Source organism: Convolutriloba macropyga, chromosome 11 (assembly GCF_964194025.1).
Source record: "Convolutriloba macropyga chromosome 11, txConMacr16.3, whole genome shotgun sequence".
NCBI lineage: Eukaryota > Metazoa > Xenacoelomorpha > Acoela > Convolutidae > Convolutriloba > Convolutriloba macropyga.
The window spans coordinates 38,443,434-38,545,933 of record NC_134478.1 but is presented as its reverse complement, the minus strand read 5'-3'; the positions used below and the strand labels follow the sequence as shown (position 1 = coordinate 38,545,933).

The 102,500-nt window shown below is 34.3% G+C and overlaps 4 protein-coding genes and 1 long non-coding RNA gene across 9 annotated transcripts in view; all 5 read left to right on the top strand.

Moving 5' to 3' along the window:
* Positions 1-1,907, top strand: part of LOC142349850 (uncharacterized) — a 2,410-nt gene extending 503 nt beyond the window's left edge. Inside the window, exons 1-2 of the long non-coding RNA XR_012760850.1 lie at positions 1-112; positions 1,630-1,907. The exon at positions 1-112 is cut by the window's left edge and continues 503 nt beyond it. This is a non-coding gene — a long non-coding RNA (uncharacterized LOC142349850). The remainder of the gene's footprint in view (positions 113-1,629) is intronic.
* A 1,508-nt stretch (positions 1,908-3,415) lies between these two features.
* Positions 3,416-4,907, top strand: LOC142349847 (uncharacterized). Its single transcript, XM_075401660.1, has 2 exons — positions 3,416-3,512; positions 3,653-4,907. The coding sequence occupies exon 2, from the start codon at positions 3,767-3,769 to the stop codon at positions 4,631-4,633; it is 867 nt and encodes a 288-aa protein (XP_075257775.1). The 5' UTR covers positions 3,416-3,512; positions 3,653-3,766; the 3' UTR covers positions 4,634-4,907.
* A 28,482-nt stretch (positions 4,908-33,389) lies between these two features.
* Positions 33,390-34,336, top strand: LOC142349120 (low molecular weight phosphotyrosine protein phosphatase-like). The gene is made up of 2 exons (XM_075400533.1): positions 33,390-33,577; positions 34,093-34,336. Exons 1-2 carry the CDS (start codon positions 33,390-33,392, stop codon positions 34,334-34,336), a joined length of 432 nt encoding a protein of 143 aa, XP_075256648.1.
* A 12-nt stretch (positions 34,337-34,348) lies between these two features.
* Positions 34,349-37,914, top strand: LOC142349848 (low molecular weight phosphotyrosine protein phosphatase-like). Its single transcript, XM_075401661.1, has 3 exons — positions 34,349-34,865; positions 37,390-37,505; positions 37,572-37,914. The coding sequence occupies exons 1-3, from the start codon at positions 34,746-34,748 to the stop codon at positions 37,840-37,842; spliced, it is 507 nt and encodes a 168-aa protein (XP_075257776.1). The 5' UTR covers positions 34,349-34,745; the 3' UTR covers positions 37,843-37,914.
* Positions 37,915-48,841: 10,927 nt separating this feature from the next.
* On the top strand, positions 48,842-90,409 carry LOC142349844 (transmembrane protein 168-like). Of its 5 annotated transcripts, XM_075401652.1 has the most exons (5): positions 48,842-49,036; positions 52,412-52,429; positions 64,173-64,379; positions 87,826-87,849; positions 88,461-90,409. In XM_075401652.1, the coding sequence occupies exons 1-5, from the start codon at positions 48,969-48,971 to the stop codon at positions 90,331-90,333; spliced, it is 2,190 nt and encodes a 729-aa protein (XP_075257767.1). In that variant the 5' UTR covers positions 48,842-48,968; the 3' UTR covers positions 90,334-90,409. The 5 variants fall into 5 exon arrangements, with proteins under 5 accessions (XP_075257767.1, XP_075257768.1, XP_075257769.1 ...); XM_075401653.1 differs by lacking the exon at positions 52,412-52,429; XM_075401654.1 differs by lacking the exon at positions 87,826-87,849.
* Positions 90,410-102,500: the final 12,091 nt, after the last annotated feature.

Sequence of the window (102,500 nt, the reverse complement as noted above, 5' to 3'; positions counted from 1 at the left end):
CTTTATTACTGGTGGCTTTCGATGCTGTAGTTGGACGCTATAAGTTACTGTTGATTGTACTGGCGTTATTAATTGTTGCCTTTATCAGCTACAAAATACGCTACAAGTCAAGGTAACACGGCATCTTGTTAAGGAAGACGGCATCTTGCATCAGAAAAACAATGCTCTGTAAGAAAAAAATAAGGTAAATCAATTGTTCCGAAGCAAATAATTTTGAGCATAGGCATTTTTTTCATGTTTTTTTTTCAGAAAATGGACAGTTTCAAATTTCCACATCAAAGAAATATCGGATTCTTGTTTCAATTTTTGTTCTGCTTTGCTAACTGTTTGCTTGATTTAAAGCTATGTATATTTTCATGAGTGACTCAAATATACATGGGAGTTTTTAACGTTTTTGTTAAAATATCATTCTGAAATTTGATAACTGGCATTTTGTCTATCAAAAGCTCAGAACATTTTTTGAATCTTACCGGAGATTCTAACTAGCCCGTACGTTTAACATAAGGCAATAAGCCCAAATTAATCTATCATTTAATGCGTTACAACCTTACAAGTTCATGGGCTGATTTTTTAAAAATTGATTTGATTTCGCTGAACATCGAGTTTTACACCAATTAACTTAAAATTTTGAAATTCTTGGCTACTTTATTTGCTCTCAAACAATGTTGACTGGAGATTTGGACCCTCTCTCGTCCAGCCCTCCCAACCCTGCACCCGCCAGCGCTTGACCTCCTACCGCTAATGCAAGCATCCTTAAGCACAGCTGGCTACTACCACTTCAAGTCCACTCCCACTTCACCCCACTCCCTGAACATTGTTTCATCCGTAACCCTGGAGCTCAACTGCCCCTCCCCCATGGACTGCCCCGTCGCGCTTACCCCACGCCCATTCAATTGTGCTGAAGCTAGCCTCCGTAAAACCTAGGTAGCTGCTGACGAAGATAACCGCTCGCCAGTCGTTCTGCTTGTTTTCTCAACTGACGATATCTTCTGGTCACCTAATGGCTATTTTGGGAAGTCAAATACAAGATTTTGCTGATGTGTTTATTATTAGGCGATTTTGCAATCGCAAGTGTTTATAGTGCGGTGCGTTTTCTGCATGAACGCCGTCGTAGGTGACAATCGGTCTACATCTTAGTGAACAGTAGGGGAGTCGTTGTTCTCGGCGAAGGGGACAAGGAAGGTGGAATACGCTGCAGTGCGCTGGACTGATGGTACAAAGTTGCTACCTCGGCAGTATCTAGTTCTAAGTTGTGCCAGTACAAAAAAAACTCTTCGGCGGCTCATGCTTTCACATATAACTGTGCCTGGTATCTTTTCCAAAGTTTTCTGTCATTTTTTTCTGTTAATCTTTTTGAAAGGATTATTTTTTGACATTTTTTCTTTTGAAAGGATTATTTTTCGACATTTTTTCTGTTAATCTTTTTGATAGGATTATTTTTTTTTTGAAATGCATGATATTTGCAGCAAATATTAGTCGATTTTTCTTTTGATAGTTTAATATTGTAATGGGAGCATTTTTATTACACTTGTTCAATTTTTAAAAAAATTTTAAGATTGTTCGTAGAAAATATGCTGGTTACAGACTTTTTGTTAATTTTGATAAATAACAAAAGCCGTGGTCTGCAAGAATACAGCGCAGGAAGCAAGCCTTTGGTTGCTCGGTGAACTTGGACTGCGATATTTCTAGTGAGAACTTGGTTAATAGAATGGCTGTGTTCGAAGCTCAGCAACAGACGCTGATAGCAAAAGTTGAAGCTTTATCCACTGCCTTGAACCATGCATTAGAGCAGAATAGTGCTTACACATGTCCGAATTGTGTATTGTAGTTATTTAATTTTATCTCAACTAAAACTACATGAAACAAAGGAAATTGGGCTGCAATTTAATTTTGCTCTCGTTAAACAATGAATCAGTCTTTGAATGCCATAACAAGCAGCTGAGTGGAAAGCTGGGTGGTGACATCGTCGTGTTTCTTATGTTTGAAGTAAGAACAGACATCTTTCTGTTCAATCATTATAGGTTTAATAAAAAAATGTTTTCTCACGGTGCTATACTACTTTAAAATGAAGGAAATTTCTCCCTAATATTTATTAACCAACACTCAAAAACCAGCCCTCTCGAACTACTTCATTTTCATTGTTTTCTATTGCAAGAAGGCAAAAACAATGGGTCGTGTACTGGTTTTAATAAATGAAACGTTTCCAGTATAAGTGAGATTTAATTTTTAACTAATATTAAAAAATCAAACCGCTGCATATTTATCAGAAGTTGATGTCGTTGAATTTTTTTCAGGTCAGTAATATGGCGTTGATTTTGATGGACTGATTTTTATCTATTTGATGTGACGGTTGAAGCTAAGCTAAGAAGTAATCTATAACAAGACAATCATGGGCAGTGGGTGTGGGAAGAAAGTTGCAAAGAAGAAAAGAACAGGGGCTGGCAAGAATGCGTCGCGACTGAAGAAAGTTCTGCAGAATTTGGCCCAGGAAGTTGAAGAAAGTAATCGGCCGAGTGTGGTATGTTTGGCCTTTTTTTATTACTCGCAATTATTCTATTGTAATTGTTTTGGTCCTGGTGGTCGTTTTATGCAATTTTTGGCGTGATCAATTTTTCATCCAGTGATTTGACTTTCGTCCTCCAAAACGAGATAAACTGGTAAAGCCCGAGGGCAATAAATCCATTTGTAGCTCTATGGGGAGATTTTTTTGTCGAGTCACCTCATCAGGGATACGTGCAAGAGAGCCGACGTTATAAAGAGCCGACGTTAGAAAGCGCCGAAACCTGACTTTATTTAAAAAGAGCCGAAAGCAAAAAGTTGCCTTTAATTACCCTAAATTGTTAGTTGATTACCAAGAAAAGTACTTAAGGGGGTTAATTGGTCTTATGTTCGGTTGTGATAGTTTCATATCAAGTCCCATAAGCCGATAAGGCATGGCCATGGCCCGCTATAATTTGAAGATATTTATTTATTACTTCGCTTTCAGTTTCTTTTACTAGAAAATATTAAAATTTCATTTCTCAAATACTCCGTTATGATTGGCTGAGAATTTGGTAGTCTCATTTCAGAAGGCAATTTAATTGGCTGCAAAATTTATCGAATAATAATTTAAATAAATTTTCGGCTCTCTTTCAATCGGCTCTTTTCACTTCGGCTCTCTTGCAAGTCACCCCTCATCAGACATGACCAGATAGTTACTTTCAATCAGCTGAAGTTAAGTGGCAGCCGCTTACTACTAGAAATCAAATTAAAAGTGCGCTAAAGTTAGTTGTATTTCATTTTAGATCTTAAAAGTGACATATAACAAGCTCTAATAACATCCTTTAAGACCCCTCAGTAGCGTTGTACCCTCTCCCCTGCTGAAGTAAGGTATAATTGATGTGTCGTTTGAGAGCAATTCGGAGAGGGCCATAGTCGGCTGTTTTAGGTGATGGATTTGGCATCTACAAGTACGCTTTAAGAAGACAGGTTTCTCCAAAGTTTATTGCTCTCAAAAAAGGGATAATTAGTTGGTAATTAAATTATATCCATTTTTTAAAAAATTCAATAATTTTAAAATTGGTTGTATTCATATATGAGAATCAAAAAAATCTATTAGATAAAACTGGAAATTGTTCTCTGTATTTTTTATTTTATTTTTTTTTTGTTTCAGGAACCTAATTTGCTGGACAATCAATTTCTAACAGAAACTAAAACAGAAGCTAACTTTATTTCCGGTGAGACAAATAACAACAATACTATTTTTATTCAGAGCATAGATAAAGCAATGAAGTTAGACCCAGATAGAAATTTAGACAGCAATAGTTGGTCGCTAGCTAGAAATCAGGATATAAATCATAACTCAACTGCAGATGTAATCGAAGATATTCTGCCTTCGAAAGAGATGACAATCAAAAATAATTTTATGGATGCTTATGAGTTGAATAATAATAACAACAGTGGATACAATACAACAGTTCTTTCCAAAATTTCTGAGGCTGCAGAAAAAGCGGATGATTTTGATATTGTCGCCAATGGCTTGTCACCTCAAATTATAATTGCGGACGCTAAAAATGTTGAATCTCCTGAATTTGAACAAGAATCGATGAAAATTTTAACGTCGACTACGAAACACGCAATATCAGAAGTTAATCCTCAAACTGAACTCGAATTACATCCCCAGCTTCAAGTTGAAGCAGTTGCAGAAACAGAGCCGGACTCGAACCCTCTACCTCAACAAGAATCGAATACACCTCTTCAATTTGAGTCAAACTTAGAACTAAGCCACGACGTGAATCTTGTAAACAAAGGGGAAACTAAAATTTTGTCGTCTGGAGTTTCACAGAGTCGAAGATCAAAGAGAGATACTGTGAAAAAGGCGACAGAACCGGTCGCAGAAATTTCCCGAAGTTTGCGTAAACGATTGGGTGGGAAAGTGGAGAAAGCCACGAGAGCTATTGCAAATACGACCGTTCCGAAACGAGCTCCGAAAGGCTTCAGAAATATGCTAATTAAATCGTGCCTTGGTGTGAAAAGAGTTCTAGTAAATACTAAAATCGTGCTTGAGGAAGAACCAGAAAACAAAGCTTTAAAGTTTGAAAAATCTATTTTGGCACCAATTGTGGAAGAAGATGAATGTGTGGAATCTGTTTGATTATATAAACTTTGGAACGGATATTGACTAGAAGATTTTCTCGATTGCAAATTTGAGCTACCACGTGTTGTTTTTTTAATCTTTATAGGTTAATGTATTTGTTATAACATAGATTGTGTTTATTTGACGTGTATTCCCTCTTCTTTTCGTAACCATATTATAAACCATGTTCTTATCATCTGTTACATCTGTTAAAAGAGCCATCATTCAGAAGGCGAAGCTCCACAAATATATATGCTAACAAATTCTATTCGAGTTGAAGCGCTTTTTGAGAGGCACTTTTTTTCAACGGTCTGAGAACTTGGGAATACAATTAGCTTGATTCTATCTTTTACCAAAAAAATGGTTTGATAACAGGATGGTCTCGACCGTACAACGTATTGCAGTTTGAGATCATATTACAATTTGGTAATACTTTTGAAGCGTAAGTGACGTTTTAATCTTCTAACTTACCTGCATGAGAGGAGCAGGTCCACTTGTTCAGCTGTCCATTAATAGTATCCGCTTATAAGGTTCTTTTTTTGTGGTGACTATGTGAAAGGAAGTAACACATTATGACAAAAGAAGCGAGAATCAAGGAGGCTCAATATTGGCGCTTCTTCCATGAAAAACAATCAAAAATGGAAATTGTGGGTTGTCCTTTTCGACTGAATTTGAAACGGGTGGATTGAATGAAATGCTTACTATAGTCTTCATATGTCTAATTTTTCAATGGGATGTAAGAAACTACCAAAATTGGGCCTGGTCATGAAACTACATCAATTCATAAAGTGAGATGTATCCAATTTACATAGCTGTACCCAATTTCATTAAAATTGACTAAACTCTTAATAAGCCTGAAGAGATGGACTGCAAAACAAAAGAACAAAATTCGAAAAAAAGTAATCTCAACTTTTTTAAACACTCCTTATGTAGTCAAAAGTTTTGAAGTTGAAAATTGTCAATGATTTTTATTACCGCAGTCTTTATAGACTATTCTTGATGGTATTGAAGGACAGTCCTTTCGGAATGAAAAGAGCAGCGAGGAGTATGGGACTCAAGAGTTCTCCCGATAGCTTAATCAAATTAACCAAAAGAGATCTGCATCAAATTTATATATTTTACATTTAACTAATAGATCCTTTAAAAACATCATGAAGAATTAGATGCAATGATTTCTTGTTTTGACTCTCTTCCTTCCATAATCGCTTTTAAAAAGTCTTGGCTAGCGAATAATTCGAGGTTATTCAAAGTAAAAACTATAAAACATTCTTGTTAAATCAAGGAATGACAGGGTTGGAGGTCTCATGGTTCAGTTAGGCGATGCGGTGAACCTGATTGAAGAGCTGAATTTTAGTTTTGATGAGTCTTTTGTTTATATCAATGTTGTAGATTTGAAGACTGCTTTGTTAGTTGTATGTAATCCTCAACGAGTGGACAAGCAGACTTCATCTTTAAGCTTGATAATACTTCAAAAAATTTCTGCAACGTTCTTGACAGAATAATATACTAGTAAATAATGGGTCAATTAGTTCATATCTATCAACAATAAGATAAAATGGTTCTGAACTATGTTCCCTTGCGCCAACTCGCACTAGCCAAAATACTGAGGCTTCTTTTTCGTGAATATATAAAGAGTTCAGAAAGGGGTTTTTATTGAGAACCAAATTTTTTATGCTCGTCTTCCCACCGTGCCCCAATTTTAAGCGGATAACAGAATAAATTCTTAACTTTTGTCGTGATATCAGTTTTTTTTTAAAAAAAATCTAGCAAAATGGCCTTTTTCGTTAAATTTTCTGAGTCACTGATTGAAATGAAGTACGCAGATCAAAATAAAGAAAACAAGTTAAAATTGCTTTTAAGAAATCTGAAATTGCCTTTCAACGACTAATTGATATGTGTGATATATATCAAGATCAAATCGGAAATACTGCCGGACAGCTAAATGATTTGATCAAACATTTTAAGTTGTCGCTTGAAAATGCAATAATTTGCGCAAACGTGTGGAAAGTGGCGAACAACGCAAAATTTCGAGAAATTTAAAGCGCTTCGTACTTAAGTCAAGAAAGAATCAAAGCCCAGAACAAACGTTACTTCGAAAATTTTTGTTGGTAACTCCAAACAAGTTTTAAGTCTTTCGAATGGGCTCAAGGAAAGTGCTTCCAGAAGCAATCAACCTTCCTTTCATACTGAAAAACGATCGAAGAAATAAAGATAACTTAGCAATTGCAAAAGCACTCTTTTTTTTTCCATATTATTTGGCGAAATCTGAATGCGATTCCAAAAGAGATCTTTGTTAGTCCTCAGGTGAACGCAGAGTGTATGGGTTGAGGCTCTATCTAATTAGTTGCCACGAAATCTTTCACAACCACGAAATCAACCAAATCTTTGAATATCTAAAGAGATTTTCTCTTCGGGAATTGACGATATTAGTAACATCTTGATTGGGAAAAACAGTTACCTCATATGCAAGCATCTTGTTTGTCTTGTAAACATCTCTTTTAAAGGGTCTTTTAAAGTTCGAAAGTGTCTTTAAAGAAAAAACTGCACCTGCATAAGACTGGAATCAATGACGATGGGAACAACTACAGACGAGTATGGCAGCTCATTTTCTGGAGTTATATACTTGAATGCGTCTTTTTTGATTAAGTTTATAAATACCTTCGGTTTATTTCATCCTGAACACGAATTCGCTTAAAATTCTCTGTTTACCTGAGTCAGAAAGTTGCATATATATTAACGTGCAGATAGATAAAAAGTGAAGTGCTCAACGCAGTGTGAAATGGAAATTTTCTATTCTTTGCGTAATTGTGTCAAGTTTAAGGCCTTTTTTTAATGTATTTTAGTGCATTTTTTTTCATCAAATTTTAAACCAAAAAATCAGTACGTTGTTTTGATATATGAATGTTTTCAGTTCAGCTGCCTTGAAACGCTTGTATAGCTGGAGAAAAGTTTCTGAGACTCATTTCGTTCCCAGAATGTTACTCATCTTTTCGAGAAATATAAAATCTTAATTTCTCACGAATTGCATGTGAATGAATTTTCAATCGTTTTGATAAAATCATTAAAATTCACGCTGACACATCAATCATTTATATACCTGTTAATTTCGATCAACCCGTTTTACAAGAAGATCAATGAAATGTTCGTTTAAAAACTCCAATTGTAAATGAAAACTTGAACGGAATTCAATGAGGTAGAGATGACAAGCTATTCAACCATTCATCTTAACAAAATGCAAATAAATGGATTAAATGCAAAACGTTAGCAGACATTATCAGAATGGGATGAGAACGTTTCTTCCGTTCATTTTTTGCCTTTCGATAGAGATTTACAATCAATATCGGATCAAATAAGTTTGTTTTTTTTTTGCGCAAACTCAAATATAAAATAATCTTAATCTATATTGTTTTGAAAGGGCCAAAAAGTGGAAACAAACGATAAGAACGATTGTTAATGTCATTTTTTTAACAGAGAAACACACTTGAAGTGTTTGATTGTAGAAAAACAAAACAATGTAAGTGATCATTTATCGGGTTTTAAGGAACTCGATGTGTTAGTGTTTCTCAAAGAATCCGTAAGAATTTTGTCTTTGTTGACTGAACTTTGGTGCTTTTAAATAAATTTCAACCATTACTTCGAACAAAACCTTAATATAGACTTAATTTTTGTTGGGAACTCAAAGCAAGTTAGAAGTTTATTTCAAATGAGCTCAAAGGAACTGCTTCCAGAAACAATAACCGTTCCTTGCATACTGAAAAACGATTGAAGAAATGAAGATTACTTAGCAATCGCAAAGGAGCTCAAAATTTTTTTCCTTATTTTTGTGCGAAATGTGTATGCGAAAAGAGATCTTTGTTAGTGCTCAGGTTCACACTGTGTATGGGTATGAGGCTTTATTTAATTAATTGCCACAGAATCTTTCACAGCTACGAAATCATCCAAATCTTTGACAATCTAAAAAGTGATTTCTCTTCGGGAATTGATGATATTAGTAACATGTTGATTGGGAAAACCAGTTCCCTAATATGCACGCCTCTTGTTTATCTTGTAAAACAGCTCTTTTAAGTGGTCTTTTAAAGTTCGCAAGTGTTTTGAAAGGAGCAAAAACTGCACCTGCTTCAGGCTGGAATCAATGACGTTGGGAACAACTACAGACAAGTATCGTTGCTCATTTTCTGAAGTGATGTACTTTAACGCGTCCTTTTTGATCACATCTATGCATACCTTCGATTTATTTCATCCTGAGCTGTTTGTTTTTTGAAAAAACAGCACAATGACGTAGCAAAGTTAACAGAAACGATTCGTGAAAGCAAAAAGTTTTCAAGTATTTGCCTTTGCATTCTCTTAACAATGCCTTTGATGCTATTGGCCACCAAATCCTGTTAATAAAACTTGATTCATTTGGGATAAGATGATAGTCTCTTAACTGTATTTGGGTTTGATTGTCTGAAAGACAGCAACGGGTTTCGGTGCATACTGTCTCTGCTTGGCAGAAAATATTTTGTGGAGTTCCACAAGGCTGGATTCTTGGCGCACTTTTTTAAAAAAATAACTGACCAAAACTGCGGAATTTTCTCTTTACCGGTGATGCAACTTTAGAAGCAGAAAATAGTGATTTGGCTGCAATGAAAAATGATTTGGTAACCACAGAAAAAAAGCTAACTCCAACAAGCTGTCACTTCTCCATCTAATGCCAATCTTGCCTCTAATGCCGATCGTGCCTCTAATGCCAATCGTGCAACAGTACCTCTAATGCCAATCGTTTTCCGAATTTTTAATTTAATGAAATTAAATTTGTTTACCTGTTTACCTGACTCTGTTTACCTGAGTCAGAAAGCTGCATATATGTTAACGTGCAGATAGATAAAAAGTGAAGTGCACAACGCAGTGTGAAATGGAAATTTTCTATTCTTTGCGTAATTGTGTCAAGTTTAAGGCCTTTTTTTAATGTATTTTAGTGCATTTTTTTCAAATTTTAAACCAAAAAATCAGTACGTTGCTTTGATATATGAATGTTTTCAGTTCAGCTGCCTTGAAACGCTTGTATAGCTGGAGAAAAGTTTCTGAGACTCATTTCGTTCCCAGAATGTTACTCATCTTTTCGAGAAATATAAAATCTTAATTTCTCACGAATTGCATGTGAATGAATTTTCAATCGTTTTGATAAAATCATTAAAATTCACGCTGACACATCAATCATTTATATACCTGTTAATCTCGATCAACCCGTTTTACAAGAAGATCAATGAAATGTTTGTTAAAAACTCGAAGTGTAAATGAAAACTTGAACGGAATTCGCTGAGATAGAGGTGGCAAGCTATTCAACCATTCATCTTTACAAAATGCAAATAAATTTCAGATGTAAATTCCGATTTGATTTTGGTTTCTTTGAAATTTTCTATTTAAGCTCTCTCGAGTGTTTTTTGCGAAATTTCTGCCCTAAATGAACGAGATGGCGCCTATTGCAGACAACGAGAGCAGAACTTCACCGGAACAAATTTGTATGAATTTTGCAGCATAAACATTTGTCGTGCGAGATAGAATGTAACCGTTATCTTGCAAGATAGCCATCTGGTATCGAGTAAGGTAGTTCATTCCGTGTAACAAATATTAAAAAATTATTACAAACATAATCGAAATCTCAATGGAGTTTTATGATGTTGTAATCTGAGCTCAGAGAATGACAAACTGAACAGAGCTGAATTGTTCAATGGAAACATAGGAAATAAGCTGTATAAAAAATCCACAAAATATTAATTAAGGGACATTTTTTGTTAGTTTTCTAAGAAATCCAATTTTTAATTTACAAAAGGTTTTCAATTCAAATAGAAAAACAGCTGTAAGAAATCGTGAATTTGTTTATATATTTTTTTTGCCAAGAAGTGATAAGAGTGAAATAAGTAAGGATTAGTTTTTTTAGTTTTCCGGTAATGTTGGAAAGAAATAAAATGGTAGAAATAATTGACATGAGAACAAATAACAACAGTAAATGTCTAAAATCAAGCAAAATCGATGGAAATTTATGTAAGATGTGTAGATATCTGCAAACTTCTTAAGATTTTGGAAATGATTTTGGCAAGCAAAGTGAGCAGAGTTTAGAAGCCAGATTTTTATGGATTCTTGAACCGCGTTAACTCAAAATTAAATTGCTGAGTTAATATATACAACTTGTGGCTCATGCATATTTTAACCCAGTCATTATTATGAGGAAAAAACAGTCATTCAGAACACTGCTTTAGCAAGAGAAAAATCATAAAAATCTTGTGTAGATGTGTTGGGTTTCATCATGCTCAGTAAAGTTTGGAGATGGATTAGTCGAATGTGCTATTATTTTACTCTTTTAATCGTTTTTGGTTAGTAAAGGAGTAGGCTTTAACATAGCCATACATGGGATTAGGTTTATCAATTTTAGCTAAATTGATGTCATTTCTGCCACTTTATACAGCTCCTGGCATTATCAGCTCAACGCTTAAAGGTTTTTGAGCCTCACTCTAAGAATCCAGCTACAGGGTTTTTATTGTATTTTGGAGATTTCCGTCGCATTAATGACAGGCCTATTGGGCTGTCCAATCAGGCATATTTGCATCTTTTTCACGAGTTCACTTTATAATGTTATGGTTTTTTAGGATGATCTTTTTGGTTTTTGACCTTATTACTTTGACGACACTAATTTTCAAAAAGAAAATGGAAAAAATCTTTTTTTTCTGTTCATTTTTGTATCGCTGTATGATTTGTTTACTATCAAATCCTGTTCCTCTAAGGAGTCTGATGGTTAGCTCTTTAGATTGTTCAATTCTTTGAACTCTTGTACTAAAATTGCCTTGTGCTTTTACTTCGCAAATAAAGTATTGCTTCGTATTCTCCGATTTAACTGCTTTTTCGAAATTTTGTGCGAAAATTTTGGCTTTTCAAAGCTGATTTTTTAATCAATCTTTCTGCTCAAAGTGATTTGAAACAGCAAATGCTCACTATATCAATCTAATATGATCTGATTTATTATCAAGAAAGAAAACTAAAACTGGATGAACTCGTACATCATTCACTCCAGTTGCCTGAAAATCAGATAGTTAAAATGTTGAATATCCAGCTACCTGGTTTTAGGTGTTTTCAATGCTTAATTGTTTCTGGCGTGAAAAACCAGCAGTTTAGAAAAATTCATTTGGCGTTTCTTTTTTGACTAAACATGTTTTAATAGCTTCTGAGCTGATCGTGCCATCGAGTCGTCCAAGGGTACTGTTAATGGAGGATTTACGCTACATGGTTATCTTCTGAAACTTGGGAGCTAATTGAGGTGTTTACACAACAAGGCTGCTCGGTAATGTGCGTACGCACATAATTCTCCGACCCCGCTCATCCACATTCTTGACTTAATTGGCTACCAAATGAAGAGGAAGAATACTTTCAAAAATATACGTATCATTCAATAAATCACTAATGGAGTACAGGGCCACCTTAGAGGGCGGATGAAGCTTTGTGTTAATAGGAATACTAGAAAAGACAATAATAAAAATAAATAACAATTATAAACGACCAAATCTCGAAAATAACAAAATCAAACTCGCATCAAAGAACAAATACCAACAAAATTAAAAAGTTCAATTACACTTCGCGAAAATTGCAGTGAAGCCGTTAAAACCATAACATGTCACCAAGAACATTAAAATTGTTTAGCTCACTGGAAACTGGTTGTGACCTGTCTTTACAGAGAATAAGCAACAAATCGACCAAAAACGGTTTAAAAAAAATGGCGAAGCCCCAATATGCAAATGTTTTTGGAAACAAATATTTTCAAAAACTGTACTAGACATAAAATTCCATTTAGAGAGATAGAAAACGTTGCCAAACCTCAGGAAGCCAGTTGGGCCTGTTATTAATGAGACTAAGTAATGAGATTTTAAAATGACAACAAAAACAGGCAGAAGCCGAATTTTCAATTTATTTTTCAAGGCAATATATAAGATTTCATCTGCAAGAATTATAAATCATCGTTTGATTCTCATGTGAACATCAGCGTGTCTTCCTTGTGAAACGACTACTTAGAAATGACAATAAAAAGAAACCAAAAACTTGAAGTATAGAAAACTTGCTGACGTTTTTTGTCAAACTAAATAGTGGAAACCATTATTCAAGACATATAACCAACCAGGAAAATAATAATTGAATAAACAAAAGTAGTTGAAACTTCCTATCACTGAGATTGGTTTACATGGTGACGAAAATGAAAGCAAGTTGGAAAAATCTTTTTTTAAAAGTTAGTTTGAAAGTCATTGGAACAAAAAGTTGTAAACTGAAATCTTAATAGGTTCACTTATGCGTCCTGGAAATCCAATTGAGATCTGTCGTTATCAGGTATATGTCTTACAACAACAAAGACAACATAGGCAAAAATACAAAAAAATCAGTTACGTTTTGCGAGAGAACTGTGTCTCAGCACAAAAGCATAAATTATCCAGTAGAAACAATTAACATATTCATTCATGGCTTTTTCAACGCCGTGCTTTTTCCCAACCATTCGATCCTTCAATTGGACCTGTCAATAATTTGATAATTTGAGAAGTAAACAAAATGAACTCATAAAATTTGCAATTATTTGAAATAAAAATGCAAACTCGTATTGAAACTAGTTAACTATTAGTTGAACATAAAACCGTTATAGACGTTAATTTATAACTCACGGGATTTAGGTTTCCGCTTGTTTTTACTGAGACTCCAGAAGTTGAGAGAAAAATGTTAAAATAGTGACAAACTTCTAAAATTCACCTACATTTCCTTTAAACGAATAAATTCAAAGTCACAAGAGACATTACATAACAACTGAAAGCAGTGTCTGGGTTCAATTGCACATCTTAAAAAGCCCATCCGATCCTTGATTGGGGAGAGTAGGTCATTGGACTACAAAAAGCATAACAAATGAAAGCAAAACACAAGTCCGTAAATTTTTTCCGAAGACAATTGGTCAGAGCCATAAAGACCATGACTCTGAAACCGTATTATATGCTCGTAGGCCCTCTTTTTGTAATTAGTATCTGTTAGAAATACTGTCACGAGTTTTCTGCCAGTAATTTACATAAAAACTGTAAATGTGGATATTGTTTAAGAAAAGGCGGCGCCTCATTAAAATCTAAACAGTTTGACACCGTAAGGATCCATGGTGAGATCAAGATCATCCCTAGTAGTGTTGCGTGGCTAAGAATACACTCAACTGTTCAAATGGTTGTAAAATGATCAACTTTTAATCAAAATTTTTCAGATATAAATAAAAATAGCTTTTTATTTTATCGAGTTTAATTTGGCAAAATTTTTTTCAGATTATAATTCCAGAGGACTCTTAAAAACAGCGGGAGTTACTAGCTTGTTTTTTGAGCTTACCAAGAATATGGCCGCAGTTTTAAGGTGTCTACTTTTATCAAATTTAAAGAAAGTGGGCTTAAAAAAAGCATTTTGGTCCCATTTTTGACGAAAGTTGAGTTTTAAAAATTCATCATAATTTCTAGACTATAACTGTTCCTGCCAATGTTTTAAGTTACTAAACTCGGATCAAACAATTGAAGAAACCTCATCTGTCTTTAAAGATAAAATCAATAACACTACGGTTAATAATTATAACATATTTTAGCAGAATTTGAATAAAAACGACTGATTATCGTCTACTATTCACGAAACGTTAAACCTCGTTAACTCTTTGTAAAAAACAAAAATAATCCATTTTCTACGGTGGACGGGCTTTCTAATGATACCACTCACAACTCGCTACGGTTATTATATCAATCGGCCAAAATTGACTGAACAAAAAACCCATTTGAGTATATAGTACCTCCCGCTTAAGTGGGTCGCAATAATAATCTGTCTAGGTCGATGATACACAAATTTTGTCGGAAGCTTTATGTTTCGTCTACTTGAAAAAAACTGATATTCTAATTTAAAGAAAACGGACTCTTGAAAAAGCTCGCTTATTTTCGAGTTACTGACGTGTGGTTTTTTTCTAACACTAATATCCAAATATTAGAAAATTTTAGCAGAAAAACCACGTCAGTAACTCAATAAAATGGGAGCTTTTGCAGGAGTCCAGTTTTGTGAAATAGGAATCTCAATTTTTTCAAGTACCTCTGAAAAAATTTGTTTTAGATGATACTTTATGCTGGCATTTGATAATGAGTGGATCCTGTTCGGTTTTAATGGTTTGTTTGGGCAACATTTGCAGATCGCCAATTGCGGAAGCATTATTGCGACATAAATGGGAAGCTCTTAAAGCAGCACAAGCGAGTAGTGATAAATTGAAGTTCGCTGATGTAACAGTGGACAGCTGTGGGACGGCTGGATACCATATAGGGAGCTCTCCTGACCGAAGAGGTGTGAGCACAATGAAGAAACATGGGGTGAAAACTAATCACAAAGCGAGAAAATTGAAGTTAGTCATTTTTTTAGATGATGTTAGTCAATTGAAGAAAGAACAAAGTTTACTACGAGTTTTAAATTTGTTTTGAAGAAACGATGGATCAGCGACCTGTATCATAATGTTCGCTTGTAACTCTTTTATCCTCTGTAATTAGTGAAAAGGTAAAGCGCATGGAAATCTTGGAAAAAGCAGAAGCTGTCTTGTCCTTTGTACATATTTGAGAGTAACAAATACATCTACAGATCAAGTTTGATAGGAAAAAAATAAAACTCGGAATCCCAAATACTTTTCTGACGAAAGGCAATATTCCGTCAAAAATAGCTTACCACTAACAATATAAGACATGGACCCAAAATAAAAAAACTGAGGATATTTTCGTGATTTTTTGTCAGCTGAGTTTAGCCTGGAGTTTGTTTATTAACACAATTTTGCATTTTAGGAAAACAGATGGAGATGAATTTGATTTCATCTTCTGCATGGATTACTCAAATTTGTCAGACTGCAAGTCAATTTTACCCAAGTCGACACACAGTAAACTTCATCTCCTGGGGAGTTTTGACCCAGATGGGATAGAAGAAGTAGATGATCCTTATTATGGTCCTGATGATGGGTTTGAAGAATGTTTTCAGCATTGCAGTAGATGTTTAGACAAATTTATTGAGCAGCAGTTAATCTATTCTAAACTTTAATGATTTAGTTTTTACGTGACGATCTTTAATATCACTGACAAATGATGTATTGACTGGCAATAATGTAAAGATATAAATTTAGCGGAAATATTTGCTAGTTTGTGTCGTGTTGTTACTTGAGAGCATAATGACCAACTCATGACGTCATTCTTGCAATTACAAAGTCGACATACAGATCTTGAATTTTGATGTTTTTGTAGTGTTTACTGTAATTAGCTTTCCATTCAATTTTCGAGTGTCTCATTATTTAGCTGCACTCTTTGTAATCACCATAGGTAATTTTTTATGCAAGTTTGAGCCTATCCCATTTCACCTCTTTGAAGCAGAAACTCCTTGCGGGTGGAGTACATTTTAGTTTGTTACGTTTGCGCTAAGCGTGGTTGTCGAAAGGGTTCGACGACTCGATTATGATTGAAATGGCTGCTCCAAATTATTGTTTGGCTAAACGAGCGATTTGTGGAAAAGCAAACTCTACATTCGGTTATCAAAGTCTGTTAACCAGGGAAAACGGAAACAGTTTCCCCTTTTTACTGTTTAATTGCTCTCGAACGAAGTTTAAAGCATTTTTTTAAACGTGTACGTCTGTCTTAACTTTTGCTGGACTTTCTTTGCGCTTTTGTTCAAGAACAATCTGACTTTTTTGTGATTTTTCACACTTTGGTTTTTCATTTTTGAGTGATTCAAGTTGCTCTCTCTATTTAAAGCGATTGTTAGCAGCGAAAGGAATTTCAAGCCATTGTAACTGAGTTGTTATTGTTAAGATGTCAGTCTGGCAAGCTGTAGGTCCGGGTTTCAACCCCGAGGGGTTTGTTTTTTTTTGCAGCCATGAAAATATTTCTACGCTGCACCCCCTCTGAATTAAATTGCGCCCACCTGTCAGTGGATAGCAATTCATCCGACATTGGAGATGTTTATGGTTTGTTCATAAAACCGGGTCGCATAAAAAGACAAATAGCAAGGTTTTATCAAAGTTTTTCTCGTCATTTGCTAATAATCAGAGAGTCATATTCATAAACGGATTTTTAGGAATAGGATTGATCAGGTGTTGGCAATGAAAACAACTCTGAAGAGGTTTCGGTTTTATGCTATTGCTTGATCATTTCTATGATAATGAGTGGATCCGGTTTGGTTTTAGTGCATTGTTTGGGCAACATTTGTAGATCGACAATTGCCGAAGCACTATTGAGACAAAAATGGGAAGTTTTTAGGGTGGCAAATACGAGAGATAAAAAGAAGTTCAGTGATATAACTGTGGACAGCTGTTCAACAGCTACTTACTACTTAGGGAGCTCTCTTGAACGAAGGGGGTGCGAGCACAAAGAAGAAACATGGAGTGAAAACTAATCACAATGAGAGAAAGTTCAATTCAGTCAAATGTTCTAGTTGGTGATTGTCAACTGAAAACTGATTTTGAACTTGTTTTTATTGGGTTAACCAATTGGGTTAACTGCATTGACGACCTGTATATTGATGAACCCTTGAAATTAATTTGTCTTCTGTAATTGTTGAGAAGTTGAAAGCAAGGATGTTTTTACAGATTTGAAATTTTTCAGATTTGAATTCTCTACAGATTTGATGGGGATGCGGTTAACTCAATTGGCATCCAATTAATGCGCAACAAAATTATTATGACAAAATTGAATTAGATTTGACTAAAGGAAGCCTGGACTTAATAGAAAACAACTGAAGCATGGACTTCAAAGAAAACAACTGAAGGTAAACATTACAATTGTTGCATTTTAGGAGAACACATGAAGATAGGTTTGATTTCATCTTTTTGCATGGATTACTCCAATTTGTCAGACTGCCAGTCATTTTTACCCAAATTGAAACAGTAAACTTTATCTCCTGGGGAGTTTTGACCCAGATGGGATAAAGGTAAATGATCTTTTTTATGGTCCTGACTATGGATTCAAAGATTGTTTCCAGTCTTGCAGTAGGTGTTAAAACAAATTTAATGAGCAGTTGTTTAGCTATTCTGAATTTTAATGATTTGAACATAACAGATTTTTATGTGAAGATCTTTCATATATGACGGACAAATGATGATTCACCTTAGTGTTAAGTAATAAATTAGACAAAATATGTGCTAGTGTTTGTTTTTGGTACTTCTAACTGAAGGCATACTGAGCAAATTATGACGATGGTCTCGCAATTTCAAGATCAGCATACAGATTTTGATTTTTGATGTTTCTGTTTTGTGTACTGCAATTAGGTTTCCATTCAATCCTCTACTGTCTTGTTCTTTGTAATCACCATTTAGTCCGGTATTTTTGCAAGTTTGTGCCTGTCCCACTTCACCTTTTTGTTACGTTTCTGCTAAGCGTCGTTGTTGAAAAGTTTCGACAACGCGATTATGATTGAAATTGCTACTACAAATTTTTGTTTGCCTAGTCGAGCGATTTGTGGAAAAGCAAATAATTTCACATTTTATTATCAAAAACTCTAACGAGGGAAAACGGAAAAAGTTCCCCTTTTTACTTTGTTTCAATGCTCTCAAACGAAGTTTAAAGCAATTACTGTAAACATGTACGTCTGTCTTATGCAAAAGTTTTGCTGGACTTTTTTTGTGCTTTTGTTTGAGAAAAATTTGGAGTAACTTTTTCACACTTTGATTCTTTTTTGAGTGATTTAATTTGATCTCTTTGTTTAAGTCGATTGTTAGCAGCGAAAGGAGTTTAAAACCATTGTAGCTGAGTCGTTATTGTTAAGATGTCAGTCTGGCAAGCTGTAGGCACGGGTTTCAAACCCCTCAGGGATTTGTTTTTTGCAGCCATGAAAAGGTTTCTACGCTGCACCCTCTCTGATTTAAATAGCGCCAAACTGTCATTTGAGAGCAATTCATCCGGCGTTTTAGATTTAAGGTTTGTTCATAAAGCCAGGTCGCGTAAAAAGACAAATAGCAAGTTTTTATCAAAGTCTTTCAAGACATTGGTTATTAATGAGGGAGTCGCGTTATCCATAAACGGATTTTTACGAATTGGATTGATCAAGAGTTGGATTGATCATGTGTTGGCAATGAAAACAACTCTGAAGAGATTTTGATATTGCGCTCATTGCCTGCCCATTTCTCTCGGAGTTGACTATCGACATTGGGGTTGACTATACTTGACTTAAAGTTAAAATCAAAGTGTGATTTGTCAGAAAATATTTCAACGATGAGAGAGTTAGTCAAATCTATCGGGTCGTCGTATCCTTTAAAAGAGCTTATCTTTAAAAGGTTTTTTAAAAAAATAAATCCTTCGTTTCTTTAGCATCATATTTTATTATTAGAAGTTCAATATTATACAAATTTGTCTTCCTTTTGGTCTGTTAGACGTTCTCCAAGAGCAATGGCAAAGGAGGATTTATAAAATGTGCCAATGGAAAAACTGGGTGTTTCCTTTTATATTTTCCCGCAGCTTGTAAAACCTTTACCTCGCACTTCAGTTTGAAAATCAAATTTAATTGATCCCGATTAATTCTACTGCAAACGCTTATGAACCTGATCAATATAGTTGCTACTTGCAAACAGCGGGGAAAAGAGCTCTCCGCCAAAAGTTTGAGATTAAACTTCAAGCTCCCTCTTAACTTAGTCAGATGTTAGTAAGCAGCTCTGGTTCCTTTTTTATTTCCCATGTTTCTCTCATGCAATGAACTGAATCAAATCGGTATTCAAAACTTTGATTATTTGGCATAGTTACCTAAATATTACGTTAGATTAGATGTATTAGCCTTTCATGCTTAATTTTATATTCCGTTCGAGTGGTTTTCTTTCCTGTCAAATTTGGGGGAAACAATCAAAATAGCCATTTATAGTGCTACTTCTAGAGTATGCCGCTGGCTGAATTCATATTTTTGGTTTGTCTTATGCTATTTCGCGGTGTATTTTTCTCAACTGGTTGTCAATTTTTTCAGATGTTAGCCCAATTTTTTAGCAGATTTTCAATTACTGAATGAAATTTTGCTAGTCATGAGAAAACAAAACGAGCAAGCATGAAATTATAAGTTGAGATGCTGAAAAATTGACATCTTAAGATCAGAACGACAAAATCAGAACTTCAACTTGACTGCTTGGATCTTAAACTTGTTCTAAGCAAAATTTTGTTGTTCATTTTAACTTGCAGTACTGTTATAGGTAAATCATTTTTTCGCAATAGCGGGACTGGATGAATGTCGAAAAACATAGCTGGGGATATCAACAAGTGCATGAAAGGTTTGCACATGGTTCCTGATCAATAGTTTTGCAAATTTGATAGAAAATACTGCATCTTTGAGGCGGTTTGTTCTCAAAAGTTGCTTAATAGCTTTCGAGTGCGCCCACAACTTCAGTTGTTTAGAAGAACATGTGAAACGAGAGATACATTTGTGGTAAACCGGGGTAGTATACCATCGTGTGTCGTATTGTCTATGTCCCTTATTGTATTTCCCATTTTTCCTCTTGTACAATGAACGGAATTAAATCGGTACTCAAAAGTTTGATAAAATGGCATAGTTGCCTAAATAAGAAGTTAGATTAGATGTATCAGCCTTTCATGCCTATTTTTTTATTCCGTTCGAGTGGTTTTCTTTCTTGTCAAATTGGGGAAACGATCAAAACAGCCATCTATAGTGCTACTTCCTGGGGTATGCTGCTGGCTGAATTCATATTTTGGCTTGTCTTATGCTATTTCGCGGCTGTAATTTTCTCAACAAGTTTTCGTTTTTTTGCCCGATTTAAAATGTTAGCCCAATTTTTGCGCAGATTTTCAATAATTTGAGATGCGGAAATATTGACATCTTTGCTCTATTTCATATTCAGATGGACGATATTGAATAGGACCGGAAAAAATTGTGCTCAATTGAGGAGCTCTTTTGACTGTCTGCATATCACATCTTTTAAAGTTACCTAATTTTTGTTTTTTAATAGCCGCACAGCGATAGCTGGGGCTATTAGTGGCCTTCTCTTGGTTTTTTACAATTCAAAGAATTTGAATTGTATTGAAGTCAAATTGGAGTAGTGATTTTGGTCACGCCGAAACGGGAAATGGAGCGAAAAATCGAGTGGTTTTGCGGCGTGAAATTTTTTCGCTCTAAATTTAAAGTAGAGTGAGAAAACGGTGTTTGAACAAAAATTCGCTTTCTCGCTAGTGGTTTTTTGTTCACATGCGGCAATTTCACTTTATTTTTACTGTTTCTTCGATTTTTTGGATCGGATTTTTTTCTAAATGGTTTTTCCAATACATTCATATTCCGTTTTAGGTCTTTTTTTTAGTCAATGAAAATTCTTTGAATTTTACGTCAGGACTTGTCCTGCTATGTTTTTTTATGTCGTTGTCGCGATTTTTGTTACGACCATATGACGTCACAACCACTTCAAATCTGCCTTTTGTTCCTTCGTTCATGAAATTTCAACTGAAGTGCGTGTGTGACGTCATTTTTCGCTCTTAGTGGAGCGAGTTTTTTGTTCATTCGAGTGATTAAATTTTGGGTCACACTTGACTTACCTCACTCTCAAAAATGACTTCCTCACTTTGAAATTGACTTTTTTTACTTTAATTCAAAGAGATAAGGTCAAATGGGTGTGTGTCACTCTAAATGAAGGTTATTCGAGAGCAGCTAATAGAAGCATCAAAAACTTATACATATTTTTAATCAAAATATAACATATCAGCCTTTAATGAAAAGACAAATTTTTTTGGTCTGTCTTTACTGTTTTTTTAGACTGCAGATCTACGAAGCTATTGCGGCTATTTTCTGGCAATCTGCCAGCTATGTCCTTTTTAATTTTTGTCTGTTTTTTATAATGTTGAGTTATTTTGGAACTCGGTGGCTGTTTATGGCTTTACCCCGACTCGCGATGAAACTATCCGTCTGCTTTCAATTTTAAAACAAAACTGTACTGTAATTCAAAGCGAATGTAATGTTCAAGGTTGAAATGAGTGCAATTTCTGTTCTGTTTGTGTGTCACGGAAACATCTGTCGATCCACTATGGCCCAACAGTATCTAGCTCAGACTGTCCTCAAAGCTACTGCCACTGACTCTCCGTTGAAACGAATTAAACATATCGACAGCTGCGGAGTGGGCGATGATGATTTGGGAAGCCAACCAGATCCTGGAACGCAGACGGTGCTGCAAAATCATGGAATGCCAAAGTTGTCACATGTTGCGCGTCTTTTTGAGTTAGTAGGCAGTTCCACTTCAGCTTGGATAGAAGAAATTTGTTCCGTTATTAATAGCCGCACAGCGATAGCTGGGGCAATTATTGGCCTTCTATTGGTTTTTTACGACTCGAAGAGTATTGGTTTTCTTAAGGTTTTTTTACCGGAAGTACTATTCGTTCAGACGGCATTTTGACCTAAAAGCGAAAGAGAGTAAAATTGCCGTGTAAAATAATTTTTTCTGAGCGACAGAGACGTTTTTTGATCATGCGCTTCGATCAGTGAATGACTTTTCGACTTCGAAAATTCTTTTCTGACAGAAAAGTTCTTTTAGCCGTTTTTTGTCCAATTAGCCCAGTTTTTTCTTATAACTTTGTTTTTTTTTGTGGAAATAGGTTTCAATAGAAGCTGTATTGATATGTGAACCTCTGAAATTGATATCTCAGTTTTTTTGAGAGTCTAATAATGCATTTTAAATTCTATATCAGCAAATATTTTACAATTTTTTGGCTCATTTTTGGCTGTTTTTAAATTGATTGCTTCTTTTTTGGATCTTAAAGCGATTTTTTTTTAAAAAAATCAGTGCATATGACAATTGATCTTTGATATTTCTTGCATTGAATGTCTCTTTATAACGTGAGATATTTTTGATTTCATAGCTGCGAAGCTGTAAGCGGAGCGGAGCTATATTGCGGTGCTCTTAGTTTTTTTGGTTCGTCGGCTGACACTCTTTTCAAAGCTGAAAGTCAAATTTTCTGAACGACTTCTTCCTGTCACCAACGGCGTTTGCGTGCGTTATTTCTCATTCTCTCTCTAGCAAAGTTTTTTAGATCATTTGCGTGATTAATAGCCGCACAGCGATAGCTGGGGCTATTATTGGCCTTCTCTTGGTTTTTTTACGACTCGAAGAGGAGTATTGGTTTTCTCTCGGTTTTTTTTTACAGGAAGTAGATTTGTTCACGCGGCATTTGGACCTAAAAGGGAAACTGAGAAAAGCTGTCTTGGTGAACAGATTTTCGCTAAGCGAGAGAAGTTTTTTGATCATGCGCTGCGTTTAGTGAATGACTTTGAAAAGTAGTTTTTGACTGAATTGCACATATAGATAACCGTTTTTAGCCGTTTTTTCGTCCAAGTGGCCCAATTTTTTTGCTTTTATTTTGGTTTCTTGTAGAAATAAGTTTTATTCGATACTATATTGAAATGTCAACCTCGGAAATTGATGCCACAGTGTTTTGCACAGCCTGAAAATGCGTCTCAAGTTGAAAATTGGCACATAATTCTTGATTTTTTAGTTAATTTTTGGCTTTTTTTCTATTAATTTCTTCATTTTTGGATCTTTAAACCGTCTTCTTGTCAAAAATCAGTTAATATGACAACTTCTCTTTGATAATTCTTATACTCAATGCCTCTTTCTACCTCGATGTCATATTGTTTCATAAAATTGTACATATGCTTATCCGATTTTGGTAGTTTTTTCCGATTTTCGTCAGTTTTTTGTTTGTATTTTGGTTGTAATTGCTAGAAATAGTTTTTTGTGCAACACGAGGGACTTTATTTTCGTTTCAATAACAATTTAATCATTTGTTGGCGTTAAGTTTTGAAAAAACAGTTAAAATTTTTTCATAAATACAGTCTTAAAAGTTCTTTGACCATTTTCTTTGCAAAATGTTTCGTATTTATGAATTTTGCTTTTTCCTACATTTTTGGTTCTTTTCAGCAGGATAGATCTTTTGTATCGGATGACTAGTTATCTTTTCTATGTCTTAAATGCTGAACAATGAAATGTATTCGTTTTTCTTGATTTTTTTAAATTAATTTTTAACTTACAAAAATCAAGAATGTCGTTTTGTTACCGTGTTCTTTACATTGTACCCATATTCTTCACATTGTAATTAGTATCATTCTAGCTCTGTCCTGGCACCTAGATTTATTTTCGGTATATTGATTTTTTCAGTTGTAAAAAATGAATGATTTCAGCTTTTTCTTAGATTTTCGTCATTTCTTTGGTTTGCAATTGATTTCAATCAACATAAAGCACTACTGAGAGTTTGATAGCAAGTTTTTCCAAAATTTCCACTTATGGCTTTTTACTGCAGCTTTCTTCCGGACTTGGTATTAATTTAAAGGATTTTTTGCCTATGAATATTCTTCTGCTTATGTATTTTCTATGATCAATTTTATTTTTGATTAAGGATGAAATCATGTGGTCTAGCATATGTACAACAAGGAACAGGTGTGTAATGTGCTTTGTCCCAATGACAGTGATTAGAAGTGTAACTATAGGTGTTTTCTGATTCTTAAATTTGAGCTTTTTTTAGTGTCTAATTTTATTATCTGCCGTTTGCTTTCGCGACCTTTTTCAGATAAGAATCATGAATTATTTGAGGGCTATTGATAACCTTGTCAGTTTTTTCAGACTATCGGGTTTATGACCAGCTGAATTTTTTTGGATTTTTTAACGTTACCAAACGTTTTCAATAATATAAAATTTTGCTGCATTTTGTTTCTTTGTTGTCAGTGGTTTAAGTTTCACCAATTTTTAGAGCAGACCTGGAGAGGTTGCAACTTAATGATTCAATACAAAACGTAGTGGCTTCCGCTGCAATTACAGTTTTGTTAGTGAAGTTTTGACGCTTCGAGTCGCTTCCGGAATTCTTCCGGCTATGTTTTTTATTTCGTCGTCATGATTTTTGTTACGACCATATGACGTCACAGCCACTTTTTGTTCATTCGTTCGTGCAATTTCAACTGAAATGCATGTGTGACGTCATTTTTCGCTCTTAATGGAGCAAGTTTTTTGTTCATGCGCGTGATTAAATTTTTGGTCACACTTGACTTACCTCACTCTCAAAAATGACTTCCTCACTTTGAAATTGACTTTTATTTACTTTAATTCAAAGAGATAAGGTCAAATGGGTGTGTGTCACTCTAAATGAAGGTTATTTGAGATCAGCTAATAGAGGCAGCAATAACTTTTACAGATTTTTAGTCAAAATATAACAGATCAGCCTTCAATGAAAAGACGAATTTTTTTGGTCTGTCTTTTACTGTTTTTTAGACTGCTGATCTACGAATCTATTGCGGCTATTTTCTGGCAATCTGCCAGCTATGTTTAGATTTTGGTCATACGTGACTTACCTCACTCAATAAAATGACTTTTGCACTTTTGAACTTAAGTTTAATTTGAATTACTTTAAGGTTAAAGGAACTTATATGTGCAGTAAAGGTCCCTAATAATAGGCTTCTGCCGAATGAATATTAACAAGCTTTGTTAATTCATCGCCGAATTTTTTAACCTAGCTTTTTGAGCGGCGACATTTTCTAATTAGATTTGTATCTGTTTCTATTTCTATTATACGGCACGCAAGTCTATTCTTTCGCAGCTATTTTGGCAATCTTCCGGTTATGTTATAGAACTGTACAGCTGATTGCCCGATTCTGTCAGTTTTTTGTCCCAATTGTTCCCGGTTTGGTTTGTTCTTTTCGGATTAAGCTACTAAAAAAGGTTTTTTGTGCACTATCAGGGATGTTAATTTTCCCCTAGTAATTGATCCGTTTTGTGTCGTTTAGTTTTTGAAATTTTGCAAAATTTTTTAAAATTGTTTTCAGAAAAATTTTTGACAATTTTTTTCGAAAATATTTTATGGTTTTCGTTCTGTGAACCCTGTTTCTACATTTTAATATATACAGGTGGACAGCGCTGCAATTTTCTAAACGAAGAAATAGAATTGTTTTTTAATTTCATTTTTTTTATTTGATTTTTAACGTTCAGAAGTCGTGAACTAGTCCATTTGTTTTTCATGTGTTTTCGTTTCTGTCCTTTTCATGGCATTTTAGCATGTAATGTCACATTCCTGAGACCTATTGTTCTAATCAGCTCTGCCTTTATCAGTTGTTAAAAAATGATTGTATCCTTTTTCGCAGATTTTTATTTTGTTTGGGATTGATTTCATTTGACAGTGCTGCACTGAGAATTTGTTTGAAATGCCGTTTCGACATTTCGACTGATAATAAAGTCCTACGAATATTATTGGGATCGATTTTGGTTTTGATATCAAACATTTTTTGCCTTTCAAGTCTTTTCTGTTTTTTTTTTTGCCTTTTTGTTGATGAATTTCAAGGTTTTTCAAATATTTTGCTGATTTTGTGATAACGCAAATTTTGGCCTATTGTTTTTTTTCCGCAATTTATTGGGAATTTAGTTGAAGACTCTTGCCTTTGGGCTCTGTTTACTACAAAGGATGCAAGCTATAGAGTTGTCTCTATTCTATTTGACAATTAATTAAGAAATATTACTCATTTTTGTTATGTTTTTCTTCCTTTTCTTCAAAAATAGAAATCATTGTGAACTCATTAAGTCTTGGCTGATATTTTGCTGTGGGATAATCATTTTTCCTCGCAAAAAACAACAGCTTTTCTTTGTATGTATACTTGTACTACATGAAACATAAATTGAATTTTCCTAATTTTTCATGTTAAATTTTTCTGGCAAAATTTCTTGTTCTTTGAACTAAGACTATTGTTTTCTGTGCATTGATCTGTTCTGCAGGGAGATATTAGCTATCTGAAAGTTCTTTTGGGGAATACGACTTCGAGTACTTTCCGGAATTGTTCCGGCTATGTTTATTCCGTCAAGATTTTTTTACGACCTTATGACGTCACCACTTTTTGTTCATTTGTTCATGCAATTTCAACTGAAGCGCGAGCGTGTCGTCAGTTTTTGCTCTTAGTGGAGCGGGTTTTTTTGTTTTTTAGCGTGATTAAATTTTTGGTCACACGTGACTTACCTCACTCTCAAAAATGACTTCCTCACTTTGAAATTGATTTTTTTATCTCAAAGAGATAAGGTCAAGTGAATGTGTCACTCATAATGAAGGTTATTTAAGAGCTGCGAATAGAGGCAGCAATAACTTATACAGATCTCTAGTGAAAATAAAACATCTCAGCCTTCAATGAAAAGACTAATTTTTTGGTCTGTCTTTTTTACTGTTTTTTAGACTGCAGATCTACGAAGCTATTGCGGCTGTTTTCTGGCAGTCTGTCAGCTATTTTTAGCAAATAGTCAATCGTCGACCCTTCGTCTACCTATTTTGAACGTATATTCCGTTAACAAAGCTGGGCCTAGTAAAAAGAAGTCGGTAGTGAAAGTTAAAACATAAGTATATATGTATAAGGATCTAAAATGGTTCATATTGACCTCACCTACTGAGCAAATATACTTTAACTCAATTTGTTTAGAACGGAGTTAAGCTAGTAATGTTTTTAGGTTTTCAGGCATCGGCTTCTACTAAATCGTCGTGTTAACAAAAGCTGAAACAATTGATAAGCTGAATTTTTTTTACGATATTTAAATTGTTATTTGCAGTGATCAGTCGTTGAATCACCATCTAATGAGCTCTGACGTTCTTACTCGTGGAATTTTATATAGAAGTCAACATTAGAACTGTGAGAACAGTTTACATCGAAGTTACATTTGCGTAAACGTGGAAGTTCACATGTTTTATGAAATTTGTTCTGTCAAACGAGAGAAATGATAGCATTTGAACCTTATCAGTTGAAAAAATTTTGCGTGCGTCAGAGTGATATTTTTAAAGCATTTTCATAGAAGTTGTTTCTTGAAATCAGATCTGACGAGCTTAGATAGCTCGATATCTGTTTCGATGCTATAACCCTGACAGCAGAAGTACAACAAAGTAAAGTTTTCATCCTCGCTGCTGTTTCAGTACTGAACGCGATAAAAATTTCAACTACATTCTGTGCATGGACACACATGTAATGATGAACGTGAAACGTTCACTGAAAGGCGTGAAAACTTCTGCTGTTGTCCAGTTACTTGGTGATTATGACCCACAAGGCAAGAAAGAAGTGTTCAATCCATGGATGTGTCCGATCAGCATGTTTGAGGATGTTTATCAACACATATCGAGAAGTATCAATAAATTCCTAGAATCTCTGTAGAAAGAACATCAGTTTTGGTCTTATTTCTTTTCCCTAATTTTTATTTTTTAAAATGGAAAATGCTTATTTTAAATAGATTTCTATAAACCTGTCTTTTTTCATTTAAAGTTATATTGATAAAGGTCAAATTATGCGTCGGAGCTCGCAAGATACTTTTTAAGATACTTTTTGTTTTGGCCCTAAATAAAACAAGGGTAATTGTTAATGTGTGTTTGCATATTATATTCCAACCCTCCGAATGATAAATAATGTATATATTTTAATAAATGAAAACACTCTCGCCCCCGATGTTAATATCACTTCAATTAAATAGTCGAGTCTTACATCACTGGACTATTGTCGACTAGGTGTATACTAATTTGGCGGTCTGCTTGTTTACAGAATGATTGAAATGTCCTGTTTTAACATCCTGCTTTTTAGAAGCTTCTTGTCGTATAAAGTTTTTGAGTGATACAGTTTTCAAAAATTAAACTCTCGTAATGAATACTGAATTGTTCAAGTTTTCTCCAAGGCTGTTTCATATACTATCGACGGAACAAACCTTCTAATTGATTATCTCTTTCGATAAAGATATTTTGTGCTTTTGTGTAGTCAACCGAAATGCTTCTTGGTCCCATTTTTACAACCATAAGTTCTTAAAATAGAGTTCAAGTTCTTAGTAGAGCCAAAAAACTTGCTGATTGTTATAGCTTCTGAAATAAACATACGTTTTTTCTAAACGAAAATTGTTTAACTTTTCTGTACCCAAGTGTCGTTTATTTCAGCCTCTTAACTAAAAGATAAAGAATGTTCTCTTTTTCCTCGGGAGGCACTGTATAACCATAGTCTTGATCTCAATTTAATAACAACAACATAGCTGAAAGATTCAGAGACCGGTGAATAGCTACAAAATAAAAAAAAAACAAATAGCTAAAACTGGGTAATTGAATAGATTTAATTTCAAACCCCTTCAAAACTAAACAACTGCAATGTTTTGACATAAATGGTCGCAAATTATATTCAGCCAATAGCTACAAATTCAAGCCAAGAAAACGTCAATTTTGTTCAATGATACCGCGTGACCATGACACCTTTCATTACTAATACAAGGTAATAGAATAACTAAGGCGACCACATGAAGAGGAAAAACTCTGAATTCTTGCATTTTTTGAGAACTAGTGTCAAAGTGTCAACGTGAAATCTTTAGATAGGTATCAAAATGATTTAGCTTGAATTATGTATACCTGCAGAGCAAATGAGACCAGTTATTAATGAGACGAAGAGACACCCCAACAAAACGAACGACAATAACGGGCAAAATCCCAAGAAATGCTGATATTTTTGAAAGCAGGTGTTGTCAATTTCGTTTAACGAATTAGATATAAATCAAACCCGCTAATTTGAGTTAGTCAAGGGCTTCAGGACCTCTCGGACTTAGTGATTTACTAAGCGTTATCGGTTAAGTGATAGGCAAATAAATAAATACGGAACGTGAAAAACTGAAAAAAACTGTTTTTTTTTGAAAAGTGTCACAATGGTTAAAATCTTTAGATATGAATTGGAACCATAAAACGGATTCAATTTGGTACTATGTAAAACTTTTATATAATTCTAATCATATCTCATTACAGAGCGCGTGAGACCAGTCATTAATGGTACTAAACGTCTAAGCAACAAGACAATATTTTGCAAAACTATAGAAAAAATTTTTACAAGGTTGATGAAAACCAGTAGTATCTAAGTCATATAAACCATTAAACTTCGCTTTTAAACTTCCGTTTAAACGTCGCTTTTTCACCTGTTTTTACATTATTAGCGAGACTGAAATCACCACTTAATTTTGGTTTCTCATTCACGCCAAAAAATATCAAAGCGAGGATGTATCTTAATGAAAGACAATTAATTACTCGCCAATACAATTAAATTTTCATGGAATTTTAAATTATCAAAAGAATGTCGGCCATGAGTACCTCCAATCCGTTATTGCATTTATCGAAAGAATCTTTTTTTCTCTTTGCCAACAACGAGAGCCAACTGCTCTTTGTAAGTTCTAAATGGATCTATATGCATTTCTTGTACACTATTAAAACAATTTGGTTAAAGTAAATGACATTCAAAATAGCTTCTTTAACGTAATGTTTTCTCATAGCTGATTCGTTGATCAAGTAAATGATTAAAGTCATTATTTACGAATTACATTTCACGTAACTGCACTTAGTGCTTCAGGCATTGAATTTATTTGCTAAAAGAACAGCAGTTCTCAGGAACTGCTCCTGGTGGTGTCTAAATTTCATGTTACTGTAAACCGACAAGCTTCAAGAAAACGATGTTATATATAATTAAATAATATTGTTATTTGTTGATATCATAATATGTTAATATTAATATTTAGAATATAATTAACGAATCGCACTTGCAACCAATCACTTTTTCTGGGTGCGGTTATGGCCAATTCACGTTTTGAAGGAAGATACTACCTTTTACAAATGCATCGCTCTATTGGAGCGTTTTTGTTCCGACCCCCACTTTTAGTGGGAAGGGAGGAACTATATACGCAAATGGGTTTTTTTTATTCAGTCAATTTTGGCCGATCGATATATTCATTGTAGAGAGTTGTGAGTGGTATCATTCAAAAGCCGTCCAGCGTAGAGTATGGAATTAAAAAGATTTTTATGAATTTCGTTTTCTAACGCGAGTTATCGTGGTTTAAAATTTTGAATATTAGACCAATTTTTGTTCACCTTTTCAGGAATTTTTGCATAGAATTTCGTCAATTTTAGCAATATATGTAAAAATTGTTCACAATAATACTGTTGATTATATTTTGAGAGCCAAAAATTTTGTTTACTCTTTTGATTAAATTTTTTGGCTGAAATTTTGGCTAAAAAGTTCAAAATTCAGCATTTTTCAACAAAAATTGCCCGAAGTAAGCTACTTTAGTCCACTTTGATTAAATTTTCCGGAAGTGCACACCCAAATACATCTAACAAATCCTTGTTAATTCGAAAAAGAGCCGGTTCTGATTCCACTTTTATTGAGTAGTCTGGATTTAAAGTTTTGCGCGTTTGTTGCTGCCTTTACTCTATGATAATCAAAAACGCAGCAACTATTTTTGATCTTTTAACTAACAAATCATCAAGATCTTACATTCGAAACAATTGACTGTTCCTAATGGTCAAACAGCAATTGCAAGGCTGGTTTTGGTCAAATCTTGGACTGTTACAATCGAAAAAAAATCATTTTTCTAATTAAAGAAGAGAACAACTCAAATTAAAGCGCACTGCTGATAGGTTTAGTTGGCTTCCTAAGCATTTCCAAGTTAATTTATCTTGTTTCTTTACTCGAAAAGTTATGGTTGTTTTGACTTTTAAAAACGTTTGTTTATTGAATAAAATTGGTTTCTTGAAACTTACCACAATTTTTCTTTTAATTTGGTCAACTTGTTGCTTAGTGTCAGCAAAGAAAGAATGTTTCTTCTTCATCTTCTGTCCACTGAATATAAATTTAAGCTTTTTTGCGGTGTTAAGCGTTAATTTATGGTTTTCTGTGTTTTGATACAACTAGTTTTCGCAATTTTTCTGATTTTTAGGCATTGGCCCATTTTCACGTTTTTTTTTTCTCGTTTTGTCACACTGTCACATTATTGACAGTTCACATTACCTTGAAAACCGCACAATTGAACAGAGAAAAACGCACAATTGAACAGAGAAAAGACTTTAAAGGCATAGAGTATGGTTTGAGCGGCTTCGACACCCCTTTCGCGAAGAACTTAACTGAATTTTTACATTTGTCCTTAACTGTGGTTTATAATTTTCACTTTAGTTGTATATTTGCTGGATAATTACAGGTTTCATTGGCTTTCTATGAAAGGAAAATTAAGCCGATATTCTGATTTGAATAGATAACTGATGGCTTCATGACTTAGAAAACAATTGTTTTCAAAAATAAAAAAAATTTAAGTTCGCATTTTAAGGCTTTTTTGTATATGTTACCTAGTCTCCTTAGTTACAGGTTCCATGTGACATTAGTGTTTTCAGGAGATGTTGCAAGTGTGCAAAATTTAATTTTTTGAAAGAATTCGTAATGATTTTACTGTCTACAACACGGGTTTTTCGCTAAAAAGATTAAATTGTCTATTTGAATTTTTGTTTGTTGTCTCTATTTGTTGTTCTTTTTGTAACCGCATATAAAACTGAATAATCCCAGTCCAAATGCCCTCCTATAGAATTGTGTTTAATCATAAACATAATGGAGGTTTTCAATTGCGATCTAATGGCTTTCATGACTTTGAGATAATTGTTCTCGAAAATTACAAAAATATAAATGAATTTTGCCTTTTTCCCCTTTTTTGTCTACTTATTATCTATTCTCACTAATGAGAGGTCACATACCACATACACATTATTGGCGTTTCAAGGCTCTTTTGAACATATTTTGAGGGGCAAAATTTGACCTTACGTCTTCGGAAGCGTTTTCTCGGAAGTTTTAATTGAATTTTTGTCTGTTGTCTCGATTTGTTGTTCTTTTTGTAACCTAATAAAAAGATGAATAACTACAAGTCCTAGTGCCCTCCTAAAAAGTATGTAATGATAAAGATATTGGATCTTTTCAATTGGTATCTAATGGTTTTCATTACTCTGAAATCATTTTTTTTTAAGTTTACGCCAATTTTTTTTTACTTTTTCTTTTTTTCGTTTTTGTCTAATTGTTACCAAGCCTTATTATGGAGTGGTCCCATATCTTTTCTAGTGAAGTACAGGTTAATTTGTTTGTTTTCTGTTTTATCTGACGCTATTTTGACCTTGTTAATAAGTTTTTTTTAAAAAAGCCGACATAAATTCTGGATGTAATGTTTGTTGTTGTTTGATTTTATGGCTCGTCTTGACTTGCCTTCCCAATAATGGCTGATCTCATCAATCTAATGCAACGTTTTCTTACTCTACTGAGTCATTTGCTTTGGAGGCGATCTTTGTGTTCGTACATTGTTTTTGAAAATTACTTGAAAAAAAAAAAACGGAAATACTATCGGTTGTTCATTTTGTAGACATTTAAGCCAAAAATTTGGATGAGCGGGGTTCGGAACTTTATGTGCGAACGCACATTACCAAGCCTCCTTGTTTAGCTTCTAAATTTAGAATATGTAAAAATTTTGATATGAGCGGAATAGATTGAAAACTTTATAAACAGTAGATGTACTCTACGGATGTTGAAGGCATTGGGTGTGGTAAAAAACGTTCTTTTATATCTCTGTCAATTAATTAAGTTAGGAAATGTGTCAATAAACGCTAGAATTTTTATAATGTAGAGACTGATTTCTCTGTACTGTATAATCGAGATTTTAAATTTGCGGATGTCACAAATATCTCGCAAAAATTACATGCTAAAAATGCGCTGCTATTTTTTTAAACCACGGATTTTCAATTTTTAAATTAAACTTGTTTAATCACATCTACTTAGATTCTGAAAACCAATTCATTGTGTTCTGTTCGCATGCAATTTGCAGTCGAGGTTTATTTAACTAAACCTTTGTACAGTTGATTATTCTACATTCCAGAATTGAATTGAGATTTTTCGGAAGATGTCTGAAAAATCGGTGCTAATGGTTTGTCATGGTAACATCTGTCGCTCTACAATGGCCCATCAGCTATTGACACAAATGGTCCTGCAAGCACCTGACGGTTCTCCAGCAAAGCAAATCACCAAAATTGACAGCTGCGGAACTAGTCGAGAAGAGTTGGGTAATTCCCCTGACCCAGGAACTCAGAAGGCTTTAAAGAATCATGGATATCCACCCTTGGACCATCGTGCTAGACAGTTCAAGTAAATAAGGGTCTTCCAACTATTGCTTAGAATGCTTCATTAAAAACACAAGTAATGAATGGCACAAGCACAAGCATCTTATTGCAAGTTTGTTTATTAATTGCTCTTAAACAAAGTTTTCAACAATTATTTGGGTAATGCTAGTTTCGCTATTTTTCGTTTGACAAAATTGACGCTTCTTTCAAAGAAAAGGGTAAGCCGGTAGAAACAGTCTAGGATAGCTAAGTCTAGAGAGGTGCATTGTTTCAGAGTTTTTACTAGTCTCAAGTGTTTGGTGTTACGAAAGTCCTGGGTTATTTTGCGTTTTCCAGATTTTTTCTCAGATATATTTTTGTCTCTAGTGAGGCTATCATCCCTTAGCGCAAAATGGCCATCAGAAACCTCCGCACCGTTCGTCGTTTGACGTAGCGTCGTTTAAAGTTTATACCGTTTGGCTCTTCTTAATTTTCTTCGATTTCTAGACATGCAAATCAAAACAGCTTACTAATTATTTCAAGAGTATTGTTTGCTTTCAGCTCCAGTAAAGACAGCAAATTCGACTATATTCTCACTATGGATGATAGAAACTACAGAAACGTGCAGAGATTTTTAGAAGGCACTGGAACTACAGCGAAGGTAGCTCCTCTGGGCAGTTATGACCCACAGGGACAAAAAGTGATCAATGACCCGTGGGCGGGCAGTGACAAGGTTTTTGAAAATTGTTACCAGCATGTTTACAGATCTCTGCAAGGGTTTTTAAAGAAGGAATTTGCCTCGTGATAATTTTTACTGGCAATATCTATTGATTAAAGTTTTCTCCGTCAAGAGAATTTTGATTTACAAATGTTAAATGGTCATTATTATGATCTGATGTCTTAACGGAAATTGTATATATGCTAAAAAACATGGTTGCACTTTAAAAATTACCTGACGGAGAAACGGTATAATCTTTACTATACACGGACAGTGATTGTTGAATAAATTTGAATTATTTTCTCAAAGAAATGTTTGTTGAAATACTTTTGCTCATATTCTGACTTAAATCGAAATAAAAGCCAATGTAGTGATAACAATCTGCCAAATGATAGTGCATCGATAGAGAGGAGGCTATAATCTTTGTTCATTGCTAATCATCTAACATTTAAAGCCCTGCGATTACTTATTTATTATTATTATTTTCGAGATATTAATGTCATCGGATTGTGACGTTTCGGTGTTATTTGTGTGCCGTGGCAACACTTGCAGATCACCAATGGCTCAACAGATTTTTACCAGCATGGTTGAGGAATCGGGCTGTCCGAGAGTTATAGGAAGGACTGTTTACTGTTTTTGATTAAAATTAAAACTCGAAAAGTGCTCCCAACGGAACTTTTTTATACTTCTATTGAGATAACATGCAAACCTTTAAACGTAAACAATTCGTTTTCTCGAAATTTTAGATTTATGACTTTTCCGAGACATCATCAAGATATCCAAAAAATGGAATTCGCGTGTGCAAACTACAGAGGAAATTTAAATAGAAGAGAACTGGCAAAATCTTCTGAAACTATGGTTTAAATCTAAACTACGCCCGCAGTTATTCCTGTTGGATCATTTGCAAAAGGGCTAAATATCTGCAAATGCTTTTAGATCTATTTCTTTCCTTGTCATTGTAAATCTTTTTGTATAAAGTCTGAGCTCATCCTGGAGAAACGAAGGAATTCATATTTTTCTGCATTCATTCGTATCTCATTTCTTTCAAAACCTTTTTCTAATTTTCTCTCTGATATTTTGAACAATTTTATGTTTCGCCGTTTTATTCCTTGGTAAAACACTAACTTATATCGCGGAAAGGGTTTGATGTTTAATTGCTCTCAAACGAAGTTTGTATCAATTATATTAGTCGTGTTGGTCTTTTATGCAATTTTTCCTTTGACCGATTTTTCGTCTGACCCATTTGCCTTTTCGTCCTCGAAAAGGGGATAAATAGGCAGCGCCCAGTGGGTTATAAGTTCTCTTAGAGCTTTTAAGCTCACTAGTCTCAAAGTATGCGATTCAGAGAAACTCTTTAGGAGACTTATACTTATGGTGTGACGCGCGGTTCTTAGAGTTTGACACCCAACCCCCCCCCCGGTGCCCCCTTGCTGCGCTCACCTCACACCCCTTCAATTAAGTTAAAGCTAGCCTCACCAAAACCATAGCTAGCTACTAACGAAGCCAACCGATCTCCGGTCGTTTCAGAGCAATTCGCTCCGATGTTAGTCGGTTATGTTTTCAATTGCTGTCAAATGAGAAGCAATTATTGTAGACGTGTGTGTTATTATGCAATTTTTTCGCTTGACCGATTTGCGCTTTTCTTCTAGAATAATCTTTGGCTTCTCAAGTCACTTTTGCACGCACTTCTTGATTTTTGAGTGGTTTTAATTGCTCTCACTCTGGAATAAAGTTTGTTGTTCAAACAAAACCGATTGTTATAGACTCGATTTCATGGACCTGATAGCGCAGTTGTTAATACCTCCGTCGAGGACTGAGGAAGTTGGGGTTCGAATCCTACCGTCGGTCGATGGTTTTGAACCCATAAAGAAAAATTTATTGAGGTTCAAGCCCCTGAATAGATTTAGGCCACTTGTCATTCGAGAGCAGTTTTTCCGACGTTAGTTGGTTTATGTTTAATAGCTAAGATAGCGATGGGTTAGCGGAGTTTTCATTGGCCTTATCCTAGTTTTATTCATCGCCAAGATTTTTGCTACGACCATATGAGCTAACGCTAACTTCAAATCAGCTTTTTTCATCTATTTATGCTGCTTTTCTGACAATTTGGTTTTTTAAAACTTCAATCAATTGTTAAACAACCTCTATTCTTCCGTTATTTCTTGAGATCAATGATTTCATATAAAAATTTTTATGAAATGGAAAAAGTTATTCTTAATTTGGAAGAACCAAATTGGTGGTTTTACTGAATTTTACTGAATTTTTAGGCTCCGTACCTGTAGATTGAGCTACAAAACTTATTCGCACATTATCATGGAAAACATGTAATTACGCGAAAAGTAAATTTTGCTGGAACTACTTGTTAAAAAAGCAGAAAATGAACATGTGAACCTCTATGAGTTTGTTGCAACCTTGACTCATCGATAAACGTAACCAGGACTTAGAGTTTCTTTTTTCCAATGCCTCATGGGCAAATAAGATTTTTCTTGCATTATTGGTCTGAAGCTTACTTTTACTTTCTAGTTGCTCTCGAGCGAAGTTGAAGCAATTATTGTAAACTTGTCTTTTCATGCTAAATTTCTGCTTGACCGTTTCCTTCTGGAATTTTTTTCGATTTCACTTCTTCAGCGACTTTTTCACGCTCAAGATTTTTTTGATGGAGTGAAAACGCTCTCATTCAAAAATTATTTGTTTTGCTAAAATGAAAGCATTCGTGAGCAACTAACGAACATGTCCATGTAGCCTATTGGTTAATGTTACCGACTTATACGGGAGATCGGGGGTCGAAACCCAGGCTTTGGCACCCATAGAAGTTCTGTATCATGTAACCTCCGTAAAAATCTAAGTTATCTCACACTTCTTGCCTTTAACCAGCAAACCTTTCAATTTTCAAAACGTATAGCAATCAGTTGTTACTGTTCAAATTCTCATCAAAATGGAAACTATAGAATCTCTTTGTCATGAAAGTGACCAGAAACGCTGCATTTGCCGTTTTTAAAAACTACGTTGCGATGTACTGAAAAAAATTGCTGGTAAGAGTTTCTCCGTTTATAAGCAATCACAGACCTTAAATATATCACAGATTAATCGAATTTTGTTGAAACGTGAACGTTATTTTTGCGTTAAGTAAATAGTTCTACTAGAAAGTCGACAGCTGTGGAACCGCAGTTTTCAAAGGTAGCCCACCGAGCGCTGGAACTGAACTCATGCTTAAGAAGCATGGCTATCCCAAGTTGAGTCACGAAGCCAGACAATTTGAGTAAGAGCTACCATTGTTCAATTTTGGGTAAAAATATTGTCGAAAAGCGAGCGTGTTTATATTTAGACCTACAGCGGACACACAGTTTGATTTCATACTTGTGACTGAAGAGCGAAATATGAAGCAACTCCAAAATCTGTTGAAAGGCGAAGCAGTCAAGGGTCAGCTCAAATTACTGGGATCGTATGATCCGAATGGTCAAATCAACATTGCAGATCCGTTTATGGGGGATGAAATTGTTTTCGAGCGATGTTTTCAACATATACACAGATGTCTTCTAAACGTTGTACACACTGAAATTTGTGAGCGAACAAACAACAAAAACTTAAATAGATAATTAGTGTTTTCAACTGATAACAAATGATTGTAGTGAATTAGCTTTTTGAAAAAAAAATAAGCATGAAATTTATGCGAATCTTTTTTCAAACCAGTGGATTGAAAACCTCAACAAACATTTCTGTTTCAAGTCAACTGTTTGACCTTTTCGTTGACAAGAATCATGCGCCGTCAAAGCTTTTTTGAACAAATAAATCATGTAAATTTTGACACAATTTAAGAAAAAACAATTTCAACAAAGTGTTCTCAAATAGTTCAATGTCTCCTGCCACCTTTTTGGAAATCGGTTTCCAGACTGGTGACGCTATTGCGTAGAAATGTCACAAATGCCATATAAATCTTTAACGGATTCTTTTTTGTAAACAACAGGATATATATTTCAAAGGCATTCTGTAGTCTAGTTAATGTCTCTCTTAAACGTTTTTCTCAGTTCCTATAAAAAAATGGTAACTTTGGTTTTATTTTGTAGGGTTTCGTTTTTATAATGTATGCTTTTGTTGAGCATCGGCTGAGTTAAAAACAGTAGAAAGAATGCTTGAATAAGTTTTCTAAGTTTTAGTTTTGTTTCGTTTATGCGTCAAATTGAGAGAAAGGGTACTAACTTTCAGATTTCTTACAGGAACAGTTTTTTAAATAGCCGTCAATCGATAGCTGCGGCTATTATTGATTCTCTCGTGATTTCTTTACGACGCAAAGAGGTGGGTATGCGTTTTCTGCTTTTTTGTCAGCCGCAGTACTTACTGTTCAGACAGCGTTTTAACCTCTAGCAAAAAAAAGTCAAAATGATTCTGTGAACCAAACTTTGTTAAGCGATATTTTTGTTCTGGGGCCGTGCTTATGCATTACTTTTTAAAATCATGTTTATGGTAAAGGTGAATATAATTAACCCTTTTGATCCGTTTTGCGTCTTTTGTCTAGTAGTAACCATTTTTGGGACAACAATTAGTATGCGTAGAGCATTGCATTTTCATTATTATTATTTTTTAAAAAAGATGGCTGCGAAAGCAATCTTTCATTGGCCTTCTCTTTTTGAATTGCTCTCAAACAATTTTTTTAATGCGATTGTTCGCGTGAACGTTTTTTCGTGACCCTTCCAATTTGTTGTCCTCTAAAATGGGATAAACCAGTAAAGCACGGAAGGCTTGAAATGGCTGAGTAGCTCTCTTGGAGCCTGACTAGTCTCAAATTATGCGATTCACCGATACTGTTTCGGAGTCATAAATTCACGGTGAGAAGGACTGTTCTTAATCTTGACCCCAACTGAGTCATCCCCTCTCATCAGGTCCTCTCCCACACCCCGCCCTCTCCAACAATACCCGCCCACCTGGTGATTTGGACCCCCCTCTCGTCCAGCCATCCTAAACCTACCCCCATCGCCTAACTCTCCCCCCCAAGCTAGCATTGCTAAGTCCTAGCTGACTACTGACGAAGTCAACGATTCGCCAGTTGCTTGAGAGCAATTCGCTTGACGTTAGTCGGTTATTAATAGCCGCGAAGCGATTGCTGAGGTTGGTTTTCTTGTTTTTTTTTTAATTTCGTCGTCACGATTTTTGTTACGAACATATGACGTCACAATCACTTCAAATCTGCCTTTTGTTCATTCGTTCAAGCAATTTCAACTGAATTGAGTCCGTGACGTCATTTTTCATTCTTATTGAAGCGAGTTTTCGCGTGAAGTTTTTTTGGTCACGCGTGATTTACGTCTCTCTCAAAAATGACTTCCTCACTCTAAAATTGACTTTTCTTCACTTAAATTCAATGCGATAAGGTCAAATGAGTGTGTCACTCTAATTGAAGGTTATTTGAGAGCAGTGAATAGAAGTACCATTAGGATAAGCAAATTATTAACAAAAATGGAATAACTCAGCGTTTAATAAAAAGGAATTTTTAGGTCTGTTTCTTTTGCTGTCTTTTTGTGACTGCAGATGTACGAAGCTATTGCGGTTACTTTCTGGCAATCTGCCAGCTATATTGTTTTTTATTTCACCAAGATTTCTGTTAGAATCATGTGCCCTAACGCTCAACTTAAATCTGCTTTTTGTTTATGCACTTTGATTTGAATTGTATGTTTGACGTCATTTTTCACTCTTAGTAGTAGAGCTCTGTGGTTAATGTTTCACTCTGTCTTAGTGTTTCACTCTGTGGTTAATAATTTTTTGACACTTGTGGCTTGACTCACTCTCAAAACAACTTGCCTGGCGTTTGCTTAATTTAATTAGAGGAGTTGAGGTCACTATAATTCAAGGTTATTCGAGGGCATTTAAAAGAAACACCTAAGCTATACAATTTCTTCTAAATCAAAATGACACTTCGGCAATTAGTAAAAAAAAACATGACCTTTCGGCAATTAGTGAAATTGCTCTTTTTTTTGTTATTTTATTGAGATACTGGATTTCGAAGCTATCGCTGCTTCTTTCTGAAAATCTGATAGTTGTATTTGGGATTTTTTTCGGTTAAGTCATTTGAAAAATTCTGTTTTTGCTGACATTGGTAGTTGTTTACAGCTGTTTTGTTGGTAGCTTGTTCTCAACTTTAAAGGCTCAAAATTTAAATTTGTTCTGCTCGTCAGTGACTTCCATCGCTGAGAAGCTGAATTAGTATGAGTAATGTATTTTTTGCAATCCTTTTTAATAGCCGCACAGCGATAGCTGGGGCTATTATTGGCCTTCTCTTGGTTTTTTACAATTCAAAGAATTTGAATTGTATTGGGGCGCTGTCTTTTTATTACGACTCGAAGAGGAGTATTGGAGAAGTCCTTTTTTTTTAATCACTTTAGTTGGAGTGAATTTTGAAGCAGGAAATGAAACGCGTGAAAAATTTGGGTGCTGAACAAAAGTGATGAGGGGAGCGAAAAGAGAATGGGTTTTTGTTCATTCCGCTGTTTTCGAGAGAGCGAGAAATTGAGGTGTGAAAAAAATTTCTGTAAGCGAGCGAAATTTTGTGTTCACGTGCGGCTTTTTAAAACCGTTTTTTTTTTTTTAGTTTAGAAGTCTTATTAGGATATTGTGTGATTTTTAAGGTTGCTTTAATAGTGGTTTGTAGGTTTTTGGTCATTAATAAGAATTTTATACCATTTTGCTGGTTTTTCAGCTATTTTGCTGAATTTTAGGCGAATTTTAGCAATTTTTTGCGTTTTGTCTTGCTATATTGATTTGTATGGGCTTTGAATAGACGCATGTTAGTTACCGTGTCTTTAGGTACCAAGTGATTACATTTTCTTAAGTTTTAAACTTTTTTTAGTTAAGAAAAATGACAATAAACTGAAACATTTTTAATTATTCTTAATTTTTTGCTGTTTTTCGTTTTTTTTCTAAACTTAGAGAAGTTTCTTAGCCCATTCGGTTTTTCTATTGTTTTGGAAGTTTTTCAGTTTTCTTTTTGCTCCATTTAACGTTTTTTGGCTCTATATGCTCTTGTGAAATCAAAAAAGCTTATTTTTTTCTAAGATTTCCTTCAAGCTGTTTTTATATGCTCTTTGTGTTCTTCATGTTTATATAGCATTTGGGGTTGCCTATAATCCAATTTAGTTGTTTTTGATGCGTGTTGATGATTTTGATTTCAGTTTTGAGTCATTTTATTAAAGATAAATGAGTAATTTTTATGCAGATTCCTCGATTTTTTGTGATTTTTTTGTGAATTTTTGCTGAAATCTTCTGATTCTGCTTTTTGCTACTTCTTAGTATTCTAGCTTTTGATAGGAACTTTTCTAGAGGTTTCAATGGAATATATTTAGAGCACTTTTCATTGACAGATATTACCAACTTTTCCTAATCTCTTTACTTTTTTTAAATCAATTTTATTGGAGTGTTTTTGAAGCGGGAAATGAAACGCGTTAAAAAAATTTGGAATGATTTTGGCGCTGAAAAAATCTGAAGAGTCGAGCGAAAAGTGAGTGGAAAAAATTTTCTCTCTCTAAGCGAGCGAATTTTTATTTTCACGTGCGGATTTTAAATGCAGTTTTTTCCAACTTTTGATGGTTATGAAGTTTGATTATGAAGTTTGATATTGTTTTAGTTTCAGGCTCGTTTTGATAGGAATTGAAGTGTTCAAGTAGTTAATTTGATTTTACTGCTAATTTGGAGAATTTTGATCAGAATTAGAAGCTTCTTACTTAAGATATTTTCAGTTACCATTTGACTAAAGTTCGCTTGGTATCATTTATTTTCTCGGGAAATGTGGTAGAAAAATAGAAATTTTAAACCATTTTTCTTATTTTTTGGAGTTTTTCTCTTTTTTTAAAATTTGAGAAGTTTCCTAGCCTATTATGACTTGTCCATTGTTTTGGGAAATTTTCATTGCTCTAAATGCAAAGGAATTTTACTCGGTTTTATGCTTCCTTGTACTATTAAAAAAACTCATGAAGTTTTTCTTGTTTTTTTTTTGTTCAGTTTGTGTTCGAATGCCGTTTCTTTTCTTCCTTATTTTTTATGGCCTTTGTGGAGGTTCAGGGTTCACAATAGTTGTTCTATTTATTAAGTCACAAGTATGGGCAATTTTATCCTTCGAGTCGTTTCCGGAATTCTTCCGGCTATGTTTTTTAAGATCTGTTCACACATTTTCATGATTTTTGAAGTCAAATTGGAGTAGTGATTTTGGTCACGCCGAAACAGGAAGTGGAGCGAAAAAGCGAGTGGTTTTGCGGCGTGAAATTTTTTCGCTCTAAATTTGAAGTAGATTGAGAAAACGGTGTTTGAACAAAAATTCGCTTTCTCGCTAGTGGTTTTTTGTTCACATGCGGCAATTTCACTTTGATTTTGATTGTTTTTTTTCGATTTTTTGGATCGGATTTTTTTCTAAATGGTTTTCCCAATCCATTCATAGTCCGTTCTAGGTCTAGTTTTCTGTTTAGTCAATGAAAATTCTTTTAATTGTACGTCAGGACTTGTCCGGCTATGATTTTTTATTTCGTCGTCATGATTTTTGTTACGACCATATGACGTCACAGCCACTTTTTGTTCATTCGTTCATGCAATTTCAACTGAATTGTATGTGTGACGTCATTTTTCGCTCTTAGTGGAGCGAGTTTTTTTGTTCATGCGCGTGATTAAATTTTTGGTCACACTTGACTTACCTCACTCTCAAAAATGACTTCCTCATTTTGAAATTGACTTTTATTTACTTTAATTCAAAGAGATAAGGTCAAATGGGTGTGTGTCACTCTAAATGAAGGTTATTTGAGATCAGCTAATAGAGGCAGCAATATCTTATACAGATTTTTAATCAAAATATAACAACAGATCAGCCTTCAATAAAAAGACGAATTTTTTGGTCTGTCTTTTTTACTGTTTTTTTTAGACTGCCGATGTACGAATCTATTGCGGCTATTTTCTGGCAATCTGCCAGCTATGTTTGTTAGATTTTACGCCAATAGTATGATAAGATTTTTGATCACACACGAATTACCTCACTAAAAATGACTTCTGCACTAACCAATTATATTGCATCTGAATCGAAAGGCCGATGCTTGGTTGTGTGTTGTACAAGTTGAAGCATGATAACAGACTGCCACGTTATTTTTTTCTTTTCATTGCCTGCTTCAATTTCAATGAATATCAAGAATCTCAATTGTTGCCCTCATCCGTCAACAGTCTGGCTGTTTTCTTAAAAAATATTTATGGCCTCATTTTCAAATTAAAAATTCAATAAGGAAGTTAGGTAATGTAGTTTTGAGCACGATATTCAGACTCGGTTATTTTTTTGAAAGCAAAAACAAATTAAACGGATGAATATAAAATCGTTAAAGGATTTGCAAAGTGACATGCGTTTCTCTGGAACAGAAATGAATCAACGTCGAGAAATTGACTGAAGCAATTTACCTTAACTCTTAAAAATAATTTTCACAACTTGTTGGAACTTGTTTTTTTAATTCATCAGAAATGGAAACATTTGAACGATTCTTAAGTTATGTGAAAATGGAAAAGTTTTGTGAAAAGTGAAATGTGTGAAAGCAGCACGCATTCTATGATCTGTGTCATGTCAAAGAAAAAATGTGGCGAAAATGTACTTCGTGCATTGTCTTCATCTTGTAAATTTTACATTTGAAAGTTTGGTGAATTTAAAAAGTAGTATTGTAACGAAGATAACTTGCAAGCAAAGTTATAAAAGTTGTTTTTCTTGACTTCCGTTGCTGCTAAAGTCAGATATTGTTTTCGGAACTCAAAATGTCAGGCCAATCTTCAAATTAAAAGGAGAACAACTATTAAACCAAAAACCGAATTGAAACTATAGTTTTAAAGATTGTGTTCTTAAAATCATTCCTTCATATTTTTAATCGTTTGTTGAAAAAGATACGGTCAAGGAATTCCGGTGAAGGAATTTGGGTTTCAAATAAGACTTCTTTATTTTGAAAACAACCAGCTTTTGACGCGATTCGATTTATTAAACTAGACTTTTCATTGCTGCGATTTGAAGCCGAATTAAAAACCCAAACATTAGTAGCCGCGAAGCGATAGTGATTTCTTTCTCTTTTTTTGCGTTGCGGCTGTTTGATCACGCGCCAGGAAGTTAAGGAGTGATTATCGTAATGGGTTTTACGACTCTTCCCCGAATTTCTGGACATATTTGTTACCCTCTTTAATGTGAGTATTTAGGTCAATCGGTTGATAAATTATACATTACTTGCCTCACTCACGAAAATGACTTCTTCATTTGTTTATTGTTCCGACCCCTCTTGAGGGGGGGGGAACTATATACTCAAATGGGTTTTTTTTGTTCAGTCAATTTTGGCCGATCGATATATTCATCGTAGAGAGTTGAGACTGATATCATTAGAAAGCTTGTCCAGCGTAGAATATGGAATTAATTATTTTTTTTTATTTTTCGTATTTTACAGGGAGTTATCGAGGTTTAAACTTTTGAGAAAATACAGTGGATTCCGTTGATTTCATTCACCTTTTTAAGGAATTTTTGACTAAAATTTCGCCAATTTTGATAAAATTTAATAAAGTTTTTCAAGAAAACGTTGTTGATTTTACGCTTAAAGACAGAATAAATTGTCGGCTTTTTTCATTGAATTTTTTTGTCACAAATTCCGGCCAAATATTTCAAAATTCAGACTTTTTCATCAAAAACAGCACGAAATAAGTTTCTTTAGTCCACTCTGATTAACCTTGCAGGAAGTGCACACCCAAACACCACTAAGACAATCTTTGTAGACTGAAAAGGGGGCTAATTTTACTTCAACTTCCGTTGAGAGTGCTCTGTAATTGAAACTTTGCCGTTTTTTGCTAACTTTATTCGTTGATTATCAAAAACGCAGCATTTATTTTTGATTTCTTAACTCACAAAATATCTATATCAATGTCATTCGAAAAGTTAAATATTCCTAATGGACAACCAGCATTAGCAGGACTAGTTTTGTGCAAGTCTTGGACCGTTACAACCCAAAAATATTTCGGATTGTCATCAGTCGGGTTTTCATATAAAAAAATCGATCTTTTTTATATTAATTAAATAACAGAACATTTCAAATCAAAGCTCACTAGTGATAGCTCCTATTGGCTTCCTAATTAGCTCAACATTATTTTATCTAGTTAATTGCTTGAAAGCTGATAGTCGTTTCGACTTTTAAACTTTTGATTTTGAAATAAAAAATGGCTTATTGAACTTTGCCTCCATTTTTCTCTTAATTTGGTCAACTTGTAGCTTAGTGTCAGCAATCGAAGAGTACTCCTTTTTACTGCTGAATTCAGAATTAGTCTTTATTGCGGTTTTTTGCCTTAATTTATGGTGTTCTGGCTTTGATACTACTAGATTTCACAATTTTATTTTTAGTTTTTAGGTTTTGCTCATTTTTCATGTTTTCTAGTTTTGTCAAATTATCACGTTATTGGCAGTTCATATGTCACATTTTTTGCGTTCAGAATAACGCAAAATTGATAATATTTAAATCCTTAAAGATATAGATTGTGGTTCTTTACCGCTTCGACAATACTTTCTCGAAGAATTTAATTGAATTTTTTAATTTTGTCTTTAACTGTCGTTTTGTCTTGGTCTTTTTAGTCGTATGAAATGTTCTGTACAATGATCCGGTTTGATTGGCTTTTCATGGAAGAGTAGATGAGCAAATGTTCGGATATTAGAAGATAGTTGATGGCTTTCTTGACTTTGAAAACAATTCGTTTCTAAAATGATAAAAAACTCTTCAACTGTACATTTTTGTTCCTTTTATTGTCTGTTTGTTACCTGCTCTCGTTAATTAAAGGTTAAAAATGCTATTATTTTTTCAAGGGAAGGTGTCAAAAGGGATTGGTGTCACAAAATCTAATGTTTTTAAAGAATTCGTTATGACTTTACTGGCTTCGACACGGGTTTTTCACAAAAAAAATCAAATTAATTTTCGATTGTTGTCATATTTGACGTTCCTTTCTTTCGATAAAAACAAGTATTACTTAATCTTAATTTTTTCTTTTTTGTCTAATTGTTACCTAGTTTCATTAATGAGAGGTCACATAATACATTTCAAGGCAAGGTGTCAAAAGGGATTGGTGTCACAAAATCTAATCTTTTAAGAGAATTCGTTATGACTTTACTGGCTTCCACAAGGGTTTTTCACAAAAAGAAAGTAAATGAATTTTTGATTTTTGTCTTTTTGACGTTCTTTTTGTAGACGGTAGATATATTCTGTTTAATTGCAGGTCTCAAGGGCTTCTTGTTGAAGAATAGGCGAACCTATTCAATTTTTTAATTTTGTAATTAATGGCTTACATGTCTTTGGAAATAAATTTTTTTCGAAAAAAAATTAAGTTTTACATAATTTTGCATTTTTTTTCTGTAGCGGTCACATAATACATTCTCGGTGTTCAGCGAAGGTGCAATTGAACATATTTTGGGGGCCAAAGTATGGCTTTACGGCTTCCAAAGCATTTTCTGGCAACTTTAATTGATTTTTTGTTTGTTGTCTATTTGCTGCTATATTTGTAACTGCAAAAAAAATTGAATACCGAGATTTCTTAATTCCCTTCTGTAAAAGCATTGGTATTTGTAAACCTATGGGATGTTTTAGTGGATTCCTAATGGTTTTCATTACTTTGAAATTAATTGCTTTTTTAAAAAAATTCAGCGAATTTTCTAACTTTAAAGTTTCTGTTCTTTTTTGTCTAATAGTTACCAAGCCTTATTATGAACTGGTGAATAACCAGTTTTTTCTGCTGAGTTACAAGTTATTTTGTTTATTTTGCAGTTTTATCTGACGCTATTTTGACTTTGTTATTAGGTTTTGTGTTTTAAAACGGACATAAATTTTTTGATGTAATTAATGTTTGTTGTTGTTGTTTGATTTTGCCATTCGTCTTCGCTCGCTTTCTTAATATCGGCATATCGCATCAATCTAATGCATCATTTTTTACTTCACTGAGTTATTTGCTTTGAGGCTATCTTTTCGTTCATACACCAGTTTTTTTGAAAAATACTTGAATTTTTGTGTTTTTCTATCTGTTCATTTGGTAGACAATTATGCGAAAATTGTGGATGAGCGGGGTCGGAACCTTATGTGCGATCGCACACTACCGAGTCCCCTTATTCAATTTAAATTAAAAAAGTGGACCGTCTTAATTTATATTCTCCCAAAATAGATTATTATAAAGCCTCATTACTTGAAAGACAAGCGTGTTTAAAATTTATTTTGAAGATATATAAGTAAGTGAGTTTTAATTCATTTTTTTTCAAACTTAAGCACTTTGCCATCGGTCCCAGTGGTCCCGTACTAATTTCTCAACGCTCCTTTTTGCGGTTATTGTCCTGCAGTCTGCCTGGTATGTTTTCAACATGAAGGTTGTCCAGATCATTAAAGTTAGGATGTTTAAGTAATCCTAAGACTCGGCAGATCAGATAAAATTAAAATCGAAATTCACATTTGCATCAATGCAACTAAGTCACAGAATGAAAATGGCCCTTGTTTATTTATCATTAACATCTGTAATGTATGGCGCAAGAAGGCATGCATTAAACAAAAATTGACTACCTGGTTTTTTTGCTCCTTTAATCTAGTTTTTCTTCAACCTAGTTCAATTCAGCACAGAAGCTTGACTTCTAATTGACTCCAAAGTCTGAACAGATCACGAGATAGCAGAGAAGTGGAAAAGTGAACTAAGTAGTAAAAATTGGCCCAACTTTTAATTTCAAAAAAGACAAAATTTAAAAAAAATCCTGCGATTGAAATTTTTGACTTTTGAGGAGCTTTCTTTTTGTATCACTGATTATCTTTTTAGGGAAAATATCGAGCGGCCATAGCTGACTGAAAAAAAGAGTTTGGCATATATTTCGTTTCACTTTGTGGGTCGGAAAAATGATTTTAGCTGTTTGCGAATCTTTGGTGAAGCAAAAGGTGTCAAACCTAGAATTTTATGCTTTCGGTCTAGCGGTTATGCCTTTTACTAATTGATTTCGACATTCAGACTTCAATTAACTGAGTTACGCATGAATCTTCAATGCAATTTGTAGTATTCGGAGCTATTTTGCAGAAATGTGTCAAATAATCTTGAAGCGGTAGCTATCAATTGATTTTATACGAACAATCAGTAGTTCAAAACATGTAATAATTTTTGTAAACAAAGATGAAAAGCAGGCGTCGTTCGCCCGCCGAAGTGGCATGTTCTGCTTGTTATTGCAATAACCCTCATTTTTTGCGTATACTATCTTTGATATGCTAAGTTAGGCTGATTGAACGTTACAGTAATTTTATAAAAGAATTTCAGAGGGGAAGCTAATTTTTCCTATGCCTCAAAAAGATCTGACGACGGTATCTATGGTCTACGGGAACGCTTCAACCATTAAATGATTTTAAATAGCATTATATCTATGCAAATTAATGACGCTATAACTATGTGTCGGTTGCAAACTGGTTGTCGCCATATTGAAACAAAATTAAACATGTGCTAATCGAAAGATTACTCTACTGCGCTTGAGTGATTATTGTGTAAACATATAGCCAGCCAGCATCCTTCAAATTGATGTTTTATAACTTGAGTTAAATTTACCATTTGGTATAACATTTCAGGTTACATGACTATTTGAACGCAGCGCGAGGCTTAAAGTCCCAATGAGGAGTGGTGTAGAAAAATTCAACGTTGTAGTTGCTCTGTTGCTCTTCGTTTGTGTCAGTAAAATTGGAGAAGATATTTGATCTCGATGAGCTACATTGTGAATGTTGGAGTCAACACTATCTGCGGCCCGGACGCTAATTTCTACGCCAGAAAGTGAGTACTGGAATGCTAGACACTCTTTCAAAGTAGTCCTTATGCGGTTTTTCATGTGATCGATTTTTTGTCCGTCCCGTTTGACTTTTCGTCCTCCAAAAAGGGACAAACTGGTTAAGCCCGAGGGCAATAATTTTCTGTTTAGAACTCTGCCAGTCTCTTAATTATGCGGATCACCAAAATTGCTGAGCAGGTTTTTATAATTTCATGGTTTTTAGGCCAGTGGTGGGAGGTCCTCTCTTAAAACAACTAAAGTTCAGTTTTTAGTGTATGGTGTTGTTAAATAAATTATGTTCAGTATCTCCTTGCTGTCATGTATCTATTATTTTCAAATCTTGGCTGTTAAATTATTTATTATTTGCCCATATGATAGTAAAGTATGCGTGAATAGTTTCGAATGCCAGTCAATTATGAACCAATGTGACCAAATGTAAGGAGTAAAAACGGCAGAGATCATTTCTTGGCTATTTCAACTGATTAAAAATGGTCATTGTTTTGTCACTTATCTAGCATCTTATCTTTTTTTAATTGACCTCAAATGAAGTTTGTAGCAATTACCTTAGTCCTGTGGTAATTAAGTGACTGAGCAGCTCACTTAGAGCTCTAATAGTCTGTGCACAATTCACCGAAGCTGTTGAGAAGACACTGCATCATGCTTAGATAGCAGTTTTCTTAGCGTTTTGGCCACCATCAAACTGTCCGCCGTCAAACCCCCAGCCTTTGGTGTATCCCTACTGTTAACTTCCCTAAGCCCAAGCTGGGTAACACCAAATTCAACTGCTCGCCGGTAGTTTAAGTAAGCAGTTCGTCGGCGTTGGTTGGTTATGTTTAATTTTGTGTCTAATGTTCAATGTTATTACTTAAAAGCGACCAGATTTTTATCACTTGTAAGGCTATTAATGCAAACATTTGAATTCTTCCTACACCGAGCTAATTGTTCCGCCTTCAATTTCGGCCAATTTTGCTTGTCTCATGCTAAATTGTACATAATGTTGTGTATTGTTTTGTGTATTGTTTATTATTTCATTATTGTAAAAAGATACCATATTTTTGGATTATCTCTTGGTTTTTAACGATAAAGTTGTCGCTTTTTGTATGATAATTGATTAGCGGTGATTTGTTCCCCGAAAATTACGGTCTCTTGGATCCCCTGGGGTTTGCTTGATCTTCGATTTTTATTTCTCTTGCCTTGAATTTTGTTTCTTTTGAATTAGATAGCATTGAATGTTTTGTCATATAGATTCTCAATAAATTTTCAACTTTATCAGAGATCTTTTTTAGAGAAAAAAATGTTTTTCAAAAAATTTCAATTTTTGAATTTATTCATTTTTAGTTTTGAAATATTGAAATGAAATGTTTACTTTCTTGCGGTAGAGAAGTTATGTGGATATATTTACTGTTTAATTGCTCTCGGACGAATTTTGTGGCAATAGTTTTAAACGAGTGTATCTTTTTTGTGCAAAGAGTTTGCTTAACAGTTTTTGTGCATTTGTTCTAGAACATTCTTTGACATTGCAAGTGACTTTTTCACTCTTCGCTTCTTCATTTTTGAGTGATCTCAGTTGCTCTCATTGTGTGTTGCTAACATAAAGGCTATTGTGAGTGGTTCAGGATCAAATCCGTTGTAGATTAGTTGTTTAGATGTCAGACTGCTATCTTGGAGGTTCTGCTATCTTGGACTGCCATCTTAGATTCAGACTGCCCCCACCTGTGGCTCTAGAGCAATTCATCCGACGTCGGTCGATTTATGTTTTGTTAAATATATGTGAACCCCTTACACAGTGAGGATATATTCTCATAATCTTTAGATTTCGCCAGTAATTTAAGATCAATTAATTCAACGGTTGTTGGTTTATGTTTGTTAACGTCTAATTACATAGTGTAAAATCTGGGAAATATTGAAGTATGGATTTTTCAGACTAAAAAGAACCTCACAGAGTTTTTGTTTGCTGCTTCCCCTCTACACTTCCTTTATGTTAGTGTGGTGCATGTTCCATTTAATAGTTCTGCCCGAGTTCTCTAGATTGCTAGTTAGAATGTGATTTTCTGAGTTTCCTTCACATTCAGTTATAGGAACTCTCTGAATTTCCAAATGGGCATTTTTACAAGAAAGCACTCGGTTTTTGCAGCACTCTGTTCTGGCATTTCGCTCTTATCATTTAGCTCTCTTAGGGATCACATTCCTGCTTTGTATAAATTTCTTGGTTTTTAGACTAAATTTTTAGATTGAAACCTTTTTATGATTCACTGATTCATGTAATGAGAAAGATTCTAAAAAGAGTCTCTTTATAAATTCAAGACATTGAGAAGAAAATCGTGATTCGAATTTCACGTCAGATGTCTGTTGGGCGAATGATTTGTCTGAATGAACTGTTTTTGTTTTGGAAATTTTTGAAAACAAAACAAGACAGACAGTTTGAGCGGGAAAAAGTTGTCGTTTCTACCTCATTTTCTTGACTGTCAATGTTAAATTGACTGTTGTGAGGCAATTTTCCGCGCTTTCCTCCGTTAATTTGATTTTTACTGATTCATTTTTGTCGTCACTTCTACCGGTTTGACCAAACGAAGATATGTGCTCGTTTTTCGGTGATTCATCCTATTGCTCAGTTTTACTCATTGCTCAATTTATTGGCGTGAACAATTTTTATCAACTTCATACAGCATGCTAAAAAACGTAAATGGCTAGAATGACCAAATGACCCGACTCAAATTTACTCACAGGGATTTTTTAACATCAGTGCGGCCGATTTGTTTTTAACTCATTAAAATTATCGAAGAAACTGATTATTCAAAAATCACTAATTGAAGAGTGCACAAATCCAGCTAGTTGTGAAAAATCAGAAGGAATATATTTACACTCGACGAAATGTAAGAGATTTAGAAGATAAAAATTTTAAGTGGCTGCTCAAAACAAATTTAACTTGCGTACAGTTTTCGGCATAACATACGAGGAAATTTGATTGATGTCAGAGCTATACAAACGCGTTTGAGACTAGATTTATTTGAAATTGCATTTAATAAAGTTTGAAGAATTTTAACTACGATTTTATTATTTACGCTGTAGGCTTAAACTGTGGCGGCTGTGTAATTTGCGTGCGTGTGATTGAAACATGCAAAAATAGTCTTGTGTATTTAAACTGGCAGCAACAAATTTTCATTTATGAAAACAGATGAAAGCTGAATGTGTATTTGCATTAGAATTTTCAGAGATACTGAATTGTAACTCAGAATAAATCCTCGTCTGTAAAAATGAGAGCAATCACATGAGTGCACGAAAAATAACAAATGTGCCTTGCTGCCTTTCTTAAATTGTACTATTAATTGTAACATTGCCTCGAATCGCCTTCTGAATTAAATATTATTTCATGCTTACAGAATAACAGCCATGAGAAGGTAAGAGATTTCTTCATTATATCTTTTCATTTAGCTTAAATTTCATCTGACAGTTTTGCATTGAAAAACTCTGCAAACATTTTAGCTGTTAGATTTTTATTATAGATGTTAAGAAGGGCGTTTGATAGTTGCTCCGACACCACCTTAGTGGAGGAGATGGAACTATATGCTCAACTGACTTTTTTTGATCACTCAATTTTGGCCGATCGACATTTTGAGCATATAGTTCCATCACCTCCGCTAAGGTGGTGTCGGAACAACTATCAAATGATCTTCTTAACAGCTACAGAGTTGTGAGTTATATCATTAGAATGCCCATCCAGCGTAAAATTTCAATTTAAAAAGATTTTTAAATTCCGTTTAAAGTTTTGTGAACATTCGGCTGATTTCCGGTTTTTGGTCACATACCAACAAAATTTTTCATGAATTTTTTTAATTCAGTTTTTGATTAATTCTCTTGTTTTCTCATTTGTCAACTTGTAGCTTTGTCTCATTTATGACAGCTCTCATCTTGTGAAGCAATCATTAATCTACTGGTTTGTTATTGGAAGTGGTCAACATTTGAGTTTTCGTTGTTATACCACATAACCCCTTTAAAAACAGGCCCTATTGATGTTCAAACGAGGCCCAAATGAATATTTATAATCTATTCGCTTAATAGCTTGTTTTAATGGCTTCAGCTATGTGTTCTCGTAAATTATCTGTCATTTTTAAAGTGCTGGCAGTGTTTTTTGTTAATTTATAGTCTTCTAACTTGGTCTCACTTACGACAGGTAACATTGGTTTATATGGTAGAATCTATATGGTAGTTTTTTTTATTTGAAAACTGATGGTTACTTTGACTTATGAAGTTACTTGGTTTTAAAATATTCAATCAATTTTTGATCTTTGCCATTTTTGCCCTTTCTTTATGTCCACTTGGTACCTAGTCTCATTAAGGACAGGTTCCATCTGCTTTGTAGTGAAGTACTTGTTAGTTTGTTTAGTTTAGGTTTTTATTTGACGCTATTTTGACTTTGTTACTAGATTTTTGTTGTTAAATACATAGTTTTGCCCATAATTGATGTGTCTAATTTTAACGGCAGTTGTCATCGGTCCTCTGATGCGGCATTATTTAATTGATTTAGTGGTTTGATTTTTTCCAAAATCATACACCAATTATTTTTAAACCTTATGGTAATTTTTGAACGTTTCCTATCTCTTCCTGAATCGGTAGACAATTAAGTCAAAATGTAAAATTCAAATGAGCGGGTTGGAAACTTATGAGCAATCGCACAGTAACAGACCTCCCTCCCTGTTTTTATGGCACTTGTCGGGTTTACCCGATATATTTAGGCTTCAAGTTGTGTGTGGTTGTTGTTCGTCTTTGGTAATGGTTGATTCATAACGGTTCTTGTTGACGAAAAATGCATCTACCAAAGAATTCGCGAGGCCCCTAATATATTGATGAGCAACGAAACGAAAACCTATAAAAAATTAAGAGACTTTATCAACACTACATTGTTATTTTAGGTGTTAGGGTAAATTTTTTTAGATCATAGTAATTTGTCCCCATTTGATACTTTGACACAAAGCTTGCTGCAGTGATTGGTCTTCAGCTGGTGTTCCTTTTGTAAATTACACGCAAAGCATGTTGAAAAATAGCATCTAGATGAGTTTCAGATGTAGTAGTAGTAGTAAAAGACTTGAATTACCTGTTAAGGGGTACAAAATTGGCTAAATAAAATGTACACAAAACGGATGTCATGGAACAAATAAAATAGAAACGAATAAACCTAAAGTTTATGCTATACAGTTGCTGCATCTACAGCGGATCTTCCAAGAGCATGAATTACTATAGTCAAATTTTTGGTCTCTCAATTTCATTAATCCTTTCCTTATGTCATATTTGGAAACTGATTGCGATAAAAAACAAGGAAAGTTTTAGTCCTAGGACATCTGCTGCGTCATTCACTACTCTTTCGCTCCTGAAGAAAAACGATTTCTCCGTTAAAGTCTTCTTAGATTGCGAGACTAATAACCTTTCATGATCCCCAGCGCGCAAACACATGTCCTTCGACACTAATGTATAAAAATAGTTAAATTTGAGGCAACTCCTGTTATTCACAATGGAGAAAAAAAAATCTCAGGTCTCGTTCAATAAGCTGATAACATATTGGCAAAGGGTTTGAAGCTCTCAGGTGTCCAAGATAATCGGCAACACCATAGCATCATTTCAGTCCGTGATAGTTTAAGAGTTCCAATTTACGCAACTCAGTCATTTCTGGTTCCCAAGCAGGATAACCGTATAAAAGTAGCGAGAGACCACAAGCCATGAATAAATTATATTTGACACCAGATGGATTATTTTAGGGTACGTTATGCTTTAAGTAACCAAAGTAACGTCTTGCCTTCAACAACTTTGTCTGAATGTGGTGCTTCCATTTCAGCGAACTCGATATTACAATTTCCAGATCGGCCACGCAAGGCTCTCGCTCAATATCATCAACACCAATAGATACAGAAAAAGAAGTCGAAGGAGTAATATGCAGGTAACAAATTTGCTTGAATTGAAGGAAAGTCCATTACAATAAGACCACAATCCTAGCGCGCTCAGTTCTTTCTGTACATTTCCAAAAATCGAATCTCCACAGCATAATAACTTGGTGTCATCAGCGAAACAATATACTTGACTTACTGAGGAACTGGAATCATATCGTCGATGTAAATTAGAAACAAAAGAGGACCTAAAACCTTAACCTTGCGGAACTCCACTAGTAACAGGTAGTTTGTCAGATAAAAATCCAACTAAGTTGACTCTCTGGAGTCTATCGCTTAAATAGGAGAAAAGGAATGAAACAAAACTCTTATCAAAGCCAAATCTCGCCAATTTAAGAAGAAGATTAGAATGGTCAACCGAATCAAACGCTTTTGAAAAATCTAAGTAAACTACAACTTGGTCTATATTTTCGTCAAATTTAAATGTAAATTGCAGAAAAACAAATAATTGTTTAACCGTTGAGTGTTTCGAACGGAAACCATACTGCAGAGGGTTGAGTGAATGCTCCAATTTTGAAAAGATATAATTGAAAAGAAATCTTTCAAAAATAAAGGAAATTCAATGTAATTATGAAATTGGCCTGTAATTTTTGACGTCTGCACGAAACCCTTATTGTGAATAAAAGTAACATGTGCACATTAGCATAAATTAGGCCAGGTAAAAGACTCTTTAAATGAGTAAACATATGGTAGACAAAAGGAGCCAAAATGTCCGCTGCTCTGTTGAAAATGGTCGGAGGAACACCATCACAGGCAGCCGTCGAACAATCGGGAATCTTCAGATGTGATTGAATTTCCTCAACGGAAAAATTGTCTTCAGATAGGCAAACTACGTCGTGGAAAACAAATGAGTTCAAATCAATTCAGAAGCCGGTTGATAAACTGAACTAAAAAGGTATTGAACAGATTTGATTTTTTCAGGTTATCTGAAGCTGACTCGTTTCTGAGAAAAACTTTAGCTGGTGCGCAATTTCGGCCATTGAGTTTCCTTAGGAGAGCAAAAGCCTCATATGTTGAAAAGTTGCTTGTTTTTGCCAATTCAAAGTGCTTGTCTATTTCGATCCAATTTGCTAACTCATTTTCGAGCTCACGCACTTTGGGAGAATTATGCTGCTTTCGTGCTGTTGATAGTTTATTCAAACAATGCTTTGTGGTTGATGAATAATAAAAAGAACTTCTCTTCGTTTTCTGCGTTTCTTTGAAACACTCTTATCTATTGCAAAACCAAGGAAACGGTAACATTCAGGAATAAATTAGGTCGATATTTCTTAACTTCTGCAAGCAAAAGTGCGTGTCAGGCGTAAAAACTTCCTCAATAATTCTGAGTCGAACGAGCTCGAAAAACAACAGCCACTGTACTTAGAAACACTCAACTTCTGATTTGAGAATAATGGCGTAATTGTCAGATAATACTGGAGACTTTAACTCAACGTCCCACAAGTCTTCGGTAGAACAGAAAATCAGATCAAGAATATTGCCATGTCTGTGCGTGGGTGAGTCCATAATTTGAGTAAATAAAAGTTCTTCAGAAATAAAATCAAGTAAATATTGTTCATCTGAGTGACGCGACAAAATAGTATCCCAACATACATCAGGAAAATTAAAGTCATCCAAGAGAACCCACTGCAGATCTATCCAAGTGGAAAAATCAGAACTATCCAAGAACGTTTTCAATTCATTTGATAAAGCTTTGAGCATTGCTTCAACTTCGTATGGTCTAACAAAATAAACTGAACTCCGAGGTGGCAAATAAACTAGCACAATGCATAGGATCAAAGTTGGTAGTCTTAGAAGGACGCAAAAATAAGAGTTTGACTGAAATAAAACATTTTCAGAAGCGAAAAATTCGTTTTCTAATGCAATAAGAAGTCCACTATGCTGCCCAGCAGCTCGGTCTGACCGAGCAATGACAGTATACGACGCTCCCACAAAAACAGGTATCAGCAATTGATTCATTAAGCCATATTTCAGTGAGACAAACAATGGGGCATTTGTTGAGCAGAAGATAGTTAGTAAACGTTTTTCAAAGGACAGCATACTCTGAACATTAAGTATTAAGAGAAAACCGATGAAGGGCATCTATTTTCAGCTAGTCAGTTTTCCTCGTAAACTCGGCCACGTTTAATCATGAAAACAGCCCCAGGTTTGCGACTCTCCAGTTCACGTTTTTGAACACGTAGGTGATATCGCTGCGTTCGTTCAGAGGAAGTCAAATCAGGAGCGATATAAACGTTTTCAAACTTCTAATCATTGCGCAATTTTCCAGAGTTTCGAAGGAATTCTTTATTCTTAATGACGTCATTGAATTTAACCAGAAGATACTGATGTCCCGTATGCTCTTGAAGCCTTCCAGTTCGTTTGGTTGAAAAGTCATTAGAATTTACAGAAACATTTAACGCTTTAGCCAAGTCTCGCTCAATTGCCTCATCAGTGGTTAAATCAGAAGGCTTCGTTCCTTTGATAACAAGACTAAACTTTTTCGATTCTTTTCGAGTTTGTTCTTGGGCAATTTCTAAGAACAGCGCAGCTCGGTTTGACTTCTCATTTTTTAATGTATGCTCAACTGCAGATGCGTAGGATTTTGGCTGCTCCTTCTGAAAATTGGCCGCACAGAAACCACAGGTAAAACTTTGAGTTACATCGAAACCAGCTGGTACTAATACTTCTGTCTACACTGGACATTTCTCAAAAGAACATGATACACAAACCTCAATAACTTCACTGCGGATAGAATTTGTGCCATTCCGTGTTCGAAGACCCATTATGATCTTAGAAGTTTCGAAGTGTCCGTAGTACAAAAAAAATATAGTAGGGTCTATGGAACCATTTCTGGCACCAACGGCAATGAAAAGAGGAAGTTTGATGAACAATGAAAACCAAAAGTTAAGGAGCCTATGGAAACAATGCTGGCACCGACGGCAAAGGAAGATCAAAAACCAAGAGTTAAGGAGCCTATGAAACCGATGTTGGCACCGACGGCAAGCTTAACAAATGATTTTATTTACAGCAACAGAAAGTGCCCGTCAAGCTAGGAACGACGGAAAGCTAGTAACGAAGAAATAGCTAGAAACGAAGGAAAATTAAAATGTAAAAATTAGGCTGCCTTAATCGGTAGATAACACTACGGCATCAATTTTGGTTGAGGATACTGTCCCTTTTCTGTCAAAATGGTTTTCAAAATACTCAAGGAGCGCAAATAGATTTTTGAACAAAGCTTGTAGCAATTATGTTAGTCCCACTGGTCTTTGTTAATACGATTTTTTTTGCATGGCCACCAGATTTTCCCGACTTTGTTTTTGGAGAGACGGGATAAGTTTACGTTGGAATTTTTCCGTGTGTGCCCTTAGCACGTTACATAGTAAATCGTTATCCCGGGTTGCCACTTCTTAGTAGTCATACAAGGATCATATATGATGTCATACAAATCATAACTTTTTTCCTAGTACGATCCTTGTATGACTACTAAGAAATCATGCATTATCCTTGTATGATAACCAGGAAATCATATATGATCCTGGTATGATTAACAAGAATCATACGTCTATTTTTCATAAATCTTTTTCCATTTATGTTTTTTTTAACTTGATTTGGTAAGGCATCACCTTTGTGATTCCCCGGCATCACTTTGTGATCCGTCAAAAGAGCCTAACCTACAATATCATTTGCAAAGTTGGGCACTAAATAAAAGAATAAATCCAAATAGGTAACTAAAGATTTGATACTCTCTGAAGCCAGTTAATACCTATAAATGCTCATTTATAAGAAGCATAGAAAAAATTTAGCATGTAACCTCAAATTTGTTTTGTGAATACCTCCAAATTGCAAAGTTATTCTTTTAGCGCACACAAAGACTCAAATGCATATCGCAAATCCAATATAATTAGTTAATGTCTTCTGTCTACATTATACGGGAATTTGTGGCAATGTTTTATGTCATATATGACCTTGTGTGATTTCCAGGAAAATTTTTCAACTTCGATAGAAATTGAAAATTTTTTAGGCTTTAAAATTTTTTGTATGATCCCGTATGATTACTAGGAAATCATATATGATCCATGTATGACTACCATGAGTTCATGCAAATCATATATGACCTAGTACGATTACTAAGAACCATATATGACCTGGTATGACTACTAAGAATATTGTATGATGAGCAACCCGGGATGTAAAAATGTAGCACGGGTGTCCTGGAGTGCAAATAATATGCGCCCATTAGTTCTCTAAGAGCCTTTGTTATGCTATAACTATTCAGTTGAGACCCAAACTGTTGAGAAAATCAATGGTGTGAAGGGTGGTTCTTTTTTGATCCCCGCGATACCCCCTCACCCCCTTTCGCGTAGCACCAGCCCTGCACGCACCTATACCTGTTAACAATAAATTGCCCGTTTGAACGTTTTAAGCGTTTATTATTAATGGCTGCGGCAGCGAAATCTGAGTGGAGCTATTCTTCGCCTTATTTTGGTTTTTTAATTTCGTCAAGATTTTTGTTACGACCATTCGACGTCACACTCACTTGAAATATAAGTTTTATTTTGAGTGATTGAGCTTTCGCACACCTGTGATTTACTTCACTCTCAGGAACGAGTTCTCCCCCCTCTCAAATTGAATTTTGCTATTTTGAATTGAAGCAGAGAAGTTCAACTGATTATTCATCGCCCAATTGAAGGTTTTTGAGGACAGCTAAGAGAAACAGTACACAAATCATTCAAAGTCTCAGAAGTAGTTTTTTAAAAACCTCATATTTTGTTGGTCTTTTTTGGTTTCATTGTCTCAGGCCTTTATCTCCAATTGCTCTGAAATTAAGTTTGTGGCAATTATTTCAGTCCTGTTGGCCTTTTTGGTGATCATTGAAGTTCAGTCCTCAAAAACGGATAAACGGCTAAATCCAGAGGGCCTTAAGACTCCGTAACGTGCTCTTGTGTTCTCTCCCTGAAAGTAATAAAAAAATTTTTGTGATACGTTTTTGTCTTTAATTTACCTTTCTGATTCTTTTGTTTAACGACGTGTGTCTTTAATTGTTTAACGTGTGTCATTAAAATACTATTACAAGATCTATCGAGATTGCTGCAACGTCACATCCTACAGAGAATTTCGAAAACTTGATAGGTTTTATTTTTCTTTTTAACCTTTTGCTTTTCTTAGTTTTCTCTGAATATATATGTTTTTTGTCTATCACGTGTCAAGTTATTTTTTGAACAAAAAAGCACTGTATTACTCTGTTAAAACAATTGCGCCAAAATAAATGTTTTGGAGTAGCAACTTCCGGAGAAGTTTACAGAAGTTTTGTCAAATTTTGTTTGTTTTTCATTTTTTTTTTGCTCAAAAAATAGCTATGCTATTTATTTTCGGTCCTGTTGGTCTTTGTATGCGATTTCTCGTCCGACCAATTTTGTGCCTGTTTTTCGTCTGAGCAAAAAACAACGAGGGCGTTAAGTCACTCTGCAATTCTAGTGAAACTTGCTTGCTAAGTTTACGTATACGAATCACCGAAATTCATCTGGATATTCAATAGGTTTGTTGTGATGGACAATTTTTGGAGTTTTGCGCCCCAAATTCCGCGTTTATTTTCCGCCGTTTTTTAAAAAAATTAAATCATAATAAATTGAATAGTATTGTATAGCTTTGTGTATTGTATTGCTTTGTGAGCAGTAGCTTTGGCTCTAAGCCAAGCTTTACTTCGATTCAGAAGTCTGCAGTCTATGTTTTTGAATATCAAAAATAGTTGCAGAAACTCGATAATCATAAGGGTATAATGATTGGAAGACTTTGGGTTTTGAACTGTGACTCGAAAACAAGGATAGAATTTAAAATCAGTATCTAATTTTTTTTATTCGTACTTCATTGTCTTTGGTCTTGGTCGCCTTTTTAAACAGGGACCTCAAGAATCTACTTCGTGGCTACTGACCGGTTATGTAAGTATTAGGGCTCAATAGAAGCTGCTAGCTTTTCGGTGGCTGCTATTTTGGCCTAATATTTGGAATATTATTTGTGTCGCGGCAATTTCTCAAGTTTTCAAAGTGATTAGAAGTCTTGAATAGCAATACTCATTCAAAAACTGCCATAAATTTGTGAAATTTTGCTCGTTAAGGTTCGATTGAAGAGGAAAAAAGTCTCAAACTTTTTCCCAAAGAGTTGCGACTTGAATTTTAGTCCTCCTTGGGCCTTGTTCTGAGCACTCAGGCGAAAAAGCAGGAAATTTTAAACTCGCCTTCAAGTACGTTTGCAAAATTTTAAATTGATTGTGATTGAATTTTAAGTTTTGGGATTTACGTACTCTTTAAATACAAAGGATTTTTTTATTCCCTTGACATCACAAGTTTTGTTCAGTCATTACAACAAGGTTCGATCGCGTTTTATATTGCGATAAGAAGTGTGCCCAAAAGCAGTTTATTTGACTTTACAAAGACAGCTTAGATCAAGTATGTTGATTCATAGAAATTGATTTGATTTTAAACGCAGTTTGAATAACTTGATAAGTGATTTTGTATTATTTTGGGTGAGTAATTTTTTTGTTGAAGTCAACTGTTTCTTGGTGAACTTTCAAGTCAGCGCCCTCTGCTCTTGGTTTTAGCTCGATTGCTAAGTGTGATTCAAGAGGTTATGTGTTCAGGGGCTCTTGAAAAGGTAATTGTTCTTCGTTATGAAAGATCTCTGATTTAAAAGTTCTACTGTTATATAAAAAATGAGAACTGCCTTTGAAATTCATATGCTTTTGTGTTTAGGCAGCCGATAGACATGAAATAGGTTTGTTGTGATTGACAATTTTTGGATTTTTGCGCCCCAAATTCCCCGTTTATTTTCCGCCCTTTTTTAAAAAAAAATCAATCATAATAAATTGAATAGTATTGTATAGCTTTGTGTATTGTATAGTATCGTATAGCTTTGTGAGCAGTAGCTTTAGCTCTAAGCCAAGCTTTACTTTGATTCAGAAGTCTGCAGTCTATGTTTTTGAATATCAAAAATAGTTGCAGAAACTCGATAATCGTAAGGGTATATTGATTGGAAGACTTTGGGTTTTGAACTGTGACTCGAAAACAAGGATAGAATTTAAAATCAGTGTCTAATTTTTTTTATTCGTACTTCATTGTCTTTCGTCTTGGTCGCCTTTTTAAACAGGGACCTCAAGAATCTACTTCGTGGCTACTGACCGGTTATGTAAAAATTAGGGCTCAATAGAAGCTGCTTGCTTATCGCTGGCTAATATTTTGGCCTAATATTTGAAATATTATTTGTGTCGCGGCAATTTCTCAAATTTTTAAAGTGATTAGAAGTCTTGAATAGCAATACTCATTCAAAAACTGCCATAAATTTGTGAAATTTTGCTCGTTAAGGTTCGATTGAAGAGGAAAAAAGTCTCAAACTTTTTCCCAAAGAGTTGCGGCTTGAATATTAGTCCTCCTTCGGCCTTGTTCTGAGCACTCAGGCGAAAAAGCAGGAAATTTTAAACTCGCCTTCAAGTACGTTTGCCAAATTTTAAATTGATTTTGATTGACTTTTAAGTTTTGAGATTTACGTACTCTTTAAATACAAAGGATTTTTTTATTCCCTTGACATCACAAGTTTTGTTCAGTCATTACAACAAGGTTCGATCGCGTTTTATATTGCGATAAGTGTGCCCAAAAGCAGTTTATTTGACTTTACGAAGACAGCTTAGATCAAGTATGTTGATTCATAGAAATTGATTTGATTTTAAACGCAGTTTGAATAACTTGATAAGTGATTTTGTAATATTTTGAGTGAGTAGTTTTTTATTGAAGTCATTTGTTTCTTGGTGAACTTTCAAGTCAGCGCCTTCTGCTCTTGGTTTTAGCTCGATTGCTAAGTTTGATTCAAGAGGTCATGGTGTTCAGGGGCTCTTGAAAAGGTAATTGTTCTTCGTTATGAAAGATCTGATTTAAAAGTTCTCCTACTGTTATATAAAACATGAGAACTGCCTTTGAAATTCATATGCTTTTGGGTTTAGGCGGCCGATGGAAGTGAAATAGGCTTGTTGTGATGGACAATTTTTGAATTTTTGCGCCCCAGATTCCCCGTTTATTTTCTGCCGTTTTTTAAAAAAAAATAAATGATTATAAATTGAATAGTATTGTATAGCTTTGTATTGATAGTATTCTATAGCTTTGTAAGCAGTAGCTTTGGCTCTAAGCCAAGCTTTACTTCGATTCAGAAGTCTGCAGTCTATGTTTTTGAATATCTAAAATAGTTGCAGAAACTCGATAATCGTAAGGGTATATTGATTGGAAGACTTTGGGTTTTGAACTGTGACTCGAAAACAAGGATAGAATTTAAAATCAGTATCTAATTATTTTATTCTTACTTCATTGCCTTCGGTCTTGGTCGCCTTTTTAAACAGGGACCTCAAGAATCTACTTCGTGGCTACTGACCGGCTATGTAAAAATTAGGGCTCAATAGAAGCTGCTTACTTTTCGCTGGCTACTATCTTGGCCTAGTATTTGGAATATTATTTGAGTCACTGCAATTTCTCAAGTTTTCAAAGTGATTAGAAGTCATGAATAACATTACTCATTCAAAAACTGCGGTAAAATTGAAATTTTGCTCGTTAAGGTTCGATTGAAGAGGAAAAAAATTCTCAAACTTTTTCTCAAAGAGTTGCGGCTTGAATATTAGTCCTCCTTGGGCCTTGTTCTGAGCACTCAGGCGAAAAAGCAGGAAATTTAAAACTCGCCTTCAAGTACGTTTGCCAAATTTTAAATTGATTGTGATTGAATTTTAATTTGAGATTTACGTACTCTTTAAATACAAAGGATTTTTTCATTCTCTTGACATCACAAGTTTTGTTCAGTCATTACAACAAGGTTCGATCGCGTTTTATATTGCGATAAGAAATGTGCCCAAAAGAAGTTTATTTGACTTTACAAAGACAGCTTAGATCAAGTATGTTGATTCATAGAAATTGATTTGATTTTAAACGCAGTTTGAATAACTTGATAAGTGATTTTGTAATATTTTGAGTGAGTAGTTTTTTTATTGAAGTCAACTGTTTCTTGGTGAACTTTCAAGTCAGTGCCCTCTGCTCTTGGTTTTAGCTCGATTGCTAAGTTTGATTCAAGAGGTCATGTGTTCAGGTGCTCTTGAAAAGGTAATTGTTCTTCGTTATGAAAGATCTCCGATTTAAAAGTTCTCCTACTGTTATATAAAAAATGAGAACTGCCTTTGAAATTCATATGCTTTTGTGTTTAGGCAGCCGATGGACGTGAAAGTGTACTTTGCTGTGAAGTTCGTGAGGTGCCTGTCGGATGTACTACTCCTTTCTGCCCTATCAGTAGCCCTCTATAATCAGTGGGAGCTGACCAATGACGTCACAATAGCAATGCTGGCCATGATGAGCTGCTTCGTGTTCCCAATTGCCATCGCGTTCAGCTACTACTTCCAGATGCAACACATTAGGTTTGCTGGTCTTTGTTTCTTTACTTTTTGTAGTCTGCTTAGCTTTGAATTGTTTCTTTAATCGCTGACCTTTGATTACTTTGTACTTTTAACCTTGAACTAGTTGCAAATAGTTTATTAGCTTTAAGAACTTGCTTTTTATGCCGTATCAGCATCCTAGGAAACAGGAAAAAGCTTTGAAATCTGATCCATTGATTTCTTTATTGAGAGAAAGATGTGAAATCTGGAGCTGCCCTGGACTCTCCGAAGGTTCTGATTTTTACGTCTTGTACTGTTATGAGTGAAGGCAACAACTGCACTGTTAAATTAATGAAGAAGACGGATTTTTCTCACCAGCTTTAACTTAAAAAGAATCCAGTTCTTATTCGACAAAAATCAGATACAGAAACAGTGTGATCATTATTAGAGATGTTAGTTGGGAAATGATATAAGTTATTGGGTAAGGTTGATTTCTCTGATTACTATTTTTATTTGCAAAAATTTTAAGCTGGTTTCCCTGGTTCCCCCGAAACCCTTTATTAAGTTCCCATCATCCTGAATTTTTAATCTTTCGGCAACAATTTCTAGGATTGCCTCAAAAACCTAGCGGGGGGGGGGGGACAGAAATCAAAAGTTTTGAACATTTTTGACTAAAAATGGGGTTAGGTTATGTTAAAATCGGGTGCATGAGCGTTTAAACGTGAGCTTCGATAAACAATGAAGCACCAAAGTGACAAGATTTGTACGTGAACGTATGTCAAGGTAACGCTCATATGTCTGGCACTGCTTAGTCTTTGATGGGCAAGTTGCAGGCAATATGAACTAATTTCATAGCACCAATGTATAATTTAGACGAAACGTTAACAATAAAACACCAAAAATTTGAGTAAATAGGGTGGACATTTTATTCAATTTTGTATTCAAAAGTTTTCAAGTGTCCCACCCCGTTGTTGTTGGGCCTAGAAAATCAGGCTTCAAGTGTCCATCCCCCTTGAGGTTTCAGTCCGAATTTTATCCAATTGTGAGAATTTGGCATGTGATATCGGCCGTGGCATAATGCTGATGGCAGTTTTTAGACCATTGTTGTCAACTAAATGCGAAATAAGATGATGTTATGTGATATATCGAGAAGTAGCGAACTTAGCAAATTAAGTTAAAACTTCGATATATAAAGAAAACTTTCTCACCTGATGTTTGTTGAAGTGAAATTGAATAATGGCTTCTAATTTGAACCGAATCGTGGATTCAAATTTGTTCATACCACAAGTTTATCAATGTACATAAACCATAAATTTGTGAGATAGATTCGACCTTCCCACCGCCAAACACGATCAGTAACCAATTCTCCGACCCTCCCAGTAGATAGCAATGACATGTTCTCAGGTAGGGAGAACAATGTGTTAAGTGCAAAAAATTGCACTAGTAATTGCCATATACGGCAAGGGGAAAAACTTGTTCGCAACTAAGGTGTAAATTAACACATATCAGTTTATCTATATCTAGACTGATCTGTAAATTTTCATACTGATACGGATTATAAAACCTGTGAAATTTTGTACATTTAGGCCATTTCGAATTCAATTATTAAAATAATAAAATTCTTGTTACTCGTGCTCGAGACCACGACAATGGTGTCCAGGCCACCAAACGACCGACAAACCTTGGATCTGCAGAATGCTGAATCCTGTACTGCGTGGATCATGTCTTTTGTGGCGAAATGTCGCGCAGAGAAGAAAGAAGATAAAGTCAACAACGACGGTACGATCGTGGACCTACAGGTAACAAATCTCTTTCTTAGGATGTGCGGCCAGGACGCACTTCTTAAACTTAGGAGCCTTATGAGCCCTAAAAAATTGTTAGACACTCCTTTTAAAGAGATCAGATTAGCTATTCAAAACTATATTTCACCTAAGGAGAGAGTAGTAACGGCAGAAAGGGCTAAATTTCTGTCCGTTGTAAAAGGCGTTGGAGAATCTGACGATTTTCTTGCACGCCTCAGAGAAGAAGCACGGTATTGTGACTTCGAAAAACTTGAAACAGTAACCAACCCTGAGGAAGAGTTGGTTAAAATAAAATTTATCTCAGGTTTGAGACCCTGAGGCCAAATTAAGACTATTAGACGGCATTAAAACTAAGCCAACGATGTCTCTGTCTGAAATGACTGAAAGCTTACAGTTCAGAAGGCAAGCAATGGCTTTTGCGAGTTCCTCAACAGGTAATAGACCATTTGTAATAAAAAAGGAGTGGGATGCAACTTCAAAAAGACCTTCAGAAAACCTAGTGAAAAGTTCACTGGTAATAAAGGCAATGGTAACTTGTGTAATAGATGTGGAGGTAAGCCACACAGCAGCAAGCCGTGTCCGGCCTTGAACAAGAAATGTAACACCTGTGAAAAGGTGGGGAACTTTTCAAAAATGTGCAGAAGTAAAACCCAGCCTAAGTCAGGAAAGTCTGGCCAGCACAACAACTTCTGCGAGGAAGAGGGTAAGTTGCCTGGTCAAACATCATCCGAAATGGAGATGGGAATGTACTATACACGGGAAAACGTGTTTAAAATGTCGGTGACATGGGAGTACATTACAGTAACAGACCATAAAATAAAAATGCAAGTTGATACCGGTGCTGATAGCACCGTGATATCATCCTTAATCTGGACTGAGCTTGGTAAACCTCAGTTAAATGGTCAAGTCAGACGTCTTGAGGCCTATGATGGTCATCAACTGACGCTTCTGGGATCACTAACATGTGATGTTGAGTGGAACGGAAGCAAGTATAGGCAACAACAACTAGCAGTTGTGCAATCCGACAAAAATTTTGGGCTACTTGGGAGAGACATACTACCCCAAGAAGGCATCAATGCAGTGAGTGATGAAAGACTACCTGCAGTCAAAGGATACAAAGCGCATGTGAAACTCATACCGGGATCACAGCCAATGTTCTGCAAAGCCAGAAATATACCTCTACCTCTCCAAGACAGGGTCAAAGAGAAGCTTGAGACAATGGTACGACAGGGCATCCTGGAGCCAGTACAACCTGGTGGGGTCACAAATGCATCACCAGTAGTGTGGCAGCGGAAGAAAAATGGAGCTCTGAGACTATGCGTGGACCTTCAAGTTCACATCAATGGCAAAGTTATGGACGAGGACTATCCAATCCCAGACATGGAGACCATTTTCCATAACCTCCATGGGGCCTCTTAGTTTGGAAAAATTGACTTATCAGATGCATACTATCAAATTGAGCTGGACGAGGATGCAAAAGAAATATGCACAATCAACACATCGCAAGGATTGTTCAAGATGTGCAGGCATCCTCAGGGCCTAAAGAACTCTTCATCAATCTTCCAGAATTGCATTGAGTCAACTCTCAAAGGAATCAAGGGTGTGGTCATATTCCAAGACGACGTTCTGGTATATGGAACAACGAAGGATCAATACGAGAAACGAATGCTTGCAGTCAAGAGTCGGCTACGTGAAAAAAATTTCACCATCAATGAGAAGAAATCCAACTCAAAACCAGTTTCAAGCGTCAGTTTTCTTGGTTACTCTGTTTCCAAAGAAGGAATAGCACCCGATCTTAAACAGGTTGAGAAAATCAAAAATGCAAAACCGCCATCAAATATGAAACAACTCGAGTCCGTTGTCGGCTTAGCAAATTTTTATGGTCGAATGATACCGGATTTTGCAACCAAAATGCTACCCCTAAACGAAATTCGAAAAGAAGAATTCAGATGGGACAAGGAAATGCAGAATGCTTTTGAAAACATCAAAAACGAGTTATGTGCTAACCCTCTTGTACAGCCTTACAGCTTGACGAAGGAAGCAACCGTGACAACAGACGCCTCAGAGAAAGCTATAGGCGGGGTACTCTCACAAGAAGGACATCCTGTGATCTACGTATCGAGGAAGTTGTCACAAGCCGAACAAAATTACTCCAATATTGAGCGAGAGGCACTTGCAATCGTCTTTGTGGTCACAAGATTGAAAAAATGCCTACTCGGGAGAAGGTTCACTCTACAGACTGACCACAAACCTCTCAAATATCTCTTCGCCCCAGACGAAGAAATTCGGAAAACAGCATCAGCAAGAATTACAAGATGGGCGATAGCGCTGATGGGATTTGACTTCGATTTGTAGTATACACCCGGAGAACAGATCCCCCACGCTGATGCTCTGAGCAGACTAGACTTTGATGATAACGATGACAATGATCGAGTCTGCTTTGCTCTTGACAATATCTACTTGGTCCAATCCGACCTGGTGACCCAGTCAGACATCAAAACTGAGCTGGGATCGAATTGACACTTTCAAGATGTCATCAAACGAATAAAAAGCGGCTTCTGGAAACAGTGCTCAGAAGCAGAGAATGGATTTGAACAACAGAAGGACGCCTTGACCATTTACAATGGAATCATCTTTCGAGGAGTTGTGCCTTTCATTCCACTCAAACTAAGACCCATGGTGATGGCCAAAGCTGATGAGACTCACCCAGGCAAAAATGCAACTGAAACAGCAGTTCGAATGATGGCTTGGTGACCCGGCATTAGTCAAGATGTTCTTCGATTTGTTAGTAAATGTAAGGAATGCCAAGAAAACAGGCCTAGCCTGGGGAAAACAGTATCTACTTGGCCGGAAGCTGAAGTTTGGGAAAGACTCCACATGGACTGGGGCTACGTTAAGGATCAAGGTAATATCTTAGTGATAGTAGACGCGGGATCAGGTTGGATAGAAGCCTTCCCTGCGGAAAATAGAACCTCAGAAACAGTGAAGGTGTACTTGAGTCAAATCTTTGCAAGATTTGGGATACCAAGAACATTAGTATCAAAAAGTGGTCCTGAGTTTGTGGGCAGTGACCTAAAGCAATGGTGTGAATCACTTGGGATTAAAAAGATGGAATCTCCCATCTACCATCCAAGAGCAAATGGGATTGCTGAACGAGCGGTCCAAACAGTGAAACGGGCTATTCAAGCCTGGAGTCCAAATCTGAATGTGTAATTTGGCGCTTTCCTACAGCGGGCTTTGATGACACATCGGAACACTTCCAAGACGCGGGGCAAAACTCCTGTAGAACTGCTACTGGGATGCAAAATAAGACTTCCAGCAGTCACTGATTTTGATCTGTGTGAACGAGTCCTCTTCAAACCGACGAACAGTTCACCAACGGTTCCAGCTACTTTCATTATCCGTTAAGGAATGAACACATCGTTCATCCAGCCGGAGAATTCAAACAAGACAGTTCTTGATAGTGACAACCAAATTGCACGGTTGGAACCTGACATCAAGACTGAATCTACTGACTCACAGTCTGAGAGCAGTAGGGACGACATAGACGTGGCATCACCCAACTCCACTGAAGAAACCTCAGTAATTGAAGGGGAACAACCTTCAGTGGCCACGAGAACTTCAAGCAGAAATAAAAAAACAACCAGAAAGATTTGGAGAAGCTATTCCTACAAACTTGCTTAAAAAAGGAGGGAGGATGTGATATATCGAGAAGTAACGAACTTAGCAACTTAAGTTAAAACTTCGATATATAAAGAAATTTTTCTCACCTGATGTTTGTTGAAGTGAAATTGAATAATGGCTTCTGATTTGAACCGAATCGTGGATTCAAATTTGTTCATACCACAAGTTTATCAATGTACATAAACCATAAATTTGTGAGATAGATTCGACCTTCCCACCACCAAACACGATCAGTAACCAACTCTCCGACCCTCCCAGTAGATAGCAATGACAGTAGTATAGTAAACTGCGGATAGTCTACCAAATCTCAAATGAACATATCTCACTCGCCTCGCTCGCTCGATATATCCATCCAAGATCAGGTAAACTATCCGGCAGCCTACTAACGCTCGCTCAATGCTTCGCATCTCACCGTTCGTCGCTTCGCAACTCACTCTCGCTTACTACTAGCTCGTGCTTCGCATTCGCTCTAGCTTCGCATGCTATTGATATAGAATATGTGTGTATATAGAGCTCGCTTACTACTAGCTCATGCTTCGCATTCGCTCTAGCTACGCTTACTATTGTTATAGGATATGTGTATATATAGAGTTCGCTTACTACTACACACTAAAAATTGAATGAATATGTTCACATAATGATAAAAATAGATTAAATATGTTCACATAATGATAAAAAATAGTTCGAATGCCTGTGTATCCGCACTTTGGCAAGCATATAATTTTGAGTTTTATAATTGATTATATATATTCACACTCTGTCGACATTTTGAATAAAATTATCCAATATAATAAGGTTTCATAATTCCGTTTTTGTCAGCAGCTTGTCTTTTTAATTCGTTGAGATTATGTTGAAACTTTTTATTCTGTCTAACTTTTGAGTCACATTCCTCGCATAATTCATTATCATTGCATTCTTCACAATCTCTCTTCTTAGAAGGAATAATTACGCCTGAATCGAACGATTTTTCCAGCTGATAAGAAACTTACCTTCAACAGGCTTACCTTCATACATATCAAAATACTTTTTAGTATCTAACAACCGATTAATATCACCAAATCCTTTGAATGTCTTTTTCTCATTTATAATTCCATATTCATTAATAGTCAAACAATATTTAATTTTAGGTGCTAAAAATAGTCCATAAAAAATACCACCATTACCATAATCATTTTTACCTTGACCTAATTTCTCTCCAACAAGATTATTCTCATCTAATATATTCCAATATTTTTTTTCGATGTACAGGCTGTCGGTATCCTGGTAATACACACTATTTTTTTTGAAACCGTCTATAATTCTTACAAAATTGTTCATAATTCGCTTGCTATTACTCAGAATGAATGCTCCCAACTGAGATCTAATATATTCCAATATTTTTTTTCGATGTACAGGCTGTCGGTATCCTGGTAATACACACTATTTTTTTTGAAACCGTCTATAATTCTTACAAAATTGTTCATAATTCGCTTGCTGTTACTCAGAATGAATGCTCCCAACTGAGATGGCATAGTATTTTTGTCCTCAGTTTCTTTGTCAATACCTTCGTCTAAACTCAATTTTACAATATAATTTCCATTTGCTAATTTCCAATAGTCTTTAACTCTTTCATCAAACTCAGTTTTCATCCAATGTTCAGTCTTGCAACAGAACTCTTCTTCGATATCCTTTCTAATAGTTTGCCCATATAAACTATTCATAATCAATTTTACCATTTCTTGCAGAATATCTTCACTTTCAGATTTATATTTAGCTCTTAACTCGAACAAATTATTGATAATTTCTTTGAATGGAGATTCTTTGAAATTTTCTCTGTAAAGCACACCTTCATATACTTCAATAACTTTACCACCAATTTTTACATTTCTTCAATGTCTACACTTGTGAGAGTATCAATAATATATCCATTTCTTAATCTATTAACTTCAATTTTATTCACTTCTTCTTTAACAGGCAAATGTTGAATAACAAGATCTTTTGGGTTATAATATTTTACTTTGAGTATTGCTGATGCAAATTGTGTCTTGCCTGAATTGAACTGATTAATAATATCTGAAGACATATCTTTTGTGAAAGCATAACCAGTTTCAATTTTAGGATATTTACCATCGACCATTGCGCTTGGATATAGACTAGTAGCATCAAATGCCATTAATAGATTGTCTCTATTTAACTCTCGCAACTTCTTAGATATTGATAATTCACTGACTTTTTCATTTACATATTTGTCTTTAGCTTTTTGTTTAATAAGTCTATAATCATCGAATTTTGATTCATATTCATTTTCATATTTAGTTCTATATGCTTTTATAAAACTAGAGTATTTCTCAATAATTTCATATTTATTCCCATCGATGGCTAATTCAGATTTTATAATATCAAATATCTTATCAGAAATTTCTGATTCATAGATCTGATTAAAAGCACCGACTTTTCCACCCTTGATAGATTGTCTAACAAAATACCTCATATATTTATCAGTATAAGTATAAATAGGTTCAATTAAGTCTGGTTGGTCCCTTTTCGAATTAAAATATTTCCATCCCAAAGAAGGCAATGATAGACAATCTTTCATTCCAAATCCAGTAATTGATTGCATATTCATTGAATATCTTGCGTATATAATAGCTAGTGTTAGAATATCCATTCTCAAATATGGTTCCCAAATAGGTTGTTGGTCTTGCCAAGTGTCTTCATAAATTTCAGTATGATCAATTTCTTGTTTCAATACTTCAGCTTGTAATTTATAAGTTTCACCTAATTTTCTAAGTGACGATTTCATATGATTTGCACTACAATTAAATATTAAATATTGAGGTTTGCCTTTGCTATTAGATTTAACATCGCACATACCGTTATAGATTTTCATATTAATTATTCCCTTGCCAGTCTTGATCATACTAGTAGTTCGTGCCCATTCAGGTAAATTATCTAAGATTATCCAGCTATCGAAACCAGAACCATTATGAGCAATCATTTTTAGTTCATATTCTACGATTATTTCTTTTCCGTTCTTCTCAATCTTTTTTGGTTCTCCTTTCACATCCCGCAACTTTTTGAACATTTTTTCTATGCAGTCTTCACCATCGAATATTCTCACATCGTCTAGATATTTTTGAATTTCTTCTTTTGTTAAATCTCTACTATATTTGCTAATACCCATCTTTGAAATCGGGAAATAACCTGCAGCATACGGAACAGCTCGTTCTCTATTGAAAGTTTCAATATCGTAAACACAGACATTATTTACTTGCGACTCTACTGTTTTAGGATTAAATTTATATTCTTTGAAATTCTGTGAATTTAATTTATTAACTCTATTATTAATATATTTAAAATTAAGCTCGATTTCTTTAACAGCTTTCTTCAAAGAATCACCCCATATTACACAGAAATGATTCTTGTAAAGATATAGACATTTTCTTCGTTCTTTAACAGATTTAGGTAATATTTGTGTTCCATTGAAAATACCAACATCTATTCCGTGCTTAGTAACAAATGGTTGAACTCGTGCTGAAGTCATTACATTTTTTCTACGGTCTTCATTCCGAATGAATTCAAAATATTCGTTTTTATAGTCTTTACTAGTTAGATAATTTATACATTTGAGAAAACAGTTATTACCACTTGGAATGAAGCTTTTATCTCCCTGAAATTTTTCTATATCTGCTAAATAGTTAGTACCTTTTCCGTAATTACTTCTTTTAACAGGTTTGAATTCAGGCACATCATATTCGATACTATCACCTGTGAAAATAACTTCATCTCCGTCGTAATGTTCATCTATTTTTTCTATGTAAGATTCGAAATCTTTTACCGATCTGAATCTCATATTAGTTTTTTTGGATATTCCATTAATTTTTATATTTCCAACTAAATCAAATCCTTTGCTTTCTTTCATTTTTTCTCTAATTTCATGTATATTTTTTCTGACTATTCTGTTAGATCTACTTTCGGCTATTCTAAAGAATTCACCAAGATCTATATCTTCAGGGATTCGTCTAGAGCGATTTTGTCTTTCACTCATACGCAGGAATTCACCTACATCGACTTGACTTTTTGAATTTTGTTCAGTAGTCTTCATTTATTAGGAAATAATTTATTCAAATAACTTTTTCAAAATAAAATATTTAATAGTTTTGAATCTTTGAATAAGTATACTTGGTAGCCAAATTTATCTACATAATCAAAATCAAAATTAGTGTTATTTACTAACTCCACACTCTCACCCGACTCACCTTTCGAGTAATATATTAGCGAATTATTACTGTAGACTTGAAAATAGTACATTTATCATTCAAAATTTCATCACTACTATCTGATTCATCACTACTTGTGAGATCAGAGTCATCGATAAAATCTAAATCAGAATCATGTATAGATTCATCCTCAGAGTAATCACTATCACTATATATTGTTTCGGAGTCACTTGGTAAGCTCATTTATACTCTCAAAAACTTCTAAAGTTATTTTTACGTTTTTGTCTTTGTTCATTATAGTGTAAATTAAATCAAAATAATTAATGTTATCATAATACTTATCTGATTGTAACCATTTAACGAGTCTTAATGCTTCATATCCATACACCCACACACCCTTTGCATCTAAAACCACACTAGAGCCTAAATTATCAAGCATATTACAATATTTTTCAAATATATCATCATTAAAATTTAATTTCGATTTCTTCAGTAATAATAAAATTGCTGCTATTAAATTTGGATTTGACTCACGATAGAGCTGCATAACATCCATACAAATAACTGATATTTTCAACTCTGCATATTTAAATCTATTACTGAAATTAGCTCGTCTTTTTCTTTGTAATTTTGTTAGTTTTCGTTTTGGTTTTATTGCTTTAGCGTTACAGATTAAACATCTATATTCATATGGAAATTCAATGAAAAATCGTCTGTTGCAACTTACGCACATTGTAGCATATTTCATAATTATTTCATCTTCGGTAAGTTTTTTTGATTCTGTGATTCCAATAACTGTAGTGTCCCATCGTCTAATTCTACTACCGTTTGTGTTTTTGTTAGTTTTGTATCAAACATAATTTCATATCTAGTTTTCAATGATTTTGGCATTTTTGTTTCAAACATAATTTTACCATCATGAATTATATATTTTTCATTCTCAAGTTCTTTATAAAATTTTCCGTTAATGTATTTCATTTATTATAGTTTAATTTATTCAAATTATTTTTAGATTTGACATAACTTGATCATTTTCCATAAGTGTTAATTTTGACTTCTTCAATATCGATTGATTATATCTTTCAGGCAAAAAATCAATATGGTAAGTCGGTATTGTCTCATGAATTACTTCTGTTATCATATATAGCTTATTACTCCAATTTGTAGTATCACCTTTGGAGAAAGTTTTATCAATATCAGCTGTTCTAACTAAGTCTCCTAATTTAAATTTTGGTTTTTGTTTTTTCCGCTTATCTTGCAAGTTATTTAATACTCTCTTTTGATTAGTAATTTTAGAAGCTTGAATTGGTGTCATCTTTGTTGAGCTGTGAACAGTGTTATTATATTTTTTGATTATTGAGTCAAGAATATCGATCCAGTTAGCGTCACCATTTTCAAATACTGGTTTTTTCAAAAGATTCCTTATAGTTCTGTTAAATCTTTCTGCAAAAACTGCACCCTTCGATGTATATCTAGAATATCTTTTAATGTTTTGAGATGTTAGGTAAGATTCGAAGATTTTGTTAGCGAATTCTTTTCCATCATCAGTTTCAATTAAGTTTGGTTTTCTTTTTGAATTTGTTATTATTTGTTCAAATGCTTCTTTAATTGTGGTTGCATATTTATTTTTCAGTGGAATTGCCCAACCATATTTTGAAAAATTGTCTATAACTACTAAAATATAACGATAACCTCTATTATTTTTAACACCATAATCTATGAGATCGAGAAGGTCTGCTGACCAAGTATCATCTATACTTTTAACAATAGTTTTATTTGTAGGATAAATCTTTTTTGCTGGTTTATCATAAATTTCATCAATGAATATTTTGGTTGAGTCCTTCTTCATTTAAATTAACGATAAATATAAAGAGCCCCACCAGTTGTTAGATCTCCAATTTTCACTCCTTTGCCAGTGATACCAAACTTACCAGCTTGCATACCAGCACTTGCAATAGCTTTTGGATTTTTAGACGCAGCTGCAGCGCCCAATTGTGTCGCAATCTGTAAAGCTCTACCAGGATTAGCAATTATTTTCTTACCAACTGGCTTTAATACCTTATTATAAACTCCTCTGAAAAATTTACGAATGCCTTCACCTTCCATTTCTAATTGTTGGTGAGTGTAAGGTAAGCTTTTTACTCTTTTGCAACCACAATTACCCTTTAAGTATAGCTTACCACTACCACTCATATGACCATAAGGGTTATTTGCAGCGCCAATTCTACCGCATACACATTTTGAATTTTTGAGAAAATTTGTACCTCGCGTCATTTATTTGGTTAAAATCTTTGATTTGTTTCTGTTGCAGATTGTACATTTTCCTTTCATGATTATTATAAGTTTATTAGTTTTAGGATTGATTTTTTCAGTTTTTGTTTCGTTAATTGTGTTTGAATAATGACGACCCCCTACGCAATATGTTTCAGTCATTTACTACCTGAGAATAATAGTTATAATTTTCATAATCATATAGTTTTTCTGATTGGGACCATATATCATGTTCGTGATATCTATCTCCTTTTGTTAGGTTATCTTTTGCTAGTAAGGGTTGAATATTAGAGTAGTGTGCAGCTTCTTTCAGTTGTTCAATATCTTTTAAATCGAAGGTTGTTAATGGACGAACATGGTCAAGATGAATATTGTCCCATCCCATATCATCTTTCATCAAAAACTCAATATATTCCTTGAATTCTGAATATGAAATTCCCAATAAATCTTCTGTTTTATCGTTTTTATAGGTTAATTGTCTTAACAACGCTTTTCTTAATCTGTTTCTGAGATTATTTGCTAACCTAAAGTTAATATCATTTGCTAACCGTTCTTTATGATATATTCGTTTAGTTTCGTTATGATGAAGTCTATTTTTATTAACCCATTTTCTATATCTTTCAACATCACAACTTTTGCATCGAGATTGTAAACCATCTTTACTAATACCTCTTTTGTAAAATTCAATGGTCGACTTTACAACATTGCAATCACCGCACTGTTTTTCCATCATATTTATATAATAATTTAAATTTCAAACAATTTCGTCATATAGTGGTAATTCTGGTGCAGATGCCACGCTCGCTGAGTGTATAGGTTTTAAGCTAATATCTATCTTCTTTTTAAATAAAGATTTTCTAATCGATATGGTTATTTCATTTTTGCTAAAAAACTACTCAATTTTTGTAGTTGTTCGTTGCTGATAACATTATCAACCATATTACCAAAAATATCTTCAACACTAACTTTAGTTTCACTCATAATTTTCTTCTGATTATTCAAGTAAAATTCATATAATTTCTTCAGTTCGATACCCTCTTTCTCATCAATAACTTTGTCAGCCAATGATTTTTTCAAAACTTTTTCATAGTCGACCCTTATTTTATTAGTAAATGTTCTTAATCGAAGATATCTTTCTTTCAGTTTTGAAATATATTCATTTATAATTGTAACTGCAATTGAAATTAGCAAACCTGACGATGCTATAATTGGTACACCCGCGATCGCACCTACACCTGTTGCTGTCAGGGTTATTCCAGAACTAACACCTAAAATTCCACTGATTATACCTGCGACAATTGAGATACCTTTCTTTGTGTTTAGGGCTTTGTATTTTTTCTTGAATTTCTCTTCATCATCGATTAGTTTTTTAACAACACCCTCATAATTCAATTTCAAATCATTATATTTTAACTCCTGTATTTCACTTTTCGATCTAACTGAGATGAGATCTGCTTCAATATCTTTGTTTAAGTCTCTATAGGTATTATTCATTTAATAGTTTAAAATCTAGACTATTTTCTATATGTTTTATAAATTTGTCATAATCTAATTCTCCAGTGTTAACTTTATTAGCATATTTGAATATATTATTGGTTAGCAAATATTTCATTACTAGTTGTAATATCCTCTTATCATTCGATATAATATTTGTTTGAATAATATTGTTATTTTCATCGAGTGATAATTTTGTTAGATTTGGATCGAATTTAAATTCAATAACAGTATCATCTTTATTTGCGTTTACTGGATTACCCTTCAATTGATAATCAACCATTTTACCATTTCTGAAAATTACATAGTAGTTATCCATTTATCTAAGCAAATTACAGGTCAACTTCAACCCAAATTGCAAAAACATCAATACTATTACTAGAATGGAAAGTTATTTCATCACCATTTGTTAATTCAATAGGATTTTGAAATATAGTTATAGATCTATCTTCACCGGAAGGTTTAGTAAAACTTGTTACACTACTACCGTTAATTATAATATTTTGAGTCATAGTGGTATTGACTGAGCCACTTAAACCTGCACGAACTATTCTTCCACTAGATAGCATAATAGTTTTTGATTTAATTTCGATAACTCGATTGCGATTATCTACATATTGTTTAGTTGCAACATCTTGTGGGTCAACAGGATTTTTTACATTGGTTATTCTTGTGTCGTTGAAATTATTGATTGTACCAATTTCTTTAATATATAAAGCAGCAACATCTACTTCATCATTTACAGCGAGATTAGCACTTTCTCCTCTTAATCGCAAGAAAAAATTGAATTGTGTTGTATTATTAACAACTTCTTCACTTTCAGCAAACGACCAGGATTCCTTCAATATTGAATTTTTTTCAGATTGCATACCCCCTTCTTTCCAAATTCCTAACCCAACTGTCTTACCAATACTGCTATTAACACCACGTATAATAAATGTCATCTTATAAGTTTTATTTTGTATTAGTTCTGGTAGATTAGCTTTTGGAATATGCATTGTATAACTATTACCACCTGTGCACTTATATCGTTCGTATTTTTCACCTAAGAATGAAATATCATTAACAGTATAACTTGTTGTATTATTACCACCATTGAAGGGAAATTCATTATATTTTAACCTGTAAAATTTATCAAAAATATGTGGTGATGCAAAGATTTTCTCTAATTGATGTTTTAATACGTATGGATGTGTTGAGATAGCTGCTTTTACATTATCATCAATATAACTTTTAGTAACAGCATCCTTATCATCAACTGGATAACCAATATTTATAATTCTGTTATTATTGAAATTGTTAACTTGATTGTTTCTAATAATTGTTGAATCACTATCAATATAACTTTTAGTAACAGCATCCTTATCATCAACTGGATTTCCAATATTCATAATTCTGTTATTATTGAAATTGTTATTTTTGTTATTTCTAACAATTGTTGAATCACTATCAATATAACTTTTAGTAACAGCATCATTAGTGTTAACTGGGGTTGCAATATTTGTTAGTCTATTGTTGTTAAAGTTGTTTATTTTGTTATTATAAACAATATTACTAGGTGAGTCTATATATCGCTTAGTAACTAGATCATATTCACCTGTTGGATCATCACTATTTATAACTTTATGTTGAAATTTTAAATCTATATTTTCATTTATTTGATCTGAAGTGTTTAATGCTTCAATATATAATGCAGCTATTTCTATTGTCTCACCCACTGAAAAAGAAGCCAAATCAATAAACACATCGAAGTCATTAGGGTTAGTATGTGTTGCTGTTAATTCAATAAGCTCGAAATCATAACTCAACACATGTTCTGAAAACTGATTTGAGAATCCAAATTTAATATTTTTCAGTGATTGTGATCTAATTAAAAATCGTAGTGTGTATTGAGAGCCAATATTCACATTAAGATTAGAAATATGAATTTGTGATACTTTTGCATTTGGTCCTGTAACTGTGAAAATAGTATATGGTATTCCAAGAAAACTGTGATCTGGAGAAATCTCACTACTAGCATTAGTTCTACCAGTTGAATAAATTTCATAAAAATTATTATATACAAATTTACTTCCAAATGTGTGTTCCAAATCTTTACGCAGTATGTCAGGATGTTCATTTATTGATCTCCTAGTTCTGTTTAACTTAGAATCAACATATGCTTTGGTTGGAAAAGCTATATCTTGTCCGATTATGTTGTTTGTAAGATGAATATATTCGTTTTGGAAATCTTCATAATATGGAATTCTTATTAAACTTCTTTCATCAATTTTTGCTTCCATATATCGTTTTGATGGTAATGTTACAACTGTTGGTGTGAAATCATGATTAACAACATCTATAGAATCTATTATATTATTTGTTTTATTGTAATTTTTTACTGAGATATCATCTTTAACATAATTTGTAGTGGCTAATTCAATAACTTTGTTGGATGATGTGTTCTTTAGAGATACATAATCATTTGTTAGTGGTTCATATGTTGGAATTCTTAGTAATGTACTTTCATTAATTTTATTATCGATGTATCCTTTGTTAGCAGCATCAGTTAAGTTAGTAGGTTCTGTTAAATTTATAATTTTGAATTTCTGTTTCATATCAATATCTTCTTCCATTTCAGATTCAATATAATTCGCTCGAACATAACTCTTAGTAACACCATTTGCATTATTACTATTTCCCTTATAAACTGGTCTTCCAAATTTATCAGTCATTTATTATCGTCATAATAGCCTTTTTGAAACTTTGACCACTATTCATTAAATATAGGAAATATAAACAATAACTAGCACAATTAAATTCATTAATATTTCGTATTGAGTTGGAACTAACATAACACTCACACCATTTCCCATTTTTTTCAATTAGTTGATTAGCTATACTTTTTGGAATCTCAACACAAAAACTATCGAAATAATTTGAACCATAGAAAGCAACCCAGTGAGTTCCTTTATTGGGGTTTTCTGTTAAATTTATAATACCTTGTTTTGTTGTTAGTTTATCAGTTCTAATATATATTTTAAAATCTTTTAAACCTATATTATTAGCAACTTCAATTAATTTTTTTGCTGATGTTGACTTATTTTGTAGATTGTGTTGTTTCATAAAATTATTCATTTAGATAATATCAAATTGTCGTTGACCATCGCTTGATACTGAAATAATCTTTTGTGATAGTATTAAAGCTGTTGCTTGATAATTTGCACCCACAGCATCATATCCTGCTGAAATAAATTTGAAATCAACTGAAATTGGTTGTGATGAAGGATTATCTTTTTGGTTTCTGAGATCAAATACCCAAAGGTTATAAAGTTCCTTAAACTCTTTAAATGAAATGTTTGGTGATCCTTCACCTTTAATATAGTCTTTGTAAAATCTTCGAATTTCATTGTAGGGTTCGCTATACATATTGCGATCAAAATCTACTTGATATTCATGTTCAGGATACCTGACTGAACCAATATTACAAGAAGCTTCAATAACATCTAGCCTATCAAATATTGCATTATTTTGTCGTTGATTGGGACCTGTTCTTGCTTGTGATTGAAATCCTACAATAACATATATCGGAATATCAATACCAGATAAAGATCCAATTTCCATTCTCCATTTATTATTTGAATTCACTTGTTTTGATGATACCGTTCTTGCTACATATGAATATTCTGTGTTCTTTTTTGCTAGAATATGTCCATTAACAAGAGAGATATTATCAAATGACGGGGTATCATGTCTAACATACCAAGCGATATTTTTAATTTCTATTTTAGCATCACTAGCAGCAGCATCACCAGCGATTGTATTAAATATACTTTGGCCAATATCTGCTCGTTTCATTGTTAGAGTATATCCCAGACCATAATTTACTTTATCGAGATGAGCTATATAACCAAAAACATCTTTCAAATAGATTCTAGTAAAAACTGTACCTTTTTCTGGTGTATCGTTGATTAATCTATCACGTTTTGTGTCATCAATTTCTGTTCCATAACCCGAATCTTTCCTATAGATAATCATCATATCTTCTTCATTATCAGATAAAAGTTTGTACATCAGACTAGCAATATAAACATTATCAATAGTTTCTAATACTTTTGAACCAAATGACTTTAATGACATCTCTCTGAATAAACTAATACCAAACAAATTATTCGGTTGTATATTGTCCCCATTTGCATACCGATCAGTTGCAGGTGGTACGGGTGGTGCATTTTTAACAATCTCTACTTCTAATTCTATATACGAATCTCTTGGATCTGAATAGACATCTTCTCTAGGAATAACAATATTGAAAGGGGAAGTTCCATTAACAGCCACCATTGAAGTCGGGCGATATGCAACAAAATCTGATTTATATTTCGTTTTATCGATTATTTCAGGTCTATCCAATTGGTAGTTTTCTGATGTAGTAATTTGTACAAAATTTTCAGCCATTTATATTGACAAAATCGTTGTTTATAAGTTCGAACAAAGGCACCTCCCGTTAGTTTCCTGAGTTTAGTATAATTTTCTTTAGTGAGCTTGGTCTTTTTTATTGGTTTCGGTTGGATTATAGGTTTTGTTTTTGACTTTGGATTTGGATTAAGAGTCATTTATATATTAAGAATTCTTTTTCATGTGAAGAGTAAATTCTACTAATTCCCCATGCATTTCAACTCGATTTCCATTGTTGTCTTCAAACCAAAATCCTATATTGTCTATCTTATCTTTATATATATGTTTATAAAGAACAAGATTAGGTTCACGAACAATTTTTGCACCAGGAACTTCATTTAAAATAATTGTGAATAAAATATTTGAGGGTTGACCATTTTGTAGAGATCCCACTATACAATCACAACACAAATGAATACGATGTATATCGATAATATTTATTATCGAAACTTTATTCTTAGAATAATTAAATGTATTTGATATGATTTTTGATTCAAATCCTAGAAGATTTCGAAGAGTGTTAGGTTGTGTAAAATCAATTTTGTAATTATCACTAAGATGAATAATAGAATGAAGTGTGGCAGTGTTAGCTTCAATAATTATGGGGCTTTCTTCAAATTCAATTTTGAGAGAAAGTTGTCTACTAACTTCATCATTAATCTGTTCAATCTCATAAGCTCCATAGGGAAAAATTATCTCTCTCCATTCGACTCCATCATGATAAACAATTTTATTATTTTTAGAATTTACGTTGAATATAGAATTATAAGTATTAAAAGAAGTAACTCCCATAATATAATCACCATCTGAAACGTCAATACTATCTTGAAAAGTTAATTTAAAATAATCAGTATTGAAACTAACTTCATTAGGAATTTGTGGTAAAGGGCGAGTATTTTTTTCAATAGAATCTAAAACTGGTAGAAGTTCATTCATTTATTCAATGAAAATATTCATTCCATTCTCATATTCATTTTCTGAAAGTTCACCCATTCTTAAGAGTTCATGTAAAATTGCTGAAGCTTCTCTGTATGCATTTTTATTACCTGCAAAATATTCACCAACTAGAACTTCTAATCTTTCAACGAGAGTGTCGGGGTTTGATGATAAGAATACATAGTTAGTAACACCTCTACCTTCAAGTGCCCTATAGTAAGCATTTTCCTCACGTTGTGATTCTATATCAGCAAAATTTTCTGCATTCCCATCGAAATCTGAATCATGATATTCTTCATTTAATGCTTCTGATAGTTTAATAGCTTGATATAATTTAGATTTCACATCTCCACCCAATCCACCTGCATATTCTACAAAATGTGGGAGAGCTTCTCTTTCTATGATTGATAAATTATTAGCAGTTATTTTATTGTTAGGTTTAAATAATTCGAAGAAATTTGGGGATATTTCATATTCTTTATTATCAAATTTTAATTTTTTATCAATGATTTGAAAAGGTTTTTCATTAACAGAATAATTATTTAAATCATTTTTTATAAAATTAAATTTAGCATAGCTACCTTTATCTGTTATACGATTAAGTTTATCAGAAATTCCACCATCAATAGCGTTTGTTTGTACTTCGTTATCTGGTATTGCTGGCATTTCTTCTGGTAATTCCGGAAGCATATTAGTCATTATATTTGTTTGATCTCTAATTGCTTTTGTTTGGTCTTCAATAGCTAGTTTTTGTTCCTGTTGACCCTTCATAATATCTTCAGTTGTTTTTTTCTGGAGATCTGTGATAGGTGCGTATTGCTCAGCTAAATCATAATTTAGTGTTTGTTTCTGTATTTTCTTATTGAGATTTATTTTTTTGATATTTTTTCTCTGTTCGATAATTGTTTTGATTTTTTCGAACTTTTCATCATTCTTAGGAGAATAAAACGTCATTTATAATTTCAAAATAACGGATCAGAATTAGGAACAAAAATAGTATCTAATCCTACTCTATATCTTCCACAATATTTATCTTTCGACATATCGATTGTCAATGGTTGAAATTTAGTTTGCCAACAGCTATTGCATAAGTATTTAAATTCATCAATAATCATATCCATACTAGCTTTATCTTGATATAGACTTTGAACATTCCTACTATTATTTGGTCTGAATAAGTGAAAAACATTACTGTTTTCTCTTATTGTTCTTTTTGGTAGTTCATAATAATCTTGACTAATAATGAAAACAGAAATATTTTTATTTCGTGATCTTTTGAATTGTGCTGCTACTCTTGAATCTTCCATTTCTTTTTGATTGAGATCGTCAAATATAATAGCAGTTGATTCGGCTTCGTATTCTTCTGGATATTTTAATTCAGCGATGTTTTGATAGGGAAATATATGGATTTCAGAAGGTTCAAATTTTTCATCACTAATAATGTCATCAATAGATTTATTATTATTCAAAACTTTGGGAATTGATTTTGGTGGTATTTTTTTTTCGAAACATTCTATCAATTTTGAATATGTTTCTTGATAGATTGATGGAGAATAAATATATATTTCAGTATAATCATTAATTATTTCAGTTATTAATTTTGTTAATAAACAGGTTTTTCCACAACCAGATGGTCCTGATATTACTACTCGTACAGGTGATTTTGGATATAATTTCGTTTTCATTTATATTTGAATAATTTATTTTAATTATAAATGTTAGAATCAATTTGTCCTGTATGTTTAGAAAATATAAATACTGTTCTGATGGATATCTATATGATAAAAGAGCTTTTGGATTTGCAAGTGAAAGATTACGGTCAATTTATAACAATATAAATGATGTTTCAAACTGATAATGAATTTTATAATTTTAGATTGGCTAGGTATTTAATATCTGTGTTGTTAGTGGTGATATCGATTTCAAATTTAATCGCTACAATTTTATTCCCAACTGTATTTAATTCAAATAATTGTGTATATATAAATGGTACCGAAGTGTCCTATCAATAGTATTGGGATTAGAAATCCTGTTATGTGTAGTGATGGTTATATGTATGAAGAGAAATGCTTAGTTGAGTGGATTAATTCGAATTGTACTTCACCTATAAATCGAGAATTTATTGATTTTGTTAATGTGTGTGAAATATCTGAAAAGTGTTTGAATGAATATTGTGATGAAATTGAAGATCCATATGAGAGAATTAATTTTACATATTCAAAAGAAGAAACAATAATTAAATATTATTTAAATATGCTTGAGAACGATGATGAAGTAGATATAATTTTTGATAAAGATTTAATATTAAAGCTAATTGATAGAAATTGTAAATGGTTCGAATTTGCGAGTAAAGAATTGAAAGATGATAAAGAAGTTGTGATGAAGGCGATTGAACATAGTGGAATGCTTATAGAATTTGCTAGTAGCAGACTACAACAAGATGAGACAGTCGTTCTAGCAGCTGTGAAAACTACTCCTAGAATTATATTATCTAATAAAATTTTGATAAATCATTTAATCTATGAAACTGCGTGTTATTATAATAATGTAAATTTTAGAGGTGACTTTTTTTTAAAAAATAAATTAAATCCTGACTCTATTAGAAATATGATTGAAGAATTAAACAACATAAGAAATCTATTTGAATAAATTGTTTGGTAATAAATGATATCTAATAAAAAAGACTTTTTAAATCTTTTATCAATTGAAGGTTTTACATTACTTTCAAAAAATGTGTTCTAAAATATGCAGATGATAATTTGAAAAATGATAAAGAAGTTGTAATGATGTGTGTTAAATTGTATGGAAATAATTTAAAATATGCTAGTGATAATTTAAAAAATGATAAAGAAGTTGTTATGGAGGCTGTAAAACAAAATGGAGATGCGATAGATTTTGCTTCTCCAATATTAAAAGAAAATGAAGAGATTTTGATAGAAGCGATAAAAAATGGATATTTTAATATTCCCCTTGATACAGATAAAAGACATCATGTGAAATTAATATTAGAAAGAAATGGGCACTGTCTGGGATGGTTTGGAAAACGATATTCGGATGATAAAGAAATGGTGATAGTTGCTGTAACACAAAATGGACATGCAATAAAATATGCTAGTGATAGATTGAAAGGTGATGATGAAATACTCATAACAGCTATATCAAATTATCCTGGAGCAATAAAATTTCTACCTGAAAAATTAAAATATGAAGAAAAATATATTAAAAAAGCGTTTGATTGTTTGAAAATTGAATGTTATGATGATAAAATTTTAAATTCATTATTAAAGGTGCAGACAGAACTGAAGAAAAGGATTTTCAGACTCGAAAAGTTATAGTGGAATACGAATGGGAAGATTTTGAAAATTTAGATTTAGAATTTGTGAGAGAAGCTATCATTAATAAATTTTATCAAAAATTTTTGAGAATATAAAAAGTTATTTGAATAATTTGTTTCTTAATAAATATTAAGGAATGTATGAATATAACCCAGTGTATAAGGGATATTCAAAGCAGGTAGAAATAGATGAGAATTATCCTGTTGCAATATTGCTGCACACAAATCCCGGTTGGAAAGTAAATTTCAATCAAGAGCAAAAAAGAATTTAATTTGAGAGAACGAGTTATTCTACAATAATAATTGTGCATTCAAAATGTCGACAGAGTGTGAATATATATAATCAATTATAAAACTCAAAATTATATGCTTGCCAAAGTGCGGATATACAGGCATTCGAACTATTTTTTATCATTATGTGAACATATTTAATCTATTTTTATCATTATGTGAACATATTCATTCAATTTTTAGTGTGTAGTAGTAAGCGAACTCTATATATACACATATCCTATAACAATACTAAGCGTAGCTAGAGCGAATGCGAAGCATGAGCTAGTAGTAAGCGAGCTCTATATACACACATATTCTATATCAATAGTATGCGAAGCTAGAGCGAATGCGAAGCACGAGCTAGTAGTAAGCGAGAGTGAGTTGCGAAGCGACGAACGGTGAGATGCGAAGCATTGAGCGAGCGTTAGTAGGCTGCCGGATAGTTTACCTGATCTTGGATGGATATATCGAGCGAGCGAGGCGAGTGAGATATGTTCATTTGAGATTTGGTAGACTATCCGCAGTTTACTATACTACTAATGACATGTTCTCAGGTAGGGAGAACAATGTGTTAAGTGCAAAAAACTGCACTAGTACTTGCCATATACGGCAAGGGGAAAAATTTGTTCGCAACTAAGGTGTAAACTAACACATATCAGTTTATCTATATCTAGACTGATCTGTAAATTTTCATACTGATACGGATTATAAAACCTGTGAAATTTTGTACATTTAGCCATTTCGAATTCAATTATTAAAATAATAAAATTCTTTTTACTCGTGCTCGAGACCACGACAATTATCCTGCATGAAATATGCGTCAAAAAATTATGAGAATTTTGACAGTCCTTACTCGACATGGCTGCAGAGACAGTTCTGTTCTGTTATCAATCAATATTGGCTAAACTCATTGATAGTATGCTGTAATGTTGGTAGTATGCTGTTGTTATGACCCGTTGGCACGTAACCAAATAGTCCCACCTTTTTAAACATTTTTTAAAACTTTTTGGTATGCGTTTATTTTAGCAGCAACTATAACACAAACCTTGTGTTCGTTTTAGGAGAAAAGCAACACGTCCCATATGGTAAACATAAATCTGCTAACATGTACGATGGTGAGGGTGGAGTTCCATTGTTAATGTCCCCTGGTGATGACTGGTACCTTGTTATGTTATCATGTGATTACGTTTGTTTAACAATTGATGCAGTTCGATATGAAATAGCTGCGTCAGTCTGTAATTGATAAATGTATGGTCTGAGAAAAACGAAACTTGGTTGGACTGAGTGTGTTTCAATTTTTCGAAAATGAGCACGACTGCTTTGACTGTATTTATGTGTAAAAGTTATTTGCCAGTACCCCGAAATGTTTTTTTCCTTAAATAGAAAATTTTGCGAGCATGTTCAGTGCGTGTAAAACTATTTTTCTCCCTCAGGAAAACTTTGATGCAAAAGTGCTGCTTGAAAACAATTGATCAAACAATGCTTCAATATAGCATTATGTATAGTCGTTACATACTGAAACAACTATCAAAAAGGCATTTTGCGTATAAAATCAAGAGTTTATAGTTATTTCAAAATATTATGCCGAACTGTGAAACTCTGTGATGATCTTATGCTCTTGAATGGTTGTTAATTGTTTTTACTGAGTGTTTAAGGTAAAAAAAATCGATTGAAGTAACTTAAGTGTTGGTTATAGCCAAGTGATCTACTCTTTATGGGTGGGAGCCCTAATTGGAGTCAACATTTTCCTTTCAAAAGAAGCAGAAAAGAAATACCTCCCGACTCAGCACTTGAAACAAACAACAGAGCCTTTATTCAGTTGGGAATTTGGACAGCAATTAGTCGATGGACTCCTCTTGGTCCATATTACCATGTACGTCATCTGGACATTAGCCGAAAGACTAACTGGTATGACCCAGTTTGACACGAAGCTGCTCAACGAATCGGAGCTGTTCGTCTTGATTGGATTCGGGGTTGCAGGCACCATCTCAGATTTGTACATTGAAGTGTGTTTGTATCTCATTGCATTGACAGTTGCAGTCATCGCAATCAGAATGAAGTCTTTCTGGTCGGTTGTCAACTTGGCATCACTGCTCGCTATTTCGAATTGCTGCTTCTTTCCTTCGATTAATATATCCCCCAACAGTTTATTAATAATTGCGTTTATTGTCGGTCTAGTTACCGGTCCAATTCTGGACTTGTACTTCAACCCAAGCTCTGTTTTCGACCGTTACATGCCTTTATTCCGTATAAAATACGCTTTGAAGCTTCTATTAGTTGTCCTTTTAATGTGTTTGCAATTGATGTTTTTCTCAATTTGCGCAAAAGCAGTTATTTCTGGTGAACGCATATACGTCACAATTCCGGGATTTGTAGTTTTTGGATGTCTTTGGCTCTGTTTTCACCTAGTTTACTTCCTAACTATGTGGAACCTTATGTCGAGAGTGACAGATTGTATGCCTCATATTTCGAAACTTGACGAAAATACGACAGCAAGACTAAGCAAAGTCATGGCTTCAAAAGGCATGAGGTATTTTTGCATTATATCGCAAAGATTGGTCACGATGGCGGTTCTTACCACAGTTCTATTAGGAATTGTTGCATGGCAACCTAATACAACTTATATGTCATTGTTCTTGATAATATTACCAATTGAGTGTTTGACATTGTCGTTATTAAACGAACTTAGCTGCGCAGTTGGGGGTACCTGTGTAGGTTATGCCTTGATAGCTCCAAACAATATTTACAGAAGTGACGGAAATGTAACGCCACTTCCACAAAATCATGTCCAGGATTTGAATTTACGAACTACAGAACTCCTAGTGGCGATTCAAAACTTTTTCCGAGATCATTTAATTGATATGTACGGGTGTGACTACAGCGTGAACGGATTGGAACCAAAGATTCTAGAAAATAAGGTCAAAGCTCTGTTTGGCAGCAACACTACAGATGGTATTAAATACGATTCGTATATTTTGTATTATAGTGGGCATACTTATCAAAATGGCGATTGGGCTATGAACGATGGAACTGCAATTACGCTATCAAACATTCTAGAATGGTGGCGGGAAAAGGTAGACGATAAAAGTTCCCGTCTGATCATTATGGTCGACTCTGCTTATGGACACCAATGGAACAAAAGCGTGAAATTATGCAAAAATGTCTGCATAGGTCTGCAAACTTTGCAGATTCCGAGAACTAAAAAGAAGGATGTTGATATTACGTTAAAAACCGGAGAATTCACTCGCGATTGGATTCAATTCAACTCGAGTAACGAAACGAAAGACATGAACGGTTTGAGTATACCTCAATTTGCATATTACTCAGTTTCGCCTTTGTGGAGTGATTACACCTTCAAAATGCCAAGTGATTCAGATATAATGAGTCACTCTCAGCTCCATTTCCCAAGATTCACGTGGCCTTTTATCAAGATTGTTAGCTGTCCTTATTGGTCGATCAATTTAATTCTATGTGAGCCTGTAATAGCGCTGTTACGTCGACTTAAAATGCAATGGCTGCCTCCGAAGATTTTAGACACTGGGCACGGATTCTACTTCGTTTCAGCCTGACTCCGTTAGACTCAGGTGTTTTTTTTTTCATTTTGGGAACCGCTTCCTTTTCTTGTAACCATTAAAATTCCAGCGTTGGATTAATTTGAATATTTTATTAGCAAAAATATTGGTTACGATAGAATAATAAGAGATGACGAGCCGATTAGGTTAGGTACGTCTTGAATGTCCGTTTATGGTTGAAATGGAAGCAGTTTCCGTTGCTAGTTTCTCTGACTGAAACGGATCTTCATGGGTTCGGAAGTATTATAAAAAGTCTTGGAAACTGATTTGCTCATGAAAGAGATTGTGGCTCTGGCTCTGTCTCTCCTTGCGATACTACTCTAAAAAAAATAACTATTACTGGGCTCAGTAGATCTTTTCAATTTTTTCCTATCATAAATTTGAATGTTAAACGTGTATAAATTCGATTAAAACAATGTCAGAGAAACTATGATAACGAAGTGCGCTGAAATTTGGAAAAAAAAATCTTTAGCTTGTAATTCCATTCATTGTTTATAATATTTCCTCATTTTGATCTTATAGTTGTTGTCGAAAGTTTCTTTATTAATTAATGCTAATAATTTGCCAGATTTTGTGCAACCTGAAAAAATAACGTATCACTAAAAAGAAAAGCTAACAAGGAGCAAAAATTGCTAGGCTATTGTGACAATGTTCTTCACACAACTTTTTGATCTTTCCCGTTTTCGCGCGCCCCCTCTCCGATTAGTGGGTGCATATTATTTGCATCACCTAGACGCACGTGCCATATCGTTACATAATGATTTATTATGTAATGGTGCTCTGTAACGGGGGTGGGGGTGCATATCGCACTGCAGACGGAAACGGAAAATATCCCAATTTTTGTAGACCCCAAAGTTCTGCTTTCGACGGGCAGATCAAAAAGGGATTCGACGGCAGTTTGAAATTCTTAAACCTATCCTAGAACAAACTTCAGAGGAACAGTCTGCTAGAGAACGAAGTTTGAAGCAATTTTTGTAAACGTGGGTCTTTTTGATTCAAAATTTTTGCTTGGCCTTTTCTGCGCTTTTGTTCGTTTGCTCTCAAGTGAAGTTTTTGACGCTTGATTTCTAAATATTTGAGTGATATCAATGTCTCTCCTTCCAAATAAATTTTGTTGCTGAAATAATGGCGATCAAGTAGCCGCGCCGTTATAGCTAAGTGGATAAACGCCACACCGTGGGTCGCGAGTTTGGTCTGTTTTTTACTCATGAAAAAATTTTAAGCCTTACTCTCTAAGAATTAAATAGCTCTACTTGCCGTTCGAGAGAATACATCCAACTTAAGTCGGTGTATTTTAACTCATAGTCCCGACCTATTTTGCAGAGATAAGTATATGCCCAATATATTTTTATACACTGAATTTTCAGAGATATGCATAAAAATAGAGGTGGCATCATTGAATAGCACTTGAGGATAAATTATTTTATGGCAGGTTTTTTTAATTTGATTACCTACATGAATTTCGAAGAATATAGGGCAATAGTTTGAGCTAGTTTTGTTTTTCTAGATGCTGTATTTCAAAATAGTAAGTTTAGTGATCAAAGTGACGATGATAATTCAGAACTTGCCGTTTTGAAATCCAAAGTTGTCTTTTTGAATCTTTTCTGTTTTTGCGCTCCCCACCCCCACACGTCCATTTGCACCCCCACTTACACATGTGCAGCTTTTTGTTTGCTTTTTTACAATTACTGCACAAACGGGATTTATAATTTAAAGATGCAGCGAAATTTTGATATTAAAGTCAGCAGGTAAGTAATAATGCGTGTTTTTACTATTTTTGCGCAAATCTTTTATAGGATTGGCGTTATGGCAGTAATTTGTTTGACAAGCGATAACAAAAATCCATCCAATTTTGTACTGGTGCCGGCAATTTTTCAGGGCTAAAATCAAGACCAAAAGTTATAATTTGGGGGTACAAACAGACTGGTTTTATAGGACAGGGCCAAAAACAGAAAAGATCCGACTTCTTTACGTCAAAGATTACTGTTTTTTATCTCTAAGTTGTTTTTACTTCTAGATTGATATTGGAGCTCTTAAAATGTTTTGTCTGCATAAAATCTGCCTGGAGCAATTTAAGTCGCTCTTTCATACACAATTTTATGCAGCTGTACTGAATTGACAAAGTTTACTCCTGAAAAGCATGAAGAGAGCCGGATAATGTATAGTTTTCCTCTTTGATTTGTGTTGGTTTTAATAATAAGCTATATTCTTATTAATAGCCGCCTCAGCTTCTCAGCCCGCTATTATAGTGCTCCTTTTACAATTCAAAGAATTTGAAATGTATTAGTGCGCTGTCTTTTTATTATGACTCGAAGAGGAGTATTGGAGGAGTCCTTTTTTTCGATCAATTTCTTTGGAGTGTAATTTGAAGCGGGAAATGAAACTCGTGAAAAAATTTGGAATGATTTTGATGCTGAACAAAACGAAGAGTGGAGCATAAAGTGAGGGATTTTTTGTTCATATCGCTGTTTTCTAGAGAGCGAGAAATTGAGGTGTGAAAAAAAGTTCTGTAAGCGAGCAAAATTTTTTGTTCACCTGCGGCGTTTTGAAGCAGTTTTTTTTATTTTGTTTGGTTAAGAGGTTTAGTTATGATTTTAGGCTGGTTTTGGTAGTGCTTTGAAGGTTTTTTTTGGAATTCACATGATATTTATGCTAATTCGGAGGGTTTTCATGTGTTTTGCTGATTTTCGGGCTAATTGCGTTTTTTGACTATTGTTTTGATTTACTAGCTCAAATGGGCCATGAAAAGAACCCTTTTACTTGAGCAAATTATAGATAACTGGTTACAGTTTTGTGGATATGAATCATTTTTTGTTGAGAAATAAGACAAAAAATGGCGAAAATTGGAACTTTTTTCTTAATTTGTTTTTGCAGTTTTCGTTTTTTCCGTTTCTTAGACTATTATGACTTGTCTATTGTTTTGCGAGCAAAAAAGCGAGTCGTTTTCCGGCGTGAGTTTTTTTTGCTCTAATTTTAATGTAGAGCGAGAATATGGTGTTTGAACAAAAATTCGCTTTCTCGGTAGTGGTTTTTTGTTCACATGCGGCAATTTCACTTTGATTTTTTTACTGTTTTTTCAATCAGATATTTTTCTAAATGGATATTTTTCTAAATGGTTTTTACATTGATTTTCTGTTTTGTTTTAATTTTTTTTCGCTTGTTTTTAGAAATAGTGTTCCCAATTCACTCAGAGTCCGTTCTATGACTATTATTTAGTCAATGAAAATTCTTCGAATTGTACGTCAGGATTTGTCCAGCTATGTTTTTTTACTTCGTCCAATAATAATTTTTCGCAATACCTCATTTTGCCGCCTTTTCGGCATTTTGCGTAAAATCTTTTCGACTTCTCTAGGCTAGTTTCACTCTTCTCTCATTCTACTAAAAATGTTATTAAACAGCAGTTGCTCAGCAAAACAACTCAAAAATGAACAGAGTCAGTATCAAAAAACGAAATCAGAAATAGGAACGGGATAAACCCACAATGCCCGGTTTTAGATGCCTGTTACTCGAACTTTGTTCTTAGTTACCATCTCTAATGCTTATTTTTATTATACTAATGCATGTGTGGTCTCTTTACGAAACAAGAGCATTTTCAGCTCCAAAATGACATTAAAATAGTTCGCAATTAAAAATTGTTTATACAAAAATCATTTTTTCACTAGTTTTTTTCTCTTCTTTCGATCTCAATCTTGGTTATGGGAATCAGCGGCGGCTATTTTCCGGCAATCTGCTGGATATGTTTTTAAATATTCCACTAACTGGTTGAGAAAGTAGTCGAGTTTCAGCTACAAGCTGATCACTCACAGGTTTCATAAACAGAAACCAATGGGTATAATTATAGCATGTCCCATGAAGTTGAAAAATAGGAACCCTTCAAATACTACAGAACAGATCTCATGGTTGAAAGTTAAGACGTAAGCTTAATGGAAAATTCAATGAAATGTAAATAACCAAAGTGCTGCTCAATTGCATGTTCTTCAATTTTTTGAAGGTTTGATTATTTTAACTTTGATTGATGAGACCAATTATATTTATTTATATTTGTAACTGAATCTTGAATACTTTTTCCAAACATAAGTCGAATATTTAGGTCCTTCAGAACGAACGTTTGTATGCAAAAAAAAATTTGATGTCAGCCACTCAGACTTTTGGCTGCAGCTTGCGACCCATTGAGCCTGTAAACTTTTATTAGGCGAGAGGTAATGCGTGTGTTTCACAAGGCAATCATCGTGGAGTTCGCTTCCCTCTCTCCTTGAATGTGTCTGTATGATGATCAAGAACAGCTTCAGGTTGAGCGTAACCTGACAAATATTGGCTGCAATGTTGGTACCCTGTGACAGTTTCAGATCCAAAAAAAGTGGCCATAATAAAAAAGCGACGCTGTTTGTGAAAAGAGTTCTGAAATGTGTACAAAAAACCTGGGACAGCTAGGAAAAACTGGGCGCTGGTAGCCAGTGCTCTATTGTTATTTTGCCTGTTACTTAATTTTTCCGTTAGTGAACAATAGGATTTTTTTAAAAAAAGATGCATCAAGCAGTTTTGCGCTTTTGATAAATTTTAGGTTATTACAAAGTTTTACAACTAAACGATTTTCAGAAATTGTCATTTTTTTGAAATTATTTTGATTCGTAGAAGTTACGTCCATGTAGTCTTGAAGAATTGCAATTTTATTTTTTGGATTTAATTACCTAATTCATTATGACAACAATTTTCCCATGACACCTTAAATTTTTGAGGAATTGAGAAACTCTCTTGTCAAGGTTTCTTGACTGCTGATAATTGAATAATAAGTGTAATAGTGAGACAGTTCTACCAGAATTTCTATGTTTGAAATGGTTGTTTCGTTTTCCAATACTGAATTTTTTGGAGATCGGTTGTTTGTCTTTTTCATCTGCGCAGAAAATTTCAAGAAGATATCGCTTTAATAACTTCCAATAAATGTTGAAAATGTCAAATGTCATGAATTAATTAACTTAATCAACGGGTTCACTTTATTGCAATTCAAAGAATTTGAAATGCTGTGGGGGCGCTGTCTTTTTTTAAGATCTGTTCACGCATTTCCATGATTTTTGAAGTCAAATTGGAGACGTGATCTTTGATCACGCCAAAACAAGAAGTTTCGCGAAAAAGCGAGTGGGTTTGCGGCTTGATTTTTTTACTGCAATTTCGAAGTTAGAAAGCAGTCTTCGATCAGAAATTTGCTTCCTTGACTGTGGTTTTTTTGTTCAAATGCTGTCATTTCACTTTGATTTTGCTAATTTCTTCAATTTTTGACCGGATTTTTCATGCGATTTTTCCAATCCATTTATTGTTTAATAAAAAAGCGCGTCAAAGATTACTGTTTTTTATCTCTAAGTTGTTTTTACTTCTAGATTGATATTGGAGCTCTTAAAATGTTTTGTCTGCATAAAATCTGCCTGGAGCAATTTAAGTCGCTCTTTCATACACAATTTTATGCAGCTGTACTCAATTGACAAAGTTTACTCCTGAAAAGCATGAAGAGAGCCGGATAATGTATAGTTTTCCTCTTTGATTTGTGTTGGTTTTAATAATAAGCTATATTCTTATTAATAGCCGCCTCAGCTTCTCAGCCCGCTATTATTGTGCTCCTTTTACAATTCAAAGAATTTGAAATGTATTAGTGCGCTGTCTTTTTATTATGACTCGAAGAGGAGTATTGGAGGAGTCCTTTTTTTCGATCAATTTCTTTGGAGTGTAATTTGAAGCGGGAAATGAAACTCGTGAAAAAATTTGGAATGATTTTGATGCTGAACAAAACGAAGAGTGGAGCATAAAGTGGGGGATTTTTTGTTCATATCGCTGTTTTCTAGAGAGCGAGAAATTGAGGTGTGAAAAAAAGTTCTGTAAGCGAGCAAAATTTTTTGTTCACCTGCGGCGTTTTGAAGCAGTTTTTTTTATTTTGTTTGGTTAAGAGGTTTAGTTATGATTTTAGGCTGGTTTTGGTAGTGCTTTGAAGGTTTTTTTTGAATTCACATGATATTTATGCTAATTCGGAGGGTTTTCATGTGTTTTGCTGATTTTCGGGCTAATTGCGTTTTTTGACTATTGTTTTGATTTACTAGCTCAAATGGGCCATGAAAAGAACCCTCTTACTTGAGCAAATTATAGATAACTGGTTACAGTTTTGTGGATATGAATCATTTTTTGTTGACAAATAAGACAAAAAATGGCGAAAATTGGAACTTTTTTTCTTAATTTGTTTTTGCAGTTTTCGTTTTTTTTCCGTTTCTTAGACTATTATGACTTGTCTATTGTTTTGCGAGCAAAAAAGCGAGTCGTTTTCCGGCGTGAGTTTTTTTTTGCTCTAATTTTAATGTAGAGCGAGAATATGGTGTTTGAACAAAAATTCGCTTTCTCGGTAGTGGTTTTTTGTTCACATGCGGCAATTTCACTTTGATTTTTTTACTGTTTTTTCAATCAGATATTTTTCTAAATGGATATTTTTCTAAATGGTTTTTACATTGATTTTCTGTTTTGTTTTAATTTTTTTTCGCTTGTTTTTAGAAATAGTCTTCCCAATTCACTCACAGTCCGTTCTATGACTATTATTTAGTCAATGAAAATTCTTCGAATTGTACGTCAGGATTTGTCCAGCTATGTTTTTTTACTTCGTCCAATAATAATTTTTCGCAATACCTCATTTTGCCGCCTTTTCGGCATTTTGCGTAAAATCTTTTTGACTTCTCTAGGCTAGTTTCACTCTTCTCTCATTCTACTAAAAATGTTATTAAACAGCAGTTGCTCAGCAAAACAACTCAAAAATGAACAGAGTCAGTATCAAAAAACGAAATCAGAAATAGGAACGGGATAAACCCACAATGCCCGGTTTTAGATGCCTGTTACTCGAACTTTGTTCTTAGTTACCATCTCTAATGCTTATTTTTATTATACTAATGCATGTGTGGTCTCTTTACGAAACAAGAGCATTTTCAGCTCCAAAATGACATTAAAATAGTTCGCAATTAAAAATTGTTTATACAAAAATCATTTTTTCACTAGTTTTTTTCTCTTCTTTCGATCTCAATCTTGGTTATGGGAATCAGCGGCGGCTATTTTCCGGCAATCTGCTGGATATGTTTTTAAATATTCCACTAACTGGTTGAGAAAGTAGTCGAGTTTCAGCTACAAGCTGATCACTCACAGGTTTCATAAACAGAAACCAATGGGTATAATTATGGCATGTCCCATGAAGTTGAAAAATAGGAACCTTTCAAATACTACAGAACAGATCTCATGGTTGAAAGTTAAGACGTAAGCTTAATGGAAAATTCAATGAAATGTAAATAACCAAAGTGCTTTTCAATTGCATGTTCTTCAATTTTTTGAAGGTTTGATTATTTTAACTTTGATTGATGAGACAAATTATATTTATTTATATTTGTAACTGAATCTTGAATACTTTTTCCAAACATAAGTCGAATATTTAGGTCCTTCAGAACGAACGTTTGTATGCAAAAAAAAAAATTTGATGTCAGCCATTTGATGTAATGTGTGTGTTTCACAAGGCAATCATCGTGGAGTTCGCTTCCCTCTCTCCTTGAATGTGTCTGTATGATGATCAAGAACAGCTTCAGGTTGAGCGTAACCTGACAAATATTGGCTGCAATGTTGATACCCTGTGACAGTTTCAGATCCAAAAAAAGTGGCCATAATAAAAAAGCGACGCTGTTTGTGAAAAGAGTTCTGAAATGTGTACAATAAAACCTGGGACAGCTAAGAAAAACTGGGCGCTGGTAGCCAGTGCTCTATTGTTATTTTGCCTGTTACTTAATTTTTCCGTTAGTGAACAATAGGATTTTTTTAAAAAAAGATGCATCAAGCAGTTTTGCGCTTTTGATAAATTTTAGGTTATTACAAAGTTTTACAACTAAACGATTTTCAGAAATTGTCATTTTATTGAAATTTTTTTGATTCGTAGAAGTTACGTCCATGTAGTCTTGAAGAATTGCAATTTTATTTTTTGGATTTAATTACCTAATTCATTATGACAACAATTTTCCCATGACACCTTAAATTTTTGAGGAATTGAGAAACTCTCTTGTCAAGGTTTCTTGACTGCTGATAGTTGAATAATAAGTGTAATAGTGAGACAGTTCTACCAGAATTTCTATGTTTGAAATGGTTGTTTCGTTTTCCAATACTGAATTTTTTGGAGAGCGGTTGTTTGTCTTTTTCATCTGCGCAGAAAATTTCAAGAAGATATCGCTTTAATAACTTCCAATAAATGTTGAAAATGTCAAATGTCATGAATTAATTAACTTAATCAACGGGTTCACTTTATTGCAATTCAAAGAATTTGAAATGCTTTGGGGGCGCTGTCTTTTTTTAAGATCTGTTCACGCATTTCCATGATTTTTGAAGTCAAATTGGAGACGTGATCTTTGATCACGCCAAAACAAGAAGTTTCGCGAAAAAGCGAGTGGGTTTGCGGCTTGATTTTTTTTACTGCAATTTCGAAGTTAGAAAACAGTCTTCGATCAGAAATTTGCTTCCTTGACTGTGGTTTTTTTGTTCAAATGCTGTCATTTCACTTTGATTTTGCTAATTTCTTCAATTTTTTGACCGGATTTTTCATGCGATTTTTCCAATCCATTTATTGTTTAATAAAAATTCATTGAATTATGTCAGGACTTGTCCTGCAATATTAATTGCTCTTAAACAAAGTTTGAATTGTTCAAGTTTGCGTGATTTAAATTGTCAGCAGATGAACTCAAATGGAGGCTGTTTACTACTAAACGTCAAAAGAAAAGGGCGCCGGAATTGGAGTCATTTTTTACTTTAAACCTATAGTGGTAGTGATATATAATAACTAATAGTCTTATTTTTAGTCCCCTCCTCCCCCTCGTCCTCCTCATCCTCCTCTTCCTCATCTCTACCGTAGCTATAGAAGTTCCCATTGGTCGATTGAAAGCAATGTGCCTTTTTCGTCATTGAGTGCAGCTCAACGAAATTTGAAGCAATTATTGTAAATGTGCCCTTTAATGCAAAGTGTTTGCTTGACTGCTTTTAATTTTTTTATTGAGTAGCATACCCATGAGATTTCGCGTTTTGCGTGAAATGCGGGGGTAATCAGTTGTCCAATTGAAGGTGACTTGGAATGTAATCAATTGTCAAATTTTCTAACTTAAAAAGTAATCTTTTGAAGACCTTACTTCAATTCCTGAATTTGAATCCTTTTCCTATTTGCCCAACAGTAACAAATATTCCCTTTTACTATATGGAAAAATAGGAAATGCCGTGGTCAATGCTCCCACTTTCGGGCCAAATATTTCCTATCGTCAAATTTTTCCAAATGACGTTGAGAGCAATGTGCGTTTTTTGTCATTAAGTGGCTCTCGAATGAAGTTTGAAGGAATTTTTGTAAATGTGCCTTTTAATGCAAAATTTTTGCTTGACAGTTTTAATTTTTTGAATTAATTTTAGGCCCTTAATTTCAGATTTGTAAACAAATTATATCAAGTGGTGCCGTTTTACTTTAATTCAAATGAAAAGTGCGTGAAATTTTTCGCTTAAGATCTCTATAGTGGTAGTAGTATAAAATAAATGATAACCTCTAATAACGTCATTTGGAGCCCTTTAGTGAACTTCGTCTCCCTTCCTCCAGCCTCCCCCCCCCCCCCCCCTCTCCGACAGTCAAGCTGCAATAGATTAGGACTCCCAATTTTGAGAGTAGTTTTTTTTCGTCATTAGAGGTCATGTTTGAAATAACCTAAAATCAATGTAAGCACTCTTCCAGGTGCCACCTGAACCAGTTCTCATAAGTAGAATCTAGGCGCTTCTTAGCTGTTTTGAAGCGTACTTGAAAACTTCTTGCAAACCCCGTTTTCACTTGCAAAAGTTATATTAGTAACCCATTTCTTATTCAGAAACCCACCCTAATAAGTGTTAATCCTCATGAACGCTTAAATTGTTTTTTTTTTGCTGTCAAGCAATTTTTGTTGCTTCTGTTGTGACTTTTAATAGTTCCGAACTCTTTTAATGAGGAAAGGAACTTTGAACAAACAGTTCTGCTTTCTTATTGTCTGTTAGTCAATTTTGATACCAAACCCCCCCTTCCCGACTGCCAGACTGAAGCAGGCTGCAATAGATTTGAGCTTCAACTAGTCATACGAGGGCAATGTTTCTGACAATAGTAGGCTAGGTTATGTTTTGAAAGAGTGTGTTATTCGTGGATTTTTTTGGATGAAATCTGCAATTTTTATTTCTATTGATTCAGTATGCTGTAATTTTGTAGTTCGCTTTCTAAGTTTCAATTAGTGTTTTATGTAAATCAGAATAACCGGTTTACGATTAAAGCGTACTTTCGCAGACTTTCGCAGAAGAAGATGCGGAAAACGTAGGTTCGTATGTTTTTTCTAGGTATTTTTTACGAGTCGCATCTCGGCATCTTGGCTCATGATCTCACTTCAGGAATTGGTATACCTCTTCAACGTATTTTTGTAGAAGTTAGAAAATTCGACAATTGTTTATCTCAAACTTCAGAGATTTTAAAAAAAACAAGGCAAAATTGAGATAAAGAGACGACACAATATTAAGCGGACTTCCTCAAAGCTTAAAACTTGATTTTAACCAAAGGGATTTAATTATGATATTGATAATGCGAATATCTTTTTTTTCTGTGATGCTTCTTTTTTATTCTTCACAATCAATTTCTTCACATTGCCAAATTTTTTCTCCAAAATAAGAATAAGAGATGACGACGTTTTGAGTGCTTTTTGAAACGTTTTTGTTCCTACGTAGGATAGATCGCTTTCGGCTATTCTTGGGCACTTTTTGTTCAGTTCTAGGGCCTCTTTTTTTAAAGAAAAATGATCATTGAAGAATGAATTTCTATTTTGTAGGAAAAAATAATCTTGAAATATCTTTTAAGAATTATGTAAATTGCAACAAAATTTTGACAGAATTTTACAAGATTAACTTTTATTCGACTCGGGAAGTCCACCAGGTTAAATTGGGTAGTATGAGATGCTCGATTGAGAAGACAACTTCATTGTAGAAATTAAAGGCGGTGATCTGAAATGTGAGGTGGCATCGAAAATCTCAAAGCCGATAAAGTTTTCTACTAATACGTGCTGAAGTCTCTCCCTTAGAGTTGTTGGCCTTAACCCTGTTGTTGTTGAAAACCCTGGCTTACTGGCGATTTTCAGAAAGAATTTAAAGAACAGAAGCCGGCTAAAAGGCAAGGGTTACAATTGGGATCGCATTTCAGGTTAGAACTGTTCTCATGAATGAACTTATGAAAGTACATATATCTGAAACTGTACAGTTTGCAATGTTCAAACCACAGGTAACATGGATTTTACTTGTGTACGGGGAATAGCGAATACGTTTTTGGCCAGGACAATTTTTCTCAAGTGTGCCTAAAAATTTTCTGAAAATAAATCTCACTGTTAAAGGACAACTATATTGCATGTCACGACGAGATATGTTTGAATTGTTTGGAAAAAATATATGGCATAAATTGGATAAGTAATTATTTGCTCTCAAAAGAAGTTGGAGCGTTTTTTGTAAACGTGTGTGTGTGTGTGTGTGTGTGTGTGTGTGTGTGTGTGTGTGTGTGTGTGTGTGTGTGTGTGTGTGTGTGTGTGTGTGTGTGTGTGTGTGTGTGTGTGTGTGTGTGTGTGTGTGTGTGTGTGTGTGTGTGTGTGTGTGTGTGTGTGTGTGTGTGTGTGTGTGTGTGTGTGTGTGTGTGTGTGTGTGTGTGTGTGTGTGTGTGTGTGTGTGTGTGTGTGTGTGTGTGTGTGTGTGTGTGTGTGTGTGTGTGTGTGTGTGTGTGTGTGTGTGTGTGTGTGTGTGTGTGTGTGTGTGTGTGTGTGTGTGTGTGTGTGTGTGTGTGTGTGTGTGTGTGTGTGTGTGTGTGTGTGTGTGTGTGTGTGTGTGTGTGTGTGTGTGTGTGTGTGTGTGTGTGTGTGTGTGTGTGTGTGTGTGTGTGTGTGTGTGTGTGTGTGTGTGTGTGTGTGTGTGTGTGTGTGTGTGTGTGTGTGTGTGTGTGTGTGTGTGTGTGTGTGTGTGTGTGTGTGTGTGTGTGTGTGTGTGTGTGTGTGTGTGTGTGTGTGTGTGTGTGTGTGTGTGTGTGTGTGTGTGTGTGTGTGTGTGTGTGTGTGTGTGTGTGTGTGTGTGTGTGTGTGTGTGTGTGTGTGTGT

Coding starts and splice junctions, on each gene's coding strand:
- LOC142349848 (XM_075401661.1), top strand. CDS start 34,746: ATGTCATCGGATTGTGACGTTTCGGTGTTATTTGTGTGCCGTGGCAAC. Junction 34,866..37,389: donor CGGGCTGTCCGAGAGTTATA/GGAAGGACTGTT, acceptor TAGTTCTACTAG/AAAGTCGACAGCTGTGGAAC. Junction 37,506..37,571: donor CACGAAGCCAGACAATTTGA/GTAAGAGCTACC, acceptor GTTTATATTTAG/ACCTACAGCGGACACACAGT.
- LOC142349847 (XM_075401660.1), top strand. CDS start 3,767: ATGAAGTTAGACCCAGATAGAAATTTAGACAGCAATAGTTGGTCGCTA.
- LOC142349844 (XM_075401652.1), top strand. CDS start 48,969: ATGAGCTACATTGTGAATGTTGGAGTCAACACTATCTGCGGCCCGGAC. Junction 64,380..87,825: donor TTCCAGATGCAACACATTAG/GTTTGCTGGTCT, acceptor TGTTCGTTTTAG/GAGAAAAGCAACACGTCCCA. Junction 87,850..88,460: donor AAAGCAACACGTCCCATATG/GTAAACATAAAT, acceptor TGTTGGTTATAG/CCAAGTGATCTACTCTTTAT.
- LOC142349120 (XM_075400533.1), top strand. CDS start 33,390: ATGGCCCATCAGCTATTGACACAAATGGTCCTGCAAGCACCTGACGGT. Junction 33,578..34,092: donor CATCGTGCTAGACAGTTCAA/GTAAATAAGGGT, acceptor GTTTGCTTTCAG/CTCCAGTAAAGACAGCAAAT.